The following is a 144,179-nucleotide window of genomic DNA, read 5'->3' as shown; positions in this document are numbered from 1 at the left end:
CAACGGGATCCCCATCTTAGTTCAATACCTAATTTGATAGGACTAAAGTTGCTCAATCTTTAGATTTCTTAGTAATGTTTTGTAAATAAGACTTGCCATTTTGTCGTTGTTTTGTTTTGTTTGTTTTTTTTTTTTGCCCCTCGCGTTTTCTGTTTTCTGTTTGTTTTTTGTTTTTCATAGACTTGGAATGATTCAGAGCTTCTCCACATGTTGTAGACACACCTGTCCTTTTTTGATGACTGTGTCTTGTCTTCTGTATATCTTTTGGCAATTTTTTGGCGTTTGCTTACTGTTTCTTAGATATAAACGATTTCAATTTTTTGTTCATCTGGCCCAAAAGGTCATGTGAGCTTTTCTCACCACTTGGCGTTCGTCGTCGTCTGTTTTCGACCGTCGTTAACGTTTACAAAAGTCGTCTTCTCTGAAACTACTTAGCCAAATTTAACCAAACTTGGCCATAAACATCATTCGGGTATCTAGTATACAAATTTTGTCCGAAACAAGGTCTGCCAACCAAGATGACCGACATTGCTGAAAAAAGAACGTACGGGGTAAACTGCAAGATTTGTCTATTATTTTGAAAACCGTTAAAAATAGAGAAAATCTGACTGAGCAAAAATGTTTAGAATGTTGAGCTCTACCAATTGTTTTCTACGTCAAAACTGTTAAACGACTTCTTAAAGGAGTTACTGCCCTTGAATGACAAATTTGATCATGTTGTTTTCAGTTTTGGGCAGCAAAACATGTTCTGCAAACAAGAATATGCCTGGTCAAAATTGTCAGTCGACTCCTTATCAGACTTTTTGTCATTTGCTGAATTTTTTACCATTTTTTTGTGTTTTTGTTTTATATCTTAAAAGTCATAATAGATGGATAAAAATTTGAATAAGCAAAATATCGTTCTAGGCATATATCGGTTTTCTGGAATTTTGTCCCTTTCCAAAATCCTGGATTAGGAAAAGGAGGTCATTGGGGAGCTATCATCTGATTTTTATGGGGGGGAGGGTCGGGATTAAAATGTTCGTCCTTCATTTTTTTAGTTGTAACCTCTGTCCTGCCGGTTTTTTTTTCAATCTATTTGGTCCTGACTTTTTTATATATTAATTGTCTCCAAGTTGACCATCCTGCCTGTTTTTTTAATCAAAACTTGTCCTGTTTTTCTTCAAATTGCATCCTAGCGTCCCAACTAAAATTCAAATGGTAGCTCCCTAAGTAAAACGTGAAAATATTTTAATAATGGTATTCTAAATAACTACATTCAGTTTATGTTTTGTATTTTTGTAAATTGACTTTGATTTTGGTGTAGCACTTTCATTATAACATCCATCAGAAATGGTCAAAGCAAAAACCTGGGAAATCTATTTCTTGAAAAAAAAGGCTCATGTCGTTTTAGTGGTGCATAAATCACTTCTTGTATACATGTATCTCGTATTTTTAAAGAAAAGTTTTAAGGTTGGACTTATATTTCAAATTGAAAACGTAAAGAACTAGAGATTTTAATTTTCTGAAAAAAATGAATCTAAATGTTCTTTCATAGGTGCATTAACCATTTTACTCTCGTATTTGTCCATCAAGATAACATAGCACTTTACACCTGATTTAATCACGCACAATAAAAAAGTATATAAATATATGTCATCCCGGATTTAAGATAATTCGATGTAACAAAGTGTTCATGCATGTGATATATATAGTTACTTCCTCGTCAATGCTAACTTTAAAACTTCCTTGTAAACATGTTAACTACCACATACCTATAAAAAAATGTACAACATCAAAAGTAAAAAAGTAAAAAAGTAAATGAATACAAATATCGAATATTTTGGCTACTATTTATTCTTTACCAGTATGATCTTGACGGCGACTATAGTACGCAAAACACAAAATAGAAAATTAAAAACTGAGCAACAAGATCCCCATCAAAAACTAAGGCTGATCAGAGGTTCTCCGGAAGAGTAAGCTGATCCTGCTCAACATGTGGAACCTGCCGTGTTGCTCATAGTATTACAAACCCGGTAATAAGTCTAAATCAACATGTCACATTTAAGAAAAAGGGCACGGGATTGAAGTTACGACATTAGGAACGTATCCGTTATTATCTGTAATGCCACATCAATCTAGACAGCGAGTAACGTGTGTCGGTTGCAAATGTGACAATATGATGGGCTTAAAAAGTACATATATATATTTATAATTATATTTATGATTATATATTCTCAAAATGTTTATTAAATTGAATAAAATAAATACAGGGGAATATCTAATAAGAAAATCATGACGTCGTAAAAGGTTGTTCAATTGACCGCTACGTTGCATATAACATGTTAACATGCAGACCAGGTGGTGACATGTAGCAATTACAATTAGTTAAAACTGGACATATACATGTATTCTTCAATCATCTTTTTCCAGGTTGGTCAAAACATGTCAACTTAATAGATATTCATACCTGTATCTTTTGATTTAAGACTATAATGGTCGAATTAATAGAAACCTTGACGCTGTTTATATTCTGTATATATACTTATGTATTTTACTGTATGAGAGGAGACCGTCCGTTATGGACACTGGTCCAGACGGGCTTTAATAAACTGCTATTCCAAATAACCATGTGTTGTGTTACACACTTACATTTGCGAAACCGAATACAAGAGAATATATATTTGGGAGTGAAAGGATTCAAAAGTGCATGAACTACAAAAGAATGAGTCTGAGACCATTCTATTATATATACATCATATATTTTTGAATTATTTGAATTTTTGTTATTTTTGCTTTGCGAACCAAAAGGCACGATTGCTTTTTTATTTGCCTGTAATTCACGTACGTTATAACATTTACTAGACCCAAGATATTATATTTCTAACTTAGTCGTTTCGTCATCAATTTAGCCTTCTTAAAATGCATTCTCCCTCTGATTTGTTGAAAAATATATATATATAAAAAAACAAAACCGGTACAGTTCAAACAAAGGTATCATACTTTCTTGATTTAGATCAAAATAGTTAATTATAAAATTTATATTTGTAACATGTAAGAACAAGGAAAAAACTATCACAGAAACGTATTTTTACTCCACGGGGGGGGGGGGGGTGTACCTTCCTATTATTCGGTATACGGGGATGTGCCAAAAATATGGGTCATAATTTTGCGAGATTTTATATAAAAATGACCCTCCTTTTTAATGACATCCTATATTAAAATGCATTTACGTTTCAGTGATTAAACTGTATATTGATTTGGGGTATGATCTACATATCATATATAGATATGCTATTGAGAATCTTACATTATTAATGGTCAATTAATATATTAAATTAAATCGTTTGAAAGTTCACCTTTCAAATAAGCTCCCAAATGAACCCCGGATATTTGTCTCCTGATTTGATTTTCAATAACGTTGAATGATGATGAGTTAGTGCTTATACAAATGTATGTATAAGCATGGGTCAAATTTTAAATATTGTATATAAGTATAGGTCAATCTTTCTTAAATATTTATATAACTATAGGTACTGAATTTCAGTGAATGTTATATTAAAATGGGTACGTTTTTTGAGGAAAAAATGGCACACCCCTACCAAAAAAATATCGAAGTTAGCCCCCCCCCCCCCCCCCCCCCCCCCGTGTTTTACTCTCAACATCCAAATATTTGACTTATCATGATAAAATCAAGGATGTAAGTAACATTCTTGATAGAATCATATTCAAAACAGTGTGGCTGTGGCCATTGATTGACAACCTAAATTATCCCATTGACTGGGACATATTAGGTGAACGTTTGTCTGTAACGACCACTGCTCACTGCTTACTTATTATAGAATTTAAACTGTGGGGTCTCCAAAGGTTTTTATATTAATATTAAAATAATTCGAAAAAATAATCAGGAATAACTTTATGTTTTGATTTATATTATTGATATAAATCAAAACATCGTGTTATTACTGATTATTTGTTCTAATTACTTTATTTAGGTGTTGAGAACCTTTTGTGACCCCCCAGTTTAAGTGTCTTTAACAAGTACATAGTGAGCAGTGGTCGTTACAGACAAACGTTCACCTAATATGTCCCAGTCAATGGGATAATTTAGGTCGTCAATCAATGACCACAGCCACACTGTTTTGAATATGATTCTATCATTAAATTTTTCGATACTATGGAAGTAATATGTAATACTTCCATGATGATAAATAACTCTTAATCTACATAAGCTTACCTGCCTAGTTGTTTTTATTTAGTATTATAATATAGGACTTATTCAAAGGCCTTCGGGGGAGATAAGTAGAGTACTAACTGTTGTTGCTCTTTAAACATTTTCTTTTCATATTATTATTACAAATATTCATGTATTTGTTCAAATGAACATCAGAACGAACAAACCAAAGGTTTACATTTCTTCATTTAAATTTAAATTACTTTTTTCAAAGGGAGGACCGGTGAATTTACAGACTATGAACAATTTTTCTCAGCCAGAAAGGCAGGTATATTTGTTGGTGCAGCACTGTTTGCTGTGGCAGTTATAGTTGTTGTAGTTTCATCAATTTACCAAGCTATAGTCAGACGGTGAGTTTTATTCATATTAAATACACAAGTTCTGTAAGAATGGTAACATCTTTTCACAACTAAAACATGACAAAGCTAAAAATAACTTTTCAAAAAGTGCTTAATGTGAACACACTTGAAGAGTAATGAGCAAGTTCATATCAATATAATTTGTTTTAAATCGGATTTTATGTGAAAAGGTATGGGCGAGCTAAATATATTTATTATTTCTAAAAAAAACTTTGGGACAAAAATAGACAAGACCTTAAACATAGAAACAACAGAGACAATGAAATCACAAAATATAACAATGACTGAAGCATGAGCAACATCAATCACTTTACAAAAAGGTAGACAACTCAAATACACTGGGAATTCAAAAGTTCACTCTCCGTGTTGGTCATTTCAAGAAGAAATCTAGTAATGTATTAAACGAGACATATAGAACATATCTGGGTCATCTTTCACAAATATCTAGTAACTGAAATAAACCATGTTGAGTTCCGTTAAACTCTTTATCATTACAATGTGCAGGTTTACAAGGTTCCTTGTAAGCTTTAGACGAAATCTTAATTAAAATCGCAAGCTTTTGAAAGTCTTCAATTGTGAGATACACTATCTTGATGTAGGCGATACTGGCTGATTGTTGTTACATGAAAATGGAGAGTTCGCAATATGAAATTTGTATGTTATCTCTTTTGTCTTAATAAGATTGAGCTCGCAGTTAATTTCTATAGGTCAATCAAGCTATGAAGCAGATCATTTATCTTTATCTATGTTTTCCTTTATTTTAAGTACATTGGAATAGACGCAATCACAATCAATAAACTCGCCAAACTTTGAATTATTTGATGTGAGGACATCGTCCATATAGCGTGAAGTTAAATATAAGTCTAGATTGTTAGTCTCCTAAAGAAGCTATACCGTTAATATAACAGTAAGAAGATATGGTATGATTGCCAATGAGACAAGTCTTCAATAGAGACCAAGCAATGACACAACCCCGTCTTATTTTAATAACGGAAAAACTAGATTTTAAGTTACTGAGTAACACACATGTCATGAGTGAATATACACTTTAACTTCCAATCCAGTAAACAAAATCAGATTAACGTTTGAAAATGTTTTCTTGGTGCATTACATACAATGTCCCAAACGGTGTTGTTTCTTTTTAGAAATAATAAATTTATTTAGCTCGCTCATGTCTTTTCACAGAAAATCCGATTTAAAACAGATAACATTGCTGACCGTGCGAGGGCTGTATAGCCAGTCAAGGTTATTAATCACTTCAATTATCAACATACACTCAAATATATGTGAGTTCGAAGCCATTTGTCAAAAACGAACAAGTGTGTATCAATGACTGATGGTGAGAATCTTAAATGATGTGGTATAATACTGTATAATGTAACCATCTGCAATCTATACCAACCAGACATGATGTCCCTTTTTAAAAAATAATCCTCCTAATCAACACTTTAGGGGTATTTGACTACACTTTTATTTTTTTTTTATATCCGATGTATTGTACAAATTTTAAATAATTCTTGACCACTATTCTATATTTTAGATGTTGTCCCTCAAAGAAAGATAATCCAAATAAAGTTGAAAAAGCTGTTCCTACGAAAGTCGAAGAAACAAGACGCTCTTTCGAAAACCCTGTTTACTCTCAGGATATTAAAGAAAAGCAAGATATCAATGTACGAATTTCAACAGCGGATGGATATCTGTCCATTGAAAATCATGAATATGAAAATGCAACTCATCTGAAAAAGAGAACTGAATCCGACGCAGATACCGATATAGATTATGAAAATCTCAAAGACAAGAAAATTGATCCTCCGAAGGAAAAAAAGAAGCCTCCAAAGGAAAACAAAACGACTAAAATGGAGAAAGCAAACATTCAAAAAGATAACGATATGAACGGTGTCGAAGAAACAATTGAAACTTACGATAGGCCTCAGGCACCGAAGTCAATTAAGAAAAGGACGTTAGAACATGTTGAAGACGAAGACGAAGATGCACCCGACTATGATGTACCAAAAACATTCACAGAAGACGACGAGGAAACACAAGACTATGATGTTCCAAAATCATTTACTGAATAAAAATTAGGAATACATGTAGAAATCATGATATCATTATTACAATGTTCGTCTTTTCATCACCATGAAATAAAATTGTTGTCTCTCATTCAAAGCTATCTGTATACCTTTGTAAGTTGACAAATCAAGTTTATACAAGTTTTACCGTTTCTGCTGATTCATGTGTACTAAAACACTTCGGAAATGTAGCAAATTTTTTTATGTTAGTTAAAATATGTGTGAATGAAAAATGGACACTTGCTACAAATGTTCCAGGCTCTCATATTTGAGAAATTAAACTGTCTTTTTTTTTCCGATACAAAATATTTGTTTTTAAAGTTTCATAATAATCAATGAAATGATGTTAAGGTTCACAGTTTATTGGCTTTTCTGCAAAACACAGTGTGTCAGTTAATATTATACATCTACAAGCTATTATATTGAAATGTTGTTTGATTGTACCAGTATATAATGGGTTCAAACTTATGCGAGGTCAGCTGATGGATGTATTCAAATTCTACATACACTGATCGAGTTTAAAGACATTACAAGACTTAAGAATGATAAGGGTTAATGTAGAAGGTAAAATAACAAAAATACCGAGCTCATGCAGTGGATGTTTTTTTTTTATTTTATTGTTACAAAATACATTGATAGATGTTTTCTAACTAGAGAAAGGCTCATAAACTTCGACAAGTAGTCATAACTTGATTAGAAGTATGCAATGAAAATAAATGAAAGTGAATTTTATAAATGTGAAAGAAACTACATTTCAATAAATATATACCCCATGCATTTGTATATTATAAATATGTTATATGCACAAGCCACACATACAGACTTGAGTCCATATTTTTAAACTTCGGTGCATTCCCGTTTTGCTAAATATTCTTTGATTCTAGGATAACCTGCTATTCTCTGTCGATGAGCTAACAATTTGGGAAACTTGTCCAATAAATTTGTGTCCTTTTGCAAAACGCTGGTCAAACCTTCGTATACGGCTACATCAGCCATTGTAAGCTGAAATAAAGGAAATGTTTTACATTTGTTTGAATAAAATATTACCCCACAAAAACCGGTACAGGTATATGTAAGATTTGTTATCATGCAGTTTTGTCGTTATTATGTTGTATCATTATTCTTTAACCTGTAGAAAGTGTAAAATGATTTTTTTAAAGACAAGTTTCATAGTTGACAATAGATTCATTCATTCTTAACATGAAAACGGAAATTGTAGAGCACGTCGAAAAAAGAAGAAAAAATACTTCAACATTTACTTCTTCTTACCGTAGAACCAACGAAGAATCCATCTCCACCTTTATTCTGTTTTAGCCATTCCTCAAAAGTTGCAAGCTTATCAGGAACATATTCATTCAACACTTTCCGAATCTTTTCCTCCTTCAATTCAAAACATTTCAATGAACTGTATCTATGTATTATTACTGGTAAATAATTAAGTCGGTGAGTTACCTCATCATTATTCTACTTCTATAATGAATGCGTTATTTGATACACAAAAAAAATGATTTGGAAGTTTGACTGAAATCTTAATACAAACGGGATATTGTAGATACGATCCTTATAAAATAGTTTCGATAATAGATGGATATGTTTTGCGTTTACGACAAAAGAATATCAGAAAAATATGTTATTTGCTGGTTTAGTTGGTTGATCTTTAGTCATCTGTGTTTTTTTTGTGGATTGTTGTTTGTTGGTTTAGTTGGTTGATATTTAGTCATCTGTGTTATTTTTTTTGTGGATTGTTGTTTGTTGGTTTAGTTGGTTGATCTTTAGTCATCTGTGTTTTTATTTGTGGATTGTTGTTTGTTGGTTTAGTTGGTTGATCTTTACTCATCTGTGTTTTTATTTGTGGATTGTTGTTTGTTGGTTCAGTTGGTTGATCTTTACTCATCTGTGTTTTTATTTGTGGATTGTTGTTTGTTGGTTTAGTTGGTTGATATTTAGTCATCTGTGTTATTTTTTTTGTGGATTGTTGTTTGTTGGTTTAGTTGGTTGATCTTTAGTTATCTGTTTTATTTTTTTGTGGATTGTTGTTTGTTAGTTTAGTTGGTTGATATTTAGTCATCTGTGTTATTTTTTTTGTTGATTGTTGTTTGTTGGTTTAGTTGGTTGATATTTATTTTTCTGTGTTATTTTTTTGTGGATTGTTGTTTGTTGGTTAAGTTGGTTGATCTTTAGTTATATGTGTTATTTTTTTGTGGATTGTTGTTTGTTGGTTTAGTTGGTTGATATTTAGTTATCGGTGTTATTTTTTTTGTGGATTGTTGTTTGTTGGTTTAGTTGGTTGATATTTAGTCATCTGTGTTATTTTTTTTGTTGATTGTTGTTTGTTGGTTTAGTTGGTTGATTTTTAGTCATCTGTGTTATTTTTTTTGTTGATTGTTGTTTGTTAGTTAAGTTGGTTGATATTTAGTCATCTGTGTTATTTTTTTTGTTGATTGTTGTTTGTTGGTTTAGTTGGTTGATCTTTAGTCATCTGTTTTATTTTCTTGTGGATTGTTGTTTGTTGGTTTAGTTGGTTGATATTTAGTTTTCTATGTTATTTTTTTGTGGATTGTTGTTTGTTGGTTAAGTTGGTTGATCTTTAGTTATATGTGTTATTTTTTGTGGATTGTTGTTTGTTGGTTTAGTTGGTTGATATTTAGTTATCAGTATTGTTTTTTTTGTGGATTGTTGTTTGTTGGTTAAGTTGGTTGATATTTAGTTATCTGTGTTATTTTTTTGTGGATTGTTGTTTGTTGGTTAAGTTGGTTGATCTTTAGTTATGTGTTATTTTTTTGTGGATTGTTGTTTGTTGGTTTAGTTGGTTGATATTTAGTTATTGGTGTTATTTTTTTTGTGGATTGTTGTTTGTTGGTTTAGTTGGTTGATATTTAGTTATCTGTGTTATTTTTTTTGTGGATTGTTTTTTGTTGGTTCAGTTGGTTGATCTTTAGTCATCTGTGTTATTTTTTTGTGGATTGTTGTTTGTTGGTTCAGTTGGTTGATCTTTAGTCATCTGTGTTATTTTTTTTGTGGATTATTGTTTGTTGGTTTAGTTGGTTGATCTTTAGTCATCTGTGTTTTTTTTTTTGTGGATTGTTGTTTGTTGGTTCAGTTGGTTGATATTTAGTTATCGGTGTTATTTTTTTTGTTGATTGTTGTTTGTTGGTTTAGTTGGTTGATATTTAGTTATCTGTGTTATTTTTTTTGTGGATTGTTGTTTGTTGGTTTAGTTGGTTGATCTTTAGTTATCTGTTTTATTTTTTTGTGGATTGTTGTTTGTTAGTTTAGTTGGTTGATATTTAGTCATCTGTGTTATTTTTTTTGTGAATTGTTGTTTGTTGGTTTAGTTGGTTGATCTTTAGTTATCTGTGTTATTTTCTTGTGGATTGTTGTTTGTTGGTTTAGTTGGTTGATATTTAGTCATCTGTGTTATTTTTTTTGTTGATTGTTGTTTGTTGGTTTAGTTGGTTGATCTTTAGTCATCTGTGTTTTTTTTTTGGATTGTTGTTTGTTGGTTTAGTTGGTTGATATTTAGTTTTCTATGATGTGGTTTGTTGATTACTGTTTGTTTAAAACAATAGACAGAAAACGAGAGTTACATATTTTATTATACTTGCATTTACTGATTAATCTTTGCTAGCCAAGGATTGTAATCATTGGCTAGCGAAAATGCTGAAATAAAGCAACTGCGTGTTTTTTGTAATTTATATGAAGATATATCGATTTCAGGTTAATCCATCATAATGATTAGTCTTTATAGGAGCAATAGATCACTGACTACCTCACCTGAGCCAATTATCAGAAAAGTTGACAATCTCCTTTAACATTGAGCTCACGAATACTAATTCCCTTTCCGTTTGTATCTGTTGGTTTTCCTTTAAGATGATAAGGGCGATGTGTAACAGAATATAATGTAAAGCTTACCTTTTTGTCAGAATCTTTCTCGAGAAAATAGCTGTAAAATTCTTCTGACAGGTCATTAACGGTGTAAACAATCTGGTCCACCTGGGCCTGATCCCAGTCAGATTTACCCGCTAGTCCTAAAGTAAAAGGTTATAATTATGTATCAATTATCAGAGACATGTGCACATGAAACTGGTCGAATACATCGAACACACTGTGGACATATACTAGTATAATTATAGTTAAAAATGAACTGCAGAGATATACCTAGCTGATAAACTGAAATTTGATATATAATTGCAAATATAAAACAAGAAGATGTGGTATGATTGCCAATGAGACAACTCTCCACAAGAGACCAAAATGACACAGAAATTATCAGCTACAGGTCACCGTACGGCCTTCAACAATGAACAAAGCCCATACTGCATAGTCAGCTATAAAAAGCCCCGAACTGACAATGTAAAACAATTCAAAAGAGAGAACTAACGGCCTTGCAAAGTTCACGAGTGTATGTAAAAATATTCATCGAAGAACAGACATCTGGCTGTGTATGATAAAACAGATGATCATGTGGTATGATTGCAAATGAAACAACTGTCCTCAAGAGACCAAATGATAATATTTGTTTCACTTTGTTCCCGTGAGGTTATAACTTTCATTACGATAATAATCAAAATTTGTCGTTATTTTCTCAATTGCTGATTTGAGTCATTCTTTTTAAGCATATATCATTTTCTGTTAGGATGTAAACTAATTCAATCTATTTTAAATATAAGATGTGTGATTTCGTTGTGCTCATGTGAGAGTATGTGCGTTAAGATAGATCTAAATTTTAATCAGATTGGAAATAAGTATCCGCCAGTACTCTCTTCTTTTTTCAGACTTCTAACAAATTTTAAACAAGGGTGTTAGTACGCTAAGGTTATTTGTGACATTTCATCGCGTACTTTCCGGTAGTTTTGTGGTTTTGTTGTTGTTTTGTGGTTTTGTTGTTGTTTTGTGTGAACATTTACAACTACCGCGAATTTATATGAAGGAAATGCTGTGTTTAACTTACCACAAGTTTTTGCAATAAACCGTGCAATGGCCAGGCTTTGTGTAAGATACTGTCCTTTGTACTCTAGCATTGGCATCTTCCCATTAGGAAAGGCTGAATAATATATAAGTATCAAAATCAAATTCAGGAAGAGAAAGATGAAGCAAAAATAAAACAAAAAATGTTGATTAGATGTGCTTTATGCAAAGAATGGTCACTCAAAAGAATCTTCAGTCTCTTTAAATCATGTAACAGCCGGTTCTTTACAGGATTAAAAAATAATTTATGTTTTTAGTATTATTATAGTATCAGTCATGTGTTAAAAGAAATAGGGGTACATTTTGTTCATTTGTATATTATCATAATTGTTTTAGCAACTGATACTTTGAAAGCTTTTTTAAAAGAAATGGTAAAATCTATGTTGAAGTAATATTAAAATAGTAAAGATTGAAATAATTCGGCTAGGGCGGTATTGAAGAATATAGAAAAAGCCTGTTAAAAGGTTCTACATGAAATAAAGATTTGCTTGTCTCTCACATTTTCTTGTCCAATTCACCGGCTTATGCAAGGTTCGAAATACCACCAAGACATGGTACAAATGTAGCAATGGTGGAGATGAAATCAACTGAACATTGGGATTCCAATTTCAAATGGCCTCGTCCTAATTTTATCCTTAAACAGAATTTTGACCTTATGCTTTAAACAGTTTTTAAAGTTATTGATTGATCGCCTCTTGTGTCCACTCTCGAAGGAATTATGTTTATAAGGGATAACATATTTGGCAAATTGCTTTAATTATATAATACAACATGCCTTTCAATAAGATAGTGCGAGGATTATTTAACGTGAAGAGAAAATGCCAAGAGGAATTGTATTTAGTTTTATTTGTAGATTGAGACGGTGTTGGTCTCCTTAAGTGTTTGTCACGAGTTTATGTACAATACAGTGGCGGATCCAGAACTTTTCCTAAGGGGGGGGGGGGGGGGGGTGGGGGCGCTGACTGACCTAAGGGGGGCCCGCTCCAGTCATGCTTCAGTGATTTCCTATATAATCAACCAAATTTTTCCAACGAAAAGGGGGGAGGGCCCCCCAGGCTCCCCCTGGATCCGCCTATGCAATAAGTACCTGTGCACAAGTTTCAATCACATTTTAGTGTTTGCCCCCTCCCCCCCCCCCCTTTTAATGTTTGGCTCCATCATTTTTCCGTTTATATCAGAATCTGTAAAATGTTCATACAAATATACTCACTCTTTTTCTTCTCTGGCCATTCAGATCCTGGAACACGTATGTCGTCAAACTTGATTCCGGCAGCGACACACATAATTCTAGTCAGTTCAGCTCTACCACGAATAGGGAAATAGTACAGTTTATAATCGGCCATGATGGTGTTCGTCTGTAATGATGTGTATTTTTACTAAATAATACTTGTATTAGAAATTAGAACATACAATAGGCTATTCGATCATTACACAGCAATACTTTTCTAGTTTAAAACCCGTAACATGATAGTGAATAGAAAGAACTCTCAAAACATCTACACAAACATTGTAAAATGTTTTTAACAGGTAAATGCTATTTTTAGAACTTTTGCTTGTTACTATATTTTAACCTAGTCGTTTTCATCTGTGGTTAAAATCAACAGTGGTAATCGATTGTTATTTCAAAATTTTAAGATTTTTTAAGTGTATTTAAAAAAAAAAATAGGCGCTTCAAAAGTTGATAAACGGTTTTTGTTATTCATTCAATGCCGACACTAGCCTTCTTTTTTACATTGAAACGAAGTCATGTATTTTCCTTTTATATATATATAACTACATTTAAAAAAAAGGGGGGGGGTATAAGTTTTGATATTTAGGATATTATATTGAAAACTCAATAGGGATAATAAACAAAATTAATTTGCAAATAAGACCTATAAATATATAAAGATGACTCCATGAAAGACTTTTTTTTTTATCATTTTTGTGTTTTTGCAGAAACTATAGTTGATAGAAATAAATAAATAAATGTATACCCAATGCATTTGTATACCATAAATATGTAATATCAGGAACATATATATTAACTTAGATATACTGTTCCCAGGTAATATGCATGAGCCACAAATACAGACTTGAGTCCATATTTCTAAACTTCGGTGCATTCCCGTTTCGCCAAGTATTCTTTGATTCTAGGATTACCTGCTATTCTCTGTTGATGAGCTAACAATTTAGGAAACTTATCCAATAAAGAAGTAGGTTCAGTAAGACCCATTTTTGGCCCCAAAATAGAGCAGTTTTACGAAATTGTGATAATGTAATCTTTAAGCTATTTACTGGAAAGTAGAATTCTTCTGCTATACATAAATATGGGCTGTTTTTGACAATACAATGCACATTTATCGGGAACTAGCATCATTAAGTCATGCTAAACTACTGAAATCTTCACAATTCTAGCAATTTAGTTTAATTTTAGACGGTTTCCGTCTTAAATGAAGGTGGCCGCATTCGTGTTCATTCATGATATTGAAATGTAAGTTGTATTTGATGATAACACATTACATATATAAAGGTTGAGGATGAACACGGATGCGGCCACTTTCATTTTTGACAAAAAAAACATCTGAAAAGTGACGTTTTTTGCACAGGCACTTGTTTCTGTCAATGTGGGGTTTACTATCCATACCAGTACAAAAAAACACAGTGGGGTTTACTATCCATACCAGTACAAAAAAAAAAGTTTTTTTTTTACTGGTATGGATAGTAAACCCCACATTGACAGAAACAAGTGCCTGTGCAAAATCGGCCCTTACCGGACATACTCCTTTGTGTCCTTTTGCGAAACACTGGCCAAGCCTTCGTATACGGAGACATTTTTGCAGAAACTATAGTTGATAGAAATAAATAGTCACTTGCAAACATGATCAGCAGGAAAAGGATTAGCAAAATAATATGCAAATAAGACAATATGGCAGAAATTAACAGTCGATTTCTTTAAGGATTTAAATTGACGCACATGAACCATCTTATATGCAGTACGTTTTATATATAATAGATAGACAAAAATTGTAAAAACAAAAATTGGATCTAAAATTATATTCAACATATTTAAACTTGTCTGTATCCTAAAACCAGTTTTAAACATATTTTTGTGTTTGACCTAATATTTTTAAAACTATAATAGATAAACTGAAACTTTGATCAACAAAAATTACCAGTAACATAAGATCTTTAATTAAGTTAAAATTCCGAAATCTTCAATTGACTTCTTAAAGGAGAAGTATCCCTGAACCATGTTGACCCCTTCTTTTCATTTTTGCTCATCATCTTAAAACTATAAAGAATAGACAAAAACTTGTGTAAGCAAAAATTACTAGTAACAAAATACTTTGACCCTTGCAGTTTCCATTCCAATCAATTTATTGGCTGTATTAAACCCCCAAAACATAGTCTGCACTATAATGAAGGGTTCGAAATATTTTACCTTGGCCGAGGAAGCTACATATGCAGAAAAATTGAAACAACTATTTTTCGTGAAAAAAGCACAAAATACAAACACAAAAATGTTGAATTATTTAAAGATCACTTATAAGAGGTCAAGAACATGTATTTATTTACTTAACTTGATTTTATAGATAACGTAAACAACAACTACATACTCTATATATCTAAACAAATGGCATGTAGTTAAAGTTAACACTGAGAGAGCTTGAAAAAAAAGAGGTCATTACTTTTTCACAATTCGATAGGTGCATGTTTGAATGATCTCAACAGCATTAAATGGGACTGGACAAAGAGTGATAACAATGCCAAAAAAAGTAAGAACCATATTAGAAAAGAAGTCTGAATTTGTTTATCATTTGTGTGTCTTTATAACACGGAATACAAAAATGTCTGCAGTGTAAAATGCCAGACTGCACAGTGATCATACTGTACAAAATTTGTTACGTTTTGTATATAAATTTCAGAAATCTGTACTATTGTGAAAATTTGGCTTTCTGACTCAAAAGCTTAAAAGCTTTTACATGTGCAAAATACATTTACAAAAAAAAACCGCATTAAATGATTATGTATGAAATATCGAAAAGAAGAAGAGTCCCAAATGACACAGCAATTAACAGCTTTAGGTCATCTTGCTCTTTTCAACAATGAGCAAAGCACATACCGCTTAGTTAGATAAAAAGACTAGAATAGCAAATGTAAATAAAAAGTGTTCCATCTAAACTATTTCTCTTAAGGGCATACGATACAGTTACAGGGAATGTAATGACGTTGCTAACGTAAAATGTTATTTTCGCGACGTCAAACTCTGACATATCGGGAAAAGATGCATTTTTCGACTGATTTTTATCATTCAAACTGATTTAATTTGAAAACGAGTGCATGGACCCCTATTTTTTAAAACAGCAATTTGTTTCATTTTGCAAGGAGATTATGTGACCCAAATTTTATAAAACTGTAAATAGCGCAATTTTTTTAATTTTGATAAGCATGCAGCAAAAAATTACGTTTTTTACTCTATTCATGAACATTTGATAAATATAGTTATTTCGGAATAAAAAGTGCATAATTTTTAATGATACTTATAAAATACAGAAATTACCGATTATTTAACAAAAAACATTTTGTGTTTATCTTTTAAAACAAAAAAGTTATGTCTTTCTTTCGAAAAAGAAAATACGGACACAAATTTGAATTTTGAGCAAATATACAAAATTTCGAACTCATTTTACTCAAAAAGTAGCACATGAAGGTATATTTTTTATTACATATTTGATTTAATGAGGTAAAAAATAGCCTATATGCAAATTTTCATCAACTTGTAAATACAGGTTCCATACTGTATCGTATGCCCTTAAAGTTTAATACACACTTTACGTTTGAAATATATGCAGTTGTTTTGTATTTATTTTAGTTGTCGTTATGCACTTTATTTATTGTTTATTGCTGGTTTTCTATTTGCACAAGGAAGTGTACTGTTACTACAACTCTCAATGAATGGAGCCCGCTTAACTGTGTGGCATGACTGCATGAATACACAGAACATGGACACCTAACATGACAGGTATTTCAGTGATACACCAGAAACTCTACATAATAAATTACGACATAAGGGATGACTTTTCTTTCTCTATTGTTAATTTTCCTTTTTTGGACGATGATTTTCCGTATACGGTGTTTATATATCCCAAATCGTTCACTATGCCCGTGTCTCAGTGTAGTGAAATTTTTTTTTTTATTTCAACGAGGATAATACTTTTAGCAAATGATTAAGTCATGGATTTCATTGCAACAAATTGCTTTAAAAATCTACTGAATTCTTCCATAGAAGAGTAGATTTGGTTTGTAAGTTTGGCTGTACCTCAAAAAATTCAAACGGAACAGCACAACCTTTTATTTTACGGTGATGCTGTCTACCGAACTCGGAAATTTAGATACGACCTGGGTAAAATTATCAATGATCCTTTAATTAAACTAATTCTAAAAGTTAACCAATCAACACTGTAGTTACAGTTTTGAATATTGTTTTTTTTGTATAGATTTTGATGAAGTTGTTAGTAAATTAAAACCATACTAATATTCCACATACTGCAATACGCCGATACCTTTATTTTGGTATCGTCAGTTTTTATTGGACTTGAACTACATGTAGCTGTCAGTAACTGCGAGTACTAGATCAGATCTGTACATAGTGTCTTTTTTTGTTTTTAGGGATGAGGATTTGCCATGTTCGGTCTGTGTTTTTGTTAAATGTTTTTCTGCTTTGCATCTATCTTGATGAGTTTAGCCTTTTTAAACTGAATTTTATAGTACAATGTATGTACTTTAATATGTTGTACTGAAACACCACTTAGGGGAGGATTGAGCGCTCACAACCATTCTGTATGTGCCTGACTTCAGTCAGAGGTCTGTAGTTCAGTGATTGTCGGTGGTTCATGTGTGACGCAACTATTTTTCGTGAATTGTTTTGTGCCCCACCTACGATATTAGAGGGACATTATGTCTTCTGGTCTGTGCGTGCGTCCGTCCGTCTGTCCTGCTTCATGGTAAAGTTTTTGGTCAAGGTATTTTTGATGAAGTTGAAGTCCAATCAACTTGAAACTTAGTACACGTGTTCCCTATGATATGATCTTTCTAATTTTAATGCCAAATTAGAGTTTTTACCCCAATTTCACGGTCCACTGAACAAAAGAAAATGATAGTGCGAGTGGGGCATCAGTGTACTGGGGACACATTCTTGTTTTTTTTAATAATTAGTCCGTCATTTTTTTCAATTGAATCGTTTCACATTTTATATCGAGTGGGAGGCTTTTAAAGCCGACTTTACGGTATAGGTTTTTTTTCTCATTGTTGACGGTCTTACGGTTGGCTTTGATTGGTTACGTCCACTTCATTTGAACTTGGGTGGAAAGTGGTCTCATTGGCAACCATACCTCATCTCCTTATTTTCACATATGGTATGCACTTCTGAGACAGTAATCCAACGACACGAAAACCAAGCTTCTAAAGTTGAGAATACGACCTTCAAGATTCACTTTTTATTCACTAATATCATGCATAGCTTGAGGTTGTTTGGTTTTTCGGTTCAGTTTTTATCTATTTGTAATTGTCTTTCGAGCCTTATGCGATTTTTCCTGTTTGTTTAATATGAATATATATTGTAGCCGTGTTACTAAAGCAATTGTTGTAGTGTTGCCAAATTGGGTACAGGTTTATGTATATACAAAACATTTGTATACTGAAATAAAATATCAAATAATACTGGCATGGATTTTAAACTATTGGTATCACGTTTCCTTACTTTGATGGTGATTACAATCTTTTATTAAATCGGCACATCTATTATGTATTTGTATACCTTCCATCACGTATCCACAATAACCCTGATTATTGAATATTATCAGTCCTTAATATCATTATATTCGTTAATGGCATGCAATTAATTAAAAATATACCTGTCATATATTTTCGAAGTCCCATCAACCTTTTTATTAGGTTTGAAAAATTCATTAAAATATGAAAAGATATTTGGCAGATATGTATTCTATACTATAAAATAGATTCTAAATAAACCAGAAGCTCTGTGGTTAGGTTGGTTACTTATGAAATCGGAAGGCCTGTCTGCCACCATTGGAATTCCATTATGTCCGACGAAACTCGCAGACTCACACGTAGTTTATCATTTATTAAAGAAAACACAACACAGATAGAGAAGATTTTAGACAAACTAATAGAGGATGGAATTATTGGTATGGATGAACGTTCACAAATTCTTGCAAATCCACTTTTAGAAAACCAGCTACATTCGGTCATCGAAAAGATCATCAGAAAGCAGGCTTATCAGTCTTTCTTGAGTGCGCTGAAAACTACAGGGAATAATCATGTAGTGGATAAAATTGTCGGATTGCATTTCCCAAAAGGTATCAATTCAAATTTCATTTTAATAGTATTATTTTTAATTAAAATGACTACATACATATTTGTCGCTGATCTGCGCGTGAAGACAATTGTAACCTATATGCATTTGACAGTTGCTTATTATGAAATTCTAACAGCATAAGAAACAAGACAGCATTTTATTCACTTTCATTTTCTCATGTTAATTTATACGTTGTTTTTTCGAACATTGTCGTGAACTGTATTAAAGGGGCACTAATTGTCAAATTCATAATCACCGATTTTAATCAAATTCTCATATTTGATTTATAACGATGAAAAACATGTATCCAAACTATTAAAAGTCTAAAGTAAACAATTAACAGGGCACAGGCATGACAAACCGTAGCTTCGTTTCGTGTGTATTTTAGTCTAAATGTCTAGACGCCATTTAATTTGTTATCGAGTTGACCTCTAATTTAATGTCACCCGATGACCATATAAGTGATGTAAATATAAATATAGTGAGATATAAATAGATTACGCAAACTCGTGCTGTTGAATTTTGCTACATTTGTAGATCTATTTGATTTTATATTATAGATGAAAAATAAATGTTTATCATCGTTTTTACCTGTATAAGAATGATATTTTGTGGATCGAATCAGTCAATCGAATGGTTTACCTTTGTTTCACTTTCAATATGTTGACATTCTTTTCCTTTACAGTGACTTGACTGTTAGTGTTGCTCTCCACCAATTGCAACTTATTCAAAATTTTGACCAAATTGCAATTTGTTTTATAAAATCAAATTGTTCAACTGGTCAGAAATTTGAACCAACTGCTGTGGAAAACCACAGCCAAGTCATGAAAGTGCAAGGTGATAAAATATAAAACATACTTACAATCCTACAAGACTTTAACTCCACTTTAATGATGATGTGACAAAATTAGTTTATCAGTTTGTATAGGTATATTATAGTCATTTCCATGCTGAAGGGGAACTGTTTATTTTGAATTGCTATAAAATTGTCCAAACTAAGCTTTCATACAGTTTTTCTTTCTAAAAGTAATCTATATTTATACGAATCAGACATTATGTGAATTAAAACATTTCATATTCAGTAAAATATGTGTAAAATTGCAATATATGTTTGTAGGAAGTTTCCATGGGGGAGGTAATCATTTTTTATTTCAAAAAGTCTTTATTCAAAAGAATAATATTTTAGGTTATCTCCCCATGGAAACTTATCAATAGCATATTGTTATTTCACACATATTTTACTGAATATATGATGTTTTATTTAAAATGATATCTGATTCTTATCAATATAGAATACTTTTAGAAGGAAAAACTATATGAAAGCTTAGTTTGGACAATTTTATAGCAATTCAAAATAAACAGTTCCCCTTCAGCATGGAAATGACTAATATAACTATACAAACTGATAAACTAAATTTGACACAACATCATTAAAGTGGAGTTAAAGTCTTATAGGATTGTAAGTATATTTTATTTTATCACCTTGCACTTTCACAATTTGACTGAACAGTTTGTTCAAAATTGTGACCAGTTGACCAGTTTGGTTTTATAAAATAATTTGCAACTTGGTCAGAATTTTGAATGAGTTGCAATAGTCGGATAGCAACACTAACAGTCAAGTCACTGTAAATAACTTTTCACATACAATTCACCGACACGTGTTATCAATCTCAAGCTAAGGGGTTAAATTGAAGTTCACACGAATATGGATTCAATGAGGTCGAATTATTCCGACTTGCAAGTGAATAATTCATAATCAATGTTTTTTAGCTTATTTTGACAAAATTGAGCCATACTGGCTGCTAAAAGCGAATTATTATTTCACTATTTGCATTTTATTAATGATTGAACCAAAAAATAATATGTTAGATTTTTTATATATCTCGTAGCTAGTGCCCCTTTAATATCTGAATTACATGTTTTTTTTAATCAATTGCTTTTAACGCAGAATCAACAATTATTTACTACATTTCTGCAAGGATGTTATATGAGATATATCCTCCTTGATTTCTGTAACATTTTTTTGTCTATAATTGCTTGTTTTTTTGTCTATTTTTTTGTCTTTTGATTGTAATATTGTCTCTGTATTTTGATTGTTTTATGTTATTTCATCAGATCAAAAAGACAATCAAGGTATGAACAGAGAAAAAACGTACACTGTGAACTCGGTATGTATCTATATAATTATATAACTGTAAACATCAATCTGCATACAATTTCACTATCTTTTTCAACATATTAGTAAATGCTTCATAGAATATTTTACATTTATCTCAATGGTAATTGGTAATTTAGACTGAGTACGTATATTTGCATTCAGCTCTTAGCGATGAAATATACAATTTATACATACGTAAATTATCTGTAATTACAATTTTGAAATTATTTTGAATTAAGGGTCCTGTCTCCATCATGCATAATTCTGATTTTTTTGTACTGGTTTTCCTTTAGTTTTGGTCCTTTGGGGTTTTATCTTTTCTTTAAAGCTTGCATTAGGTTTGAGCTGTTTGGCCCCGAGCAATACTTAAGGAGCATTAATTGTCGAAATGCAGTAAATATGGTTCATGTTGTTTTAATGTTTTAAAAATAAATTCACCAACGTATAGAATCATTTTCATAACAGCGAAGACAAGACTTTTTCTTGATGCTATCAGGTAATCAATTGACTGGGTCAGATTAGGTGAACGTTCGTCTGTATCAAACATTTGTCAAATCGTACGTGTTATAGACATTTAAACTGTGGGGTTGCCAAAGGTTCTAAACGTCTAAATCAAATAACACAAATACGAGGAGTAAACCTTGTGTGTAAATATAAATAATGAATACTTAAACTTTCTTTCTTCTCGTGCACTCGATGTACTTTACTTTTTTATTCTTTTTACGTCCCTATTGGAAGTCCTCTGACAGACTGAGAGGGCGTAAAATCACGGGTAAATGATTCAGTATTCAGTATTATTACCAACAGAAGTATTGCGGTTGTCTACGCTGTTATGGAAATGATTCTATCAATTGATGAATTTTAAATGAATACGTATTTAACTGTTAGAAAAATAAACTTTTACAGGCTAATTCTGTCAGGAGCAACTTTGTCGTCCTTACTATATCTTTGCCCAAATATGTCAACTGAACATTGGGTTGACAATTTGCATACGCATAGATATCCACACGTTTATAGTTAATTAATTGTTGTTTTTTAAAACGTTCAGTGGCAACTATTTCATCCAGGATCCCACTATTATGAGTGTGTTATTGTTTAAATATATGTTGTTCGCTATGTCATATATTGTTCCTTTTCCAGATTGAAGAGGAGGGAGAAGAAAAGTCACATTATGAACAATATGTCAAGGAGAAAACTTTAGAAGAACTGAAATTGGAAAATGACAGATTGAAAACTCAGCAATCAATTGTTAGAGAACAACTGAACGAAAAGTACAAGAAAATTCAGGAACTGAAAATTGAAGTTCGGAACTATAAAAGACAAAACACAGAATTAAACGAAAAGTTAAAATCATATGAAGAGTTGCAAGTTAGAATGGAAGGTATCGAAGAGGAACTCCAAGATAAAGATAAAATGAACAGAATTATAGAAATTGCACTTTGTGAGCGTAGCGAGGAGATTGATCGATTGCAGAAACAATGTGAAGAATTAAAAGTTGAGAGCGAAGAAAAATCTGAACAAATCTCTTATTTGTCAGGACAGATGGAACTGTTGAAACTAGAATTGGGAAAAGCTAGTGAAGATCGACATAGACTAAAACAAACTATTATTGACATGTCAAATAGTATGGAAGAAAAATTCTTGGACATGATGAGCGCATTAAACGATCTAAAGGCATACAAACAAGCACAATGTGAAGTTACGACACCGCGTAACTCTAGTAGTTCTCGATATCAGTATGGCAGAAGAGGGCAACCATTGGTTCTCACAAAAACAAAATACCGTACACAGCACAAATAAACTAACATAATGTTCTGATTATTTTTTTTCATTCAAACAACATGATTTAATTGAAATAGTAAATATATTCAACGCATCTACTATGTCGAAACAAATACCCGTGGTGATGTTTATCATGCATAGATTTAACATTGAACAAGATTCTGTGTATTATACATAATTGTGAATATTTTGTGAACTTTTTGTAAAAAAAAATACTTAAAGGCAACATTTTATTTAATAAACATGCATTTAAGAATCCAAAATTTAAAATCAATATAGTAGAATCAAAAGTTTCTAAGATTTGCGTTGTGACTAAAGTCAATCTTAAGGTTTATTTTGAGCTTAATTGGATATAAGAAGATGTGGTATGAGTGCCAATTAAACAACTCTCCATCCAAGTAAAAATTTGTAAAAGTAAACCGTTATAGGTCAAAGTACAGTCTTCATCACAGAGTCTTGGTTCACAACGAACACCAAGCTAAGAAGGGCCCCAAAATGACTAGTGTAAAACCATTCAAACCGAAAAACAACGGCCTTATCTATGTAAAAAAACGAGAAACGAGAAACACTTATGCACCACAACAACAAACGACAAACATTGAACATCAAGTTCCTGACTTAGGACAGGTGCAAACTAATGCAGCGGGTTTAATGGTTTTTTTCTTAAATATTTACCAACTTTTACCCTTACCTGAAACAATATATATGTTACAGTAAATAGGTGAAATTAGGAATTACATGTAATTACTAAAATTTAGGAATTACGTGTAATTCTCGATGCACTTAGTAAATACAAGTAATTCCTAAAACGGTCCAGTAATTACCAGTAATTACTAATTTTAAAATGAATTTTTACACCTATTTACTAACTGTTAAAACAATGTTGTAATATGGTCAACTGATCAAAAGTTTTGGTAATACTAGAAAATCAGTGAGTACTTTTAAAAAGTGATCAGCCTAAAATGTACCTTTTTGCTATAGGTGCATTAGCTACGAGATTTAAAAAAGTATATATGATTTTTGTTGTTGTTAAATCATTAACGAAAATGATATAGTGAAATTATATTTCACTTTCAGCAGCCTATCAGTTTCTATTTTGTTAAATAAGCTGAGAAACATTGTTGATGAGTTGTGCACTTGAAAGTTAATTATTGGACCTCATTGAATACATATTCATTTGACCTTCAATTGAACCCCTAGCTGGAGATGGGTTACCGATGTATTTAACTATCAAAATTGTAAGTGTTTCACAAAACCCAATGTCTCGCCTTCTTTTGTTGTGAGTCGCAGGCTCAACAAAAACAGGGGAAAAAAATAAAATTTTCCTCTAGATACTATCTTTTGGCTAGTTCTGTAAGAACCTTCTGTCCAAATTTGGTAAAATTTCAAGATGGTTTATGAATTCCAATGAATATTTTAAAAACTTTAACTGCAGAGTGTATGGTATGTTAACTGAAAAAAAAACTAGTCCATTTTTTTATAAGTAAATATACGAAAAAAGGATTTTTTTTACAAACGTTACTTCTGGATATTATCTTATGATCATAAACAAGCTTCTGTCCAAGTAAGGTAGAAATCCAGGATATTTTGAGAAGGTTATTAAAATTTAAAAAGCTTCAACCACAGTGTGAGTGTACAATGTTAACCGTCATAAAAACTAAGTCTATTTATAAGTAAAATAGGAAAAACTTGGGGTTTTTTTTACCAAATTTACTTCTTGAAATTTATCTTTTGATCATAAACACATGATAAACAAGTTTCTGTTCAAGTTTGGTAGAAATCCAGGATAATTTAAGGAAGTTATCAAAATTTAAAAAAAAAATGAACCACAGAGTGAATATTTGTGGACGTTGCTGGTGGCGGAATTAAGGTTGGTTCGCCATGTCTCGCTTTTGCGACAAAAGTAGCAGCTTCGACGAAAAGGAAAAGAATGTCAACATTGAAAGTAAAAGAAAAGGGATAGACCATTTAGTTGACTTATTCAATCCACAAAAAGATTATTCTTATACAGGTAGAAACAATGATTAAATTTTGTTGCAGGTATAAGCTTTAGTTTGGAAAATTTATAATAATGAGACACACAGAAACACGGAAATATGAAATGTGACTCTTAACGCCATCAATTTGTATAAATTTGCTTGTGAAGAATGTCTGACAAAAGAAATCATAGTTAAAACCTATTTTGTAAAAGAAATTTTACTCATGTCATTGGCCAAGTTGATATGCAAAGTATGCCTGATGGAGATTTGAATTTAACAAAATTATGAGATGTTAAGAATTATCAAAATCATTTAACCAAATTTGGCATAATCTAATGTATATCTTATAAAAGAGCTGGAGATTAAAAGTTGCCTATAAAAACTTCTTAAAAATGTATTTCTCAATTAGTGAATGAAATCATTGTCTTGCATGCTGAAAATAATTTTTAGGGAGTTTCAAAACTTATTTTCAATTCACAAACACTAAAGTGTATGCACTTTTGATGTGCCTTATAATCCTAAATTCTTAAGTGAGCCCTAAAAATCCCTACCCCTTTACTTTCTTATTTGATATCTTGAACTATGTCTTTAATTTTTAAACAAAAATATGAAGTTAGTAAATAGCTGTAAAAATGACAAAAAAAATCAGAGAATACCAGTAATTACTGAAACAACTAGTAAATACATGTAATTACTAAATTGACTAGTAATTACAGGTATTTACTGAAATGTTTAGTAATTACGTGTAATTCCTAATTTCACCTATTTACTGTAACATATATATTGTATAGGGGCCAGCTGAAGGACGCCTCCGGGTGCGGGAATTTTTCGCTGCATTGAAGACCTGTTGGTGACCTTAATTCTGCTGTTGTATGTTTTTCTATGGTCGGGTTGTTGTCTCTTTGACAAATTCCCCATTTCCATTCTCAATTTTATTATACGAACAAGAACAAACAGCTCTACGTTGCTTTGATATTTATCAATTTTTAGGAAGCATTGCGAAAAATGATCTTCAATATTTCGAAAACATGTGAAATAAAATTGCTAACACGGTGGACCGTCGAGTGTCAACAAACGTAGTAGACTTGTTCACTGAAAAGACGAGGATAATGGTTTCATCTGACAAGTCACATTTGTTATGCAAACCCAGTTTTGATCATGATATTTAAAAAGACGTACTTTTTTTCAATCTATGTATTAATAAACTAGAAAATTCCAAATTGTAAATATCTCTTCATCTGGACCGACTTGGCATCTACTACGTTTGGACGGGTCCATTTCATTAGTAAGGTGATCGATAAATATTACGGAGTTTTGACAGAAAAGGAAAACGAACTTATCGTTATGTGTTTTCAACAAGGGTTTCGTTTCCCTAAATTATTTGCGCAAATAAAGTTTGTCTATTTTTAGATTACAGGTAATAATTTGACACTACGCATTAACCTGTGTAGTGATTTTGATTTTACGATAAATGTATGAATGAACGATAATTTTATGAATGAACAAGAGCACCTGACCTCTTAAAGAAACACAAATTAAACATAAAAAACCGTATTTATTAGGAGATAATTCAGTTAAATTTTCAATACTAAATCAACAACTGAAATGAATCCATATTTTTTTGAAACATCGTACGAACGGCGGAAAACGGAATCGCATTTATAAAAATGTACTTTTTTTCACTCGGACTTCTATGTTATTTGATATTCAAACGGTTGACCCTTTAAATACAAAAATACATCTACAAGAACATATTCTGAAACTTCTTAAATCCACTAAAGTTTTTTTAAAGTTTCAAGCTATGTATTGCATTAGAAAACATACATAGGTGTTAAAGAATGACTGACCAGGAGCCTGTTTAACAAAATACTATGGCTTGATCTGGGCGGAGTCTCTGATCTGGGTCACAAAGATGGCCATACGCGACGGCATAAAAGCAATTGCTTTAAAAATCACTTCTAACAAATACCACATGTGTAGTTGTACTTAGTGATTGTAGAATAAAAATTTCCCAACAGACATATGAAAGGACAATACAACTTTTTTTCTTTAATTCAAGGCCTTTTCAGAATAACTAAAAATTTGGTGATGATAGCATATCTTTGGTAGTCACTACTAAACGTATTCAACGTTTATGTATACTAATGTATGAACCACATGGTTTACTTAGATAAAAAGATAAACTCATCATAGATATCATGCTTACAATTTTGGATGTCCGACCAGTGCTTCGTCTACAAAAGACTCATCAGTGACGTTGATGCTTCAATCAAATAAGTTAAAAAGGCCAACTAAAGGACAAAGTTTAAGAGCATTGAAAACTCAAGTTTAAGAAAGGGTTTGCCAAACAGTTCACTCAAGGTAATCCATGCCTAGGGTAGAAAATCATTATGACCATATGAATCATAATTCATGTCAACACAGAGGTGGTGAAGACTCATTTATCTCGTCAGTAGTCCTTTTGCGCCAATTACTGTTTTTCAGGGGTATCATTTGCGCCAAATTTTGTTTTCCAATTGTATCAATTGCGCCAATATCCGGAACTCATTTGCGCCAATTGACCTGTTCTTATTTTTGGCTTAAAAAGTATCCCTATGTTGGAGATATTTCACCATGAAAATGAGCATCTGGAGAGAAATGACTCGTAATGCATTAGACAGTCCATGTACAGAGAGAGCAGAAAACTTATTGCTTTGCTGAATATTTATTACAAGATATGCCAAAAGAGAAGAAAACAGAAGCTTTGGTGATTATCTTTTAGCCACATATGTTGATGACACAGTGCTTTGTTTCCACCATCCGTATAGGCTGAAACTATCTACCGCTCTGTTTGGGATCGATACTTACAACAAGACATAGAAAGCATTGAAAAAGTTAAGGAGGGATGCGCGTTTTGTTACCAACAAATACAGAAACACCTCAAGCGTTGGTAACATGTTAAAACATCTTGAATGGCGCAGTCTCTCTGACAGAAGAAAAGACTCCAGATTGGTAATGCAAATACAAAATTGAACACGAAAAGGTTGCAATACCTAAAAATAATAAATTAATTCCACAAAAAAAAAACAACAAACAAGACATTCTAATTCGAACAGCTTCCAAATTACATCCTTTAAAACACAGCACATAAAAGATTCCTATTTTCCAAGAACTATTGCCGACTTGAACAAACTACCGGATAACATTGTAAATTGCACATCAGTAGACTCTTTCAAATCTTCAATTTCAAAGCATCAATATTAACTCAATTATAACATCTTATTATAAAAAACACTTTATTTTTTAATTTTTCGTATTTTTTTTTAAAAAAATGTACATTTTTTAAACTAATGTCTTGTAAGTTTCCTCCTGTGACACAATCTTTAATTTGTTGAAGACGGTCACTATATGGTAGAATAGAATAGAACACGTACCAATAATGGAGCAGAAGCATTCCACAGGAATTATTATGAACTGGACAATAAAGTCAAGTTACAAGCTACTAAACACATTAAATTGGGAAATACCCATGCAATATACTAGTAAGAAGAACGTATGTTTCAGAAAAGGAAAAAATTGCCGTGTGAACTGCAGGTTCCAAGTCCGAATAAAGGAGGAGGAAAGTCATTTTTCTTCTAATTGGCGCAATCGTATGTTTTATTTTTGGCGCAAATGATACCATGTAATTTTAAAACAGTTGGCGCAAACGTAGCATTGAAGAAAAAAAGTTGTGGCGCAAAAGGACGCATTTTTGGCGCAAACGGATCTCTCCCCATTATCTCATCCGACTAGTACTAAAAATCTTGTCAAAGTGGGTATCAATTTGCCTGTACAGGATGTAGTAATTTGCAGCTACATCTGGCAAAAATAGGAACGTTAAATATTATGCATCAGTGAGAGATAAGAATCCTTGCAACAAATCCTGAGGGGTTAGTATGTGGCCCACTAGAGGCCACTATAAGGGAAAATTTCTTTTCCTATCCAATTTATAATCATTGTCCAGTTGCATTCCAAATTTACCTCCAGTCTTCCCAGTTCATCCCTATTGCATTTATTTCAAAAGTTAACATTCATGAAATATTTGTCACTGGACATAAAAAAAACAATTATCAATTAATTTATTTTATTCTATACTATGAATGATTTAGAACACTGTTGACACTAGTTTATAAAGACCTTAAGATGTCTTTTCTGTTACTTTTCAAAAAGTTTCTGTCTCGTTTATATAATATCTCATAATATCTCTGTGGTCAATAGTAAGTCTAGCTCGCATCAAGTTCCTATCTCAAAGTGAATAGACAAATCAACATGATCAACCTTCTTTATTTAAAAATAAATGTAATGTTGACTTCTTAGCAAAATTATTGGACCTATCAGATGTATTGGGTAATTCTTTGCCAATAATGATTGAGATATATTATAGTTACCGAAAAATAATAGCAATTTCAGTGGCAGATCCAGGGGGTGTATTAGTGTATTCCGGGGTTGGAATCCCTTTTTTTGGACGATCAATGCATTTGAATGGGGACATGTAGTTGGAACCCCCCCCTTTTGTCCTGGGTTAGGAACCCCCCCCCCTTTTAAAACTTTTAAAAAATGGCTGGATCCACCCCTGAATCTTATTGGTCCCCTGGACAGCATCTGTCTTGGGACAATAATTTTGGTATTTTCCTCACAACCAGTAAATAAGTGTATGATATTAAACTTTATTATGAATCTGTATGAAATTTTCTTTCTTTATTTTGTTTCTTTGTGATGGTTTTCTTGATTTTTTACTGTGTCATTTTCAACCAGTGGATAACAAAATGTCAATTGTTTAACTTTCTTTGATTTCTGGAAAGCTTCTGGAATTTCTTTCCTAAATTCTTCTACACAATGTCTTGATAACAAATCTGCTAGTTTATTGTATTCCCTTTGCTTGTGACAGGCTAAAAATTCAATGTTATATTTGTCCACTAATGATTGTAGAATTCTTGTTAACTTTGAATATTTAGAATATACTTTCCTGTTCACATATAATCCTCTATTGACAATATCTACAGTTGACAGACAGTCGGAATAACAGAGCACACGTTTATTGACAAATTTATGTTTCCATGTATAACAGGCTGTGACAAAGGCATACATTTCTGCAAACCTTGAACTGAAGGTTTTAACATGAAAAGACAAGTATTTGGACTGTACTTCCTGTGGCCAAAGTTCTGTAAACCACCGGACCTTATCTTCATTTTTAATGTTCAAATATGCACCAAATCCATAAAAGGAAGCATCTACATGAATTATACAATCTGCATCAAAATTCTCTAAACTCGGTACAAATTCATTAAACAAAACACTTTTCCTTAGACTTCTCCTCTGTGGAAATTTTAAGTTATTTTTTCCATCAAGAAAGCAATAACACTGAAAAGTAAAATATCTCATATAAGAACTTCATCTTTTTCAAAACTTTAATCTATAAATATTACAAATTTTATGTAATGTTTTTCATTCATTTCTATTTTAAACTTGACACAGTAAAAGTAGCTATGCTATATTTTTGACATTTTCACCTATCATGTCTGTTGGTTTTGTTCACACATCGTTGTCAATATAATGGAAGTTGATGTGACTGTCATACAAGTGAGAGGTTTAGCTAGCTATAAAATCAGGTTCAATCCACCATTTTCTACAGAAAATGCCTATACCAAGTCAGGAATATGACAGTTGTTTGATGTGTTTGAGCTTTTTATTTTGCCAATTGATTAGGGACTTTCCGCTTTGAATTTTCCTCAGAGTTCAGAGAAGAGCCACTTCATTTCTTTTGAATGTTTGGATTTTGGTTGATTTTCACATGGTTTCAGACTTGCATATAATTCTAATATGACACTCTTCTTTAACTTTGTAAAACAAAGGCATGAAACCTTGTGAAAAATGTACTAAAATCTAAACAATAATTAAGAATTGAATGTTTCTTTTTGTAAATTCATTGGGATGTAAAAGCGTTGACCAAGGTACATTATGTATGAAGCACACAAGTGCATTTTCTAAAAATATGTGTGCTGTCAACATGTTTAAAACCCAGAGTATGAAATTACTAAATGAATCATGTAATGCATTTAATTACATTTTATTGCTACGATCATGAAAATCTGATTCCTATCAGGTATTTCTTTTATTTACCTGTGCACTTTATTGTAGAAACGTGTGTCTTTATGAATATTACAATTCATTTTGAAATGAATATTAATTTCAGAATGTTGCAAGATTGCTGTTAGCCAATCAAAATAATCTATTATAATGAAACATACATCTTATGTATTTATAAGTCCATGAACCTGAGGACATTTGTAGGTTTCATGTCATCTTAGGGCTCTTTTAATGAGATTTAATCCAACAAAATCCCTTTTTTTTTTTAACAAAATCAAAATAATCTATTAGTTTTACTCATACAACCCAATTTTTTTTTACAGGTGAATTTTAAATATTACAAATGGCATCTTTTTTTCAACTGTGCACATAGATTTTATTATGTAACAAACCTTTAACTGCATGGCTGCTAGTAATGCTGCTTCAAACTGACTGCTGTATGGAGAGGTTCCGGTTGCATTCACACATAATATCAGTGGCCATCTGATTTTTATTTCTGTCAACCAGCTACTAATTCCATCCATAATAATTTGACTCGTACAATAATAAAAGTTTTTTTCTCGTCTGACTTGTGGTCCATCAATTTCTTCATACATCTGTTCTATAAGCTCCCAAAGCCTCTCCGGAGTAACACAGCCATTGTTATATAAGAGACCTAAATACTGAAATATGAAACGGTAAAAATGTCATTATCAAAGATACCCTATAACACTGTAATAAGGTATAATGTCACCAGGAATGGCATCATATAGTTTTCTTCATTGTTGTGGTAATATAAAACTTCACACTAAAAATGTATGACAATAGGGACATTTTTAGTTCCTTATCATTAATTTTCCTTTCTTGGATGGTGATGCTTCTTTTATAAATTTAGCATAACTCTGTTGCTATGCTTGTGTTTTTGTGACGTTTTAGATTTCAATGAACTTTGTTTTCGTCTATTTTTTTTTACATAAATAAGGCCGTTAGTTTTCTCGTTTGAATTGTTTTACATTGTCTTATCAGGGCCTTTTATAGCTGACTATGCGGTATGGGCTTTGCTCATTGTTGAAGGCCGTACGGTGACCTATAGTTGTTAATGTCTGTGTCATTTTGGTCTTTTGTGGATAGTTGTCTCATTGGCAATCATACCACATCTTCTTTTTTATATTTTATCTGTGTATAATTCATGTAATTGGTAAAATATTTAGTCAGATTTCGTAACCACAAAATACCTAAAACCTTTACTTAATTCTTCCATTGATACAAAGCTATGGTTTACAAGTTTGGTTGTACCTTTTTTTCAAACAGGATAACACATCCTAAGTTTTACAGAGATGTTGTTTACTGAGACCAACTTTAGATACAATTTGGGTAAAATTATCATTTCTTTCAATTAACTTATAAAAGTTTACCAATTCAACACTGTTATTAGATCTTTGAATATTGTTTTTATTGGTATCAATATTGATTTCATTAACAATATATGCAGTATGAATACACCAACTTTCAACAAGATGTTATATAATCATATAAATGATAAAAAAAAATATACATAAATGATATCTACTTTAATTAAAATCATTTTATATAAATTTACAAAACTTAATTCAAAATCAATCGACATTTGAAAATACAGTTGAACATGTTACTTTTTCTGAACAAATCAAATTAGTTAAAATATACAAATACTAACATAAAAAAACCACACACAAACCTGCAACAAACTAGACATTTCTTTCTTTTGTATGTAAAGAAATGTTATTACTCACCCAATACATTTCACAAGCTTCAAGGTATGCATTTTCCTTGGCTTTATCAAGGTCTGTATGTACACCAACACAAGTAAATCTTAAAGGAAATGTTAACTGAAGACAAGCCTTCCACAATCTGCCATTAAACTTTGATGTACAGTGAAAAGTTAGTGCTCCTTCTCTACGTGATTCTCTCAATGGCTGATATAATCCCTTTATCAGTTTGACAGGCTCAGGAAATTTGGTTTTGTAATTCTTCACTGAAATGGAAACAGTACACAAAATACATCATGGAAAACTAAAGGCAGAGTAACAAGAACCTCACTAAAAACCTGTTGTAACCTTAGGTCCTCCAGAATCCTGCTCCATATGTGGCACCCATTGAGTTACTCAAGTACATGTAAGCACAAACACAAACCTGGTGGTAAATCTAATAAGTTGGGTCACACGTGAGGAAAAGAGTAAGAAATGCAATAATTTTTCAAGTTTCTTTATTCTTTGAAAATTATCTTTCAAGGAATGTAGATTATTTTCAACAGAGTTTTCTTAACATGTCACTTTTACTATATTTGCTAACCAAAGATTAATGATCTAGTCCCCTACTCTCCACCCTTATACATGTACAAAATGTAACTTATTTTAGGTGTCTTGAGACAAATTTAGTTACAATGTATGGAATTTCAAACAAATGAGTCTCTTGAAAGGCATTGAATTTTCATGTTGGGTTTTTATTTCTTATAGCATGAAAGCTTATCTTGTATTTCTAGCCAAAGTTACATGAACTAGTAGACAAAGATGAATCTTTACAAATAGTCTCAATTAGTTATACAAAATAACTGAAAAGGTACTGACTATAGTTAACATCATGAAGAACATGCAGTCAAGACATTGTCAAAAGCTATTTGTTTGTTTTGTGACATGGATGTTTGCCAACCTGTATCAATCATGTCAATAAGATTTAATGTAATGACTCATAAATTAGGTCAAATAAATTTCATAGAATTGATTCAAACTATGTAATGCCAGGGCCTAATTAGTGCCCTAGGATTTTTCACTTATTCCAACTTTGAACATGTTGAAGGGAAATTGATGTCTATTATTTCCCTTTCTTAAATTTAGTTGCAAATATTATATCTACAAAAAATGATCTAGGAAGGCTGAATGTGTCTTATAGCTTACCAATGTGGAGGGCTAAATAACTGAATCTGAGAATGCAATAATCATGATAATAATATTCATCATTCAATTTTCCTTTTTTACATCAAAAACTGCCAGACACTCAGTTTACATTTTTTGTACATCATTCCCACCAAAATTATACTTTTTGGCACAATCTTTTGAAATCTTCAGAGACCGTTTATATTGTGATGTTAAAATGGACCACTGAAATTCTTAACAAGACTTCTGTGAAGAAGACAGCAATTTCACTTTGGTAGCAAGAGGGATATAGTGCATGTGTACACAGTGACAATCATAAACTGTAGCCCAGACGTTTAGAACTAGAAGTTCACATAGCACAGCAGTGTATATAAACATTCATATTTTCTTACCAGTATCGACATCAGGCACATAATGCTTTGTTAGCAGTTTTGCTAAAAGTCTTTCTCTCTCCGTCTTATTGCTCTGAGAATGAATGTGACATGGCAAAATTCGACAGGTTTCAATCTTAGAAATCAACGAACGTAAAATTATAGTGCGAAAAGCATCTATTTTAAACATATTGGTTTTGAGCTTTTTTCGCTAAAGTCTATTGTGACTTAAATCATTCATCGTGTTATCCCTTTTAAGTTGTTATTTGGGGTTTGTTTGTCTGTTTGTGTAAATATCATGTGCTGATGTTTTGAGGGCAAATTAAGTTCGGGGAAAGTCACGTTCAATAATGTGGCTATTCTGTTCCTGTATCTGTATCCAATGAAATTCTGCCAACATAGGCACACCTCCTGATTTTGAGCTAAGTTATTCTAACACCGCTATTGTCACTGATTTCACAACGAATATACTTAGACAAGGACGTATGTTAGTTATACGTCCTTGACACGATTAATAATTTCATGCATGTTAATAATTTTGTGAATCATAATCATATTGATATAATTTAATTTTGGATGTAACGCGTCTTCTGATTGGCTGACGTTATTTTGTTATCATCCCATAGATACAATTTCGTCATGTGACCGGGACGTCAGCTACGTTTTTCCATGGTTTTCTACGGTTTAAAATTAAATTCAGAATTAAATTATAAGACATTTAAATGACTGTAATATTTTTTCTGTCTATTCGAAATAACATACTAGTACTAGTAAAAAATTTGGTGCACATTTTGTTACGTGTGCGCTTCAAATTCGGATAATATTTCATTAAAATGAAGTTTTGGAGGTAGGTGCTATTGTATTTAAATTTTCGTTACATTTATGGAACATTTATGGATTTTAGAAAGTCAATATGGCGGCCAACTCCTTGGTTACGACCTGTCAGTTGTGCATGTGAAGGTAATATTATAGTAGCCTTTACACAAAAACATGATGATAAAAAATCGCGAATATTTGGCTAAGAATTATAAGGATTAAACACATTTTTTCTAGAGGTTATTGATGTGTAAACCGGGGCTCTTACTGACAAACTTTACACAAAAGTCCTTCGGACTTGTGAGTTAATCGCCCCGGTTTACACATTAATAACCTCTAGAAAAAATGTGTTTAATCCTATAATACTTTTTACACATTGTGACTTGGATCGAGAGTTGTCTCATTGACGGACACTCATACCATATCTTCTTATTCAGTCTATTTGTTCTGACAAGGAAGTAGGCAAAATATGGAATAATAATACCAATCATGAAAAGGTAAAATATAAGACAACCCCTGTTTACATCTATCACGAGTGGAAGAACTGAACTGTAACAGACATTTGCCGCAAAAATATTGCAAAGACTCAAAACTAGAGTTGTTACTGTCGTTAACAAAATCCAAAAAGTCAACAGTAAAGAAAATTTGCTAAAGTTAAGGGAGTTTCCTCCTGCAATTGTAAAGCAGAAACCATTGAAAAAAAGTAAGGAAATTGAAAATATAACGTTTTAATAACGGCCTCGATGCAAAAAAGCTTCGATTAACTGAAGTATGAAATCCTATTCAATAAGCTGAACCATTGTATACTAGTATGAGAAACTGTGGATATTTCAGAAACCAATATACAGACATGAGCATTAAAAAAAACTAGGAAGGGCAATATACAGGAGGCTATTCTCGTTTTGTTCGATCGACGACATTGTTCTAAGATACTCTCACTATCGGGCAACTGACACTGAATTTTCAGTCTAAGTCAACATTAGGGCCTAACAGAATCACTCATTCATTTAATCAATAAGATATATGGACACATATGTTTTGAAACTCAATGTTTATTCTCTCTGTTTCCCTCTAAACTATTTTTTTTCTCCCAAATGTAAGTAACGCAATTAATATTACCCCCTACCCTCCCCCTAAAAAAAATAAACAGGAAAAAGATGAATTATCGGTGCCCACTACAACAAATTTTGTTATAATCTTCTATGTTATTTTGGTCTGATTGACAATTATACCAAATCTTCTTATTTGTATCGATTGAAATCTGGACTGCATGCTATGTCACCGACCCAGGATTTAACTTAAACAAGCTACTGAAAGTGTCTCCAAGTATTGTGGACGACGTCAACCACATGACTGATAAAACTACACTACAATAACAAACAATGAATGAGAGTTATAGTGTGTTTCATGTTGAAGGTCTCGATGTGATTTGGAGATGAACATCATTGAAAGCCCTGTACCCAGATGCAGCATAACTAGACAACAGATTGACAATTTGTACAGTGTATATGTTACAGTAAATAGGTGAAATTAGGAATTACACGTAATTACTAAACATTTCAGTAAATACCTGTAATTACTAGTCAATTTAGTAATTACATGTATTTACTAGTTGTTTCAGTAATTACTGGTATTCTCTGATTTTTTTTGTCATTTTTACAGCTATTTACTAACTTCATATTTTTGTTTAAAAATTAAAGACATAGTTCAAGATATCAAATAAGAAAGTAAAGGGGTAGGGATTTTTAGGGCTCACTTAAGAATTTAGGATTATAAGGCACATCAAAAGTGCATACACTTTAGTGTTTGTGAATTGAAAATAAGTTTTGAAACTCCCTAAAAATTATTTTCAGCATGCAAGACAATGATTTCATTCACTAATTGAGAAATACATTTTTAAGAAGTTTTTATAGGCAACTTTTAATCTCCAGCTCTTTTATAAGATATACATTAGATTATGCCAAATTTGGTTAAATGATTTTGATAATTCTTAACATCTCATAATTTTGTTAAATTCAAATCTCCATCAGGCATACTTTGCATATCAACTTGGCCAATGACATGAGTAAAATTTCTTTTACAAAATAGGTTTTAACTATGATTTCTTTTGTCAGACATTCTTCACAAGCAAATTTATACAAATTGATGGCGTTAAGAGTCACATTTCATATTTCCGTGTTTCTGTGTGTCTCATTATTATAAATTTTCCAAACTAAAGCTTATACCTGCAACAAAATTTAATCATTGTTTCTACCTGTATAAGAATAATCTTTTTGTGGATTGAATAAGTCAACTAAATGGTCTATCCCTTTTCTTTTACTTTCAATGTTGACATTCTTTTCCTTTTCGTCGAAGCTGCTACTTTTGTCGCAAAAGCGAGACATGGCGAACCAACCTTAATTCCGCCACCAGCAACGTCCACAAATATTCACTCTGTGGTTCATTTTTTTTTTAAATTTTGATAACTTCCTTAAATTATCCTGGATTTCTACCAAACTTGAACAGAAACTTGTTTATCCTGTGTTTATGATCAAAAGATAAATTTCAAGAAGTAAATTTGGTAAAAAAAACCCCAAGTTTTTCCTATTTTACTTATAAATAGACTTAGTTTTTATGACGGTTAACATTGTACACTCACACTGTGGTTGAAGCTTTTTAAATTTTAATAACCTTCTCAAAATATCCTGGATTTCTACCTTACTTGGACAGAAGCTTGTTTATGATCATAAGATAATATCCAGAAGTAACGTTTGTAAAAAAAATCCTTTTTTCGTATATTTACTTATAAAAAAACGGACTAGTTTTTTTTTTCAGTTAACATACCATACACTCTGCAGTTAAAGTTTTTAAAATATTCATTGGAATTCATAAACCATCTTGAAATTTTACCAAATTTGGACAGAAGGTTCTTACAGAACTAGCCAAAAGATAGTATCTAGAGGAAAATTTTATTTTTTTCCCCTGTTTTTGTTGAGCCTGCGACTCACAACAAAAGAAGGCGAGACATTGGGTTTTGTGAAACACTTACAATTTTGATAGTTAAATACATCGGTAACCCATCTCCAGCTAGGGGTTCAATTGAAGGTCAAATGAATATGTATTCAATGAGGTCCAATAATTAACTTTCAAGTGCACAACTCATCAACAATGTTTCTCAGCTTATTTAACAAAATAGAAACTGATAGGCTGCTGAAAGTGAAATATAATTTCACTATATCATTTTCGTTAATGATTTAACAACAACAAAAATCATATATACTTTTTAGCTCACCTGGCCCGAAGGGCCAAGTGAGCTTTTCCCATCACTTTGCGTCCGGCGTCCGTCGTCCTGCGTCCGTCGTCGTCCGTCGTCGTTAACTTTTACAAAAATCTTCTCCTCTGAAACTACTGGGCTAAATTAATCCAAACTTGGCCACAATCATCTTTGGGGTATGTAGTTCAAAAAATGTGTCCGGTGACCCGGCCATCCAACCAAGATGGCTGCCACGGCTAAATATAGGACATAGGGGTAAAATGCAGTTTTTGGCTTATAACTCAAAAATCAAAGCATTTAGAGCAAATCTGACATGGGGTAAAATTGTTTATCAGGTCAAGATCTATCTGCCCAGAAATTTTCAGATGAATCGGACAACCCGTTGATGGGTTGCTGCCCCTGAATTGGTAATTTTATGGAAATTTTGCTGTTTTTGGTTATTATCTTGAATATTATTATAGATAGAGATAAACTGTAAACAGCAATAATGTTCAGCAAAGTTAGATTTACAAATAAGTCAACATGACCGAAATGGTCAGTTGACCCCTTAAGGAGTTATTGCCCTTTATAGTCAATTTTTAACCATTTTTCGTAAATCTTAGTGATCTTTTACAAAAATCTTCTTCTCTGAAACTACTGGGCTAAATTAATCCAAACTTGGCCACAATCATCTTTGGGGTATGTAGTTTAAAAAATGTGTCCGGTGACCCGGCCATCCAACCAAGATGGCTGCCATGGCTAAATATAGGACATAGGGGTAAAATGCAGTTTTTGGCTTATAACTCAAAAATCAAAGCATTTAGAGCAAATCTGACGGAGTGAAATTGTTTATCATGTCAAGATCTATCTGCCCTGAAATTTTCAGATGGATCCGACAACCGGTTGTTGGGTTGCTGCCCCATAATTGGTAATTTTAAGAAAATTTTGACGTTTTTTGTTATTATCTTGAATATTATTATAGATAGAGATAAACTGTAAACAGCAATAATGTACAGCAAAGTAAGACCTAAAGATAAGTCAAACATGACAAAAATGGTCAGTTGACCCCCTAAGGAGTTATTGTCCTTTATAGTCAATTTTTAACAATTTTCATAAAATTTGTAAATTTTTACTAACATTTTCCACTGAAACTACTGGGCCAAGATCATTATAGATAGAGATAATTGTAAGGAGCAAGAATGTTCAGTAAAGTAAGATGTACAAACACATCACCATCACCTAAAAACAATTTTGTCATGAATCCATCTGCTTCCTTTGTTTAATATTCACATATACCAAGGTGAGCGACACAGGCTCTTTAGAGCCTCTAGTTTGTTATTATCTTGAATATTATTATAGATAGAGATAAACTGTAAACAGCAATAATGTACAGCAAAGTAAGACCTAAAGATAAGTCAACATGAAAAAAATGGTCAGTTGACCCCCTAAGGAGTTATTGTCCTTTATAGTCAATTTTTAACAATTTTCATAAAATTTGTAAATTTTTACTAACATTTTCCACTGAAACTACTGGGCCAAGATCATTATAGATAGAGATAATTGTAAGGAGCAAGAAAGTTCAGTAAAGTAAGATGTACAAACACATCACCATCACCTAAACACAATTTTGTCATGAATCCATCTGCTTCCTTTGTTTAATATTCACATATACCAAGGTGAGCGACACAGGCTCTTTAGAGCCTCTAGTTTAAATCTCGTAGCTAATGCACCTATAGCAAAAAGGTACATTTTAGGCTGATCACTTTTTAAAAGTACTCACTGATTTTCTAGTATTACCAAAACTTTTGATCAGTTGACCATATTACAACATTGTTTTAACAGTTAGTAAATAGGTGTAAAAATTCATTTTAAAATTAGTAATTACTGGTAATTACTGGACCGTTTTAGGAATTACTTGTATTTACTAAGTGCATCGGGAATTACACGTAATTCCTAAATTTTAGTAATTACATGTAATTCCTAATTTCACCTATTTACTGTAACATATATACTAGTTCAGTGATAACGATTTAATGTCATGTTTGTCTGTGATGACCCCCCTTTTCGGGATTGCATGAGAATTGTAGTTATCTCGTACCCACATGCACTTGTTTCTATCCATAGGAAGGTCGACTATCCATATACAACTATTTATATGGATAATCGACCTTCCTATGGATAGAAACAAGTGCCTGTGCTCGTACCGCATCAGAAGGACACATATCAACTGAGCAATAATGTTTGGAACTTAGTTTTAAAAATGATGACAAAGTAACATTATGAAAATATTTTTATTAAGCTGAAATATACATTTATTCTTTACATGTTTATGTCTTGTAAGATATTTTATTTCTTTCCCGTTTTTTAACATTTGCGTCTGGAAAGTTGAAATGTTTTTAACTTAATCATTTGTGTTAATGGTTAAATATAAATTAATAAAGAAAATTGTTAGAATTAAATCAATAAAGGAAATTACTGCCAAGGAAGTTACAAACACTACCAGGGGATAATGCATGATGATTTCTTTTTGAGTTATATGTTTCAGCACATGTATATTTGACCCCAACTTTAGCCTGGTAAACGTGTTGTCTCCTTGTGAAATATAAAACATATTAAAAATGACCTTCTGCTAAAGTCTTTTATTTATATAAAGTTAAAACCTTCTTACTTTTAACTAGACAACACTCATGTCAGGTTTAATTCTTGTATATATGTGGATGAAAAATAAAAGTCCCCAAACATTAACATGGCAGCAATTGCTTTTACAGCCTTTAAGGCTTTGATTTGATAAAGGAACCATATTTTTGTTAATTGTACACAATAATATATGAACAATGAGATAATGGTATATATCAATCAGACTCATGTGTGAAATATGGGCTTTGGCAGACACTGTTCTTATGATTTGAATGTTGCATACAAATTTCACCTTGTGGGCTATCATCTCTATGGAGCTTCATGTTTGATGTTTCATGTCTCCCTTTTTATCTCACACTTTGTCATGTCAGGGTTTTTATAGCTTACTTTACTGTATGGGCGTTTGCCCATTGGTTGAAAGTCGTGCAGTGACATGTAGTTGTCAACATCTTCTTCCGTTTTTTCTATAAGATTTAGTTGTCTCATTGGCAACCAAGCCCCATCTCCTTATATCATTTTATATAGTAAACATTTGAAAATAGTCAAAATCATATTAAACGGACTCAATCTATAACCCGTATATTATCTTTCACGGGATCTAAAACAAATAAAAGTAAAAGACATCATTTAATATTTTTGTTTTCATTATAACTATACGTATTAGGATCACAAAATAAATCAACTTTAATACGAGTCTGTATCCATCAACTTGTATCTTAGTCTTTTTGGAAGCATCGTTGTCTAAGTCAAAACCCTGAAATATTAAAATAATATACATGCAGCTAGAAATTATATTACCGACAGCCCCTTAAAAATGGTTAAGGTTCAAAATCATACTCTCATACTCTTAATGTCTACTTTTTATTCAAAATTAAATCATGTAAGTTGTACCATAAACGATGTATATTTTTAGTTACATTATTCCTAAAATTAATCGTGTAATAAAAACGCAATGTAAACCAGATAGAATAATACGTTTTTAGATTACAATGCAGACATCTCTTTAAACACCAACATTGAAAGCTTGATATCCAGCGTTGCTTTTATAATTTCCAGTAAACACTTAAAACGTACGGATAATTATACAAGTTAGAGAGCATGTGTCGCAAATTACATAGACTTCAGGAAAATAGTAACCAGTTTGATGGATAGATTTATCTCTTGTTAAATTAACATTAACTTCAAAATGTCTTTCCTTATTTTTTTTTTTGTTATTGTGGAGCTGTCGCTTTGACATACACCAAATCATATGAATCAATAAATAGCCTATCGACCGGAACTTCGTTAAAGTAATCTATCCATATATTCAAGCTAACCTTTTTCTGTTTAGTTGTTTGGTAAATTATCTGTCAATCGAGTGTATTCTTTGTTTTGTCCTCGCCTTTTCTTTATGTAGATGATCAGAACAATTGCAGCAAGCATCACTGCTCCTACTGCAATCGTTGACACGACTATAATTGTCGTGCTACTCTGTCCGTTGGATCCACCATTATTCTGGTTATCAGGTACCTCATTGCTTAATTGTTGGTATTTAAGATCAGCCTTTTCAAACGTCGTCAACTTTGAGTCTGAACCTGTTAACGATAGCAAGTTGATTGTTGCTGCTTCCATATCGGTCATTTTTACAATGGCATTTGTTAAATCGTAAGGTTTGATTAGAGGTCTCTTCATGAAAGGTGGTCGAATAGCTTCTCTAGTCTCAAACACTGTATCTTTTGGATGAACGCTGCAGTAATAAATTTCTACTTTTTCATCGACTGTTGCTAGATATTTGGAAAATGTTCCTGGACACTTTTCTGCGTACTGATTTGTATCGTCAGAGTCATTTTTAGGACTAGGTCCAGCAAGAGGATTCCCAGACATGGAGCTGAAAAGGCCACCAAATGTAACGGCCTTGAGTCTGTTGGTCGCAACATCATTTCCATAGCATAAGTTAAGATCTACTCCCAAGGTAATTTCAGAAAATCCACATGGACAATAGTTTCCACCAGTGACTGGATTATTTTGAAAAGATGGGTTCCACATTCCTCCGAACAGAAATCCTGCCGATTGTTGTGGTTGTCCTTGTGGAGCATTTGGAGAACACCAGTAAACGGAATATTCAAGCTCTGTATATTCGTTGATATTTTTAGAGTTTAGGAAGGAACAAGACAAACTTTTAACTTTCATGTCACGGCAAATTGCACCATAAGATTTGTGAGCCTTCCAAAGACGAACTGTCCTGTACCCGGCTGGACAAGAATATTGGTTTGTGCGTGGATTAACAAAGCTGAAATGATCACACAAGTGACCGTCACCCTCTTCACAGGTTTGAAAAAATCCCCCGAATGAGAAGGAATCGCTTTTCAATCCACAGGTCCCGTCATCTATATTTGCTTTGCTATTGAAGTTAATTGCCTTTGGGTCGGTACACCCATACACGCTATTATGTTTATAATAACCAGAGGAAGACATCAATACGAGGTTCTCTACTTTGAATACTGTTGTCGGTGACATTTCTGGGAGCGTGTATGGGTTGATAAAATCAAAAAGAGACTGCCCACGTCTATCAATAGCAACCAAATTAGATTCAAGTCCCTTTTCCCAGTTTTCCATACTAAATAGTCCCATATTAAATACAGGTCCTCCATATGTGGTAACCTTTGAGTATTGTAAACTGTTCATGTACTTATCAGTGTCCGTTGCAGATTTTGAATTGTTTTTTGTAAAACTTCTTCCTTCTGCTCCCTTCTTGAAAAAGAATTTATTGAAAGATTGTCCTGCTTGAAAGTTCATGCTACTTCTATCAGAAGCAGACACAGTGGTAGATTCGCTTGATTTTATAATATAATCATTTTTTACTAGTAGTCCACCTACCAATACCTCAGACAAAACATGTGTCCCGTAGTCGCGAGTCAATAGTTCTGATTCGAAGGTTGCCATTTGATCTTGGTTAGTGTCCAACATGGCCGCTATTTTCTGTAACCGTCTACGAAAAACAGGGTCAAGAGGAGCATCCTCTTTTATTGTAATTCGGTAACGTGGGAAATTAGCTGTTACGCGTACCAGTGTTGAATCTGTTTCAAGTTGCTTGTTCATTGAAAATTGAGCATCATGAGAATAAGAACCACTTATCTGCGATTTTTCGAACAGAGTTGAATCGCTGGCGCAAAATTGCTTGTTAACGGATGCAGACGTTGCACTGGTAAATGAATTGTGGGTACTGAAAGTATCTGCAAAAATACTGATTTCGCTAGTTTTGATTGGCTCAACAGTAAATCCATCTGGAACCAGAAATTTCCGATCTGCAGTTGTTTGGCATTCATTGTAAGAAATATCAAGTACTCGATATTGCTCAGTGTTCTGTAAATTGTCCCAGCCAACTCCTGGAAGAACTTCAAAAATTTGCTTGGTGTCAGGAAGTGTTTTAAAACATTCCTCTGGGCTCTTTCTGACACCAGCTACTACGGATACATAAACAATGGCAATCAAAGCTAAGCTATGACTTTCCATCTTTTGGCTGAGAAAAAAGCCCGAATGCTGGATGATTTATTTATATATATCTAGCTTGTTATCTTTGCTTTGATAATAAGATCTAATATACAGATACATCAAGGTACATATTATGATAAACGAATTTGATATGTATTTTTCCATAAATTATGCGTACTTTCAATTCTCATTTCAAGTACACGGGTCTTACAAGTAAAATTGCAAGGACATAAGACATATCTGTCGACAGATAATTAAAGATCAAATTCCAACATTTCATTTATTTGACGAGGTTTATGATATTGAACAATTGATATTTATTAAAGAGATGGACTACTGAATAATAACACATATTTGTAATTGTTAGTATTGTCCCCCTCGTAGAACATTAATTGCTCGTGATTTTTGTAGTTCCTATTCGTGATTGGGAAATATTCACCAAAATTTGTGCAACAACTCACGATAGCTGTATTTCAAATATTGACTAAAATACCTATTATGTCTTTTTGCGTACGCATAGTTGTCAGTATGATGTTATTATTTACGAATGCCATTCATAATAGTAAAATCACAAAAATATTGAACAGTCATATTCCTAACTTGTTACAGGCATTTTCATAAGTAGAAAACTAGAGGTTTAAAGCTGGCTCACTTGTATGAATTAATTTGATTTTTGGTGTTTTAACGGCACTTTTTAAGGACCGCATTTAGGCTACTTCGTGGCGGCCAGTTTGTTTTTCTTAAAACAAGTATAATATTTACCAAAAAAAAAAACCGGTGCGGGAATTTGACTTGATTACATTTCCGGATGCGGGAATCGGGAATATTTAAAAAAAATGTTTTGAAAACAATAGGTGCGGGCGGGTCCGTCGAACAAGGAATTAAATTGGTGTAGCCTTATAGGTAAACATGTCAAAATAGAGTTTCCGTATTCAAAGTTGTGTTATTATCTTAATCACTATAAAAACAAACAGATTTATAAACAAACATTCAGTGAGCGCCACTGGTGAGACTTATGTAGACGAAACGCGCATCTGTCGTATTAAATTATCATCCTTGTACCTTTATAACTATTTACACCACTGCGTCGATGCCACTGCTGGTGCACGTTTCGTCCGCGAGGGTATCACCAGCCCAGTGATCAGCACTTCGGTGTTGACATGAATATCAATTATATGGTCATTTTTATAAATTTACTGGTTACAAAACTTTAAAGTTTTCGAAAAACTAAAGATTTTCCTATCCCAGGCATAGATTACCGTAGCGATATTCGGCACAATTTTTTGGGAATTTTGGATCTTCTATGCTCTTCAACTTTGTACTTGTTTGGCTTTATAACTATTTTGATCTGAGTCTTACTGATGAGTCTGATGTAGACAAAACGCGCGTATGCCGTATTAAATTATAATCCCGGTACCTTTGATAAATATTTACATCATTGGGTCGATTCCACTGCTGGTGGACGTTTCGTCCCCGGGGGTACCACCAACCTAGTGGTCAGCACTTCGGTGTTGACATGAATATCAATGATATGGTTATTTTGAAAATTTCCTGTTTACAAAACTTTATATTTTTTTGAAAACTAAGGATTTTTTTTATCCCAGGCATAGCTTACCTTAGACATATTTGGCACAACTATTTTTTTCTAATTTTGGATCTTCAATGCTCTTCATCTTTGTTCTTGTTTAGCTTTATATCTATTTTGATCTTAGCGTCACTGATGAGTCTTATGTAGATGAAACACTCGTCTGACTTATTAAATTATTATCCTGGTAACTTTGATAACTATTTACCATGACACAATAACACAAAGACGAGATGTATCAGTACAGAGCCACGTCACAGGCAAGAAAGAATAAAAAACAAAAAGGCACTATGACAAAGCACATTAGAAAAACGAAAGACAAGAATACAGATCCACGTCATATTTAACCGAGAAACACAAAAAGCCATACAGAAAAAGTATATTAGCAAAATAGAAAGTCAAGAACTATCACAAAACAATAACAAAATGACGGGATGTATAAGTACAGAGCCACGTCAAATATTACATTTTCGTGTTATTGTTATACTTACGGAATTGAAGATAAGTTTGTTGACAGAATATGGAAAAAACAGACAAATGGAAACGCAAATGGACCGAAGCAATCAGTTTATGAATCATAGACAAATAAGTCACATGACTTAGTTATCTATGTATGACTTAACAGCTTATTCCAAATGGTCAATCAAGGAATACAGAACAAATACACTGAAAGCTTTAAAAGCAGTGAAAGACCTAGACCTTGCTAGATTTCACTAAGTATTTACGGAAGCATCTAACTATATATCGTAAACTTGCTCAAATATATAAGGAGAACAAAACATTTTGTTTGTCATAACTATGATAGTGACTTCCGTTTCAAAGTAATCTTTAAAGTAGTATCTTTGACCTCTCCATTCATTGTGTAGTATGCATGCAAATTTTGAAACATAAATTACAAATATCAAACATTCGTTGACATATTTGTTTGTTTTTAAAGTGAATAAGGTTATAACACAATGTTGAATGATGTACCCCTATTTTTGATTTGTTTACGTATTATGTCTGGGTTGTTTTTGTTCGCACGTTGTTGTCAATATAATGTTTTTTATGCGACTGTCGTATAATTGAAACCTATTTTCTGCATAAGGAAATGCCTGTAATAAGTCAGGAATCAACAGTTGTTTTCCATTCTTTTGATGTGTTTGAGCTTTTGATTTTGTTATTTGATGAGGTATTCAACGTATTCAACAATAAAAAAAAAAAAAAAAAACACTCCAAAGGTGACTGGGGAATAGAAATATGGTCAGTACAGGTTTACTTCCGACAACAGTAAGACCTTTGCTATAGTTGGGCGTCCGTTTGGCTGTGTGGGATTTACATGTACCCACCACGTCCACGTTTAAAACCATTTTTAACAACTCTTTGAGGGGTCTGAATGTGGCCGGTTGCAAACTAAATTTCTATCCCTTTCCAATATACCATTATATCAGTGGCAGTTATTGTCCTGAAAATGCATGCACTATTTGCAACTGGATTTTAAGCAATCAGCCATCAATCAATCAATGAAAAGCATCACGTTTTCAATGAAAAATATGATATTGCATTTCCTGCACTATACCAACGGAACATCTTAATACATTATTTGAAACGTGTAAAAAGAGCCTGAAATATTTAAGAAATAATTCATGAGCGATAGCGAGGGGTAAAATATCGGCATAAAGGTACAACCCGTGGTAAAATCTAGATATATTTAAGCCGCCATGAATTATTTTGATTCTAATAGGACACATACGGCAATTATTTTGGATCGAAGCGCTCTAGGTGGAGGCAAATATTTGCCATACCCATAGATACACGCACTATAAAATTGACGTAAAAGAACGGAGCTAACTGAATTAGTGACATGCTTTAACTATTTACAATAACATATTTAGATCGTTTTGGATGCATTTAAAGATAATTTACTTATATGTCTTATATGTTTTAAAAAATGGATTATACCACATTTCAGCATTTTTTGTTAACGTTTCCTTGTTGTGATGATTTTCGGTTTCAGAAGTGTGTATTATCCCGTAAAATGCTTATATTCTTACGTCATCGTTCTATGACGTCGGGAAGCTCATTCATAAAAAAAAAATATGACGTGGGAGTACGATCGGAACAGCCCAGGAAATATATTCATATTTTACCATGGGTGTGTACTCAAAGCGTTTGCAGGACGTCATGTTAGAATTGTTCCTTTACCCTTTTTTTATTGATTGTCAATCCACTAAAAGTGGGGTTTTGGGGTTGGGGCGAATTATTTCTGTTCTATGACTTCAATTTAAACGTTCACACTTTGTCCTGCCGGGACTTTTATAGCTTATTATACGGCATTTTGGATACTGGTGGATAGTTTTGCAAAATTTACTTATTTTTTATATGTTAAACAGTTGAAAATGGTCAATATCATCTTACACCGACTCGGAGCATGACCCCTTTATTCATGAAATTTTCCCGATCTGTCATACACTAAAACAAATAAAAGTCATAAGATAACAATTAATATTTCTGTTTTCATTATAACTATACGTATAAGGATCAAAAAATAAATCAACTCTTTCATTAGCTAATGTTCAAAGAAAAATGTCCTTCGATCTTTTTGGAGGCATACGTGTCGACATTAAAAACCTGAAATATAAAAACAATATAATTAGAGATTCTATTACGACCATTCCTTGCCCCTAAATCATACCCTCAGTTTTATTAAAAATTAAACATCATGTATTAAAGGCCCACATTGAAAGCTGGATATCCAGTATTGCTTTTATAAATATGCCTTTTACATTTCTAAAAAAAACTGAAAATATTGCTTATACAAATGTATTTTTAAAAAAAATGTTTAAAGAAAATTTGCATTCATACAAGTTAGGTTACATGAATTGCAAATCAACTAGACTTGAGTAATACAATTGTCAGTATGATGTATCATAGACTTTCTTTTCAGCTGTTGAAGACCGTATGTTAAAGAACAGGGGCCGTATGCATAAAACATCTTAACTTAAGTATTCCTTAAACTTAGATTTCACTAAGAATTTCCTTAGTTAGGTAAAATTCTTAAGTGGTATGCATAAACTTACTTAAGTCTTCACTTAACTAAGGAATACTTAAATCGGAACCTTTCTCTAATTACCGTATGATATATACTAGCTCATCACATGTACTCACCCGTGTAAAAGTTTGTTATGATTATTTAAATTTGTTGATCAATGCATGCTTTTATTTTAAAGAGCTGGGGTTAAATTGATATTGGTATACATGTAAAACAATTCAATAGAACCATAACATAGTATAATGATCAACAATTGGCGCATATAAGACAACGCTTTTTAAGGTTGATGTTTTGACGGATGAGCATTGGAGGAGAATATTTCGGTAATCCAAGACTTTCCTCTTCTTAATCTTTAATCATCTTTTAATAGGTGTTATATTTTCTGGATACAACAATATGTTTTAAACTCTAACAATACATGATCAAGGTTTCAGTGGCGTAGCACAAGACTAAGAGTATCATTGTAAGCAAATCATTTTACAAAACAAATCATTATACACTTTTTTCAATAAAATGTTTACTATAATAGTTCAGCTTATTATGCGCTGACATCTCTCTTTCCAGACCCCTTGCTTACATTTGCTTATGGTTTGAAAAAATCTATTTTGATGTGAAATTCACATTTTTATCACTTCCCTTTTACAACAAAAAAGGGGGAGGGTAGAATTTTTTTCCAGGAATCCATATACAAACTAGGGCATTTTTCAAAAGTCCTACAATCTTTACTAAACCAAATTATTACAGTAAGTATATTCTCAACATATTAACGTACTTAGCAATATTTTCGATGCCGCAATATATCTCATTGAATATATAAGGAAATATAAAAAGATAATTTGATACGAGTAAGCCGGGTATCATAAATAACTTATATGATCTTATATAAATTTCGAATTCCATAGGGGTGTAGGAGTGTGGACTTTTGACTGCCGTAACAGTGGTTCCATAAACAATTAACTTATTGTTTAAACAAAATGGAGGTCCATGTCCACATCCCCCTCCCTTTTTTATGAAAGAAAATCTACCCTGGGTAGGTCTTAAAACTTTTTGATTTTGTTCCTGTAAAGTGAAAAAAAATAGGGTATGCCCTACATCTTTAAAATAAAACTAAATTGAAAATTCAAAAGATCACCCATCCACCACCCCACCCCCCCCCCCCCCCCCAAAAAAAAACCCACAAACACATGATATAAAAAATGTGGCTTTGCATGCCCTCTCTTCATTCCTTAATTTTGTTTTAACTTACGGTTACAAATGATCCCCCAGCGGTTCATTAAAAAAGAAATTAAAACGTGCACGTAGAACCATGAATTACATGAGTATAAAAACTGAGTACTTTGCGGTATAACACGAGATATGGGAAATTGTATATAACTACCCACTGTTATCTCTTGATTTGTTGATTATACGTGATTTGAAGAAAATTACGATGATCGTTAATATTTAGCAATACATGAACGAATAATTAGTATTTCATTACTGATATAGTTATTAATCAATTTAATTGTAGGTAACCTATTAATGTTCTGCAAAAAACGCATACTTTCGATTGATCTTTAACTATTTTTGAAAATTTAAGGAAGCTCTATAGGTACCTTAGACTTAAGTGTTATCTTAGGCGTTTCCTTAGTATAAGGAGTTTTATGCATACCACTTAAGTTTTGTGGGCGTGACTTAAAACAACTAAGATTTTACTTAGGAAATACTTAGTTTAAGATTTTTTATGCATACCACTTAGATAAAAAGGGCGGAGTTTCCTTAACTTAAGTGTTTACTAAGGAAAATCTTAACTTAAGTAGCTTTATGCATACGGGCCCTGTCCCCCTCCGGGTTGTTTAGTTGTTGTGACGCTACCTAATTGACGTACACCATGTCATATGAATAAACGAATTTACTAACTTCGTTAAAGTATATTCAAACTAACTTTTTAACTGTTTAGTTGTTTGGTAAATTATTTGCCAACCGAGTGTATTCTTCGTTTTGTCCTCTCCTTTTCTTTATGTAGATGGTCAGTACAATTGCGGCAAGCATCACTGCTCCTACTGCAACCGTTGACACGACAATGATTGTCGTGCTACTCTGTCCGTTCGATCCACCGTTATTCTGGTTATCAGGTACCTCGTTGCTTAATTGTTGGTATTTAAGATCAGCCTTTTCAAACGCCGTAAGTTTTGAGTCTGAACCTTTTAACGATACCAATTTGATTGTTGCTGATTCCATATCGGTCATTTTCACCATGGCACTTGTTAAATCGTAAGGTTTGATCAGAGGCCTCTTCATGAAAGGTGGGCGAATAGCTTCTCTAGTCTCAAAGACATTATCTTTTCGATGAACGCTGCAGTAATAAATGTCAATATTTTCATCAACTGTTGCTAGATATTTCGAAAATGTCTTTGGACATTTTTCTGCGAACTGATTTGTTTTATCGGAGATATTTTTAGAACTAGGTCCAGCAAGAGGATTTCCGGACATGGAACTGAAAAGGCCACCAAATGTAACGGCCTTTAGTCTGTTGTCTGATACATCATTACCATAGCACAGGTTAAGATCTACTCCCAAGGTAACTTCAGAAAATCCACATGGACAATAATTTCCACCAGTTACTGGATTTTTTTGGTAGGACGGGTTCCACATTCCTCCGAACAGAAATCCTGCAGACTGTGGTGGTTTTCCTTGTGGAACGTTTGGAGAACACCAGTATACGGAATATTCAATCTCTGTATATTCGTTGATATTTTTATGGTTCAAAAACGAACAAGACAAACTTTTAACTTTCATGTCACGGCAAAGCGCACCATAAGATTTTCTCGCTTTCCAAAGACGAACTGTCCTATAACCGGCAGGACAAGAATATTGGTTTGTGCGTGGATTTACAAAGCTGAAATGATCACACAAGTGACCGTCGCCCTCTTCACAGGTTTGAAAAAATCCCCCAAATGAGAAGGAATCGCTTTTCAATCCACAGGTTCCGTCATCTATATTTGCTTTGCTATTGAAGTTAATTGCCTTTGGATCGGTACAGCCATACACGCAGTTGTGTTTATAATAACCAGATGACGACAACAATGCGAGATTCTCTAATTTAAATACTGTTGTCGGTGACATTTCTGGGAGCGTGTATGGGTTGATAAAATCAAAGAGAGATTTTCCACTCCTATCTATAGCAACCAAATTAGATTCTAGCCCCTGTTCCCAGTTTTCCATACTAAATTGTCCCATATTAAATACAGGTCCTCCATATGTGGTAACCTTGGAGTATTGTAAACTGTTCATGTACTTTTCAGTGTCTGTTGTAGATTTTGAATTGTTTTGTGTAAAACTTCTACCTTCTGCTCCCTTCTTAAAAAAGAAGTTATTGAAAGATTGTCCTGCTTGAAAGTTCATGCTACTTCTATCAGAAGCAGACACGGTGGTAGATTCGCTCGATTTTATAATATAATCATTTTTCACTAGTAATCCACCTACCAATACTTCAGACAAAACATGTGTCCCGTAGTCGCGAGTCAATAGTTCTGATTCGAAGGTTGCCATTTGATCCTGCTTAGTGTCCAACATGGCTGCTATTTTCTGTAACCGTCTACGAAAAACAGGGTCAAGAGGAGCGTCCTCTTTTATTGTAATTCGGTAACGTGGGAAACTAGCAGTAACACGTACAAGTGTTGAGTTTGTTTCAAGTTGCTTATTTACTGAAAACTGAGCGTCATTAGAATATGAACCACTTATCTGAGATTTTTCGAACAGAGTTGAATCACTGGCGCAAAATTGCTTGTTGACAGATGCTGCCGTTGCACTGGTAAATGAATTGTGGGTACTGAAAGTATCTGCAAAAATACTGATTTCGCTAGTTTTGACTGGCTCAACAGTAAATCCATCTGGAATCAGAAATTTCCGGTCTGCAGTTGTTTGACATTCATTATAAGAAATATCAAGTACTCGATATTGCTCAGTGTTCTGTAAATTGTCCCAGCCAACTCCTGGAAGAACTTCAAAAATTTGCTTGGTGTCAGGAAGTGTTTTCAAACATTCCTCTTGGCTCTTTCTGACACCAGCTACTACGGATACACAAACAATGGCAATCAAAGCTAAGCTATGACTTTCCATTATTGTTTTGAATTGAGAAATAAATTCGAATGGAGAGTGATTTGTTTATATATATATCTAGCTTGTTATCTTTGCTTTGATTATAAGATTTAATATACGGATACCTCAAGGTACATTATATGATAAACAAATGGGCTATGTAATTTCCCAAGGATTGTACGAACTTTCGATTCACATTTCTAGTACACGGGTCTTTCGAGAGAAAAACGACAAGCACGTCATATGAGATATCTGCCTATAGATAATTATAGATCAAATTCCAAAATTTCAGTCATTCGATGATATTGATCTTGTATAATACTATTAATAGATAATACAAACTATCTATGAGAGGGGTACTATTGGATAATTACACATAATGGTTAATATTTTCCAACTGATACAATATTATATGCCACGAGCTTGTCAGATCTGAAAATATTCTATTTGGCTGAGAAAATAATCACTAGCAAATTTGCAATAGTTTATCTTTTTATCGTAGGACATAACCTTAACTCCGATGGTTGACTGGTGCAAAGAGTTGTATAATGTACAGTATACAAGTCCTTGACTGGGGTTAATAAATAGGGTCACACAGGCTTTCCCCATCCGACAGTAAAACGATGCGTTCGTTTCGTCGTGGGATAGATATTAAATTCGATGACCTTTGAAGGGAGAGGGTCACGTTCTATGCACATAAAAAAGAAATTTTCAACATTTTATTAGGAGTGAGTATAGTGGTCTTTTCATGATAAATATGTTTCTTTTGTCTAAGCACCTTCTTTTTTTTAAATGGCTTTACCCTGTCTTCCATTCTTGGGTTCCGGTCGACCCACTGTGTATTTGTTATTGTCCTAAATATGTATAAAATATTTGCAACTGTACTTTTTGCATTTAACAACAATAAAAAATTATAAAAAAAACAATGTTGCTTCCGAATCCATTGTCAAGAAATAGTGCACTAAAGTGTTAAACTGTTGAATACACCACATTTGTTTTCATTGACTTGACCAATGCAACTCATTACTTGCAATGCGTAAAAATGTAACAATAAAGGGAGAGTGACTCAATTGTATCATTACCAATACGACAACTATCCATCTAAATGACGCGACACGTGTTAAGTTCTTGTGAAAGTTAAGTCTTCGTTTTTTTTTTTGCCTTGGCATTGTCAGTAAGTTTTCGACGTATGAGTTTGAATATCACTTTTGTATCTTTTGCCTCTCTTTTATGCTGATATTTGTGAATTGATGCACTAACAAGATGAGAAATTACTGGGGTTTTATTTAGACTGAGTTTCAAAAAATCATATATTGACTTGTTTTATAGACAGACATTTTGTCGTGCAGCCATTGTTTTCTTTTTCAAAATGTAAATCCTAATAGTCATGTTAGTGTGTAACTGCATTTTGGCGTGCTATCAACATAATTATACTCAGATATATTTGAATTTTATCTTTCAAAGGTATTAAAGAACCTTAGCCAATATGATTTTAAATGTGTTGCCAAAGTTGTTTAGTGCAAATAGCAGCTCAGGTCGTTGAAAAAAACGATGATTTTATGTTCATATATACATTTTTTCAACAATTGAATTATATGACACTCTTTAATAGCCATTGCTATCATCAGCTAGAACTAACGTGAACATGTCAGGAGTTATCGTATATATAATGTAACTCCGCGAAGATCCGTATGAAGGATGTCATATGATACATCTTAGTACATGTGACAGTTGCATAAAATGTTAATTTCTGGACGGAAAATTTAGTAGTGATAAATGATAAACATGCAGTCTATATATATACAATCTGTAGTTATATAAATATTATGATAATATATGACCCTTTACTGAAAGTTTATATCTTCATGGTTTCAGATGTCACAACTTTTTAACCCTGCTGAAGCGTAGGTTTTAAAGTCTTGATTGTTTCATTCTTTATCCAATCATATATACAATTTAGGCGAGAGACATTTAAAAAAAAAGATTTTAGGTCACAACTGTAATGCACCCAACTAGCATACGACTATATTAACAACATTCAAAGGGCTAACGTCTGTATTTTCTGGTTTGCTTTATCTTACGGTGCAATATCCGTTAAATCAACGTCAATCACGTCGAATGAATACACATACATTTTTAGAGTAAGAGTATTAAAGCAAAATGCGTTTTTCTGTTCTTGTCTGTTGCTTCGGACATAGCGTCTTCAGTTTTTTTCGATTTCTTAATTTTTTTAGGAAAATATATTTTATTTTCTTAAACTAAGCAAAGTGTATATGAGTAAATCAAATCCAATTATTAAGATAACTTATTGTACTGCTTTGAAAAATATTCTTTCAATTAAACACAAGAGTGCTTTTGCACGATAGCTCTCCTTAAAATAAAAGCTGGAAAGAATGAAAGAAAAGAATCCAGAAGAGGACATGTTTTAACAGTTACTCTATTATTGAAGACTATTTATATAAAACTTTATATTACAGAAGTTCAAAGACATGTATGCTTCATTCTTTGTATACCTAATGTCTATCATATGTCCAGTGTTCTTAGACCACGTTCACACTAGGACATTTTTATCGATTTAAACTAGACCGGTTCACTTTAGATCGGTTTAAGGGCTAATGTGAACGCATTGAATCGATCTTCAATCTGTCTAAACAAAAACACCAAAAGAGGTAGTTTATCTAAAGTAAATCGATCTTACTTTAGATGTGAACGCAGAGATCGGTTTAAACTAGTACGATTGAATCGAAAATAACGTATGCGCATGTATAGCGGCAAAAACTATCTCAGAGGTTTGTTGTTTAACCCATATTTCTCTGTTAAAAGACCTTTAAAACAAACTGTAAACTTGTTGTCTTCGCCATAGCATAGATTTGCGAAATCTGTGTCTTCTTTTCTTATGTTGATTTTTTTTCTTTGCAGGAACCGCAGTATTTCCGGCATCGTGTTGTAACTTCGTTGCTACAGTTATTTTTTTTCAAAATTTAAGAAAACTGCAATAACACCAGTATCAAAAATTTAAATTGTGATTCAAGAGAAACAATAACTTTATCCAATTTTTTTTCCCAAAGTGTGTTTATCATTGTATCAGCACATGAATTTGATAATTCAGTTCTATTTATACACAGTGTTAACAGGTTTTACGGGCAAAAAGGTTAGATCGATTGCGTTTTAATTGTAGTGTGAACGCAGTGGTTCATATTAGACCGACAGAGATCGATATGATTAAATATTATGTGAACGCTAACTGGTTTTATTTAGATCGATTCAAATTAGATCGATAAAAAAAAATGCTAGTGTGAACAGGGTCTTAGTTTTATTCTCATGGTTCAGTGACTGTTTGAAATACATTGTTTTGTCATGTGATGTACTCTCTTATTCTGAGAAACAGGATAACTATGATATATGGTATATGTATTCCTTGCCGAATCTACATGTCTGTTAGGGATATTTTACCTGACCTCGACCTCATTTCATAGATCAGTGATCAATGTCAAAGTTACGTAGTCAAGTCCGTATCTCAGATTCTATAAGCAATGAAAGTTTCATCTGACCTTGACTTGGTTTATTTGACAATGTTTAGGGGTTTTTTTTGTGGTTTGGTCTGTTTCGCATACACTATAAGCAATTAAAGTAAATAAAGATAATTATTGTAATGAAATTTATCTTTTAGGTTTCATTGGACAATGTTTATTTTTTGTGATTTGGTCTATTTTTCATACACTACATGCAATTGGGATAATTAAAGATAATTATTGTACTGAAATTTATTTTTAAAGTTTCATCTGACGTTGACCTCAATTTAATGGTTCATTGGTCAATTTTGAAATTTTATGATTTGCTCTATTTTTCTTAAACTTTAAGCAATTTTGCCACTATTAATTCTGTATGGAATGATTGTAAGGTGTACATGTCCATATTGCAGGGTTGTTCTGACCTTTATTGCATTCGCATGGATCGTTAAACAATGATGATTTTTTTTATTTGTTTTGTCTATTTCTCGGTTAATCATTTTTGGTGTATAGAAAGATTGGAAGGTATTATACATGTCAAAAGTGTTCATAACTGTATCACTTTGTTAAAAACAATGTCAATATCTGTACCTTCAAGGGAAACTACTACAGCGTTAATAGTTATCAAAGGTACCAGGATTATAATTTAATACGCCAGACGCGCGTTTCGTTTACATAAGACGCATCAGTGACGCTCATATCAAAATATTAATAAATCCAAACAAGTACAAAGTTACAGAGCATTGAGGACCAAAATTTCCAAAAAGTTGTGCCAAATACGGCTAAGGTAATCTATTCCTGGGATAAGAATATCCTTAGTTTTCGAAATATTCAAAGTTTTGTAACAGGAAATTTATGAAAATGACGCTATAATTGATATTCATGTCAACACCGGAGTGCTGACTACTTAGCTGGTGATACCCTCGGGGACAAAACGAAACGTCCACCAGCAGTGGCATATATCCAGTGGTGTAAATGGTAGGATAATCATTCACTCGACATTCAGAATAAATGTATTCAAAGGATCAGTAATTTTCGTGTATAATGTTTAAATTGGGATTCTGTAAACAACATATCAGTAAATTTTAGGATAGAAAAAAAACGTCAAAGACACCAGTCTTGTGATGTACGCCTAACTCACCTTTCGTCAACTAAAGAATCATCAGTGACGTGCGCATGCAGAAAATATTAAAAAGCCAAATTAAGTACATAGCGGTCCCAAAAATTCCGAAAGGTTTTTCCAAATACAGCCAATATAAAAAAGAAGATGTGGTATAATTGTCAATGAGACAACTGTCCACAAGAGACCAAAATGACACAGACACTAACAACTATAGAAGGTAATATATATACATGGAATAGGAAAATCGGAAACAATTTAAAGTTTTGTAAGCTGTTACTATATACGTGTAAATTTGACCACCGTATGCGTAATATGGTTACAACTTCCAAACCAAATCTGTGTATCTATCATGATGATAGATTTGTCTAACGCATGGATCAAAATAAGATATATCATTGCATTGAGATGGTCATCCATGTTTTTATGTTTTAAAGATCATAAGACCTTTTTTTAACTTTTAATTCTTGAAATAAGGTTTAAATTACAATTTTCTAATTTTTATGCATTAAACGGTTGTAAAAGTCCGGATTTTTGGTTAAAATTCAGTTTTTGAAAATTCGAAATAAGCTTATAAATTTTCGAATTCCAACATGGATTTTTTTCTTGTATCAGTTTTCAAGATCATAAGACCTTCCTTATTAACTTTTAATTTTTGAAATGTGGTTATGATTAAAATTTTCTATTTTTTACGCCCTAAAAGATTGTAGAAAGTGTGGATTTTGGGTAAAATCCAGTTTTTGAAAAATTCAAATGAAGATTTTTTTTCAAATTCCAACATGGATTTTTTTTCTTGTATCAGTTTTTAAGATCATTAGACCTTCCTTTTTAATTATCAATTTTTGGAATGTGGTTATGATTACAATTTTCTATTTTCTACGCCCTAAAAGGTTGTAGAAAGTGTGGATTTTGGGTAAAATCCAGTTTTTGAAAAATTCAAATGAAGATTTTTTTTCTAATTCCAACATGGATTTTTTTCTTGTATCAGTTTTTAAGATCATAAGACCTTCCTTTTTAACTATTAATTTTTGAAATGTCGTTCTGATTACAATTTCCTATTTTTTAAGCCTTAAAAGATTGTAAAAAGTGTAGATATTGGGCAAAATCCAGTTTTTGAAAATTCAAATGAAGATTGTTTTCTAATTCCAACATGGATTTTTTTCTTGTATCAGTTTTTAAGATCATTATACCTTTCTTTTTAACTTTAACTTTGAATTGTGGTTTTAATTATAATTTCCTATTTTGTACGTCCTAAAAGGTTGTAAAAAGTGTGGATTTTGGGTAAAACCCAGTTTTTGAAAAATTCAAATGAAGATTTTTTTTCAAATTCATGGATTTTTTTCTTGTATCAGTTTTTAAGATCATTAGACCTTCCTTTTTAACTATTAATTTTTAAAATGTGGTTCTGATTACAATTTCCTATATTTTAAGCCTTAAAAGGTTGTAAAAGGTGTAGATATTGGGCAAAATCCAGTTTTTGAAAATTCAAATGAAGATTTTTTTCTAATTCCAACATGGAATTTTTTCTTGTATCAGTTTTAAAGATCTCGAGACCCACCTTTTTAACTATTAATTATTGAAATATGGTTCTAGTTACAATTTTCTATTTTATACTACCTGAAAGGTTGTAGGAAGTTTGGTTTTTAATAGGTTATAGGTGGCGCTGAAATTTATCATCATTCTGCAAAACAAGTATTAAATTCTTTGCAATTTGACAAGCATTTATACTAAATATTATGAATTGTAATTGATTTATTGTTTTATATTTTATTCATATGAGATTTTTTTTATTTAAAGGTAAAGGTATTTTTTTCTAATGAAAATTTGAAGAATTACCTCCCTGTACTGATTGTATGATAAAAAAAATGTTGACATGGATTTTTTAATTAAACATATGAAAATATGTTAAAAAGTGCTATTTCTTTATTTTTTTTTTGAAGCATTCTAATTACATCAACCTGAACAGCATACTCCCTTAAACTTTCATTTCCATTCATGAAATTATCACAATACTAGTAACTGATTTCCATTCATGCATTTCATTTATTTATTTTTAAGCAAAAATCAATATTTAGGACTTTATTTGACGTAAATATGTAACACGAGACATATCATATGATTGTATTTGATTATTTCAGATCAAAGTCTAACACAATATTATTAATTAAGATGTGATATTGTGTCCTAGCTTCTGACCAGTACACCGTTTGAGCAAAGCCAACAGAACCTATATAGTTGCGTTATGGTGGAAATGAAATCTAAACGACATAAGACATAACTTAAGAGATACACCAACACCAACAATCAACAATTATAAAATGAAAACTTACAAGTCCTATCTTAAACTCGACACTTTTAATTTGAACAAAAAGTATACGTTTTCTGGTTTTCATTCGAACGCATATTTGTTTATGTTATGTATGATAGTACTAACATTTATCTTTTTTTTGTGTGTTTTACTCCGAGCTCTAGAGGATTCCTAATTCGATTAGAAAGCAGGAATTATATTTGACTTTTATGTACATGTATAACGCACCCCGATAGGAAGAAAAAGAGAACTGTGGTAAACTGAATGTGAATATACTTGAAAATAAAAAAAGATTGGATGTGAGACATCATTTAGAAACACTAACAACCCTTCATAAGTGTTTAATTTTTACTTTGGCCAGGTGAATACGTACATGTTATAGGCTAAAAACAAGTTTTGTGTGTATTAAATCCTGGACAATGCATATAATGTAACATATGTCTCAATCCGTGGAACAAAAAGCACAGCAGTAGATGGTGATTATAATGTTTGATGGCTGTTTATGTCTATGGCAAATTTTATGCATATTCAGGACAATAACATGTTAATGTGATATGTATATGAACCCTACTTTATATAAGACCGACATTCTGAACCGGATTTTATAAGGTAACATACCACATTAAGACATGTCAAATTTTCTGACTCAAGGCCATCACGCGTTTGCTCAGCCATTTTCGAACCTTTTGTTTGGCCCGGCAGAGTATCAAACTCGTGACCTCCCACAGTCGAGACAGAACGCTACCACGAGATTACCGATGTGGTTCACAACTAGTAGACTACGATACCGTATTAAAGAAAGGTCACAAATATTTCCCCGCGATAACACTTTTTATATGTATTACTATGGATATTAACCTATATATAACAGTTACAGTTTGTTGTATAAGATTAGTTATATATGCGCTCACATACATGAGATGCACTGAAATCTATTTTGTTTGGTTTGAGGCCATCTGAACTGAGTAACCAGGATGAATTATTTCCATAACTTAACTAAAGTTTTCGTATTTCTGCGAAGTCCTCCGAGTCCCTTAAACATGAAACTTCCATATTTGGTATGATAGCTTGCCATCGTGTGTAGTTGGCCAAATTGTACAGCCATTTTGATTCGACCATTTTAATTTTAGTTATTGGACCTTTTAGCATTATTCAGTATATGTCTTATAACACCTTATCTGGGGTCAGTAAATTCCATATGGGGTGAGAGCGAAGCTCGAATCCCCCTATGGAATTTACTGACCCCATATATACGTATTACGTCACTAGCACACTACGTAACGAATTTATCTTACCGACTATCTTAACATGTGAAATTTAGACTAGTGACCTATCAAAATGAGCAAGTCTTCGATACTGTTAGCAGTAAGAAACTGGCTACTTCCATTGATCCTACAAAAACAGATGCCAACAAAAACAACTTGTTAGGTTTAAATGGAATCATCAATTTCTTCGTCTGTTGAAACCTTTAAGATTTTTTTCTCAGTACCGTTTTGTTTTTATAAAGGAAAGTAACACCACTACTAACCGTGTATGGAATTAGCCCCGCCTCCTTTTTACCTAATATGGAATATAAAGAGACGTAACACCACTATTAACCGTGAGCCCCGCCTCCCTACTAACCTAATATCAAATATACACGGTCTCCACGAGGACGCTTTTAACCAATCATATTTCTAGAAATGTATAGGAGGTAAGATAAATTTCAAAACATGTCTTTCTAGGTTTACCTCGATATGAAACATCTCCGAATCTATGTTCTTATACTATTTTTTTATTGTATACAGTTACTTAACCTTTCACTATTTTTTAAAGCAACACTTGTACCATTTATTATAGTATTTTTTATGAATTATACTTCTTAAGGTACTGGCCTGAATTTATGTATGATTATTATTTATGATAGATTAAATGTTATGTATAGATAAACTGGAGCAAATGAGTTCCGCATTTTGCCGCCGCATTTATTACATTTTACCTGTCGTGTTAGATAAGTCTAAGAGACGATGTCGCATGAGTAATAAGCCTGATAACTTATCCTAATCATTTTAATCTATTTTTAATTTTCAACTTAAGCCGGAAGAAAGTGTAGTATATGATTATGATAATCTGACTATGTACCTTGAAAATTAAGTACACGTTCACTTGTCCGAGAGTTCAAATAACAAAGATGTTGCATAAATCATTAGTGTAACTATATATAGACCTTAATCGTGAACCTGTGTCTTCCTTGTGGAAAAATATATAGAAAGACTGAATTGTTGCCAGCTCTATCTCAATATAATGTCAAATGTCTCTACGTAAGCCTGATTTGTTTTCTCTCAATCGATTTATGACTTTCGAACAGCTGTATACTACAGTTGCCTTTGTATAGGAGGAGCATTTTTTCGCTTTTGATGAATAACATCGTGAAATATTAAACATGTTCCAATTACAATAACATTTCTAAACAACTATGTTTCAACGGCCAGTTTCAACAAATACAAACGAATAGAAACAAAACGAAAAAGAAAAGAATGTTCTGAATTTACAAAAATACATTTGAACATAATTATATGAATTTCTTCAGTTAGGCAGAAACTCGTGCAGATTTACTCTATATCTCTAATGATTTTAGAAAAAACCGTCTGTGTTGACCTCTTGATATCCATGATTTAAAAAAAAAATGAAAGCTGCATGTATACCATGACACATTTTTTATAAAACAAAATGATGATCATCAAATAGTAGGTTGCACAAATGTATTTCTACGTCGCGAATATTTATAAATATTAATTTGAAATTGACCTCCTTCTCGTATCTTATTCAACAGTGATCTTGAACCATGGACTATATCTTTAGTAAGATCATATGATATTTAACTAATCTCTAACTTTTGTTATGTAAATTCTCTTAATCACTTTTATTTAACATTTAAGTTTTTAGCCAGTATTTTGAAAGAATATTAATGAAAAAGTTTAATGCGTTTTTTAATGATGTTTGAATATATGTAAACAAAGAGCTAGAGCCATTTTCCCGTGAATTCTTTTCATTCGATAAGATAGGTAAATCATGTTTTAAATAGCCAGATAGGTGCTAATTATAGTACATGAACATACGTCACATTATTTATTTTTATGCCTTGAACTGGTATTCCTACCAAAAACAAGACCAAGACTATTGATTTTTTTATATTGACTTTGTTTAATTGTTAACCCCCTTTATGCGCATCAGGTACCATACCACGTAACTTGTCAACAAGCTAAATAATATCGAACAAATTCAAATGGGATGCTGTTTTTCTAATTTTGAATATAATTATGTATATCTGTATTTGTCTTTTAAGGTTTTATCGTCTATAAGATAAGATAAGATAATATATATATATATATATATATCAACCGGAGAACATCTTACACCAGTTGGTCACAGAACACCTTGTGTTACTAACACATGTTATATGGCCTTTTCTGGCATTTTAACAAATCGGCCCTTCGTTGTGATACAGATGCAATAACTTCTTGATGCTTTACTTACAATCACGATTTATAGTGTAATTGATTTGTTCTGTGGTGTTGTTTTATGTTCTGATGACTTAGGTACCGGTGCAGTAACGGTGGTAAAAATGTCATTACTAGTATCTACACAGTTAGTGAATTTGCGACAAAATTGCTGTTGACTGCATTTGTTACACATAATACCATGTTCAAAAAAGGTTTCGAAAAATTATTTGTGTTGTTCTGAAACTTGTATACAATGGCCTCATTTTAAGTTATATGTATATTGCACACGCAGCATTTGGGCTTCATTGCTATATAATAAATTCTCGTGTAATTGGTTATGTACAGGCACCTACATCAGTTTGACAGCAGTTGTTCCTTGCATATATGTAGTAAATGTAAACATTGAATAGAAAATAAGTCAAGAATATGGAAAGTCATTGGAATGCACACAATAAGCGATACATTATTTTTCTTTAATAAAATGATATACTAGTATACTATAAAGTCAAAATGAACCAGAATGACTCTATGAATTAAGCCAACATCCGAAAAAATATGATAGAAACATTAAAATTTAATATAACAACACAAAAAAATGCAAAAAGTCTAAGCGAGATTCGAATCTTATCTTCAAAACAGTCTCTGATAAGTAGTTCTATGCTCTACTGATGGAGCTACGGCGACGCTTGGTTCTACTGTCTTATTTAGGAGCTATATCCGTACAATTAAGCGATGTGACAATGTTTTTTTATTAAAAAAAAATGTTTTTTATGTAAGAAGGACACACCAAACCAATTTCATTTTTGAGGGAAAAAGTAGTATAAATTACAACAGTCACTAAAACAACTTTGTTTTGGTTTGAAATGTCCTTCTGGGGGATTCCCTGTTTTTCCCACCTAAATCCACCATAAATTCCGCATATTGGACTTTCATCCTTTTTGAGGGTTAAATTAACTATTTATCACACATATCATAATATATGTAAATCGAGATATTGATCAAAAAGCATTTTTATTTTTTGTTTTAAGAGTAAATTCTATTCTGTCGGCACTTTTTGAAATTGGCCCTTCTGTGAAAAAAAATCACGACAAATTGGCCCTTCCTCTCTGTAATATATATTTTTACAGTGACTGATAAGCCAATTTGCCTGGCTGGGTGTTGTTTATTTTAAATATTACATATGTTTGATTGTATATTGTTCAACTATTAATCAATATGTGACTTTTAAAAGATAATTATTATTTATTTATTATTTGTTATTATGACACTTGGTTCATAATATTTACAAGTGACAAACTGCTGTAACGATTAACTGCAATGTGATTATGTTATAACAAAACCATGATTTGATAACGTATTTAATCTGAAGTTCATCATTTTGCAGTAAAACTTTTTTGTGAAGTAACAGCGTTGACCGAAGCGAAGCACTCTTTAAAAGGATTCATAGTAACAATGTGCGCATGTCAAACCTTTACAACCATTTGAAACTGCAAAAACGTATCAAAATATTTAGGAAATTCCAGGTTAAATCAATTTTGTTTTGTATTGTTTTACATATAAATATGAATTGTTTTAACACAAGAGTCACAGGAGACTTATGCAGTAATGGCTGTTGAATTGTTTTATCACAAGAGTTACAGGAGGCTTATGCAGTAATGGCTGTTGAATTGTTTTAACACAAGAGTCACAGGAGACTTATGCAGTAATGGCTGTTGAATTGCACGTTCCTGTGAAGTAGCATTTCAGCGTATGGCGTACATATCTACATGATCATTGGATTGACCAATATGGAGATATTTCATATATGTTTCGTTACAGCAGCCTCGTTTCCTTGTCTTTAATTTTGACATCACTGGATGCAACTTTTCCCCGATTATATTGGCGGTCTTAGTATCTTCTTCAACTTTCTGTTTTGGTATCTTCTACCCCTTTCTTCATGGAAAATACAGACCACGACAACATTTCGAGGACAAACATTTCCATTCTAACCATATTGTACTAATTTGCTTTCTCAATATCTCCAAATATGCTCTTTTTTTATTTCAACAGTGAACAATGAACAACAGTAATAGTTTATGCAATTTTTAACTTAATTAGTGTTAAATCAATTTATATATTAGTGTTTTATAAATTTTTAGGTAGATAGATGTTGTTCTGCTAATTAATTTGCAATACCATTAGACGAACACGTGATATGAAGCATCCATCCATAACACATAATCAGTTCATGCACAATAAAAACACACAAAAAGCAAAGGAACAGCGCTTTTATTGCTGTTTTTTTTCCCCCATCTCAAAGACACACTGATACCTTCAACACGAAACAAAAAAAACTTGTTCATCTATCTTCTATCACAAACAAAAATTGCGAGACTGACCCAAGTTAAAGCTTTTTATTACAGTACTTTGACCTCAAAAATGGTTGCACATAAGTTATTATAACTCTCCTAGTCTTTGGTTCACAAACCAAAATGCAACTATTCAAAATGTGAACTTATTTTAAGTAGAAACTGGTTTAAAGAACAACATTATTTAATAACAGAATACGGATGAAAGGTTTACACTAAATCAATTATACTATCCTCGACTCGACACATATTTAAAAATGATATTCATCCGATCATACACATCAAAAATGAGTTAGTTAGGATCTGGTACCCGGAACTCATAGTCAATGTAATCTAAATATGCTGGTCTCAGTGTTGTCTCACGGCTTCTTGTTGGTCTCGATGTTGTCTCACGGCTTCTTGTTGGTCTCAGTGTTGTCTCACGGCTTCTTGTTGGTCTCGATGTTGTCCCGCGGCTTCTTGTTGGTCTCGATGTTGTATCGCGGCTTCCTGTTGGTATAAATGTTGTCCCACGGCTTCTTGTTGGTCTTGATGTTGTCTCGCGGCTTCCTGTTGGTCTCAGTGTTGTCGAAGATTCCGTAGTTGATATTGTTGTCATTTCCAGGACTATAGGAGGTGGAAGGGATGGTAAGGACCTTGTATTCCTAGAGTAGAAAATTGAAATGTATACATTACCTTTATGATGGTTTGATTTATTAAGAATATTAAATCTATATATATATAACATTAAATTATTTGTTTTCTTTCTTTTTGTTTGTTTGCTTTTGTTTTTCTTATTGTTTTTTGTTGTTTCGTGATGTTTTTTTGTCTCTTTAAAATGATAATAATTACACCTTTTAATAAATATATATATGATGGAAATGGAAATGCGACTCGGGATCACATGGAATATCATTTGGAATAAAATGATAGACTTTACAAAACCTTATAAAATAATGCTTTCTGTTTACTAGATTAAAAAAATCAGAACGAGAGGCTTATCCAATTTGTTAATCAACAATAGAGGCTCTGTCAAGGCAGACTTCACAATTAAGCAGTTCCCACAACTTGAAATAGGTATAGACCTGTCGCTTTATATACCATATCAGTCAAAGTACGAATGCAAGCTTTAAAAAGGTTCATTTTCTGTCGTTTAGAAAAGTGTTGTATGGAAGCAATCATAAAAAGCACAGCCCTATTCTGTGGTAATCGAAGAGCAGGAAGGATGCCAAAAATCAACGTCATCAATACGCCTTTCGAGTTGTTTTATCCAATTTTACCATACTTATTGATTAATTATTGTTCCACATTTGAGATAAACTATGTTATGCCATGTGGACAAATCGCGGGGGTACTTACGGGTATTCACAGAAAGGTTTCTGAAATCCATGCTTGCAGTGACACATGTTAGGCTTAATGCCATGTGGACATATCAAAGTTCGCGGGGGGTACTTACGGGTGATCACAGAAAGGTTTCTTGAATCCATGCTTGCAGTGACACATGTTAGGCTTAATGCACGTTCCACCATACTGACATGGTCGATCACAAATAGCTGAAATTAATTTTTTTTTAAATATCGAGAAATATATATTCAAAATATCATAGTGTACGCTAAAAATCAGCATATGACATCTCTGGGAATTATGTTCCATTTTTTAAACATAGATGTTATGCATTACAAAAATGTAACTACATTTCATTGTACTAAAAGCAAACAAAAACAAACAACCATAAAGAATTAAAGTTCTTATAATTTCAAAGGAAATTTCCTGAATAATAAATATTTCCCGCTTTGACTTTGAAAAAAAAATCTATGATCTACATTGCCATTAAGGAAGTATACATACGTGATTCGCAGCGTGACCCCCGGTACCCGGGCAGACAGGAACACAGGTAAGGAGAAATACAGGTTCCACCATTTAGACACGGAAGTATGCAGTAAGCTACAAAAATACAGACGTTTGTTCATTGGACTTAACTTCTTTGTAATAGTAATTTTCTACTACATTTTTAAACAAAATACTTTGATGAGAAAATCTAAATTTGAAGTTTACAATTATCATGCCAACCCTTTGTAAGTAGACCTAGTTTGGGTCATTGTTTTAAGTTCTATTTTTACCAAAGATGACACGAACTGTGACATGAGCAATGCTGAATTTGTTGTCGTGTTAAGAAGTGTTTATGCACGTTGTATGCAAATAAAACATCTCAGTTCTCTCGTTCTCCAATATATTCCTTTCAACTTTATCAGCTGCTAACTTAAAAAATGGCATTTAGCTCAATTCAAATGCAAATAAACACCGAACTATCTAACACAGAAACCGTTCGGACGGCATGCATGCGCCAGGCTCAGTTACATAGTTCTTACCTCTCTCACAGTATTTCCCTCCAAATCCAGCCGGACATTTACAACCATATAATCCAAGACACATGCCACCATTGTAACAACCTCCTTTGCATGGTACTGAAACAAACGAAAAGTGTCTATAACCCTCCTGTTTGTTATACATATATACATGTATGTGTAAACACACTTTTCATTAAATTTTCTTCTGTTTAAGATGAATAAATACGAAGAACCCGAAGTATACACGTCAGCAGGAGTAGTCTTGTAACACAGCATCCCCTGTTGAAAGTTACAACACAAGTTTATGTCTAATGTTAGCTATTGGGAAAAAATTGAAAACAACATGTTTAATAATTTCTTGCGTCCGAGGCGCTTTTCTTGATTTACCTTCATCAGGAACGTTCAAAGTCAAACATTTAAAAATCCGAAGATGTATAAGTACCGAAACCGTTGAAGAGCTTTATGTCAAAAATACCTAAAATAAATAGCCAAATTCATCTAAAGCCAACTTTGCCTGAGGGAGTTGAAACCTTAGTTTCTTAATAATTTAAAAATTTAAAATCTGACAATTTCAGTAAAGTTTGTTAAATCATGTCAGTACCGTAGTACTGACTACTGAGCTGATGATACCCTTGGGGACTGATAGTCCACAAGCAGAGGTATCGACCAAGTAATGTTTAAAATTGAAAACAACACGTTTAATAATTTCTTGCGTCCGAAGCGCATTTCTGGATTTACCTTCATCAGGAACGCTCAAAGCCAAACATTTGAAATCCGAAGATGTATAAGTACCGAAACCGTTGAAGAGCTTTATGTCAAAAATACATTAAATAAATAGCCAAATTCATCTAAAGCCAACTTTGCCTGAGGGAGTTGAAACCTTAGTTTCTTAAAAATTTAAAAACGGACAATTTCAGTAAAGTTTGTTAAATCATGTCAGTACTGACTACTGAGCTGATGATACCCTCGGGGACTGATAGTCCACCAGCAGAGGTATCGACCCAGTGATGTATAAAATTGAAAACAACACTTTTAATAATTTCTTAGGCAATAATAAGTTCGAAAAATGACAATAAAACACTGTTACAACTTTGATTATACAGCAAGTCATGCCAAATCTGCTTCCAACGTACATGCGATTTGATCCTTTTGCAAAAATCAAAAATCACAATAATAAATGCACGCAGTACTTCTTTGAATTCATAGTAATGAAAATATAGACATTGGAATGACAATAATTGAGATTTTTTTGGACAAAAAGATTAATAAATTTGTGAAACTGTTGATTTTAGTGTTAACATAATAACTGGATTCAAACATTTTTATTCATTTTCGTTAGCCTGCATTTTTTTTCTGTACATGTACCCTTCTTTGCGAAATTAAATTTATTATTCAACAATACATTCATGCATAGCAACAATCTCCTAAAATGAACAGTACAACAGATAGACGACACGACACCACTAACGACTCATTCGAAAAAAAATATAGGCATACAAATAAAGATAAACAACAACAATAAACAACGCAATGAATATGCAGATTTTCACAAAGAATAAAGAACGTAAATACTATCGTTGAATGCTGAGTTTTACCATAGCTGAACCCCTATTGTGTTGACTATAAATCGCTAATTAAAGTTTAAGTTTAATTTGTTCACAATCATAGTATGTTATAAACTAATCCGCCATTCAATCTACATGTAAGTACAATAGGTGACCAGTTTAATTATGTAATTAAGAGGTTACTTACAAGAGCATGCAATGTTTCCATCCCAGGATCCAGACTCAGTGCATGTTAGCACTGGTGGAATTTTGACAGGAAGTATTCCTGGTCGACAACGGAAACGGATCTGATCGCCGTAGAAATAAGAAGAGCCTTGCACGCGAACTACATTCACCATATCAGTTATTCTAGGTTTTCCACAAAATGCTCCTATAAAAAGGTATATTTTTATAAGTCATTGGAAGATAAGCCTAAAAACAAAATTGAATATTTTTTTTTTCTACATATGTTATTTATGTTGCATTTTTATATTTTGTTTGATAATTCAGCTTACATCGCACTAATTTTAATAGTAAACATTTATATTGACACTTCCAAATGTAAAAACTAATAATGTAAGTCGCATGAAACTTCAAACGAGTTTTTCTTTTAATTTTCAACAAATTGACAAATTCACTATGAAGACAATATTCTTACGACTACAGTAACCAGTTGGTTGTACCCATGACTGATCGGAGGAACAAGCAGCAGACATATTCCCTACACTCTGATATCCTGTTGAACACTGGATATCTACTGAGCTTCCTGAAGGTACTTGTATCCCAACTACTTTGCTATGAGTAATTACTTGCACTGAAGGGCATACTTCCAAAATAGTTTGTGATATCGCTGAAATATGATGGACTATAATTGAATAATAATTTGAATGTAAATAATCACCATCGGTCAAGTATAAAAATATCTACATCTCTAAATATTTCGTTAAACTTCGTTAAATCTCTCTGCCCATCTTTCGTCCCTCTTTTAGATATATATACCTGGACATAACGATTCGATTTTTCAGAATGTAGGTCTCTTAGTTTCGTTGAATACAGTCTGATTTGTGTTTAGTGTGTGTATCCATTAATTATGACTCGTGTTGTGGTGTAGATTCAGTGTGACTGTGTACCATGCTGCTTACTTAAGAATTGAATGCTTCTTTTTGTAACTTCATTGGGATGTAAAAGCGTTGACCGAAGTTCATTTTGTATGGAGCGCGGAAGCAATTCAACACTTATAATTACATTTATTTAGCTAGGATCATGAAAATACAATTTTAATCAAGTTTTTATTTAAATTTGCACTTTATTGTGGGACCTCGTGTCATCATTGATGATGAATTTTATTGTGTAATGAAGTTGCTAAAGGAATAATGTGAGACTGCAGTGTAGCCAATCAGAATTACGTATTATAATGAAACATACATCTAATGTTATTATATAGAAATAAAGGAATTATTTTTAAAAAAAATATGCGATTCATTTTTTGAAATAATGAATCATCTGCTTCATTTCTACATACTATTACTCAGATCCCATAATATAAAAATAAAGGGATGTGGTACGATTGCCAATGAGACAACTATCCACCAAAGTATAAATGAAGTGGATGTAAGCATTTATATGCAATCGAACGGCCTTAATCAATGAGAACAACCCATACTGGTTATAAAATGTTTGGAAACATTGCAACTTTTTTGTTTGTTTGTTGTATTTCTATAAAGATTCGTTAATTCATAAAATGTGTGATTTTAAATTTATAACGTGATATAATATAGATTTATATTCGATTCATACGGGTAATTTAGTTTGAACTTTCAACTCACCTGTAGGAATCGGTGTACATGTTGGAGCGTTGGCACTCCATGTTCCATTGGTCTGACATATGATAGAGGACTGCCCTTGTAGTCTATACCCTCTTTCACACTCAAACTGCAGTGTATCAGCTAAATGATATGTGCGGTTCTGGATACCTTGTATCTTTAGCGCATGGTCGTGTATTTGTAAAGGTCCACAAGCTACATCTGTGTTTAGAGTTGACAAATGATTTTATATGAATGAATTCTCAAAAATAATAATTTCAAATAAAATTGGTAAAACCCATCAATTTATTGCTTTAATTCAACAGCAATGAAAATAGTCTGTCTGCTGAATAATGAACTTGGTTATTCAAACGACATTTTGCTGTAGAAACTTATTTCAGGGTTTTGAAAACTCCATGCACTTGTTCAAACACTAAGAGTGTTTGCCGCTCAATTGTCTCAAATTAATACGATTTAGTGTCACAGGTGAGGCTAGTAAATAGTTTATTGTGCAAACGCATTCTTTGATATAAGTTTATTTGTTCTGAAAGTGTAAATAAGGATGTTTTTTTTCATGAAAAATACTGAGATTTTTCAACTGTTTGATTTCTGCTCTTGGATTTTTTTTCTATCCTCTTCCTTCACCAACCAAAACATATAAATTTTATGCATCGTTTCCAAAAAAAAAACTCCCTTAATTCCATAAGTTTTATATAGGTGCCTGTCCTAAGTCCGGAGCCTGTAAATCAGTGGTGATCGTTTGTATTTGTTTTTCTGTCATTATTTTGTCCATAAATTAGTCTCGTTTTTAATGTTTTACATACGTCTTTTCGGGGCCCTAAATCTGTCTATTCTGCATTTGCTCATTATTGAAAGCAGAACAGTGACCTATTGTTGTTAATTTCTGTGTCATTTTTTTCTTGTAAAGAGTAGTCTAACTAACAATCATACCACATCTTCTTATGTTTATATTATCTCTTAACAAAACTAGTTCATATACTTACATACACACTGAGGTGAAGTTCCACTCCAGTAACCACTTTCTAGACAGTCACTTTTAACACTTCCAACTAAAATATGACCTTCTGGACATACGTATCTGACAGTTTCTCCTATGGCATAGTTCCCGCCACCAACAATGTTCACATTTCCGGAAAGAATTGGTTCTCCACATGTGGTATGCTCACATATTGGAATGGCACCATCCCACAATCCTCTTCTATTGCAATGAATCGTTGATTGGCCAACTAACGAAAACATATTGTCACATGTATATGTAGCATTTGATTGGTATGTGGTTGATGCAAACTGAACATTTCCATTTAAGACTTCAACAGGTCTTCCACAGTCGACAGGACGACAAACAGGGTTTCCTGTGGACGTCCATCTGCCATTTTCTTCGCACATTGCTATATGATCACCGTGAATTATGTATCCATCATTGCAGACGTAGTTGACCGTTGACCCATAGGTCAAGCCTGTAACTGTAGTCGTGGAGAAAGGAATCACAGGAGGTGATCCACATGATATAAGCTCGCATGATGGCAAATCACCAAGCCATTTACCATTTAAACCACAAATCAATGTCTCAGTACCAGCAATACTATAACCGGTACTACAGTGATATATTATTGTTGACCGATATGTAAAATCGGTTCCCAATCTTATGGCATTGTTCACATCAGGTGGAACCTCGCAGCTGATAGCATTACAAACTGGAGGGTATCCACTCCATTTCCCATTTGATGAACACGTTCTTGTTGAGTCACCAGCAATAGTATACCCATTTTGACAAATGTATGTAACAATGTTTCCAAAAGTATAAACATTTCCGTTGATATCAGCAAATGGAACAAAATCCGGTACTCCACAGTTAACAGAAGTACACGACGGAGCAGATTTATCCCAATTTCCGGATTCTAAACATATAAGCTTATCATCACCTTGAAGTTCATATCCGGGATTACATTCATAGTCAGCTTCGTTATTATAAGTGACATCTTTATAATTAACGTTTCCATTTAAAATGTTAGTTGGTTCAGGGCAGGTCACTATAACACACGATACAGGATCTCCTTCCCACCTACCTGTTTCGGAACAACGAAGAGTGCTACCACTATTTGCAATATAGCCACTGGTACACGTAAAGCTTATTACATAATTGTAAGAAAATGAAGCATCCGATGAGTTCCATTGCCCATTGGGTATTTGTTGTGGTACGTTGCAAGTGATTTGATTACAGAATGGTTGTCTTCCAGACCATCCACCACCTTGTACACATGTGCGTATGTTATCTCCTGTGAGTGTAAATCCAATATTGCATATGTAGGAAATAGTGTTTCCATACGTATAATTATTTCCCTGAATAAATCCATAAGCCAAACGTTCTGGAGGTGGACAAATGATATTATCACACGTTGGCATCACGGACGAGCTCCAAGTACTTGAAGATAAGCATGTCATCTCAGAAGTACCATTTAATGTGAAACCTTCATTGCACGAAAATGTAACTACGTCATTAAAGCTCAATCCGGTTGCAACCATGTGACCATTGGTAAGAGTACCTAATGGCGGACACTGCATTTTGTAGCATTCTAAGAAAGATACGGACCATACACCCTCGCTTGTGCATATTGATGTTATTGATTTGCCTGATACACTTGTATATCCTTCTATGCACTCTAATAAAACAGTGGATCGGAATGAAAATGAAGAATCATTCAAAACAGATATTGTTGCTTTATTTATTTCCTTTGGTGGACCACATTTTACAATAGAACACGAAGGCGCAATACCAGACCATTGACCGTGAGCAGTACACTGTCTTTCAACTTCATCTGCTGTTATATAGCCTTCGTCGCATTGATACTGTATTTTATCACCAAAAACATTTTCGTTTGTACTGTTGATGATCGTCCCATGACTAACAGGAGAAGGCCTCTCACATCTCACTGGTATACAAATTGGATCGGTGCCTGACCACATCAGTTGATGAAGACAAAGTCGGAATGGTATGCCTTGCAATATGAATCCCTCAGCACAATAATATTTTATATTCTGTCCTATGACATATGAATTTCCTACAATTGACCCATGTTGTATTGGAGTCGGTGGTGGGCACCTTAGTTGGACACAGTGTGGTTCTTCCCCTGACCAAAATGCAGTATTTAGACATATTCTTGTAGGGTCTCCTGTTAGTTCATAGGTTTGTTCGCAGCTATAAACGGCACGGCCACCCACTGTAAACGAGTTCGCTGAAACTAATCCATGTGAAATTTGCGGTAATCTTTCACATTCTATTATCTCACAATATGGTACTGTTCCAGACCACGCACCTGTCGATTGACAAGTCAAAATCGGATTGCCTACTATCTGATAACCCTCATTGCACGTAAATGTTAAATTTGATTTGTAAACATTGTCCCCTTTGATTTTACCATTTACTATTTCAAAATTACCAGGACATCTAACTATCAAACAAATTGGCCATGTTCCAGACCATGAACCGTCTGCTAAACATCTTCGGCGATTTGAACCGATAAGATCATATCCTTCATTGCAAACAAAATCAACAGTATCGCCATACAAATAACCTGTTTGTGCCATGCTTCCATTTGTAAACACTTCATCCGTCAAATCATCACATTCGACTGTAACACATATTGGAAGACTATTGATCCATGAACCGTCTTGGTGACACTCCAGTTTGTTATTGCCGATCATGTTATATCCTGTGTTGCATTCATATGTTGCCATTTTGCCATTAATGACAACTGTTCCATGTGACAGATTAGGTGCCATTTTGCACATAATGCATACAGGATCTGAACCTGTCCAACTACCATTAGCCAGGCACAATCTTTCAGATTCACCAAACATAACATAGCCTTCATCACAAGAGATAGTTACATTGCTAGCATATTCATTATTATTTGAAGATATTGATGCATGTAATAATTGTAAAGCATCGCAATGTATTAATTCACACGAAGGTAGCGGTTCATCCCATTGCCCAGATTCAAGACAAATTATTATTGCAGATCCTTGTAATTCATATCCAGTATCACATTGATATGTAATGTTTTTTTGATAAGTATATTCATTCCCCAATACCCTTCCGTTGGGAATAACATTAGGAGGTGGGCTACATTCAATTTTAGTACAATTAGGTGTAATTCCTGACCATACACCGGAGGCTAAACACACCAATGTTGGCTGTCCTACTATCTTGTAACCTTCATTGCAAGTGAAAATTAAACTAGAATTATATGCATTGTAACCCTCCACTCTGCCGTTTTCAATATATGACTTAGCAGGGCATGTAACTGTGGTACAAACAGGCCATGTTCCAGACCACGATCCATCGTCTAGACACTGACGTTGATAAGGGCCTATACGGTCATATCCTTCGTTACATGTAAAGATAGCAGTATCATTATAAAAATAACCTGTCTGTGATATAATTCCGTTTGCAAAATCTTCAGTTGATAGATCATCGCATTCAATAGCAACACAAATTGGAAGATCGTTGATCCATGATCCGTCCATTTGACACTCCAGCCTTTTATTCCCAAATAAAGTATATCCAATGTCGCATTCATATGTAGCAATTTCATTGTTAATATTAACAAGTCCATTCTGCAATTCCGGAGGTTCATTGCATTTAACACAAACTGGATTTGGACCGGTCCAACTCCCGTTAGCCAAACACAATCGTTCAAGCGGACCAAAGAGAACATGTCCTTTCCTGCAAGAGTAAGTTATCCGTGTATCGTATTCATTTTTAAATGTAGATGTTAAACCATGAGCAATTCTTGGACGAGAACATCGGACTATTTCACAGACAGGAATGGGTTTGTTCCATTCTCCAGTATGAAGGCATGTTCTGTTTTCTGATCCAGACAAATTATATCCAATATCACAAGTGTACGATACTGTTTCCCCATATGTAAAACTTTCGCCAATCATGCGACCGTTTGCTATCACCCGTGTTGGAGTTTCACATTCCTTGATATCACAGGATGGATATTGACCTGACCATTCTCCTGACTGTGTACATGTAAGTTCACTATTTCCATTTAATTGAAAACCCATGTTACATTTAAATGATGCAACAGAGTTATATGTCAGCCCTGTGGTTGATAAAACCCCGTTTGTAATTATTGGTGGTTCTTGACACCTGATTTCCTCGCAGGATGGTTGTGATCCACTCCATGTCAGGTTGTTCATACATCGCCTTACATCATCATCACCGACAAGTCTGTAACCATCATTACATAGGTATAGAGCTACAGACTGGATGTCCAAATCTTTATATGAAACTTCACCTTTATCTAAAGGTGGTGGAGGGGCACATGTTTTAGCAACGCATTCCGATGTTTTTCCTGACCAAAGTCCGTCTGACTGACAAATCCGAGTGTTGTTGCCCTCGAATGCATAGCCAGGGTAGCATGAATAAGTAGCTATACTGCCAAACGTCTGACCAGTTGTTTCTACCTTTCCATTTTCTGGGTCATATAAAACTGCACAAACGATAGAATTACAAGTTGGTGGTTTCACAGACCAAGCGCCATCCGGTTGACACACTCCTTTAGTTTCCCCCTCTATTTGAAATCCATAATTACAGAAGAATGTGACAACGCTTCCTACCGTTAATCCCGTTGTGTTAAAGCTTCCCTGATTAGGACTTGTTGGGATTGGACATTTGATTGGCGTACAATTCGGTGCTAAACCGGACCATACACCATTTGACTGGCATATTCGTACATTTTCTCCTTTCATGATAAATCCAATTTTACAGGAATATGTTGCTACTCCACGAAATGTGAGATTATTTGTTTCAATATTTCCACCATTCGGTTGCGATAACGGAGAACATGTAACAGGACTACATTCTGGAGCCGTGCCAGTCCACGAACCATTTGTCTGGCAAAGTCGGGTGTTTTCACCTTCCATGAAATAACCTTCGTTACATGAATATTGTGTAATGCCATTAACTGTCATATTATTTGTGTAAACATTGCCATTATCTAATGATGTCAAATTCAGACAGGTAATAAGACTACATGTTGGGGACGTTCCAGACCAAGTTCCATCTGATTGACACTCTCTCTCACTATTTCCATCTATCTTATATCCGGCATTGCATGAGTAAGTAGCAGTCCTCAGGAATGACTGACCTGTTGTAGAAATAATCCCATTATCTGGTGCTTCTAAAACTGGACATGAGACAGAGACACATGTCGGTGCCTTACTGGACCAGAATCCTTGTGGTTGGCACACTCTCATATTTTCTCCTTCCATTAAATATCCTTCATTACAGGAGTATGTTGCGATACCACTGACCGTTAGGTTAGTTGTAGTCACATTTCCTCCTGCTGGTATTTTCAGAGATGGACAAGTTGTAAGACTGCAATTTGGCGAAAAACCTGACCAAGTCCCATTTGATTGACATATTCGTAAACTTTCCCCTTCGATGGTATATTCATGGCCGCAAGAGTAAGTAGCATTATTGCGGTACGTTTGACCTGTGGTAGAAATCTGGCCGTTATTTGGTGCCGTTAAAATAGGACACGAGATTAGGGCACAGGTTGGTTCACTGCCTGACCATGCCCCATCTGGCTGACAGAGTCTTATATTATCGCCTTCAATAAAATAACCTTCATCACACACGTATGTCGCAGCACCATTTACAGTTGAACGTGTGATAGAAATACTACCTCCTTCAATGGTCAAGAATGGACATGTAACCAGTCTACAGTTTGGTGAAGTACCGGACCAAGTTCCATCTGATTGGCATACTCTTATACTTCCACCGACCAACGAATATCCAGCACGGCATGAGTATGTAGCAATATTGCGGAATGTTAGACCCAGTGTATTGACACTTCCGTTATCTGGTGATTCTAAAACTGGACATGAAACAGAGACACATGACGGAGCTTTACTGGACCAAAAACCCTCTGGTTGGCATACTCTTATATTTTCACCTTCTATCAAATACCCTTCAAGACAGGAATATGTTGCGATATTGCCAATCGTTAGATTAGTTGAAGAAACACTTCCGCCTTCTGGGGATTCCAAAGGTGGACAAGTTGCAAGACTGCAAATTGGCGAAGAACCTGACCAAGTTCCATTTGACTGACAGAATCTTAATCTGTCCCCTTCGATTGTATATCCATCGTTACAGGAGTATGTAGCATTATTACGGTACGTTTGACCTGTAGTAGAGAGCTGCCCGTTAGTTGGTGCCGTCAAAATAGGACACGAGATTGGAACACATGTTGATGCACTGCTTGACCATATCCCATTTTGCTGACACACTCTTATATTATTGCCGTCAATCAAATACCCTTCTTCACACAAATATGTCGCGACACCATTTACAGTTAAACTTGTGATAGAAATACTTCCACCTTCTATAGTGGTCAAGGATGGACATGTTACAAGTCTACAGTTTGGTGAAGTACCGGACCAAGTTCCATCTGATTGGCATACTCTGATACTTCCACCGACCATAGAATATCCATCACTGCATGAGTATGTAGCAATATTGCGGAATGTTTGACCGAATGTATTGACATTGCCGTTATCTGGTGCATTTAAAACTGGACATGAAACAGGGTCACATGTCGGTGCCTTATTAGACCAGACCCCGTTTTGCTGACATACGCTTAGAGTTTCTCCCTTAATTAAATAGCCATTATTACATGCATACGTTGCAACACCTTTCACCATCAAACTGGTTATTGAAATACTTCCTCCATCTGGTTCGACTAAGTTGGGACAGTTAACAAGTCTACATGTTTGAGAGGAACCGGACCAAATTCCATCTGATTGGCACATTCTGATCATACTTTTCCCTTTAATAGTATATCCATCGTTGCATAAATATGTAGCATTGCTACCGAAGATGTTTCCCGTATTAATGATACGTCCATTTTCTGGATCCGTTAACGTAGGACACGAAACAGGGACACAGCTTGGCGCTTTGCTGGACCATGATCCATCTGGTTGACAAACTCTGTCACTTTCTCCTTCCATTATATATCCAACATCGCATTCATATTTTGCAATACTAGGATACGTCTGGCTAGTAATGGAAACTCGGCCGTCTTCAGGGGATGATAGATTAGGACATAACACGGGATCGCATGTTGGTACTTTACCTGACCAAAATCCCTCTGGTTGGCAAACTCTGATGTTTTCTCCATCCATTGTGTACCCATCATTGCATGAATATGTAGCCACACTGCGAAATGTCTGTCCAGTTGTAGAAATTTGTCCACCTGTTTGAGCGGTTAGATTTGGACAATGCACTATCTGGCAACTAATTTCCAATGATGACCATTTCCCATCTCCCTGACACTGAATTGTAGATTTTCCATCAATGTTATATCCATGTTCACATTTGTATGTTACTACATCCTCGTAATAGAAGCTTGATTCTGTGTAATCGCCATGGTCGATGTTAGGAGGTATACCGCATTCTAATTTTGAACAAGTTGGTAAAGCAGATGACCATAATCCAGTCGCCATACATATTCTTTCTGGATCTCCTATTAAGTTGTAGCCTGTGTCACAGGTATAAGTCGCAGTATTCTTGAATGTAAACCTTGTGCTAACAACATTACCATGCTCAATTCTATCTGGTTGTCCACAAGAAACTGGAAAACAGCGAGGAGGGGTGCCGCTCCAAGTGCCGTTGGCTAAACATTCTCTCGTTCTTCCACCATTAAGGTTGAAACCTGGCTCACATTGATAGTTAACAATGCTTCCGTAAGTTGTAGTAGCAGCATTCGCTATAGCATTTGGAGGAGAATCAGTCGGTCCACATTCAACTGGGTCACAATCAGGTGGTGCTGGATCCCAGAAACCACTTTCTATACATTCTAAAACATTTCTTCCATTTATAATGTATCCACTTTCACAGACATACTCTGCTATCGACAGATAGTTTAATGACTCATATGTCCGTAGAGCATTAGGTACTGTTGGTGGTCTTTGGCATGTGATTATTGTACACCGAGGAAGGTTCTTCTCCCATTCACCGGACGGTAAACAATGTAATTTTCCTTTCTGGTTCAGAGTTTCTGTCGATAATTTATATCCATAATGACATGTGTACGTCACTTCAAATCCAACTGAATAGGAATCACGGTCTTCATTAATCCAACTATCTACTACTAAAGGTGGGGATTTGCAAGTCTGTGTGTCACAAGTTGGCATATTTTTATCCCATGTACCATCTTCCTGACATGTGACAGAATCGTGGTCCGTAAACAAACGATATCCTGTGGTACAAGTAAACGACACAACGTCTCCCTGCTGATATGACTGCTTGTCTGTAGAGACAACTCTGGTATTTTCGGACAATATTGGAAGGACACATCTTATTTCTACAAGAAGGTATAGAAAAGAAAAAAATATATTCAAACTATTTAAAGTAGAATATCATATAAAAAGAAATTTGAACATGAAGTGCGATGCTAATGTCATAAAACAAATATCAATTGTACAACATTTTAATAATATTTTCAATAATATTATACAATTACTGTCTTTTGATGAGGTAAATATGCGGTTTTATTGACTTTTGAAAAAATGATATTCACTGAGGCCGACGGCCGAAGTGAATATCAGTTTTTCAAAAGTCAATTAAACCCCATATTTACCGAAACGAAAGACAGTAATAGTTTTATTCCTTATTCCGAGAGAAGAAAATGCATTTAATGACAAACATATACCAAAACAAATTTTACATGAAACATTTTACCATAACGTTGCATGTAAAAGCGCGTGACGTTTAGCGCGGTGAATAACACTTTCTCAGGTGAATATGCTTTTTTATTCAAAATCCAATTCATATAGAGAAACCTACTAAAATAATATCAATATGGAATAATTCATTTTATTTATAGTCTTTCTTTTTGGGTTTCTATTAATATTTTTAACTATGATCATGCACAAGAAAAATATATCTTATCTTAGTGCATATTGTTTTGCAATGAATTTTCAAATCAAATATTAATGAACATTGGTAAGATGACCTGCTGTTTATCATGCCTTGGTAAAGACTTTAACGAAATATTTTGACAGTTCATTTTCGTATGTCGGTTCTGTTTATTAAAGAATGATGCAACTTATTTCAACCTTTTACTAAATGTTATTCTTCAACGAATTAAGCAATGATAAACAATTTAAATCACATTTATAAAATAGTCCTTTTCTATGTACTAGTATGTTGGTGTTTGTTTTTGTTGTAGTTCAGTGTTTCTGTTGTTTCCTTTTGTTTACAGCTTAAGCCTCGGTCACACCTTACCGGATAGCTCGAACGGACGACTAACGGATAACTTTTTTTCAATCCGTTCATGTCCGTTAGACGTCCGTCCATATCCGTTGCATGTCCGTTAAGCGTACGTCTTATCCGTCGACGTCCGTTCTGTCCGGTGGAAACTTTTGAGCCTGTTCAAAACTTTGAACGGACGTCCAATGGATAAAATGACCGTTGAACGTCCGTAAACCGTCCGTTTTGTACGGTACTCGTCCGTTTCGTTTCCGTTTTGTATCCGTTACGTGTCCGTTATACATCCGTTGAAGGTCTGGAGGATTCTTATTATTCATAATCAATCTTATAGAGTAAGGGCACGTCTTTACAATCAAGCAGCTCTTATTAGAGGTTTCCAGATTTGCTACGTATCAGGTACGGTTGGTACATAACACAACCGTTGACGTTGTTTGGGAGATTTCATTTAATGCATGAGATTATTGTATGTATCATGATGAAAATAAAGAAACAAAATTGCATATCAGTGATAAAAACCTCAATCTTTTATTTTATTACGATTTCTCTGCTTCTAGAAAACCTTGCACATGATTTTATACGATAAAATTTATTTTGTGCACAAGAGAATGAATCAAACAGTCCTTACTGGAACTGAGTTGCCTCGACCTTTATATTCTAAAAATAGATTTTTGCGTTTCCGTATGGCTATGTTTTTGTTTTCTGAAAAGGATTAGAATATGAATGTTTTATGAATGAAATTACTTATTAATAATATCTTACTTGTACCTTACTGGTGTCGTTAATGACTGCATAGACGGATCCAGGGGGAGGGGGCTTTGGGCCCGCCCCCCCCCCCCCCCCTTTTCGTGGGAAAAGTTTGGTTGATTATACAGGGAATCACTGAAGCATGGATGGAGCGCCCCCTTTTATGAAAAGTTCTGAATGCGTCACTAAACTAGTACACGTGCTTCTGGCAAAAATGAGTTCAAAATTGTGTTGATTTCTCATTAAAATAAATTTTTATAAATTAAGCTATCATTTCGATCATTGGAGCAACATTTTTTCAACACACATTGTGAAACCATCGATCTATCTTTTCCGTTATATTTTGTCACTGATCTTTTTAATAAAATTGTTGATTATAGTAATTACTGAAAGAATAAATACAAAGGAGTAGGTTCAGTAAGACCCCTTTTAGGCCCAACAATTATATATAATAGCAGTTTGACAAAATTGTGAAAATGTAATCTTTTATTTAAGCTATATTCTGGAAAGTAAAATGCTTCTGCTACATATATATGAGCTGTTTTTGACAATAACAATACACAAATATTGCGTTCCAGCATCATTAAGTCATGCAAAATTACTGAAATCTTCAAAATTTTAGCGTTTTAGTTATTTTTTAGACGGTTTCCGTGTAAAATGAAAGTGGTCGCATTCGTGTTCATTCATACTATTGAAATTTAAGTTGTATTTGATGATAATACAAAACATATATAAAGGTTGAGGATGAACACGGATGCGGCCACTTTCATTTTTGACAAAAACCATTTGAAAAGTGATGTTTTTTGGCATGACAATTTTGATAGATTTGTCATATCTAAGCTTGAATCAGAGCATTTTTAATGACTAAATCAGTTAACATCTTTCACATAAACTAATCGAATCAATTGAAATAGACACTTAAGTGTTTAAAAAGTGTCCAAAACCTTTCGTTAAATGAACTTGGAAATTGAGGCCAAAATCGGCCCTTACCGGACCTATTCCTTTTATGACACTTACGAAAACCATTTTTTGAGTCGAAATATTTATCATCACGATGTTACTTCATCGTGTTCGCTTATTATTATTATGTCACTATATATTGTTATTACATTAATATTTGTAAATATTGTCGCGAGTTAAATTGTGTATTGCACGTGCCTGGGAGAAGTATAATATAAACTACGAGGGGTAATGTTATTTTGTCGTACAACATTGCCATAAAAACTTCATACAACACAGCGTATTTAGTTCACTGATAACGGCAATAATTTGACGCTATATTTACACTTAGTCTAATGCAATATGAATATGTCTTTCTAACTCTTCGTAATGTTGTACGGAAAATACTATGTTGCTATATAATGTCTTTAGCACCATTTACAACTGATTTATGGACTCAAAATTAAGGATCATTTTCATCGGTTGGTAAATGTTTCTAATGTAATTTGTTCAGGTTTATATGTACAAGTATCATGAATACGATACTACTTAAAATAGTTAACTCCAGTTTTTCTCTCTCGGCTTACTGCGAAAAAGATATATGAACAGTTGTGTTAATAAAAAGGGCACGTTTCTAAATTTTATAGAGCATATTGATTTTATGAGGGTTTTTTTTTATAAAGAAAAACTTTAAGCCCGACGGTAAAGATACTTGTCCCAAAAGGAAGGATGTCAAGTAAATACGATATCAGCCATATCTCTATGAATAATTGTTCAAATTGAAGATGTAAACGACCTAGGCTTGTATTTTTTATAATTTCTTTCCGGACGTCTGATTTTTTTTTATCTTTATTTATATATACAACAGATATATTACATATAACACAAAATTATCACATGCAAGGCAATGTTATTTCAAAGTATAATGACATACATAATCAGTACAATAATTAGAAATCAAACGTTTTGACACCCTCGGTTTTTGTAACAGAGTATTATTTTTTTTAAAGTATGTCTCCCTGGACTTTTTTTTTATCTTGATTCAAAATCCATTGACAAGGGTTTTAGACCTCACGCGTATAGACTGAACAACGATTTGGTTTTATATTAGTTTTGTCATTTTTCTTTTGCTATTACGGTCAATTTATTTTGTTCGAATTCATTTTATTTGATCATGTTTTCTAAAAACTTACCAAAATAAATACAAAACTTTAACATTTTACAATGATACATAAAGTTATTACAAACAAAATTTATAAAGTTTTAAATTTGTTTTGTAATTGAGCTTCTTTGTATCTATGTAGTTTCACGGGGAAATAACTCTTAACTATAAACCTTTCGTACCAACGGTTACTTGCAACGGTTGCTTGAAAGCATAATCGAGTGCACACACTATTGTTTCCTACGAATACAAGAAGAAACCTCATGAAATTAGTCCCAAATTACAGCTAAAAATTCTCAAAACAGTTCTGCATATGATTCCTAAAACATGTGTTGATATAAAGTGTATGCATCAATAATTTTCAAAAGTTAAATGACGGCTCCCACTTCGTACTACGGTTGGTACGGTAGCAAATCTGGAAACCTCTATTCAGGCCAGACACTTCCCTTTGGTGGCATTTTGAAGAACAAACCAAAACCAGTTACACAGAAACATTTGAATATTTATGCGATTTACATGTATTATTATTGAAATATATCTTGTTCATCCGTTTTATCCAGTACGCTTCCGTTAGGTGTCCGTTTTATGTGGTACTCGTCCGTTGGATGTACGTTTCCGTTTCACGTACGTTGCATATCCGGTGTGTGTCCGTTTTGCATTCGTTACACGTCCGTTTCGTTCGGTCAGTTCATCAACGGACTCCCAACGGATTTCAATTTTGTCAACAGACAACTTTTATTTTCATCCGTTAGGCGTCCGTTCGTGCTATCCGGTAAGGTGTGACCGAGTCTTTAAAGTTGCTGCGTTTCCCTCGGTTTCAATTTGTTACCCGGATTTGTTTTCAATCAATCAATTTATTACTTTTGAACTGCGGTATACTACTGTTGCTTCTATTCATAAAGACATGTTTTTTAAAAAGAATAACCACCATAGAAAGGTGTGGTACTCTAGATTTTTGCTAATTTCCGTTGTGTACTTTGCTAGTGTATATGTATAGAAAAACAAATAAAATATTTGTCATACCTTCACACGTTGGCGCTGAACCTTCCCATTCACCTATTTCCGTACAATATCTGGTGGTATTTCCGAACAGCCTGTATCCTGATTTACATTCATACCTTACTCTGTTATCAAAACTATATGTGCTCCCTTTGAGGTATCCGTTACGAATCACTCCGGGAAATCCACAATCTACACCTACAATAGTTAAAAAGAGTACAATCTTGACAATCGGATATCAAAATTGAATCAGCTACTATTGTTTGCTGAAGAACATTAGTATTCCATTTTGTTTCATTTGAGATCTCTTTAATTCAATTCCTTCATTTCGAATTCATTTTTTTATTAAACTTCTGCTGTAAGACGTTTCTTGCAACCGATTGTATTCGTGTTTGCATCTTACGACTGATGAATATAAATTGATCAGAGTTTTCCTGTTATTTTTTAAGGTTAGTATATATAGAGCACATACGTAAACATACTGGTTCCACTTGTTCCCATTGACTGGTTACGAGACATCGCCTGGAAGATGGTCCATCTAGATCGTATCCTCTGGGACAGGTATAACTGACAGTATCATTGTTCTTTGTACCAGCATATTTTACAGTACTGTACAAAGGTTTGGATGGGATAGGGCAGTCTAGAGAAAAAGAAGATTGCATTGATTTCATATTTCTTAATGCATACGGTTTATTTGGACTGATTTTATAATTTATAAAATTGAGAATGGGTAATCTAGATTTCATATATTTGATAAATAGTATATATCTATTAACAATGTCTATAATTATGTTATTTAAAAAAAAGATTTACGGCGTTAAAGTTCTTAGTGACATTTGCATTGAATTTCACGATACAATTCATAATATCGCGAGGTGGACCAGGCAGTGGCAGGGTAAAAAATCCAGAAAATATTTAGGAAACAAACATAAAATTTTATATAGCGTACAATTTCTACTGTGATAAGGGACGGTGCAATATTTATCAAGCAGGGGGGACCGGTGCAAATCTCAAAACCTGTTTGAAAAAAAGTATTGTCCCATGCTGATGTGATAGGAAAAAAAGTAATGTCCCATGACCTCTATTCATTAAAAAAGTATGTGTCCCATGAATATCATGAATATATTGAGTGAATAAAAACACAATCTGTACCTTAAATAACGTAAAGCAACAATATTTATTGTGATATAAATGTTTTTGACAATCATTTTAACATTCTCGACTAGTCTTGACCTTCAAATTTAGTTTTGACTGGTGTAAATCAGCCCAACTAAATTAAATATTGATCTTACAAAATTCAAGCTTATTAGGTAGTTTGATTTATTGCTGTGAAATGAAAGAATTTAATTTTACAATAGGTAAAAATAAAAATTATTTATATATAAATTCAGATAGGCATCTTTAATTTTTTTTATAACTTTTTCAAATCAACTTGGATTTTCATCAAACTATTAAGTTTTTTGTTGTATTGCTGTAAAATTTAAGAATTAAAGTAATCTTGGTAAAAAAAAGCTAGGATTTGCTATTAAGATAGGCATCTTTAATTTTTTTAATAACTTTTTCAAATCAACTTGGATTTGCATCAAAATATGCAGCTATCTTAGAGATATATTAAGCTTACTGAATCTTAGGTCATTTTGTTTTTTGTTGTATTGATGTCAAATTTAAGAATTAGATAAATCTAGGTCAAAAAAGCTAGAATTTGCAGTTCGAACAAAATAGAGATAGTACACTTTACAATTTAATTGTTAAATTTGACAGCAATACAACAAAAAACAAATATGACCTGAGATTCAGTAAGCTTAATATATATCAAAGATAGCTGCATAGTTTGATGAAAATCCAAGTTGATTTGAAAAAGTAATTAAAATAATTAAAGTGTACTATCTCTATTTTGTTCGAAATGCAAATTCTAGCTTTTTTTTACCTATATTAATTTAATTCTTGAATTTGACAGCAATACAACAAAAAACAAAATGACCTGGGATTCAGTAAGCTTAATACATGTATATATCAATGATAGCTGCATAGTTTGATGAAAATCCAAGTTGATTTCAAAAAGTTATAAAAAAAATTAAAGATGCCTATCTGAATTTATATAATAATTTTTATTTTTACCTATTGTAAAATTAAATTCTTTCATTTCACAGCAATTAAGCTTGAATTTTGTAAGATCAATATTTAATTTAGTTAGATGGGCTGATTTACACCAGTCAAAATTAAAATTGTTTATCATATTCTGTTTCTGTTAAGTGTTTGCATGTTTCTTGTTTGTATTTTTGAGCTAATTAAAATAAAATGTTTATTACTTAAGCATTTGAAAAAAGTGTATGTCCCATGCATTAAGATAATGAAAAATCATCAGGTCCCACTACTTTGCACGTTGAAAAAAGTACATGTCCCCTTACCATTTGCACCGGTCCCCCCTGCTTGATAAATAATGCACCGTCCCTAACTCATTAATAAGCGAAATAAACACACTTCAATATCTGTAAATTTCCGTGTTTCCTGTTCAAGGTTGGTAGTTTACTCTGAGAACTTGGACATTTGTTTCATTGCTAAATCAGTGATCCTCGAGGACTAATCGATAATAAATCTTTCAGATTTAACACCAATGTAATTTTTAATAATCTTAAACGGAATGTTATGGTTAGATATTATTGTTATATATATATATGTCCACTAACGCAGTTCTACAATCTATCGATACCTACAGTATGACATTGCCAAGGTCATATTTTATTCTGACCGTTTATGACGGTTTTTTACAAAATCAATTGAATGTGTACTGATTGAAAAAAAGTCTCAGATAAATATCTTTTAACTATTTGTTATTGGCTTTAATTTGGTGCCATTTATTACGAGTAATCTCAGATTTTCACCTTGTGATTTGTTTGTTTATGTTGTGAAGGAAGTATAAATTCCCTGCCAGGTCTGTGTTTTTGTTAGTCGTTTAACTGTCGGTCTGGCGAGTTTAACCCTTTTCAACTGATTGTTATTTGTTTTTATGTTTTGGTTTCATACAACCACCCAAGCTTAGGACTGGCTTTGTCGCCAGCAATAATATTAAACGCCGCCACATTCTGTATGTACCTTTTCAAAGTCAGGAGACTGCAAATTTAACCAGATGCTCCACAGGGCGCAGCTTTATACGACCGCAGAGGTTGAACCCTGAACGGTTGGGGCAAGTATAGACACAACATTCAAGCTGGATTCAGCTCTAAATTTGGATTGTGATTAAATAGTTGACACAGCATAGGTTTCTGACACAGAATGAATGTGGTCTAATGCACTTAACATTTTTGTTTTGCCTTTGAGCAATTCACTATGCTGTTGAATATTAATCCTCTCAAAAATATGTTTGAAGAAATTATCTTTTTATTTATGAAATCTGAAATGAGAAAAATTGAACCCCTCCCCCCCATTTTTTTTCACATCCCCCTTTCCCTTTTTCCAAAACTGATCTCAATTCAAATTTCTAACGGAGTTTGCAACAATAACTACTCATTTAAATACATCATAAAATATTAAAATGTAACAAAAGGTGCTTGTTATCACTGAATGGTAAAGATTGTTTTAATTTATCAGTTGGTAGTAAAAGTGAATATACATTGTATATTGTATAAAACAATGATTTAAGTTGACTCAACTACTATTCTGGACAAAGAAAGATAACTCCAATCAATTGAAAATTTATTGCTATTGCACAATATTGTGCAATTAGATATTTCTGGCTATTGTGCAATACTGTGCAATTGAAAATATTTGCTATTGCACAATACTGTGCAATTGAAGATTTCTTGCTATTGCGCAAAACTGAGCAATTGAAAATTTCTTGCTATTGCACAATACTGTGCAATTGAGGATTTCTTGCTATTGCTGAATACTGTGCAATTGAATATTTCTTGCTATTGCACAATACTTAATATAATAATTTTGAATCCTGATTTGAACCAACTTGAAAACTGGGCCCATAAACAAAAATCTAAGTACATATTTAGATTCAGCATATCAAAAAAGCCCAAGAATTCAATTTTTGTTAAAATCAAATTTAGTTTAATTTTGAACCCTTTGGACTTTAATGTAGACCAATTTGAAAACGGGACCAAAAATTAAGAATCTACATACACAGTTAGATTAGGCATATCAAAGAACCCCAATTATTCAATTTTTGATGAAATCAAACAGAGTTTAATTTTGGACCCCGATTTAGACCAACTTGAAAACTGGGCCAATAATCAAAAATCTAAGTACATTTTTAGAATTCAACATATTAAAGAACCCCAAGGATTCAATTTTTGTTAAAATCAAACTAAGTTTGATTTTGGACCCTTTAGACCTTCATGTAGACCAATTTGAAAACGGGACCAAAAATTAAGAATCTACATACACAGTTAGATTAAGCATATCAAAGAACCCCAATTATTCAATTTTTGATGAAATCAAACAAAGTTCAATTTTGGACCCTTTGGGCCCCTTATTCATAAACTGTTGGGACCAAAACTCCAAAAATCAAACCCAACCTTCCTTTTATGGTCACAAACCTTGTGTTTAAATTTCATAGATTTCTATTTACTTATACTTAAGTTATGGTGCGAAAACCAAGAATAATGCTTATTTGGGCCCCTTTTTGGCCCCTAATTCCTAAACTATTGGGACCTCAACTCCCAAAATCAATCCCAACCTTCCTTTTGTGGTCATAAACCTTGTGTTTAAATTTCACTGATTTCTATTTACTTATAATAAAGTTATTGTGCGAAAACCAAGAATAATGCTTATTTGGGCCCTTTTTTGGCCCCTAATTCCAAAACTGTTGGAACCAAAACTCCCAAAATCAATCCCAACCTTCCTTTTGTGGTCATAAACCTTGTGTCAAAATTTCATAGATTTCTATTCACTTAAACTAAAGTTATAGTGCGAAAACCAAGAAAATGCTTATTTGGGCCCTTTTTGGCCCCTAATTCCTAAAATGTTGGGACCAAAACTCCCAAAATCAATCCCAACCTTCCTTTTGTGGTCATAAACCTTGTGTCAAAATTTCATCGATTTCTATTCACTTTTACTAAAGTTAGAGTGCGAAAACTAAAAGTATTCGGACGACGACGACGCCAACGTGATAGCAATATACGACGAAAAATTAAAATTTTTGCGGTCGTATAAAAAGTGGTTGTCGTTTTGTTGCTATACTTTTTACAGTTTTGCTTTGAACATATATCAGACTTTATTTTTCTCGTTCAAATTGTTTTACATTTTTCATTGAATGACCTTTTATAGCATACCATGTAAGCGGCATGGGTTTTATTCGTTGTTGAAGGCTGTACGATGATATTTAGTTTTTAACTTCTTCGTCAGGTGGTCGTTATGTCATCGACAATTATATCAAATCTTTTGATTTTTACATTTATCAATATGTACGAACGTTGTATGTTTGTTACGGATACTCCAACCAGTAATAATAAAACCACCCGACAAATTCTTAAAAAGATACATCTATTTAATGCATGAAAACTTTAGATCTTTGAACATTTTTTAAATCGGTATGAATATTGATTTTATTATCAAAAGACAGATTATTGTTAAAAACGTAGGTACATTAACTGTGCATTGTTCGACAACTGTGTTTACTGATAGATCAGTACAATGCACATTAAGCCTTTATCTTGGTTGTCTTTATTCAAACCTGTTAGTACTGTATGATATATACCTTACTCCTCTATTTTAGATGTCCCTTTTTAACATTTTTTTATTCGAGCGTCACTGATGAGTCTTTTGTATACGAAAAGCGCGTCTGGCTTAAGTATAAAATTTCATTGATAAATTCATAATTATAAATTAACTATTAACAGAACTTTTGAAATACTAAGACTTTTGTACCTCATGAATAAATCACTTTAGCTGTAATTTGTAAAATTTTTAGGAATTTCTGTTCCTCAACGCTCTTTAACTTCGTACTTTTTTTTGGCCTTTTTAATATATATATATATTTAAGCGTCACTGGTGAGTCTTTTGTCAACGAAACGCGCGTCTGGCGGTAATATAAAATTTCAATCCTGGTAGCTTTGATGAGTTTATTTATTTTAAATCTGTTAGTACTGTATGATCGGCACCTTCCCCTTTGTGTTAGATGTTTTTGTTGGATAATTGCGTTTACTGAAAGATCAGTACAGTGTACTATATGCCATTATGTTAGATGTCTTTGTTCTAAACCTGTAAGTACTGTATGATCTTTACCTTACCACTTTGTGTAAGATGTTTTTGTTCTAAAACTGCGTTTATTGATAGATCGGTACCTTTCCCTTTATGTTAGATGTTTTTGTTGGATAACTGTTAGTATTGTATGATCGACACCTTCCCCTTTTGATGTTTTTGTTCGCTAACTGCGTTTACTGAAATTGGTACCTTATGCCTTTCTGTTAGATGTTGTGTGTTTGTTTGAAAGCTGTGAGTACCGTTACATATAGATTGGTAGCTTATGGCTATGTGTTGTTTGTTTCGTGCATGTTTGATAACTGCGAGTTCTGGTAGATCGGTAGCCTATTTCTTTATGTCTTCATGGAAGATGTCTTTGTTTGATAGCTTCTGGTATTATCCGAGGGGTATCTTATTTATTTCTTTAAGATGTTGTTGTGCTTATTATCGATATGACAAGTCAAATTCTTTCAAATTCGTTTTGCAGTTTATTTCTATGTACTGTCAAAAGTTAGAAGAAATTGGGGCGCTCAAAAATAGACTGCCATCGGTCAACCATTACAATTAAACCTTTATGTTCTTAGTAAAAATCTGGCGGATATTTAATTTTTTCGTACTATTTGACAATATGTCAAGCTAGGGCCTGTAATAACTTAGGATAAAGTATGGGGTTTGGTCATTGTTGAAAGCCGTACGATGACCGTAGTTGTTTACGTCGTTGTCCTTTAGTTTCTGATGGATTAATGCTTTTCTTTTCTATAACACATTTGTAATACGTATATGTAATATGAGCCGAGAATTGCTTATGCCAACATTCATTCCAGCTTTTAAATCATCATTAATGTTATGACACATCCTGGATATATATTTTACTAACTTATAAAGACTAAGCTTGTTTTATCTTGATGTTAATTTCTATGGCATTTGGCCTCCAACAATCAGCAATTCCCACACAACAAAGCAAGCTATAAAAACCCGGATATGATACATGAATAGTGTAATCATTTGATTGGTTTGTAACAGTCTGATTAGTTGATATTATTTAACAGTGTTATCATTTTTGTTTATTCCCTAGCATTTTGGGGACAAAACAATCAGTATGTGATATATTTGTACCTAATAGTCTTATCATATTTTGATAACTTTTTTAACAGTTTATTTCTTGACAGGGTTTCAATGGGTTATTGTTGACTCAATGTCGATTATCTTTATAGTTCACAAGTACTATAAAGTAAAATTACAAAAATACTGAACTCGTAGGAAAATAAAAACGGAAAGTCCCTAATCAAATGGCAAAATCAATAATAAAACACATCAAACGAATGGACAACAACTGTCATATTCCTGACTTGGTACAGGCATTCTCAAATGAAGAAAATGATCGATTGAACCTGGTACTAGTTGTACAATATACATTGAAATTGGGATAAAAACTCTAATTTGGCATTAAAATTAGGAAGATCATGTCATAGGGAACATGTGTACTAAGTTTCAAGTTGTTTGGACTTCAACTTCATCAAAAACTACCTTGACGAAAACTTTAAGCTGAAGAGGGACGAAGGGGCGAACGGACGGACGAATAGACGCACATACCAGAAAACATAATGCCCTTTACTATCGTAGATGGTGCATAAAAATAAGGAGATTTTGTCAATGAGATACTGACTATCCTCTAGTTCAAATGACGAACAGGTCTGTTATTATAAAGGCAAAATATTGTAACCGTTTTACAGGATTATAATCAGAAATCACTAAGCGCTGAACTTTTTGATTGATTATTTCAATTTATGAATACCAAAAATGGTACTTTAGTACTTAATGTTACTGAAAATAAATAAAAATTTAACTGAACTGAAAAAAAATCGACTGTTTTTTACCTGTTCTTTTTTGCTTGTAAACATGTTTGTTTGTTATGTTATGTTATGTTATTTTGTTTTGTTTTTGTTTTTTGAAGGTAGGGTAGTTTAGTTATTATTTCTATTTTACATTGTACTGAAAAATTATTCATTGCATATGATTACGAGATGCCGACTGGAAAACAAGTGCCATATTCCTGACATCTGACATAGTACAGGCATTTTACGAAACACGTGACGGGTAAATCATGGTTTGAAAGCTAGCTCATCTTCCCACTTGTATGACAGTTGTATGTAGTTCCGTTATATTCACAAAAGTGTGCAAGTATCCCAAACTGACATAAAAATCTAACGTAAAAATAATAATGTTTGTTACTTATAGGTCAACTGCATACATTTGTATTACTTAAAACTTTGTATAAGTTTTTGACTGAATGGAATTCACGATATGTAACACTTTACCTTAGGGCACTCAAGGTTGGTTTCAAATTAAAACAAAGTCTTCAACGAGTATTTTAAAGGATGACCGGCTAGGTTATGATAAGCACCCAGATTTGTCTCAACAAAGTTTATAAACGGTTTTATGCACTCTTCTCTTTAAAATATGCTTATCTAGTAAAAATTATAGAGAAAAGAGTTGTTTACCGAAGTTGAAATTTGATGACTAAAATAAATATATAAATCCAGTTAAATAAATGGTGAATATATACGTACATTAGACACAGATGAAGCCCCTGCTTGCATATAACTTTATAAAGGGGCATAACGCAAGAACAATAAAGTGAAACTACCCAAATGTGAACTTAATCTCAATTTTGTGTTAATAACTAAGCATTGTGTATAAGATTCGTAACATTTGGTTGAAGCAAACTAAAGTTAGAGAATGGAAACGAAAAATACATTATTTTTTCCAGTTGTAAAGGCGCATAACTCTAGAACGATATAAGTGATGCCACCAAAATTCAAACTTGATCTGTGTTTTGTGGTTATAAGCATAGAGTATAAGTTTTGTAATATTTGGTAGAGACAAACTATAGAAAGGGAACGGAAACCAATTTTAAGACGTACGTACGGGAGGAAAAACGGACATGGGTAAAACTTAACGCACCCTCAGCTACTGGTGTTTTTTTTCTATTTTCTTTTGTTTAAGGCTGATAAATAAATAAATATCCATATCTAAATACTTACCTATAAGATTGTTCTCGATTCAGAAGCATTAATAAAGCAATTCTAATTTACATTTTTAAATTCCTCTTATTATGGCATCCATTATTACACCATGCATAAGTATTTTGCCAAGAAAATCAAAATAATGTAGTAGAAATACCTTCTTTTCATTCCTGATTTGTGGAGAAATGTATATATTGCATAATAATAGGTTCAAAAACATGTCACAATTTTACATTAATTTCTTTTTTAAATGGAAAACATATAATAAATTATATGCATGCATTTTTGATTTACCATTTTATTAAGCATTTCTATAACTAAAGCATAAATAAGCAATACTAGTTTTAGGTAATCTCAAAGCTAGAATGTAACTGCTTGCAGCTGTCCTAATGCCATACAAAGTGAATACACGCTGGGTCTATCCATACCCATATCCTATACCTTGACAAAATCCCGAGGGATTCGGCTGTAAATCTCCATGAAGCCCTGATTGTACGTCAGGCCATGCTATGATGTCACCTAAGTTCTTATCACATGTGACTATCATGGTTTCTATCTCCGATTGGGTAAGTTCTTTAGACCACACATTAAGGTTTGTAAGGAGTCCCACAAATGATTCCGTTGGACTAAGGGTACCACCTTTATCTTGTTCCTGTCCTATCATAACCTTTCCACCACCTGTAAATATACATTGAAATATTCTGACTTCTTAAACTTAATTGACTGATTGTAGATTAAGCTAATAGAAGTTCGTGAAGATTGGAAATGCTTGGTTTTGATTAGCTAGGCATTGTGCTTTTATAAAGGCTTGTAGATTCACATCAAATACTATTGACTATAGTAAAATTTTAATTTCTAAGCGGAGGTAGAGTGTTCGTACTTGTTTTATTGGCACTCATACCACATCTTCTGATATCTTTTATAAACATTTTCTTTATGAGCCATTATTTAAAATTTGCGATATTCGACCAAGCAAATTTACAATTTAAAAAAAAAGGTTACTTGTACATGTAATTTATTGGAAGGGAAATGACTGAAATGCGTCCACCATATACCAAACGTTTGTCAACTGTTTGCACTAGGTACTTCCGTTGAGGCTATTTACCTTTTATTGTTTCTCCTGCAGCTAAATTATACCCCTCGTCCCATAGAAATGCATTTTTGTAAATTTTCCAAGCTCCTTTTTCTGTAGACCACGTGACTAACACATGATGCCATGTTCCATCGTTCACCTTTACATCGGTGTTTATCTTTTTGTTATTAACATAAATTACAAATCTGAAGCGAGAAAATGACGGAAGTGATTGGACAATTCAGCAATTATTTAATAGTAAAAAAAAAACACCAAAAAACTACTAAATTACCGAAATTCAATACGGAATGTCTTTTAAAACATGGCAAAATCAAAAGCACAAACACATCTAACGAATGGAAAATAATGTTCATATTCCTGACTTGGCATATCCTCATGTAGAAAATGATGGATTAAACCTTTAAGTTTAATACATTGGCGGATCCAGGGGGTGTTCCTGGGGTTGGAACCCCCCTTTTTTGGCCGATCAATGCATTTGAATGGGAACATATAGTTGGAACCCCCCCCACCTCCTTTGTCCTGGCTTGGGACCCCCTCCGTTTTAAATGTCTGGATCCGCCACTGTAATAGATCTTTATTGTTTATAACTGACAACAGTTTGTCCAGTAAATCTTATTATGATGTATTTCCTATTGCCAATTGGTTATGGTGATGAAAATTTAAATTAGAGTTTAAAATCTCAATATCATAAATATTTGATTGATTCCTAGCACGTTATAACGAATTAACGTATATGAGGAGTAAGTCTTTTTTCTTTTATCCCTATATTTCCACTGGAGAAGGATCATGGAAAATTTAACTTTGCATTTTTCCACATAAATTCTGTACTTCTAGATTTGCGAAGAATTTGAAGATATTGAATTCAAACTATGCAGACCATTTAATCATTTAATTGATTACTTAATTTTGACAAGAATTATTTAACAGCAAAACATATGAAAAAAAATAGGGGAGATACAACCGTTTAAAAAAACATAATAATCCAATAGGATTGGAACCAGAACCGTGTCTTTCTGACAAAAACAAGAATATGTTCATAGTACACGGATGCCCCTCTCGCACTATAATTTTAACATTCAGTGGACCGTGAAATTGTGGTCAAAAATCTAATTTGGCTTTTAAATTAGAAAGATCATATCATAGGGAACATGTGTACTAAGTTTCATGTTGATTGGACTTCAACTTCATTAAGAGCTACCTTGACCAAAAACTTTAACCAAAAACTTTAACCTGAATATTGCACTACCATTTTCTATGCTCAGTGGACCGTATATCTGGGTCATAAATCTTATTTGGCATTAAAATTAGAAAGATCCTACATGTATCATAGGAAACATGTGTAATAAGTTTCAAGTTGATTGGACTTCAACTTCATCAAAAACTACCTTGACTAAAACGTTAACCTGAAGCGGGACAGACGGACGAACGGACGGACAAACGAACGAACGGACGGACGCACAGACCAGAAAACATAATAGTTATCACCATCCTCATCAAAAGTGGAAATATAACACTATAAGATTCCCACGATGTAATGGTGTCACACATAGTTTTATGATGCAAACATGGATGACGATACAGCACTTTATCCTTATTATTATTATTATTATTATTATGGAACGCTCCCCGCTCTTACCTTCCTGGTGTGTCGTGGAAGCATACAATGTTTGAGAACGGAAGAAATAAATGATATAAACTGAAAAGTAACAATATATTACTTTTATTTATACCATTTATCTGTATTAATAGCGCAAATGAAAGATTTGTTTTTGGAGAAATAAAATTCCAATTGGCGTTAATATAACGCACAAGAACTGCAAGTTATAGATCAATAATGATATCCCTGCTACAATTATTTGTTAGAATGGAAATTGATAATTAACAGAAATGAGAATGCATCACAGATGAAGGGAAACACGGATATACGTTAACCTGTAAAGAGTGTAAGAGAAATTAATAATGAGATTTTAATAATTGATTGTGCATTGTTTTACTCACCCATCATAATTCGTTATTGTCAATGCGTTATCAAATGCTCCTACAGAATAGGAGAAAGGTGTACCCTGGTTTATCTCATCAGATGTCCTGATCCAAAAACCAATAGAAAAGGCTGACATCTCTCTGCCCAATTTAAATGTTGAATAATTTATTGTCCCCGAACTAGGAAAGTCAAGCAAATATTTGCTGTCAAGTTCTGAAATTCAAAACCGCATGTTTATGTATCTTTATTTTTCCTCGTTAATTTTCACCCGATTTGCTTAAAAGTTTTCAATCTTAACTACTGGTAAAATTACTTTAATATAATGTCAATTAATAATGTTAGAATTTAAAATAAACTCAAAGAAATAATACAAACAAGAAAAAGTTGCTAATGTCAATAGTTAAAGTTTATTTCTTCATTTGTTTTTTTTTAGTGTGTTTTTTTAATGTTTTTATTTTGTAAGTACCTGTTTCACAGAGTCTTCCAGAAAATGTTTGAGGACAAATGCATTCGAATGAATTAATGCGATCCACACATGTAGCACCTTGGAAACAGGGCAAAGAAGCACATTCGTCAATTTCATTCAGACACTGTTTTCCTGTGTACCCTGGCATGCATACACAGCTACAAAGAAAATTAAGTGTATAAATTAAAACATTATAGCTACGAAATCAGTAAATGTGTTATATATCATAAAACGCATTATATATTAATAACGATAATTTCTTGCTTTTCAATACTTTAAGGTATTAATACTTTATAATTTCTTATGACATATAATTATATGTGATATGAATCTTTTGATGCATACCTGAATCCTGCAACTTCATCAACACAGGTACCATCATTCTGACAAGGTCCTGATGAACAGTCATCATTGTTGATCTCACAGTTAACACCAGAGTATCCATTGGCACATTGACATGTGTATCCCTGTAACGTATTTACACATATACCTTCATGCTGACATTGTGCGTTCTTACAGTCGTCTTTTAGTCGTTCACATCTTGGACCTGACAAAAAGCATGGGTGTCCGCACTTAGTAATTTAGATAAAGAAGATATTAAACTGTTAAACAAGTAGGTAAACATTTCTTGAACCACTGAAAACGATTCTTATGAAAACACTCGTTAAATGTAAAAAAAAAAAATAAAGTTTTACTATATCATTTTGAAAAGAGTAACTAAAACGAATTTAACAATGCAGTTGTATGTGTAAAACAATACTATGACAAGTATCTGGATCATACATGACTTCTTAAATACCCATTAAGTTAAAAAAAAAGAGAGAGAGAAAAAAAAAAAAAACACATGAATGCTTTCCTAAATACAAATCAAACTGAATCGTTCATTGTAGACAACATTATAAGTTGTAGCTGTATATATATATATACATTGTACATATTTTTCCGTTCACGAACACCTTTTTGACTGATAAGCTTGGTTAATCAAATTTAAACGTCAAGTATCTATACTATTAAACGAGAAGACCTCATTTTGTGTGTCGCTTCTCTTCCTTCCACAATAAATCAATCATCATGCCTCTGTGTCCTATAGGTAACATGCATAGTCGCATTTGTCATCCATTCTTATGATTATTCAGATTGAGTTATTTTGGGAGAAAAACGACAAAAATGGAGTCCGGATATGATTCCGTCATCAGACTGACTTTTAGTCATAGAAAAGGCTTCCGGTTTGAAACATGCACAGATACAACCAATCGTATGATAGATAACAAAAATGAAAAATAATAAGCCAATCAGAGCGTTCTCCATATCATGGTGTTTAGATCCCAAGAACCACAACTATTATACCTCCTTATTTTTCGCGTTTATCTACATGTGAACTACGATTATACTACTTTAACATGTTTAATATATAGAGACTCTCTGTATTCTGTCTACAGTTTTCTGTGGATGTTTTCTATTTAAGGGGTCATACCAAGGACGTATATCTTGTTAGTTATACGTCCTTGGTTGTACATCCTTGAGTCATACCAGTTGCGTATATATATATATATTAAAATACGTAAAACATGTGACACAAGTACAACCAATCATATAATAGATAACAAAAATGACAAATAAATAAGCCATTCAGAGCGTTCTCCATATCATGGTGTTTAGATCGCAAGAATCACAACTATTATACCTCCTAAGAGAGGACAAGTATTTTTCGCGTTTCATATCATGGTGTTTAGATCGCAAGAACCCATTCAGAGCGTTCTCCATATCATGGTGTTTAGATCGCAAGAATCACAACTATTATACATCCTTAGAGATAACAATTATTTTTCGCGTTTATCTACATGTGAACTACGATCATACTTCTTCATATATAGAGACTCTCTGTATTCTGTTAGGAACTTTCTATGATAGTATAGAAAGTCCCTGATTATGTCTACTGTTTTCTTTGAAATGTTTACTATTTAAGGGGTGTACCACTTGCATGTGTATTAAAATAAGTAAAACATTCTCAACTTCATCTAAAACTACCTCGACCAAAAACTTAACCTGAAGGGGGACAGACGGACGGACGGACGGACGGACGACCGAACGAACGAACGAACGCACGGATGCACAGACTAGAAATCATAATGCCCTTAAATGGGGTATACAAATTTATTGTTGAAAGGGAAAATAGTGATTTGGTAAAAATGAAAGTAAGGTAGAGACTAGAGGGAGGTAGGACCTTTTTCGGGGCGTCGGGATCGGGTGTTTTTAAGCTCGGGATTTGGAGATTGGTCCTTACGGGATCCGGGAATATATTTTTCGATTTCGGTGTTTCGGGATATACATTTCTTTATATTCTGCATCTCGGGATTTCATGGTTTTAAGCCCGGGATTTCGGGATCAGGACCCCTCCGACCACCCCTCAAATTAGCCTTAGTCGGTCTTAGCCATTTATACAAGATTCATATCCTACCATTTGCATTGATGGATTGTCCTAGAAGCACATTTTATTAGACTAATAATTGTCTATATATATAAGCAGATACATTTATTTCATGTTTGAAACGGTGCAAATTTTTAATTTGATTTGACTTTTACCAAAAGAAGCATTGTAGCAAAGGAGAATAATAATTGTGGTCTGAGGCCAGAAACACGAAAATAATTGAATTTAACAGACAGGAAACAAATATCGGACTTTGGAAAAAGGTAGAGGGCTTTTGATACCTTTTATGAAATTCTCCATACATAATATCTTTTACAAAAAATCATCCTACAACAGTTCGTTCACAAGTTGTATATGCCCGCGATTTCGCGGGAGTGTTCTAGTACTCTTGAAATGGAAAACCTCCATTATATAAAGCATAATGAGACAAAATCTTTTAAACATATTGAAAACAATTAAAACATTAAAAATAGTAATACCTTCATACTCTGGAAGACATGAACAGTTATAGTTATTGACACCATCTACACATGTCCCGTTGTTTACACACGGTTGTCCTAAACATTCGTCAATATTTACTTCACACTTTTTGCCTTAAAACAAAAATATATATTCACATTATTCTAGGATGACGTGTTTAACCATAAAGTAATACAACAAAAAAATCTTTTACCTCTCGAATTATTGAATACAAATTGAACAGTTTTTTTTTTATTGAAAGCACAGTTTTTTCAATATCAACATCAGACATTATTTCAAGTAATTCGGGAAAAATGTATTTTAGATATTTACTCATCGCTTTGTATTGCTTTAAAGGTTACATTTTTGTATATATATATATATAGTTGTGTATCTGTAAATCATTCATTCAAAATGTCAACGTAACCTTAGTGTAAAAGTTCCTATAGCAAGCACATTCTGTATAAGTCACTGTTAAAATTAACTACAAATGAACAAATCGGTAACTGTAAAATGATCAAAAGTCGATCCATATAATACGCTTAAGTACCTGTAAATCCAGCTACACATTTACATGAGTAATCCACTTTAAGGTCTACACAACTGCCTCCATTGAAACATGGATCAGATTCACATTCGTCCAGTTCTTTCTCGCAATATGCACCTAAGAAAAAGTAAAATAACAAAAAAACTGAACTCCGAGGAAAATTCAAAACGGAAAGTGCCTAATCAAATTGCAAAATCAAATGATAAAACACATCAAACGAATGGACAACAACTATCATATTTCTGACTTGGTACAGGCATTTTTAAATGTAAAAAACAGTAAATTGAACAACATGGTTTTATAGGTGCTAAACCTCTCACTTTTATGACAGTCGCATCAGATTAAATAGTTGGATTAAAACCAAGTCCCCATTTTCAGAACAGAGTTCGTTCAAAAACTTTGATGTATTTGGCATTTTATTAAGTACATTTGTATTTATATTTAATGTGTGTGATATACTGACGACATGCAAAACATCAATACATATGGCATGTTTGTCAAACATATATCAGACTGAATATATAGCTGGATTGCATTCATATTTACCCGTATAACCTGGAGCACAAATACACCTTATTCCAAATCCTCCTTGGCTCCTACATGTTGCTCCATTTTTACACGGTTTGGCAAAACATTCATCAAAGTCTACTTCAACTGGAATATCTGACTGGTAATCAGTGTAAGAACCTTTACAAAATTAAATATAAACAAAAAATTAAAACACTACAGCTCGGAATAGCTGACTACATCAAACCACCAATGGCTACACCAAACCACTAGATAGCGTGACTACATCTAATCATTAGACATTGTGGATATCTTTAACAATTAGACAGTGCGACTACCTTTAACCCATTAGACAGTGTGACTACCTTTTACCATTAGACAGTGTGACTACCTTTTACCATTAGACAGTGTGACTACCTTTTACCATTATACAGTGTGACAACCTTTTACTATTAGACAGTGTGATTATTTTTTACCATTATACAGTGTAACTACGTCATTATTAGACTGTGAGATTACCTTTTACGTTAGACAGTGTAAGAAATTGTTCTGTATGCTGCAAGATGTTAATTTCTTACCAATTTTTGTATATCTATAACACTTCTTATACTAAGTATTAACTATCAACAAATAACTGAACTATCAAGACTTTTTTAATCATTTGCTAGTGTAATGTCCATTTTTAGGTATTTGAAACAGAAAGAACAAGAAAGTCGCCCACAATAAATGTTTGTTATCATATTTACCTTGGCATTCAGACACATCAGTACTTGCAATATCTAATGTATTGCCTTCACCAGGACAGTCCAAACAGAATGTTTTCCCTACATCGAACTGGTATGTTCCTTTTGGGCAAGGTAAACAGGGCTCTAACCCTGTCTTAGATGCATATCCTGAGCTACATTCAGCTGAAAAAAAGGTTTTTTTCATCAAATAATCTATTAATTAATGGTGCATGGACAATGAAACACTTCATGTTAATGCTTTAACAGTATTATCTATTCTAATTTATGTGATGACTACTGCAAAATTAGTCATATAAAGTCTCTGTTTATCTCAGTGTTAAGTTCATTAAATGGTACAATTCTGTTTTTCCTTTCTGGAATCATTTTCGAAAGCTGCATGGTAAACATATGTATTTGCATTACAAAATATTGAAATGCACGGATACGATTTTTCTACATATCTAATATATTAATGATTCTAAAAATCATGTATTAATTTAAACAGATTAGTGTATAATATATTTTTGATATCATTACATATACTAACTAAAAAAAGGCAACAGTGCGTTGATCAAAAGTCATAAATCGGTTTAAAGAAAACAAATCCGGATTACAAACTAAAACCAAGGGAAACACATCAACGGAATAACAGAAAAACTGAAGTGCAACAAAAACAAACGCCAACACACATAAAAACGTCCTATTTGATAACAACTGCCATGTTCCTGACCTGGAACAGGGAATATTAAGAAAACATTGTGTTGAGCCTAGTTTATGGCTAGCCAAACCTCCTGCTTATATGGTAATGTTGAAATACAGCAATAGATGTCAAATATATTGTGCAGAGAATGAAAGAGGTATTCTATTATTAGCGTTGCCATATGTTACTTCAATAAAAACCACAATACTATCGTATTAATGATATACTTTAATTTGAAGAAAGGTATATATTTAGGTTTGATATAGGTTTTTTTATATATAAACTTAAAATTGACATTTTGAATCAGAGTGCTGCTTTTTATATATTTTTTTAACTGGACATTGTCAAAAATCTTTCAAATGTAATTGTTTTACTTTGGATAGATCTATTAAAGCAAGACATATTTTTCTTATTGAATGCTCTTACTCCTGAACCAGTAGAAGCCATATACTAGAAGTTTCCAATACCAAATATTAAACACAATTATGTTGTGGATGTGGTTTCCCTCGGTTTTAGTTTTTAACATGGATTTTTTTCTCCAAATCGATTTATGACTTTTTAACAGCGGTATACTACTGTTGCCTTTATTTACACTATCTCATATAATCCTTGGATACCAGATGATCAATACTGTCTTAACCATAAGTTACGTAAATTAATCTTTGAAACCTATACGACTTCTACGGGTTAAGTAATAGTTAACTGATGAGTTATCATAGTGTTTTTACCTCTACACATGCTTAGTCTTCTGGTACCCCTTCTTAAAGTTGTGGTACTTCTAGGACAATTGTTGCATGTTGTCTGCCCATAAAGGTTTTGGTATGAGCCCTTTGGACATGTTGTACATTGATCTATACCGTCCTTAGAGAATGTTCCAGGGAGACATTGAGCTAAAAAAAAACATGAATAAATTGATCAAATGAATGATATAATCAATGAGGAAATCAGTACTAGATGTGTTGCATTCTTATAGGAAAATATCTTTTTATTCGTTCCTATCAATGTGTCAAAAAAATCAAAGAAAATCTTAAAGTTGCACTCCAACAATCACTAATTCTAATATGGGGACGAAGTCCCCAATTACGGTAGAAAAATCAATAAAAAAAAAAAAAAAAAAAAAAAAAAAAAAATCGGGAAAAATTTCCCGAATTTTTCATTCTACTAATGAACTCAAAATCGTTAACTTTTTTTTTCAGATCTAGTTCCTGTTCCGGTTTTCCCCGCATTTGCATTGCGCAGAAATCTGTCTTGTTTGCATGAGACTTTGAAAAGAAAATTATATGTATCAGTCAAGTAAAATATAAGATTGGAACTCAATACAATTTCATTTTTAATAATTGTTTGATTTGAAAAAAACGTTACCTGATGGAAGCGTTTCTTTTGTTTACATTGAATATGACGTCATAACTTAAACAACGTCACAGCTAAATCCCTAACCACAGAACCGAAATCGGGAACGTTACGGTATTTCCGTTTCCTTTAGGCAGCAACCATTTGATTTTCTGGGGGGGGGGGGGGGGCTATGGTTTTTTTTTGGAAAAAAAAGTTTGTTTCCAGTTTTTGGAGAAAAAAATAATTTGTTTTTGACCCTGAGAAAAAAAAAATTGTTTGTTTCACCCTTAGCTGCCACTATATGTAATGCTAAAATTGAAAGAAAAAAATTGTTTTCATCTTGTCGCCAAAAAAATAGATTGTTTTTCGCCAAAGGCGAAAAAAAAAGTTTGCGTAGAAAAAAAAACCATAGCCCCCCCCCAGAAAATCAAATGGTTGCTGCCTTATTAACATGTTTGAGGTAAGAAAATAATACATACAGACTTAGTCCCCATTCACAGGTTATGCCTGCCTCATATTAAAATTGAGAATGAAAATAGGGAATGTTGTGAAAGAGACAACAACCCGACCAAAGGGCAGATCTAGACAACAGCCGAAAGCCACCAATGTGTCCTCAACGCAGCGAAAAAACCTCACACCCGGTATAAGTATACTATGAATTACAATTTATGACAAAAATCAGCAAACCCTCATCAAAACAACATCGGATACACAAAAATATACTTTTAGATATTTGTATGACATTTTAGCTCTCAATAATGACGACTTCAGTATGTATGTAACACTCCCAAACGTGTCCTTCCCCCAAACGTGTCCGATTCTCCCAAACGTGTCTTTTCTCCCTAAACGTGTCCGAAATGTACAATATTTCACAAACGTGTCCGATTTCATAACCCCAAACGTGTCCGATAATTGTTATTCGCCAAAACGTGTCCAATATTTAACGCCAAAACGTTACACGTCTTTTAGCGCTTTTACATGTATCTCTTAAATAAAATCGCTGATAACGTTTACGGCAATTCTATGATGGGAGACACACGTGAATAAGATGTCATTTATCAGATTAAGTTATATTAGTTCGATGTAGGTTTTTAATGATTATAATAATTGCAAAATTAATCTGTTATTGTTAAGTAACTTTGACTGCAGTTGTTTATTGTCCAGTTGCAAGTATTACATATTCGTTTAGAGCGAACATACACATAGTTCTGGAGTTGAATTAAATTAAATCGTTAACTTTGTTAATTATTTTGTACTTATAAACTCCGATGATGCCTTTTATATTTATCCGAATATTGCATGGCGGGGTTTTAACATTATTTTTTTTTACTTTTGTCAATAGTTTGTGTGTATTTCAAAAGCCCATCAAATTGTTATCCGGGTTTTTAATAAATTTTAGGTTTCCACCATCACTAAAGACACACGATAAGAAACATAACGTCCAGTGCCAAATATTTCATGCATAAGTTTTATAGATTCTTTTTTTTTTTTATGAATATTACTGTTATGTAATCAACGCCGGTTAAATGCAAATATATTTTGTAGTGTATAAATAAACTTTAGAATGTTGATTACGTATTGTCCAGTTGCAAGTACTTTATGCATATTTAGAGCACACAATAGTTTTGCAAGTTTTAATGTTTTTACAGTTGTACTGTACACATTAACTTTAAACTAAACTTTAAACTGATGATCGCGTATTGTCCAGTTGCAAGTATGTCATGCATATTTAGAGAGAACATACAAGTTTTAATGTTTTTGCAGTTCTATTTAGAGAGAACATAGGCTACCTGTTTTTTTTGTTTTTTTGTTTTACATTTTAACATACATGTTTTAATGTTTTTACTGTTCTTTTGTTAAGATAAACTCTAGACTGCTGGTTGCATATTGTCCAGTTGCAAGTATTTCATGCAAATTAGAAAACATACAAGTTTTAATGTTTTTTTCAGTTCTACTGAATAAATTAACTTTAGACTGTTGATTGTGAATTGTCCAGTTGTCAGTATTTTATGCATAATTAGAGAGAACATTAAAAGTTTTAACGCGCAGAGAAAGGGACACTTTGACCCGTTAACTGTACTGTTTAACTCAACATGTTTGCTTACAATTTACAAACGAAATAGCCGAAATGACGCCCCCACTTTAAGCCAGTTTAATTCTTCGACTTCCGAAATTAGTATACGTTAATGAAATAGAAATAACCAAATAACGCTTGATATGGACACGTTTTGGGGATTGGACACGTTTGGGGGTTAGCTGAGAAATGGACACGTTTGGGCGTTTATACAAATGACACGCTTTGGCGCAGTTTTCAACTAGACATGTTAGGGGGAATCGGACACGTTTGGGGGGAAGGACACGTTTCTGAGTGTTACATGTATACTAAAGAAATTTATCCTGTTGAACTTACTTTAAATAAATCTAATACTAACAATAACCACTGCCCTTTCCTCGATCTTGATATCTATATCATTAACGGAAAGCTTAATACTAAAATTTATGATAAAAGAGATGATTTTTCATTTCCTATCGTTATTAAATTATCCATTTTTAGACGGTGACGTTCCCTTGTCTCCATCTTACGGTGTTTATATATCTAAACTTGAACGATTCGTTCGTGTATGTAACAATGATTTAGATTTTAACGAGAGAAATTTATGTATTACTGAAAAATTATTACACCAAGGTTTTCGATATCACAAACTAGTCAAAACATTTACTAAATTTTATCATCGGTATAAGGAGATCATTCGTAAATATAGATCAACATGCAGACTTCTTATACGTTCGGGTATTTCTCATCCAATTTTATGGAAATATTCTTAACTAAGCACAAAAATGTCAGTATTCACCTCAGAAGCTAACAAAACCTTTAAATAGACTTATTAAGGAGGGATAATATCATATAGTTACGATACTGTGGTCAGGTCTTTAAAGATTGCATATTTTGGCGTTAATATTAATTCACTTATAGAGTCTTTGCATCGGAACTAAACACATTTATTTAAAAACCAGTTGTTGGTATGACACGGGTAGTGTGTGTTCTTAATGTTATGATGGTATGATACTAAACCCCTAACGGGAAGGATTGTGCCTGATATTCATATGATGAAGACGTAATCTTTATATCAGTTTAATTGAAGTCTGGAGCTGTCGTGTCAGTTAACTGCTAGTTGTCTGTTGTTATTCATGTATTATTGTCATTTTGTTTATTTTCTTTGGTTACATCTTCTGACATCAGACTCGGACTTCTCTTGAACTGAATTTTAATGTGCGTATTATTATGCTTTTACTTTTCTACATTGGCTAGAAGTATAGGGAGAGGGTTGAGATATCATAAACATGTTTAACCCCGCCGAATTTTTGCGCCTGTCCCAAGTCAGGAGCCTCTGGCCTTTGTTAGTCTTGTATTATTCTTAATTTTAGTTTCTTGAGTACAATTTGGAGTTCAGTATGGCGTTCATTATCACTGAACTAGTGTATATATTTGTTTAGGGGCCAGCTGAATGTCTCGCTGCATTAAAGACCTGTTGGTGACCTTCTGCTGTTGTCTGTTCTATGGTCGGGTTGTCTCTTTGACACATTCCCCATTTCCATTCTCAATTGTATTGACAATAATTTATAATACATCTAATATCTTTTCAAAATGGTAATACAAAACAGCAGTTCTATACTAAAAAGCTGGTTTGTTTTGTCATGTTCCATTTGGAAGGAAAGGTATATAATATTTTCTGGTGTTTTCGTTCTTGCCAATACTATCGTGTTTTTAATAATTTGGACAGAGAGTGTATTATTGACTTTGATTTCATTTATCAGTATCTTACCTTTACAGTCATCTTTACTTCTGGAGTTACTGCGATGTGTCGATGTTAAATTAGGACATAAATGACAGCTGTATTGTCCTTCCTCCGGTTGATATGATCCTCTAAGACAACTCTCACATTTCTGTCGTAGAACATTGAAAAATGTACCACCAGGACATCTAACTGAAAACATCATATGAAGATTTTTCAGCAGTTTATTCTATATCAAGTTTTTGTTCATTGTTTTAAATAGATCAAATTTAAGGCAGAATGGTTTCTTACAATTGAGAATGTACTATTCTTAATCAGATCATTTAAATCTTTGAAATTTAAAATGTGAAAATAGGGATAATTCTTCAACAATCCCATAATCGAAGTGCACACCGTATGTGTTAAAAATTATAAATTGTTTAATACTATTTTCTTTTTTCTTTTAACTATTTTTGCAGAAGAAATGACAAATTAAAAGTTCTTCAACATTTCATATAAGCAAATCAGGATCAGGATTGCCATATATGATCCAAATGTGACACACTTCGAGTTGCTGATGTTTGTACACATTCGGTGGTGTCAGATTATAGGAAAAAAAGAACGGGATGTAGGTGACGTAATATGGAACCTATCTGCCGTCATCTAGTTGTGAAACAAATATTCCATTTCAGTCAAACGACTCGAAAGACGTCCGTAACATTTTTGTTTAAACCTCACCACTTGGAACCATTGGTTTTAGCCTCTATCATGAAAATCATGCTAGGAATGCAAGCTCTGGAATACAGTATTAACTGGGATGTATATAATCCATAGCCTGTCGATACTGGAACGTTGCTTCATAGAAATTGTCTCAATTGGTAACGTTAAGCATGATAAAATCGTATAAGTAAGCACAAAACGGCTTACAAAATGTCATAAGAAACAAAGTGGCAATCAAAGAGTGTTCATAGTTACAGAAAGTTGTTCACTGAACATGTAAATAGTCCACGTCCACTTGTATTTTTGTCCATCTGATGAGTTAAGTCTTTTTCAACTGATTTTTATAGTTCGTTCTTATGTTGTACTGTTATACCACTGTCCCAGGTTAGGGGGAGGGTTGGGATCCCGCTAACATGTTTAACCCCGCCACATTATTTATGTATGTGCCTGTCCCAAGTCAGGAGTCTGTAATTCATTGGTTGTCGTTTGTTTATGTGTTACATATTTGTTTTCGTTCATTTTTTTTTACATAAATAAGGCCGTTAGTTTTCTCGTTTGAATTGTTTTACATTGTCTTATCGGGGCCTTTTATAGCTGACTATGCGGTATGGGCTTTGCTCATTGTTGAAGGCCGTACGGTGACCTATAGTTGTTAATGTCTGTGTCATTTTGGTCTTTTATGGATAGTTGTCTCATTGGCAATCATCTTCTTTTTTACATGTTGTCCGAAACTAAAATCTGTATATTAAGTACAACATAAAAGAAGCCTTTAGGAGTTTGGGAAAAGTAACTTTAAAATTTTCTAAATATAAGAACTTGAATGATTTCTATACTTCTGTTTCAATATATATATGTGAATATCTTTCGTAAAAATAACACACTTGTCGCTGTGTATAAAAATTCTGTATTGATGCCAAAATTAAATAATATGTTAGTCAAAACAAGAATGTGTCCCTAGTATACGGATGTCCCATTCTCACTAACATTTTCTATGTTGAGTGGACCGTGAAAATGGGGTAAAAACTCTAATTTGGCATTAAAATTAGAAAGATCATATTATAGGGAACATGTGTACTAAGTTTCAAGTTGATTGGACTTCAACTTCATCAAAAACTTAAACCTGAAGTAGGACGACAGACGTACGAACGAACGGACGGACGAACAGACCAGAACACATAATGCCCATAAATGGGACATAAAACATAACAACACGTTGTTGTATACGTATCTATACCACCGTCCTAAATCTTATATTGCTAGGCGGTCTTGTTTGTATTCTCAAGAGAACATAGTGGTACTTCCAGAATCAAGAGTTGTGCGCACGAAAATCGGTATGTCTATCATTTTATTCTGTTCTATTGTTTTTAAAACTTAACCATCTGAATAATACTTACTGCAAGAAGTGTTAATCAGTATACTGCCTTCCTCACATTCCAACTTGTGTTGTTCAGAATCATAGGAGATGTTAGAAAACTGCATTTTTGCATTTTTCATCTTTAAATCCCATGTTCCTTGTTGTGCCTCTATTTGTACAGTGTCAACCACTTGCTCCATCGAACTTTCTAATTTGTCTAGTTTCTTAGTGGGACTTTTGTCCTTATTTGGTTTCTTCATTTTACCTGTATAACATAACTACGTAAGTTGCCTTCTAGACAAAGTTACTGAAATCCTTTAATTAAAGTCTTCATTTTATGAAAGGTTAATCTAACTTTATCCTTCATTGAAAATATTCAATTAAAATTTCGGAAATACCGAACTTTTCCGAATAATGCAATCAAAATTTCAAAATAAAAGCAGTAGGAGGCAATTTGAAGACTTAATGAGCGGAACAAATAACCAGATGCTCCGCAGGGCGCAGCTTTATACGACCGCAGAGGTTGAACCCTGAACGGTTGGGGCAAGTATGGACACAACATTCAAGCTGGATTCAGCTCTAAATTTGGATTGTGATTAAAGAGTTGACACAGCATAGGTTTCTGACACATAATGAATGTGGTCTAATGAACTTAAATTTTTTTTTGCCTTTGAGCAATTCACTATGCTGTTGAATATTAATCCTCTCAAAAAAAATGTTTGAAGAAATTTTCTTTTTATTTATGAAATCTGAAATGAAAAAAATTGAACCAGCAGCCCCCCCCCCCCCCCCCCCCCCAATTTTTTTTTCACATCCCCTTTCCCTTATTCCAAAACTGATTTCAATTCAAATTTCTAATGGAGTTTGCAACAATAACTACTCATTTAAATACATATTAAAATGTAAAAAAAGTGCTTGTTATCACTGAATGGTAAAGATTGTTTTAATTTATCAGTTGGTAGTAAAAGTGAATATACATTGTATATTGTATAAAGCAATGATTTAAGTTGATTCAACTACTATTCTGGACAAAGAAAGATAACTCCAATTGAAAATATGAAAATTTCTTGCTATTGCACAATATTGTGCAATTAGATATTTCTTGCTATTGCGCAATACTGTGCAATTGAAAATATTTGCTATTGCACAATATTGTGCAATTGAAGATTTCTTGCTATTGCACAATACTGTGCAATTGAAAATTTCTTGCTATTGCACAATACTGTGCAATTGAAGATTTCTTGCTATTGCTGAATACTGTCCAATTGAAAATTTCTTGCTATTGCACAATACTTAATATAATAATTTTGGATCCTGATTTGGACCAACTTGAAAACTAGGCCCATAATCAAAAATCAAAGTACATGTTTAGATTCAGCATATCAAAGATGCCCAAGAATTCAATTTTTGTTAAAATCAAACTTAGTTTAATTTTGGACCCTTTGGACTTTAATGTAGACCAATTTGAAAACGGGACCAAAATTAAGAATCTACATACACAGTTAGATTTGGCATATCAAAGAGCCCCAATTATTCAATTTTTGATGAAATCAAACAAAGTTTAATTTTGGACCCCGATTTGGACCAACTTGAAAACTGGGCCAATAATCAAAAATCTAAGTACATTTTTAGATTCAGCATATCAAAGAACCCCAAGGATTCAATTTTTGTTAAAATCAAACTAAGTTTAATTTTGGACCCTTTTGACCTTAATGTAGACCAATTTTAAAACGAGACCAAAAATTAAGAATCTACATACACAGTTAGATTCGACATATCAAGGAACCCCAATTATTCAATTTTTGATGAAATCAAACAAAGTTTAATTTTGGACCCTTTGGGCCCCTTATTCCTAAACTGTTGGGACCAAAACTTCCAAAATCAATCCCAACCTTCCTTTTATGGTCATAAACCTTGTGTTTAAATTTCATAGATTTCTATTTACTTATACTAAAGTTATGGTGCGAAAACCAAGAAAAATGCTTATTTGGGCCCCTTTTTGGCCCCTAATTCCTAAACTGTTCGGACCTCAACTCCCAAAATCAATCCCAACCTTCCTTTTGTGGTCATAAACCTTGTGTTTAAATTTCATTGATTTCTATTTACTTATACTAAAGTTATTGTGCGAAAACCAAGAATAATGCTTATTTGGGCCCTTTTTTGGCCCCTAATTCCTAAACTGTTGAAACCAAAACTCCCAAAATCAATCCCAACCTTCCTTTTGTGGTCATAAACCTTGTGTCAAAATTTCATAGATTTCTATTTACTTAAACTAAAGTTATAGTGCGAAAACCAAAAAAATGCTTATTTGGGCCCTTTTTGGCCCCTAATTCCTAAAATGTTGGGACCAAAACTTCCAAACTCAATCCCAACCTTCCTTTTGTGGTAATAAACCTTGTGTTAAAATTTCATAGACTTCTATTCACATTTACTAAAGTTAGAGTGCGAAAACTAAAAGTATTCGGACGACGACGACGACGACGCAGACGACGACGCCAACATCATAACAATATACGACCAAAAAATTTTCAATTTTTGCGGTCGTATAAAAACCCTCTACCCGAAATCAAACAAATCCGAAATGAATAGAAGTATACGAAAAAAAAAATGAAGAGACAATAAAAATTTACAAAGTTTATCAAACTTAACTTTCTTTAAGGAATTTCGTTTGTCATGTTTTGGAATTTTTTGTCAGATTTTCGGAATCCTCTTATTATATTCATTTGAATGCCTTAAAAAAAAGCCCATTGACCCCCATTTTTCTTTTTATAAATCTTTTGCATGTATGATTATAAGCCATCTGTAAAAGTCTTATAAAATCTTTATTATTTTTTAATAGTTTTTGGGAACTTAAACTTACACCAAAATTTCAATGGCTAATATCTCAAAAACAAGCACATTGACCTATATATATATATATATATATATATTTGCTCTTTTGGTTCCTTAAAGATACATTACATGTAAATTATTTTTAATTCAGAAACTAGGTCCGTTTATATTGTTAATTCAGGTGCTAGATCCGTTTTGTCGAATTGAAATTAAAGGAAAAATTGCAAAAACATTAATCCTTATTCGCTCCCCGAAATACAAGAGATGTAAATGAAAGATTGTAACAAAAACTGCATAAAATATATTATACCTTTCACTGTAAATGTAAAAGTTATTGAGTAACTTTTCTTCTTTCTTTTCTTCTGTGGGTTTGTTGCTCTCTTCAAACGTGTAAACTCGTTAACATTTCGTCTATTTCTATGGTTAAACACCAACTTTATTTTATTGAAATCTATAAAAAAAAAAAATTAAAATGCTCTTTGACTTTTGTCAAAACAATTGGAACAAAACCTCCCTGCAGCATGTATTAAAGACATTACTGATCATGTGGTTATCCCTTTCTTGTAAACCAATAATACTTATCAACCTATCAAACCTACAATATTTGAAAACAACATGAAATAAGAAGAATTATTGTATAGCAATATAATATTTCCCACAGAAAGTAACCAAAAGTTAGCGTGCAATAAATTCCATTATTGCACTAGTGCAATAAATCTTCAAATTTCATGACGTCATCAACGACAAAACCTCAGTTTATACCAATTTTTACTTTCAAATATTATATTGCTATACAATAAAAGGGTTATTGCATGAATATTGGGGAATATTGTCCCTCGTAGAACATATATTGCACTCACAAGCTCGCGCAATATAAAATTCTACTCGGGACAATATTCCCCAATATTCATGCAATAACCCTATAGTACTATGATTAGTAACCAGAAAACTGTCTAACTTCAAACATTTGCCTTTCAAATAATCATGTTAACACCTTCTACGAGAAGCGGCAATATGACAAAAGATTATGAGTTGCCTGATGCCAGTTATTAGTAATATGTGTTTAAATAATTGAGATTTTTAAAATTATATACCTTCGTCTTCCTCTTCGCAAGATGTCTGTATATTTTCTACTTCACAAACTACATTTTCGTCGCATATGGCGTCTATCTGTAATAAATTACATATGAAATGTTCTTATTAAAATATCTTCTGTCTTTATATCACGATATATACAATTATTACATATGAAATGTTCTTGTTAAAATATCTTCTTTTTTTATTTCACGATATTTACAATTATTACATCTATATCAATCTAACAAATTTATGTATAGTGATATCAGATGTCTGAAAGCTAAAAGCTCATTGAGCCTGACTAGTTTTCACTCAGACAAATCAGCATATTGACAAAACCAGCCAAGTTTGTTGTTTTGAATTGTCAAAATTGTACTTTCAATTTAGTATTATTCATCCAATATCGATATTGAAGCCTTTATTCCAAAATAACCCTCAACATATTTGGAAACACTTTAAAATTCGCAGGCCAATTAAAATGAAATTGGGATAGCGAGGATTTTTGTGGGCATTAAACTTTTAATACCTTGGGACATAAACACACAAATAACACGAAATAGATCCGCCCAGTTTCCGTATTTAGGTAAATATTGGTTAAACAGATTATATCATTTTATACCAAATAATTTTAATATCTGTTTCAATATGATGGCCGTAATATAGACAAAATTCATTCAATCAATATCACACTTGTATGTGATCTGCAACCTCGAAAACAAAAGCACCAGATATCACAGGAGTTGATAATTCAAAGATTTCTTAGTTCGTACAGTCTGTATATTATACTCACTATATATCATTTGGTCCATTTAGACATACCTGTTCTTTTACTTTCTGTTGAAATATACTTTCCATTTCATTGACGAGAATTTCTTTGCCGCACGGAATTGATCCAATATAAGTCACTGAAGCAGGCTGTGCCACGCTGTTGGAAGACGTCTCAACTAAAACATTGTAGAACACGATTTCATTTAAAGAAAAGGACAGAAAAAAGGTATATTGTAAACTCATATTTGTTCTAGAAACTTATAAAAAAATAGAGAAGATCTGGTATGATTGCTAATGAGACAAACTTTCACCAAATTTCAAATGACAAGTGTTTATTAACAATGCTATAATATCTGTTCCTATTTAAAACAATATTCCAAGATATTTATTTCATTCCAGAATGTTCTTCTTTTGAAACTATTCCATTACACGTGTTCATAAATATTCCTAACTAGACTTATTTGCTTATGTAAAATATTCATTAACCCCACCCCACCCCTTCCCCCATTTCAATACTAGCAGATATGAAATATGATAGAATTCATCATCCAAGTGTATTGTGATCCGTTTTATTTTGAATGACATTAATATTACAACCATCAACGTTATTACCATAAATATAATTATACATATATTACCAGAACAGTCAGGTATAGGTAATTTGTCCTCTGGTCTCCATTTTTGATCATATGCACAGAAATAGCCGTCAGCAGGTTGTATAGCAAACGCATACCCTTCCAAACAGTTCACACTACAGTGGACACCTTCGTCTGTATCAAAACACTCTCGTTCACCATTGACAGGGACTGGTGGATACTGACATGGGTGGGCTGAAAAAAAATTAAGGCTATTTACATGGGTAGGCAGACAAAGATAAAACAAGGTTACTGACAATGGTGGTCTGAAAAAATAAAACAAAGGTATTGATATGACTAGAATGAAAAAAAAGATAAACATAAGGCTACTTGAATTACTTATAATCCTGGTACCTTTGATAACTATTTACACCACTGGGTCGATGCCACTGCTGGTGGACGTTTCGTCCCCGAGGGTATCACCAACCCAGTAGTCAACACTTCGGTGTTGACATGAATATCAATAATGTGGTCATTTTTATAAATTTCCTGTTTACAAAACTTTGAATTTTTCTAAAAACTAAGGATTTTCTTATCCCAGGCATAGATTACCGTAGCCGTATTTGGCAAAACTTTTTGGAATTTTGGATCCTCAATGCTCTTCAACTTTGTACTTGTTTGGCTTTATAAATATTTTGATATGAGCGTCACTGATGAGTCTTATGTAGACGAAACGCGTGTCTGGCGTACTAAATTATAATCCTGGTACCTTTGATAACTATTTATGATATTCGATAGAGACTGTATGTAAAAGATAACATTCTAATAAATGAAGAATTCTTCATTAGAGAAATATTGATACATTAAATATATGGGAAAACATTAATTTTAAACATGTTAAACTGTGTCAAAAATATAACAGAAATAACAAGAATTAGAAAATACTTATTTTCGAAGTGTTTATAAAATCATATTTCAAAAGAAGTTTTTAAAAATATAGGATTGATTAACATATATATCGAAAATTTGAGAAATGAGTATCATAAATAATTCTTTTTCAGTGCGTGAGTGTCGATTTACTCCTTTGAATTTCAAAACTTTCTTTTATTCCATCTTACAATATTTCTGTTGATTTTTAGATTATTAGTTTTAAAGATATTATTAGTACCTCGACTGAAAAATAACATAAGTCTAAAGAAAAGAATTGGGGGGAAAATATTTTTTCTACTTACGTAACACATTGACTTTGATCACACATGTGTTGTTGTTACCGTTTTTGTCAAACGCTGTGTAAATAACCTCGGTCTCTCCTTGTGGAAACAAACCCGGGGCAATGTTCCTCTCCACTCGAGTAACAGTTCCAGAATTATCGCTGAATTCTGGTTCATCCCACGTGACATTGGCATATTGTTCGGACGTAATATATGGGAAAGGTGAGACACACCGGTCTGCCATAGGTGGCGTAACATCTGTAGAAAGAATAAAACAATATAAGTTAAATCATTTGAAATATTAATATGTAGCAAAGAAAAAGTTGATACCACTTACCCAAATGGACCTCTCAATTGAATGAGGGATGTATAATTAAGCAGCTAAGTAAGGTTGGAATGTTTGGTTTTTTTTCTTTCGGGGAGAGGTGGATTCATTGCTTTATTAATTGAAGGTGCTACAGTCTCCATAGATTGCACATTGCAAGGGAAACATTTTGCACCTTTTTAAAATTGAATTTGCCTTAATTTGTTTTACAGTCCAAATTTCTGCCCTTGAAGCAAAGTCGTTATGCTTTGCAGAGCTTTCAATGCACATTTATTAGTTGTTTTTCATCCTGAATACAAATGAAATGTTTGTCACTAGACGATAAACAAGCAGCCATCGTCATACAATATACTATAGTAGTCAGACCATAAATAAAAAAAAATATCTTATAACGCAATCGCCAACATCGCTTGTCTTAGTTCAGTTAAGAATAGCAGAAAAAACTATTACATGTATTTACCTTTAAGACATTTATTTGTAAATTACGGACTATTGTAATGGCTGCAAATATGTTTAATCTTTTCCATACCTTTGACGTGTACAGTGAATTTACATTTAATCTTATTCCCACTGAGATCTTCTGCTATATATTTGACCTTTGTAAAACCAATAGGAAATCGTTTTGGTGGTTCAATGGCGGGAACAACGATTACAATCGGTCTTATTCCAGAGTTGTCAAGAGCAACTGGTGGTTGCCAAACAACCTCTGCACTAATGTCGTCTGGATCGGCGTCTATTTCCACGTCAGGTGGACACTTCATAATTGGTGGACTTGTGTCTGCAAAAAGAAGGTACACGTAGTCAGAAGGAAACAGATGAACCTTAATATGAAAAAAGAAAGTGCAAGAATATTTACTATAGCAGGTTTATCGAAAGTGTGTCCTTAATTCATTCGGTCATGGTAGACAATCACCTGACTTGAAGTTTGTATAAAGTCTAAGCTACAGTAACACACGATCCAACAGGAATGGTTTTCATCAAGTAAATGCAGTTGAAGAATCAAATAATAGAATCGGGATAGTAACGAGCATTATTATTTATTTTTTCTTTAAACATAACGATTCCAGAATTGTTTTGAATATCCGACATGAAGTTAATCCGACTGATGGTAAAATACCTTGATACTTCGGAACACATTAAGCGCTCGAGGTTCGGTTGGAATGTTGAATACGGGTACTACTGCTATCAGAGCATAATGATATCATATTTCTATATTTACATTGTTGTCGCCATCTTTCTAGAATTAACGTGAGATTTTTAGGAGGGGAGTTATCGAATTTGCTCCAAAGAGGTAAGAAGATCCTACGCCACTTGTGGCATCAGTCGAGTTACTGCTCTGTATATGATAAATCACAGCCGAAGGAGGGGATTCCTGAGCATACCGAGTGTCATTGTGGCATAAATATTTAAAATGACCTAGCCAATTCATGATGGCGTTTGTAAAACTCCCGAAAGTATGACTTCGTTTTTACCAATAAGAACCATTGGTTCACAAGTTACCTTGTGATCGACAATCATTTAAAAAGAAAATCATGGTAGGAAAAGCAAGCGTTTGAATGTTAAGTGATGCTGTAATATTGTTATATAGAACTAGAAAGTACAAAAGATATGGTATTCTATCAATATGTAGTAAGTTTGGAGTAAATATCATAAGCTTAAAAAGTTATACTCAATTGCATCTCGGCGGTTGTACAATAGCTTAAACTCTCGAGGTAACGTGCACAAAGAAAAACAAGAATGTGTCCATAGTACACGGATGCCCCACTCGCACTATAATTTTCCATGTTCAGTGGACCGTGAAATTGGGGTCATAACTTTGATGTGGAATTAAAAGTAGTAAGATCATATCATAGGGAACATTTGTACTAAGTTTCAAGTTGATGTGACTTTAACTTCATCAAAAACTACCTTGACCAAAAACTTTAACCTGAACTTCGCACTATCATTTTCTATGTTCAGTGGACCATGAAATTGGAGTCAAAACTATAATTTGGCATTAAAATTAGAAAGATCATATCATGGGGAACATGTGTAATAAGTTGCAAGTTGATTGGACTTCAACTTCATCAAAAACTACCTTGACCAAAAACTTTAACCTGAACTTTTGCACTATCATTTTCTATGTTCAGTGGACCATGAAATTGGGGTCAAAACTATAATTTGGCATTAAAATTAGAAAGATCATATCATGGGGAACATGTGTAATAAGTTTCAAGTTCATTGGACTTCAACTTCATCAAAAACTACCTTGACCAAAAACTTTAACCTGAAGTGGGACGAACGAACGGACGAACGAACGAACGAACGGAGGCACAGACCAGAAAACATAATGCCCCTCTACTATCGTAGGTGGGGCATAAAAATACACAGAATAAAATTAATTTCGTTTGCAAACGAAGTTCTTCAGTTTATAAAATTCTTTGACATATACAAATATACCTTCACAGTGAGTCATTTCTCCGTGTGATGACGGAACCCACATTCCATCTGGTGTACATTGCTTAATATGAGGACCAACAACAGAGTATCCATGGTAACAAGTTATCTGACACGTAGTTCCGAATTGGACGTTTTCTTTAGTACAAGCTGAAGGATATACTTTCCCATCTTTTATAAAGGGTAAAGGTCTGCATGTTATTTCTGTAAATAATAATAAGAAAATAAACAATACAGTTGTAACACACAATAATTTAATTTGCAATATTTTGACATATTTTTTTTTTTTAATTTTCGTCTTTATTTTAATATGTATATAGAATACCTCTGCATCTTGTATTGATACCAGTCCAAGCAGCGATAGCAAGACATTCTCTCTTCCTGGAACCAACCAACTTATATCCAGTATCGCATGTAAAACGACATACTGTTGAAAATGAAAACCCATCTTTATCACAAATCATGTTTCCATTTTTTGGTCTAGGTAGGGCTGGGCAGGTTTTCACTAAAATGAAAGAATATATATTACAATCAAACATACTTTATGTGTTAATTGACATTCTAACAATAAAAAACATAAATGGGAAATGTGTCCTTGTCCCAATAGCATATCATATAGAGTTATAAAAGGACATAACTGTAGAATGTTAAAAGTGACGCTTCCCAAATTTGTATTTCATCTGAATTTTGTGGTAATAAGTATTGTGTATAAGTTTCATAAAATTTGGTTGAGTTAAACTTAAGTTGGAAAAGGGAAACGAAATTCAGCATTTTTTCCATTTATAAATGGGCATAACTCTAGAAACTATTAAAGTGACGCCGCCAAAATTCAAACTTATAACCAGATGCTCCGCAGGGCGCAGCTTTATACGACCGCAGAGGTTGAACCCTGAACGGTTGGGGCAAGTATGGACACAACATTCAAGCTGGATTCAGCTCTAAATTTGGATTGTGATTAAATAGTTGACACAGCATAGGTTTCTGACACAGAATGAATGTGGTCTAATGAACTTAAAAAAATGTTTGCCTTTGAGCAATTCACTATGCTGTTGAATATTAATCCTCTCAAAAAAATGTTTGAAGAAATTTTCTTTTTATTTATGAAATCTGAAATGAAAAAAATTGACCCTCCAATTTTTTTTCACATCCCCCTTTCCCTTATTTCAAAACTGATCTCAATTCAAATTTCTAATGAAGTTTGCAACAATAACTACTCATTTAAATACATCATAAAATATTAAAATGTAAAAAAAGTGCTTGTTATCACTGAATGGTAAAGATTGTTTTAATCTATCAGTTGGTAGTAAAAGTGAATATACATTGTATATTGTATAAAACAATGATTTAAGTTGATTCAACTACTATTCTGGACAAAGAAAGATAACTCCAATTGAAATCCAATTGGAATTTCTTGCTATTGCACAATATTGTGCAATTAGATATTTATTGCTATTGTGGAATACTGTGCAATTGAAAATATTTGCTATTGCACAATACTGTGCAATTGAAGATTTCTTGCTATTGCTGAATACTGTGCAATTGAAAATTTCTTGCTATTGCACAATACTTAATATAATAATTTTGGATCCTGATTTGGACCAACTTGAAAACTGGGCCCATAATCAAAAATCTAAGTACATGTTTAGATTCAGCGTATCACAGAGGCCCAATAATTCAATTTTTGTTAAAATCAAACTTAGTTTAATTTTGGACCCTTTGGACGTTAATGTAAACCAATTTTAAAACGGGACCAAAAATTAAGAATCTACATACACAGTTAGATTTGGCATATCAAAGAACCCCAATTATTCAATTTTTGATGAAATCAAACAAAGTTTAATTTTGGACCCCGATTTGGACCAACTTGAAAACTGGGCCAATAATAAAAAATCTAAGTACATTTTTAGATTCAGCATATCAAAGAACCCCAAGGATTCAATTTTTGTTAAAATCAAATTAAGTTTAATTTTGGACCCTTTGGACCTTAATGTAGACCAATTTGAAAACGGGACCAAAAATTAAGAATCTACATACACAGTTAGATTCGGCATATCAAAGAACCCCAATTATTCAATTTTTGATAAAATCAAACAAAGTTTAAATCTGGACCCTTTGGGCCCTTTATTCCTAAACTGTTGGGACCAAAACTCCCAAAATCAATACCAACCTTCCTTTTATGGTCATAAACCTTGTGTTTAAATTTCATAGATTTCTATTTACTTATACTAAAGTTATGGTGCGAAAACCAAAAAAAATGCTTATTTGGGTCCCTTTTTGGCCCCTAATTCCTAAACTGTTGGGACCTAAACTCCCAAAATCAATACCAACCTTCCTTTTGTGGTCATAAACATTGTGTTTAAATTTCATTGATTTCTATTTACTTAAACTAAAGTTATTGTGCGAAAACCAAGAATAATGCTTAGTTGGGCCCTTTTTTGGCCCCTAATTCCTAAACTGTTGGAACCAAAACTCCCAAAATCAATCCCAACCTTTCTTTTGTGGTCATAAACCTTATGTCAAAATTTCATAGATTTCTATTTACTTAAACTAAAGTTATAGTGCGAAAACCAAGAAAATGCTTATTTGGGCCCTTTTTGGCCCCTAATTCCTAAAATGTTGGGACTAAAACTCCCAAAATCAATCCCAACCTTCCTTTTGTGGTCATAAACCTTGTGTTAAAATTTCATAGATTTCTATTCACTTTTACTAAAGTTAGAGTGCGAAAACTAAAAGTATTCGGACGACGACGACGACGACGACGCAGACGACGACGCCAACGTGATAGCAATATACGACGAAAATTTTTTCAAATTTTGCGGTCGTATAAAAATGTTAAAGTTTCATAACATTTGGATTAGGCAAACTGAAGTTAGAGGAAAACAACTTTGGGGCGTCCAGACGGACAAAAGTAAAACGTAATGCCCCCTCCGCTATGGTGAGGGCATGACAATTAAATACTAACTTATACACTCTGTTTGTCTGCCACTCCATGATCCTCCTTCCTGACAAATTCTCAGACTGCTGCCTTTCAGATAATAACCAGGCTTACACCGGATACCACACGCAGCATTGAAAACGTTGTCGCATTTATCATTCACAAAATATCCATTCCTTGGAGCACTTAATGCTGGACACCGCATAGCTGTAAAACAACAGTGGAAATTATTTGTTTAACACAGTGTTGTCTCAAACATAAAACAAATTCATTATTAGACAGAATATATTAAAAAAAATGTGAAAGCTTCAGATTAAATACAAATAGTATTTCAGATGATGCATTTCGTGACTAATGTGTATATATCCATTGATAGTCCTATTTTAAACATATCGTGACTAATGTGTATATATCCATTGATAGTTCTATTTTAAACATTTCGTGACTAATGTGTATATATCCATTGATAGTTCTATTTTAAACATTTCGTGACTAATGTGTATATATCCATTGATAGTCCTATTTTAAACATTTCGTGACTAATGTGTATATATCCATTGATAGTCCTATTTTAAACATTTCGTGACTAATGTGTATATATCCATTGATAGTCCTATTCTAAACATTTCGTGACTAATGTGTATATATCCATTGATAGTCCTATTCTAAACATATCGTTATTAAATTATTCTACTTCGTCACATTTTGAAACTTTTTCTGTGCGAGTAAGCTTCACAAATATATGATCGTTTATTTGTTGATTTTGATTTTATTTCTTATATTTGATTTCACCCTAACATTCTCGTCCTTTGGACTCGGTGGATACTTGTCCCATTGGCAATAAAATTCCTAATTTTCATATAATATTTCTATACTTAACAAGTGCAAAGTTGCAAATATATAATTTCAATAAAATAATTATCGCGTCTTTTATAACTTTTGCTAAATATGTATTGCCACATAGATATGCAAATAGAACTAGATAAACATAATTATATAATAAATCTGGTTATCCAAATGATTATCAAAGCATTGTAAGCAATTTGTTTGGTAATTATAACTCAATAACCTGAACTTCACGCAAAGGTATATCGTACATTTATTGCGATTTTTATAACTTTACACCCACCTACACATCCAGTGTTATTAAAATCTCTAAATCCCTTCTTGCAGGCACATTGTGAATAATTAACAGCTCCCTTAAAAGTTGTGTGGTTTTCATCCGGGCATCTGGTACACGTACTTACATCTCCAGGACTAGGTCGAGCTTTATATGTTCCAGGTGGACATGCTGGAAGGATACAACAATATGGATATTAAGGTATGACTAAATTTTAATCATAACGAGAGTAAAAATTTCAAAATATTGCAGTTCATGAAATTTGTCCTCAGTTAAGATTGTTGATGATGGAAATATAACTTGTATAGTTATAAGTGTTTGTCATTTTGTCTTTGGTGGATAGCTGTCTCATTAGCAATCATACCACATTGGCTTATGTCAAGACAAATTCAGAACAAAAACTATTACTAACTAATCTTTAAAGAGATACACTGTTAATGTTATCTGCAAGTTAGATAGGCATATGATGGAAGTTTAAAAGAAAATATAAGCTACTAAGTACAGTTCTATAGATATCAAAATGGATGCGATTTGATTGAAATTTTAAGAAAGACTTACGTTTGCATGATTCTCTTAGACCGGTGCCATAGTAACCTGATCCACAAATACACTCGTATGTTCCTGTATAGGTCCCACATTTACAGGTGGCCTTCTTGTCACAACAATCAAATCCTTTAAAACATAGCCCACTGCACTTATCTTCTGGCTGAACAATAAAGTCACCGCGACCTAAATCTGAATAAAAGGTTAAAACAAGTAGTTTTTAAATTGGATATGGTCGAAACCTCTTCAGGAACTTTCTGTGCATTTACTCTGTACATTGAAATAGTACATATTGACTGAGATTATTATTTAATATTTATTTCAGACCTTTATAAATGTTAAAGTATTATCTTATTACCTTCATGTAACGCTCTTCTTGCCAACGATTCGAATTCTTCAAAACTATCAAGAATGAAACTCGTTTCATTTTTTGGTTCAGATGACATATCCCATAATTCATCTCTGTTGCCATTGGCAATGCCCACTGTGAATATTTTAACTCCACTTTCTCTGATTTTTCTTGCATCAGGTCTAGGATCACCACCATTTGAAAATCCATCTGTTATCAGAAAAATGGCCTTGCTTGCATCTGGTCTTGCAGACTTCAAGACTTCCTAAAGAAATAAGCATATTAAGAAAACAAATCACATAAATTTGTCAAAATGGGAACTTTTCCCGTATTTAAAACATATAATCTACTGAGTATAACTAGCGGTAATGTTGAAAAAGATGAATATTTCTTATCCATGTCTTTCTTACAATTGTTTAGTCTTATTGTAAAAAAAATCCTCTTGTCTATGTGTGACCCTTTAGCGCGTACACATGTCTCGTTAAGTAGTAGAAATAATACTATAGAAGGATAGTAATACTTACAAAAAAAAGTACTGGACAGTACTACATACCATATAAACCATTAAAGGAGTCCCGGACATTAGCTATTAATATTTCATGTTCACCGATACGACTCAAATTTTCCATATTCGATTTTTTATAACATACTTTAACGTCTAGTATATCCAAATTGCATAAAAGTCCACATTAAACATTTTTACAATGCATGGATTTGATTATGCATATCATTATTTCGTGGGTATTTTAGTCTAGCCTCCATCTAATTACTAGTAACCATCGAGGTGACAAAGACTGTCGACCGTCATATAATTCGATATAAACATAAATATAAATAGATAACAAACACGTGCAATTGGATTTTTCTGGGTCTATTTGATTTAATATAAAATGTTAAAACAATATGTTAATCATCGTTTTTACCTGTATACGAATGATTTTTTGTGGATCGAATCAGCCAACCAAATAATTTAACCCTGTTTTGTTTTCAATATTGACATTCTTTTCCTTAATATATTAGCTGAACACGCCTAGTTTATGCGTATCCCATGCATCTCAATAGCTAAAGGGTTAGATTGAAGGTCACATAATTACGGATTAAATTTACTTTCAAGTGAAAGAACAAATAACGCGAAACTGCTTTGCTAATGTACAAAAGTTAGAAATTTTGACAGTCACTGAGATAATTATCGACTAAAAACCGAAAAACATATACAAGTGACCTGATGAACCCCACTTTATATGTTCAACAAAAAGGAAAGGATACATTGTACTTAGGTCTGTCGTGAAGGCCCTACCCTCGTTATGATATACCTATGTCATTCAATTTCCTTCAAAGACGACCGAACTAACAAAGTTAAATATTATGAACTTTGACCTGATTTGATTTTGATATGAAGTTTAAGATTCTATAAAATTGAGACAAAAGATACAAAAGTACAAAATATAAGACTGAGCCACACGAACCCCACCAAAAACAGAGATGATCTCATGTGCTCCTTATATATATAATAAAATGAAAAATCAAGTCCTTTGGCTGTTTTTATTCTAGAAAGTCATGTTCAAGAAGACTATGATCATTCACCTAAACACGTGGCTTCTCTAATTCTGCATGAATCTATTCTGTAAGTAGATATCTAAGTTATTTTCCCAGTAAATTTTAGACTTTCTCGTTTTGATCCATGTTTGTTGAACAATGATCTTTTTGATTTTTATAATTCGTGGACTATGTATCTATGGTGTTTATCTATTATTTCTCACTTTTGTAATTAAAAATCTCATAATTTGAATTAATAACATTTATAAATTCCTATGTTATCACTTATATATTCATCAGAGATACATTATGTGCTCTGTAAGAAATTGTTGAATTAATTGGCACATATTGAAGTAATCTTAGTCAATTACTCTAAAGATAAGATTACAATGTTGACAGACGAGAGGCATGTTTTTAAGATCTCGTGATTAGACAAACTATTTTCATTTATATATGTTTGAGATTCTCGTACAATTTGATAAGATTGAAATCAGTTTAATGACATTAGTAGATTTTAATTCTCATACTATGTTTATGTATATTTTTTTTTGCGATTTTCGTGCCATTTCATAAAGTTGAAATCAGTATATATGAATGCGATGCATGTATAGCCTTTAAAACTCAAATGGGTTCTTTATTCGCCAGGAAAATGAGTAAACAGTTACATGTACTTTTAACTATAAACAGTAATTTTGTTAATCATATTGTCAAATACAAATATAAAAGGGTGAATATTTCACATTAATTTAGACCTCTGACATATGTATATGTGATATATACTTATATATTGTGTCTTTCAAGATGCTAAAACTTTTCATTGTTGTCTAATAACTTAATTCAAGACAGATTTTGTTCAAGAATTTAGACGTTCAGAATGAATCACAGATGCGAGGTACATAACCTGTAACCGTCTATGTGCATTTAAAAAACACAAATCAAGCCACCCACTATTCTTCCTAAACTGCTAGTAGAAGGGGACGACCATTTAATTATTCGGGGAGGGAGAGGAGGGAAATATGATTTTTTGAAGATTGACCATTGAGGTTCATGCTAATTCACGTTTTCTTTGTATTTTTTTTGTACACAACTGTTTCCTGATGCACACTTTTCATTGTATTTTTGTAACAACTGTTTCCTGATGCACACTTTTCTTTTTCTAGTAGGTTTATGTCATTTCATTTATTTTCAGCTCTTATACTAGGCCAGGTTTAAATTTTCAAAATCCCACTTGTCCCTCCAGAAAATCAATGGTCGTTCCCTATATTAATTTAGCTTACCTTGGCTTCCCGGAATGCACCTAGGGTATAGGTACCACCTCCTTTATATCTTATATTAGGTAAGTCATCGTCTATTAAGGTACACTTGTGTTTTTCCTGCGGTTGTTGTGTTATATAATCTATTTGTCTGAGAACAAACCTCCGTGAGGAAAACGTTATCACAGCTATCTTTGTATGATTATTGTCCACTACAAAATCAGCTAATAGTTTCCGAACAAATTTTAATTCATTTCCAAAATTACTTTTTCCTACACTAGCCGAACTATCGACCAAGAAAATGAGATCAACCTTCGTTTCTGATGTTTTGCGAAGTAAATGTATATGTTTCTTCAACGCAGATCCTAACACTTCCACTTTGTCCTTCGACGTTTGGTCAACGACTTTGTGTGAAGTTCTGAACTCTAATAATCTAGTTTCATGACCATAACTAACTGTCCGATGGAATAGTAAAATAAACAGAAGAAAACGACATTGGTTTATAAATTCCCAGTTCATGTCTGTAAACTCTATTAGAAATGGACTTTATCAATCAACAATTTGTTTTGATAACAGGGAAATATGATCCCTATAAACACATTGACGTCACTTTCCCACTGACAATGTTGAAGTTTTTGCGATTTTTAACCCATTATTTAATACCCATTAAAATTCACATATGATTCTCTTCAAATCTTAGACATAAAGATGTACGTTAAACTTTCAATAAAAACGCGTAAACAAAGTTAATCTTATTTTCCAAAAGTTTTGAATAAAAGTGAGAAATGCTTCTTATCTAAGAAATCCTAAATCAGTTATATGTGCGCATAACTTAAAGGATTTATTTTACTTTGATCAAATGCATTCTACATTTTATTCTAAAATGAAAAGCAAAGGCATGCAGTGTATTTTAACTTCCAAAATGTCAGCAAACTAAAAAGTTAATATATTGTGGTTTGGGCATGGGGTTAAAAAAATGGTATAATTTATCTGTCGGTAAAACTAAGTTTAGATCTGTAATATATAGCAGCTGTTTGTCATTAACTATTTTCTGTTTTCACTAAATAATAATGATATCCTTATTATTCCGGAATTCCTTCATTTCAACTTTTAATTAACAGCCAATTAAAGAAACTCCTTTTATGTATGACAGTCAATCGAAAAGGGGCTGTTATGGTATTTGCTTGTTGGAATTGAACACAAAAAAGATGAATTCTCTAACCTGTGTATGCCTGTATATTCAATTATAATGTATATAACTATGTAACATCAGTGCATATATGAATTTAACTTGTGGTGTTATTCGGACTACACAGCAAGCCAAATTAACGTAATTGACCACATACATGTATGCCAAGTTTACAATTCAGTTTGGGGTAATGATGAACTATAGACATGCATGTGCAAAAAGTGATCTGAATTTATACATCTCTGTATAAGAAATTATTAGGCAAACCAATCTTTTAAGATAGATAGAATGTTGTGACATAAAGTCCAATTATGAAATATTCATGCATTTATATTCAACAACAGCATTGTTTGAGGAGATTGTCTGAAAAGTAATTTGGGTAATTTAACATCCTCTGTTTGGTAGGCACAACAATTTTACATTGCGACAATCGACCTATAGATCCTTACAAAGGGCTTTTACAAATTATGCATCATAGATAGTCTAATGAACCTCAATCACACTGAACTGAGTGTGAATAGTAAAGACAAAAGTCATGTACACTAGCTTTGTTGTCGTTAAATGTATGCAATTGTTCGTTTCAAATTAGATGACATATGGCAAGTATAAATATTCGGTGATACTACAAAAAAAAAAGATGTGATATGCAAGCCAATGAGACAGCTCTCCACAAGAGACCAAATGACACAGAAATTTACACTTACAGGCCACCGTACGACCTTAAGCAATGAGCAAAGCCTGTTTTTGTGATGCCACGATCGAGGAAAAGAGGACGAGATGTTACCTACTACAATTAGAACATAACTGGGGTCATCTTTGGCATAGATATTCCATAACGGGCAATGGTCTTGTTAGCATCTATTTTCTGTAAAACCTTCAAAGGATGATCCTTCTGTCAAAAACATAACATTTGCAGTCCAAAATGCAGTCTTTGCTAGAATGTAAAATTAAGAATGGAAATGGGGAATGTGTCAAAGAGACAACAACCCGATCATAGACCAGACAACAGTCTGAGTGTTGCTACATAAAGGAAAAAAAATTAAACAGACTGAACTGTATCTGAAGATAAGAAGCTAAATAAGATGAGTATTACAATTCAATTACATTTCCCACAATATAGACACTTTAAGACAATTCATAATTGTACATTGTACCTATCCCATTGAATAATACAGCTATATTCATAATAGGTCTGTTTAATGTGTTGATTTTCATGCAAAATCGGCAGTGACGGTCGATTGAAAACTTAACTGAAAGAGTCGATTTCAATTTGAAAGACCTACCTGATGAGTTCAGAAACTAGAGGCCCTAACGAGCCTGTGTCGCTCAGCTTGGTCTATGTGCATATTACAATGAAATTCAAAACAGTGTGGCTGTGGCCATTGATTGACACATTAAATTCATCCATTGACTGGGACAATTTAGGTGAACGTTTGTATGTAACGACCACTGCTCACTATGTACTTTTTAAAGACACTTAAACTATGGGGTCACCAAAGGTTCTCAACACCTTAATAAAGTAATTCGAAAAATTAATCAGAAATAACACGATGTTTTGATTTATATCAATTATATAAATCAAAACATAAAGGTTATTCCTGATTAATTTTTCGAATTATTTTATAATTAAAGGCGTTAAGAAACCTTTGGTGACCCCACAGTTTAAATGTCTATCGTAGGTACGTCGTGAACAGTGTTCGTTACAGACAAACGTTGACGTAAATTGTCCCAGTCAATGGATGAATTTAATGTGTCAATCAATGGCCACAGCCACACTGTTTTGAGTTTCATTCTAAACAAAAGACACACAATATAGACAAAAATATAACTCATGACACAATTTTCTGTTTTGTGATAGTGACTTGTTTGTAGATCTTACTTTACTTAAAATTGAGAATGGAAATGGGGAATATGCCAAAGAGACAACAACTCAACCATAGAAAAAAACAACAGCAGAAGGTCACCAACAGGTCTTCAATGTAGCGAGAAATTCCCGCACCCGGAGGCGTCCTTCAGCTGGCCCCTAAACAAATATATGCTAGTTCAGTGATAATGAACGCCATACTAATTTCCAAATTGTACACAAGAAACTAAAATTAACATACTTGCTGTTATCTCTATCTATAATGAACTTGGCCCAGTAGTTTCAGAGGAAAAGATTTTGAGAAAAGTTTACAAAATTAACGAAAAATTGACTTCAAAGGGCAATAACTCCAGAAGAGTCAATTGAAAATTTTGATCATGTTGACATACTTGAAGAGCTTACTTTACAAATGCAATTTTCCTTGAAATTACCAATTCAGGGCCAACAACTCAACAAGCTGTGTTTTATGCGTCTGAAAATTGAACGTTACAGAGATACTGACCTGATGAACAATATTACTTTTTCAGATTTGTTCTATATGCTTTAGTTGCAGATATATATAAGCCAAAACCTGCATTTTTATCCCAATGTTCAAAAATTGCATTTTTATCCCAATGTTCAAAAACTGCATTTTATCCCAATGATGATTTAGGCCAAGTTTGGTGTTATTTTGCCCGGTAGTTTCAGAGGAGAAGATTTTTGAAAGTTAACGAACGACGACGGACACTAAGTAATGAAAAAAGCTCACTTGGCACTTTTGGGCCATGTGAGCTTGAAAAAAACAACATGCTAATTTCAGTCAGTTTTACGAAGATTTTAAGTCATTGAACAGAAATTACTGTAAACGCATAGTTTGTGCAGATTCGTATTTCATTTCTTGAGTTATTTACCAGTTAGGTCATATCCATCTAGTATATCATGCAATATAAAACAAAACATTTCACAAAATCAAATAGGACACATATGAAGAAACAAACTACAAGCTCATGACTTGGGATAAGCACACTAATAATTTGGAGGTGTTTAATATGTTTGAAGGCGCCATCCGTCACCTTAACCGGGGACAGTGTTGTAACGACACAACGCAAGAATAAACCATGCATACACAATATAAACGATTAACGAATATGAGAAACAACCAGCAAAAGGTATTTGAACATCCAAAATAACCTCTATCGCTTACAGTTCACGATCGCGAGTTTCATTGTTTGTTCGCCTGGTACATTGCTTTAAAAACAACCACTAACATTTACATAATTCAGACTATAGCGCTACCTTAACTTGTAATATATGATGTAGCTGATGCCTTTAATTATTCACACAATAAAATAATAAAATAATTGATATAATCCTAAATGATGACAGTATTAATTAGTTTCTCCAGTAGGCGTAACCCGTACAAAAGTATGTCCTGTATGAGTTTCTGGCTGTTTCCTGTTTGTATTATAGTTATCAATGCGATGTGACCTATCGGTTGGTGGATTATTAACAGGGGGCATTTCCGGTCCGTCGAATGGGGTATCTACTCCTGTAGTCACTGGTTCCCTGTTCGAGTTTTCATTGTCGTTATAATTTTGCGATTCTACGTCGTTGTCATGGTAAACATCACTATAACCACCTAGTGTTCCAGCCATTGACTCGATTTCTCTGATCATTTGTGTTGTCTATGGAAACGAAAATGTTTAGTTAGTTACACAAAAACTCATATATAATACATGTCTGAACAATTTCTTTGATATAAATCAGGGGCGAATCCAGCCATTTTAAAAGGGGGTTCCTAACCCAGACGTGACAAAGAGGGGGTCTAACTACATGTCCCCATTCTAATGCATTGATCATCCAAAAAAAAGGCCACCCCTGGATCCGCCACTGTAAATAATTAAAAAGATTGTATGAATGTTCTGAACAGATACAACAAATGGAAGTTTTTAACGACCTTGTATGTATGTGCCTGTCCCAAGCCAGGAGCCTGTAATGCAGTGGTTGTCGTTTGTTTATGTGTTATATATTTGTTTTTCGTTCATTTTTTTATATAAATAAGGCCGTTAGTTTTCTCGTTTGAATTGTTTTACATTGTCATTTCGGGGCCTTTTATAGCTGACTATTCGGTATGGGCTTTGCTCATTGTTGAAGACCGTACGGTGACCTATAGTTGTTAATTTCTGCGTCATTTTGGTCTCTTGTGGACGGTTGTCTCATTGGCAATCATATCCCATCTTCTTTTTTATATTGACTGGCTATACAGCCCTTGAACGGTGGGCTCTGGCTTGCGCCTTTTTGGGCATTAAATAATTTAATTTTTCCATATGGTAATTGACATAATTTTGAATCTGAACAGATTTTCAACAGCTATTGCTTTTAGTATTGGTTTATTTTTTAGATTTCCTGCTGTCTCTTTTAGGCTTACATCCGCTTTTAAAAGTAACGATAACAATATCGTGTGCGTCATACTACAGAACGTATGAAGACAGGACATAATCAAAGAAGCTGACACGCATTTTTATTTTCATTTTATCTCGTTTGAATATCACAGCAAAGATGTAAGATAGGTTTTATTCATGGTAATTGTTTAATTTTTTTTGTAGAAAACTATTGAACAAATGAAACCTAGGGTGAAACCAATATTTTGTAAATATTCATATTCCTAATCAATGCTATTTGTTTTAATTTGATATACATGTAAATAAGCAATGCCAAATCAGCGCAATATATCGCTGTACGATATCCTTTCAGAACGATTTAGTTACAATGTCTTTGTTACCAAATTATTGTAGATTCGACTTTGTTCATACATACCCAGACGTAAAAAGCTGTTCCAAGTGGACTCACAGTCTTGATGAAGTCCAAGGAATACTTGTCGGTATATTTCTTGGCATCAAGGGCGAATTCAAGTGGACACATTGTAGGATCAAATCTTGCCATCTTATTTTGGATAGAGTCATTGTCCATTTTCCATAAAATACCTTGAGTAGTCGACCAATCCTAAATAGAAGAAAAAGTTTGTTACAGGGCATTTCATACGCAAAAACACATATATCTTGACAATGTCCTTTTCAAGAATTGAAACCAACGAAAAATTTGAGGACGTAGTATTCCTAATCTCATATACAGTGCTGCACATAGCCATCAAATTGTATAATCCTTATTCAAAACTAAATTTTTATCTTCATGCTCACATTTTTTTTTAAGTTATTTCTTTCTATCTCTTTTCACACTTCTAGGTTTTCCGTCTTTTCTTATCGATTTGTGATTTGACCGAGTGAATATAATATAATATATTTAAAAAAAAGTGTTCCAAGTACTGATATAACAAATATCCTACTAAAATGACGAGGTCTGATTTGTTGGCCGAGATAACGTAACAATGACGAATCAATTACACCATTCGAAAGCGCCAGCATGGGTTCGCCTCATGTTTTTTGTGGATTCATATTGCTCAAACTTTAGCTTTCTGTTTTGTGTTTAGTGATTTGATGCTTTTTTATGTTTTTACCTTTGGTGATTTTTTTTTCGATTGAAAGTTTTTATTTGAGACCTTGGTAATATCTCACAATTTTAGTCCTTTAAGTACGCTTAATATACTAATACTTATGCATATTTTGTGGATGGATATAATTCCATTTCCTTTGTTTTTCTTTTATATTACAATTATTACTTTTTATAAACCAGCTAGAACATCTTACCTCTACAACAAATGACGGAAATCCCAGTAAGAACAGTGTTGCCATTAACGAATGTTTTACAGGATAATCTAACCTCTTCAACAAATGACGGGAATCCCAGTAAGACCAGTGTTGCCATTAACGAATGTTTAACAGGATAAATCTTACCTCTACAACAAATGACGGGAATCCAAGTAAGACCAGTGTTGCCATTAACGAATGTTTTACAGGTTTCGGTGGGTTGGCATACTTTCTACCTTCCCCTATAGCCTTGCCGTCAGCTTCCATGATAGTCTCTCTAATTCTATGTATCATCTTAAGTCTGTTTAGTAATCGCTTTGCATGCATCACTTCAAACTGAAGTGACCCATCAACGTCAGCAATCTGAGCCAAGGCAATCCCTCTCTCTACATCTTGTATGTTTCTAGATTCATAGGCATCAAGAAGAACTAGAAAGTGAAGATTACAAAAATATTTAAAATGTACATATTTTTCTATATGAATATACAGTATTTTTTAAATACCGATCTTAATGTTCTGATCCAACGTCACTCATATTTCATTAAATAGATAATTTTGAGCGCCAACTTGTATATTTTCGTAAATAATTAAATAAGTTTGCCAATACAAAACCAAAATCAAGCTCTGAAATTAAATTGAAAATGGAAATTGCGAATGTGTCAAAGAAACAACAACCCAGCCAAAAGAGCAGAAACATCCGACGGCCACCAATGGGTCTTCAATGCAACAAGAGAGAAAAAAACCAACACCCGGAGTCCGGATTCAGCTGGCACCTTATCAAAATATGTACTAGTTCTACCCGACCTGGTCAAACTACCGATTTGACAATTTTATGTTTACTGTTTTTGGCGAGCGTGAATGTGAAAGTCTCTGATATAAGCCGTCGTCTATTACAATTTATAGCAGGAACTACATGGACATATCTTATTTTATAAAAACTGTAAAAAGAGTGTCTTACAAAAACACAGCGAAATCCAAGACATAAAAAACATGATGTTTACTTTGAAAATGTGATAGCAAATACATTGTAACTTCAAAGATTCTTCCCTTAAAATGGTTGTTAAAGATTTATAACTTACCTTGCCTGGCTTCAAGTTTCTTGGCCATTCGTTTAACATTTATCAACATAGAGTCGTCGATATCTGGATTCTGATCTTCGTATTTGTATATTAGATTGTTCAGAACTTCCGGGTCTTTATAGTATTCTGCCTCCCTCATTTTCTTTCTCATATACTCTTTTCGTTTTTCTAAAGTTATTAAAATGTATTTTCATTGTACTGTTTTATTGCATATTGTTTATTTTAGTCCTATTGAATAGTCATTGCATATGTTGATTGTATCCAATCTAAGAAAGTCATTTATAGTTTATGTGTGGTTTTGTTAATTTTGCTCAAAATAGTTTTGATGATCATAGTATGTTTTGCCCGAAGCTTTAGTTTTCATATGTATACATATGAAAGGCTTCATATGTATACATATGAAAGGCAACACTAGAAAGACATATCCAGTTTGGCTACAAAATTAGGAATTTCCAGTTTGGCTACAAAATTAGGAATTTCCAGTTGCTCAAGTGCCACAGCCCACCCAAGCTGACAGAACCTTTCGCTTTGCTGCCGGTTGTGACTACACTTTATTAAATCCTCAAAATTTTATTTTTCTGAACTCCCCTCTTTGTAATCTCGATTTTTTATGGGGGTCATTGAATATAATGAGTATTGATTGAAAAAAAGTCATCTGTTAATCTCAAACTTTTTGCGAAATTACAAAAATGAAACAGTTTGCATATTCTTAATTGTATTTTATCATAATTAATAGCTTACCTGTTATATCATCTTGGTCTAGATCTGGTGTTTTTGAGTAAAGAGGAAAGTCCTCCTCCATCACATCCTCCTGAGAATTTTCCTCTGTGGTGGTAGTTATAAAATACTTGTTAATTGTTTTGATCAAGTTTCCATCATTTCTCTGAAATACGTTCACCGCACAGTAATTGATATCTGGTACTGTAACTTTGAACAAAACCTCGTCATCAACAATGACTTTTTCAATGGCACTTGTTTTCTGTGGTCCATTTCCTTGATTTGTATCTAAATAAGCCACTAGTTCATATGGGGATTCAGGATAAGGAAGGTACACTTCTTTTTCCGTTGCTTCTATTGTCTCAATGGGAATGATATGTTTCCCATGCCAAAATCCTTTATTGTCACCAATTGCTGAACGTGGAGAGAAAACACTATCGCCAATACTTCCCGTTGAGTGAATTAATGAAGTATATACAGTGTACAGTTTTGTTATATCATTGTCCTTATGTGTGTAAACAGAAAAGAAATATTCTCCGGCAACAGGTAATATATAATGAACACTTTCTATTCCATGTTCATTTTTTATAATCAAATTCACCCGCTTCATGGCCTCCGGATCATTTGAGTGCATTTCATACATTAAAGAATCACCCATTTCGGAACAGATATGTATTTTACCCCTTCCCTTACCAGCGGTAGCAATTCCATTTTCTTTATCCAGAACTCTAATACCCAAGCTTTTTGCCAAAACCGCTTCACCCAGCATAGTCTGACTAAGAATCGGAAACGGTTCGTCGTTCGGCTTCTTACATCTGCACCGAATGAGATAATTCAATAGATTAGACTTGCCTGGTTCTGTTGTCTTCCCGTACAGTTTCATTGCGTAATAACCATCTTTAGGTAGCCTTAAATTTAAAATGTACTCTCCGTCATGCCAACGTAGTGTAGAATATTGAGACAATGTCCCTTCTTCCAATATTCTGTGTTTTAACCTCACATTTAAATTTAAATTCTTTTGACCCTGGAATTTTAGCTCCAATTGTCCAGTGTCTGTACTAATTTTAGACAATTTATGGCTTATTGGTTTTAAACCAAACTTGTCTGATTGTTTGTTCTGACCCCATCCAAGTTCCGGGTGATCCGGAAGCGGGATCTCTATTCTTGGCGGCATCGGACTGTATACTATATAAGAACAGATTAGGTCAAATTCTCTCACTGCTCGAAACAAAGGATTCTTAGCAAAAAGATCTAATCTGAATTGTCCATATACAGGAATATTGATATCTATCTCTAGAATGTCACCTTTAACCTCCCATTCGACACAATGTTCTAATGATCCGTCGTCGTCTTCTTTACAAAATGCTGTCGACTTCGATCGATAAAAGTTATATCTGAACCCTAGTTTTGCTGCCCAACGCCGTGGAAGCTTTAAATCTAAGGACACTTTCCCTTGTTTCGTTTTATGTTTGCACTGCACGTTGTGTTTTCCTTCGAACCCAATTCCGAGTTCATATAGTCTTTCTCTGACATATACTCTCTTCTCAAATTCAAGGAACGGTAGTTGTTTTTCGGCAAGTTGCCAGTCTTCATCGTCTGGTAAATGTGTCCAAAGAAGGTCACGTGGATCAGTCAGGAAATAACAGTCATCGGCATCTTCAGTATGTTTCATTTGCTTAAATTTTTTCATATCTAATTTCTTTCTTTTTACCTTTGGTTTGACTGTTTCACTTTTATTTTGTTCAGAATGTTCTTTGTTGCTTTTGATATCACCATTTTCCAGTTTATCTGTCATCCGGTTGTCCTCGGGACCTTTGTCAGGTACCATTTCTTTTCCATTTACAAGGAAAGGTACAGGAGATTTAACATCCGTTTCGTCGTCTGTGTTTTTAGCATAACTATTCTTCTTATTTTGAGCAATCTTTTTCGCCTCGCCTGAGTTCAATTCAACACAAGTAGATGCCCAAAACAAATCTACCAGGCGCCATTCACCATCAATTAAAACTGCATTCCATTGAGCCTTTGTTCTTCTTTTGTTGATTTTTTCTCCAATCTTAAACGCTGAGCTTTTTGCAATACCGTCAATGATAACGCATGGTACGTCAGCCAACCTGGAATCACACTTACTTTAGAATTTGGAAATTGTCAAAAACTTCAGAAATAAAGATATCAAAGAACCTAATAAATACACGTTCAAGATTTAACATGTTTTTCATGACTTGTTCCTGTAACAGTAATTAAAATGCTAGTAGACAGTTTTGTTACAATACCGCAAATTTTATTTAGTAAAGTTGATACTGACATAGATTTAGAAATTTTGTACGAACGAACCCTGAACCAGCCAGACATTATAACATAGATGTACTTTCAATTATGGTTTTGACAAAGAATCTCTTTCTTAATAATTTTTTTACGATATTACACCTCTTTGTCATATATAATTCGGTTACATTAGAATTGTAAGAAGACCACCGAGAGTATAATCAAACAACTGAAATATAGTATTGGAAGAATACTTACTGACATAAAACATAGAAAAGGTTGGCATAGTTTCCCATGTCACACTGAATTTTAGAGAAGTATTCCAACGGTGAGTTAGGTGGCGGGTTGAAGTCAATGGGTAAACTTTTTATATTGTATGAAGTGATCCACTTGTATATAGAGCGAACTTTCCACAGATCCTCCCATGTATCGTCATCTGTTAGATATTTTACCAGATCCCAATAAGACTTCAGCAATAATTCATTTGGTGCCTGTTTACAAACAAAAATATGTTGCTTAATTAATGTCTCATGTTGAATTGAATATCATAGATTATAAAATAGATTAAAAAAGGTTGATTAATGTTACCAAAAGGTGAGTAGGATAACCTTGTCCTTTTGACAATCTTTTTCGGGTTCATATGACTCTTAGTGTTCAATGCCGATTTCATCTGAGTTTTTAGAGTTTGATGTTTGGCTTTACTCATCTGAAATGTATTCTTTCGGGTTTGTTTTTTTCGGTAAAGGTGATGCCGATAAATTCTATTGGTGTAGACAATCGAATATCTAAAAAAACGAATAAATGATTACTTTATGGCATACGGGCAACTCGAGGGATTTTTCACTTTGTTAAAGCGATCAGATCAATCTCGTTTAAAAAAAAAATGTAAAGGTTCATCCCTCAACAAATGGTTTTGATTTATGCATAAATAAGCCGTTCAAGTAGAACCCATTGCAGTCATAGTTAGATCGTGATGCATCCATGCATTATTTTATAATGTATGTATTTCCCTAAAAAGAGTTAAATTGAATGGTGATTTTTGTGTTGAGCATATATGGAATTGGTATTTGTATAGTAAATAAAGTATGCTCGGTGTCTTACATTAATTGCATGCTCATCAATTATGGTGAAATTCAGATCTTCAATTAATTCTTCCTTGGTTGTCTTTGGAGGTGACGGTGGTGGTGGTTCGCCTCGTTTTAATTTCTTCTTGGGTTTTGGTTTGGTACCAATCAACTGGAGGAAAATAAAACTTCAATAGAATCAAAATGTATTTATATTCTATTCCCAGTGTGTCAGTTTTTCAAATACTAGTATGCATGTTATCCATTATATTCTATTTAAAAAAAGAGATCATTGAATAATCATCTGAGCTAATGATACAGTCATATTTTTTATCGCTGTGTTGAAGATCTGTTAATGACCTTAGCTTGTTGTCTTTTTTTTTTTTGCTCTTTGATCGTTTTTTTTTTTTTTTTTTTATCTTTGACACATTCCGGTTTCCATTATTAATTTTATTAAACATTTTGCTGAATCCTAGCTATGACCTCCTATATTTTCAGAAAGTATAAATCATCGTTAGTTTGAAATATGATCAAATGAAAAGATATGTGTAATGTTAGGGAGCGGTTATCTTTTTAACACAACTCCAGCGAGGTGACCAGATATCTTTTCGAGTCGATCTAAGTATAAAAGTGTATATAAAGCTTAGAAATAAGATAAAGTATGATCATATATACCTTCGTCGTATTTGGTTTAGAATTCCCCACATGCTTCTTCATGATACCATCTTTTGGTTTGGTTTTATCCTCCTTTATTTTCCTGATCCCGCCATTGTGTGCCCTTGCATTTGTCTTATTTAGTATCTGCTTATTTCTGCCATGCTGTGGTTTGGTTACAAATTTGACTTTATTTTTGATGACTTGTTTAGATTTATTATTAGGAAATGATGATGAACTCCCCATTATTCCAATTGAAAGTTAAGTCACACATTAGTTACATAACTACACTCGATTTAACACAAAAAACGAAACGGTTTGTCTATTAATAATTGAATATATTTATTAGAATGCACTATTGCTCTTGTAACCTGATTAAAAGATTAAAGATTAATCGGTTAAGATGGAATTTGTATATTTCATATGTGCTATAGGTTTATAATATAAACGGCTTAAGATTGGCCTATTTTCATTTATTTATTTCAAAACAACCCCAGAATATATATACTGCATAGCATGTTCTAATTTTGATATTATCACGTACATCTGATAAATGAATTTTCTTCAGATTTTCCTGGTTTGAATTAAAACTTGAAGGACATAACATGTTAATGTCTTACATAAAAAAGAAGATGTGGTATGATTGCCAATGAGACAAATCTTCACAAGGGACAAGATCACAGAGAAATGAACAATTAAAGGTTACCGTACGGTCTTCCACAACGAGCAAAGCCCATACTGCATATAGTCAGCTAAAAAGCCCCCAAATTAACAAATGTAAAACAATTCAAACGAGAAAACTAACGTTCTAATGTTTGTAATGAACGGACAACAAATATGTAACATAGCAACAAACGATAACCAATGATTAACAGGCTCCTGACTTGGGAAAGGCGCATACAGACAGAATGTGGCGGGGTTACACATGTAAGCGGGCGCCTAACCCTCCTCTTTACTGGGACAGTGGTGTAACAAAACTACAATAGAACAAACTACATGTATAAAATCAATTGAACAATGATTTACTCGTCAGATCTGAGAGTACTCACAGTTACTGGCATCTAGTTCAATGCCAATAACAACTGAAATACGCATTGTTTAAATATTGTGAAATAAACTGAAAAATCTTTTCTAATGTCACATTTTCACATTGCAAACTTTCCACATCTTAGTTGATTTTCGTTCGACTTTCGGCACTTTAACGCAGTGCTTGCTTTGGGTTAAAATTCAACACTTTTTGTATTGAGCACCACTGAAGTGAAATTTTTGTGAACATTCCCATCTGATGAATCACAAATAGAACAGTTTGAAAATTTTAAAACATTGAGTTTTTTGTACTGCAAATCAAAAAGTTAAGCTTCTTAATTCAGACTTTATGGAACTTAATTAAAGTATTTTGATTTACATGATAAAACACTTTTTCTGTCATTGTTTACATTCTATTCATAATGATGAATATAAAGTTTGTAGTAATTTGAAACTATCGATACTGGAGGTTTACAAAAACTAGAATTACTTTTAATATGAATATAATTTATTATACCACAATTGTTCTTCTTCGCATCTTGGTCTTGAGAAAATAAGACAGCAGCCATGTTCGGTGAGAACCGGGAATCTATGATATGTGGTTGTGAAAGTGCCATGACCTGGTCCCGGGACCTGGCATAACAAATAAACGTCGTTAAAGAACAACTGTTCTGTACCCTACATGTTTAACCAGTGTCCGTCACATTTTCCCGCACTTCAATACATGTGCTGTACGTCGACATATTTTTAAGACGGTAAGTATGCATGAAATATTTGCAACTTGACATTCAGCAAACAATTGTTACTCGATCAATTCAATATGTCGCAACAGTTAAATTGTTATAATATTTTAGAGAGGAAAGTGTTAATTTTAAACAGTCCTCTGTTGACAGAACCAAAAACACACAACATGAAAAGGGAAGGGGTTATAAAGGAATGCTTGCCTATAGAGTTTGAGTATTCTATGTTAATTTGTTTAAAATGGTTGTCAAATATTAGGAAGCTACTGATTTTAGGGATCCTAATGGTAAATTTAAAATCGTCATGGTAAGGCTTTTTATAGTTAATAAATAAGATAATCATTTTTGGGGAATATTTACTAAAATAAGCTTATATAATATAGTATTGTTTAATGTTTTTATTTTTTTTCAAGAAAGCTATTCCAGTATTCAATCTTTAAATGTATTTGTCTCTTCTTATTTAGAAGAGGACCGAAGCAGTGAAACAAACACGAAAACAGCAGGTCATTAAAGATTACTTATTTTGGCTTTAATATTGATTCACTTATAGGGTCTTTTAATCGGAGTTAAACACATTTATTCTAAAACCAGTTGTTGGCATGACACGGGTTATGATCTTCTCATACATGTTATGATGTTATGATACTAAACCCTCTAACTCGTGCTTGATATTCATATGATGAAGACATAATCTTGCAATCAGTTTAATTGAGGTCTGGATTTGTCATGTCAATAACTGCTAGTAGTCCTTTGTTAATTTATGTATAATTATCATTTTGTTTAGTTTCTCTTTTACCTGTTCTGACATCGGACTCGGAAATCTCTTAAACTGAGTTTAACTGTGCGTATTGTTGTGTGTTTGTTTTTTTCTGTATTGGCTTGGGATATAGGAGGGAGGGCTGAGATCTCAAACTAGAGGCTCTTAAGAGCCTGTGTCGCTCACCTTGGTCTATGTGCATACATGTATTAAACAAAGGACACAGATGGATTCATGACAAAATAATGTGTTTTGATGATGGTGATGTGTTTGTAGATCTTACTTTACTGAACATTCTTGCTACTTACAATTTTCTCTATCTATAATAAACTTGGCCCTTTAGTTACACAGAGTAAACTATTTTGTAAAAATTTACAAAAATTTATAAAATTAATGAAAATTGTTAAAAATTGACTATAAAGGGCCATTACTCTTTGAGGGGGTCAACTGACCATTTAGGTCATGTTGACTTATTTGTAGATCTTACTTTGCTGAACATTATTGCTGTTGACAGTTTATCTCTATCTATACTAATATTCATGATAATAACCAAAAACAGCAAAATTTCTTTAAAAATTACAAAGTGTGGGGCAGCAACCCATTGTCCAAGTCATCTGAAAATTTCAGAGCAGATAAATATTGACCAGATAAACAATTTAACCGTTTCGGATTTGCTCTAAATGCTTTGGTTTCAGAGTTATAAGTTTACCCCTATGTTCTATTTTTAGCCATGACGGCCATCTTGGTTGGTTGGCCGGGTCACCGGACACATTTTTTAAGCTAGATACTCTAATGATGATTGTGGCTAAGTTTGGTAAAATTTGGCGTAGTAGAGTCAGAGGAGATTTTTGTAAAAGTTAACAGACGACGCCGGACGACGACGACGACGGACGACGGACGCAAAGTGATGAGAAAAGCTCACTTGGCCCTTCGGGCCAGGTGAGCTAAAAATATGTTTAACCCCTGCGCCTTTTTGCGCCTGTTCCAATTCAGGAGCCTCTGGCCTTTGTTATTCTTGTGTGATTTTTAATTTTAGTTTCTTGTATATAATTCAAAGTTTAGTATGACTTCCATTATCAATGGGCCAGTTGAAGGACTCCTCCGTGTGCGGGAGTTTCGCGCCGCTTTAAGACCCATTGGTGGTCTTCGGCTGTTGTCTCCTCTATGGTCGAGTTGTTGACTCT

General features: G+C 33.2%; 7 protein-coding genes and 1 long non-coding RNA gene across 9 annotated transcripts in view; 2 read left to right on the top strand and 6 right to left on the bottom strand.

Moving 5' to 3' along the window:
• The window catches only part of LOC143051101 (uncharacterized), a 12,657-nt gene extending 5,922 nt beyond the window's left edge, over window positions 1–6,735 (top strand). For both annotated transcript variants that reach the window (XR_012970600.1, XM_076224130.1), the window contains exons 2-3: window positions 4,428–4,563; window positions 6,113–6,735. Coding sequence is in view for 1 of the 2 variants with exons in the window: in XM_076224130.1 (XP_076080245.1) it covers window positions 4,428–4,563; window positions 6,113–6,650 (674 nt within the window). In the remaining variant the exon portion in view is untranslated. The remainder of the gene's footprint in view (window positions 1–4,427; window positions 4,564–6,112) is intronic.
• Window positions 6,736–7,236: 501 nt separating this feature from the next.
• On the bottom strand, window positions 7,237–13,154 carry LOC143051116 (hematopoietic prostaglandin D synthase-like). Its single transcript, XM_076224137.1, has 5 exons — window positions 12,823–13,154; window positions 11,596–11,688; window positions 10,557–10,672; window positions 7,914–8,024; window positions 7,237–7,646 (listed from the first exon to the last, which is right to left on the bottom strand). The coding sequence occupies exons 1-5, from the start codon at window positions 12,953–12,955 to the stop codon at window positions 7,482–7,484; spliced, it is 618 nt and encodes a 205-aa protein (XP_076080252.1). The 5' UTR covers window positions 12,956–13,154; the 3' UTR covers window positions 7,237–7,481.
• A 5,443-nt stretch (window positions 13,155–18,597) lies between these two features.
• On the top strand, window positions 18,598–23,060 carry LOC143054367 (uncharacterized). Its single transcript, XM_076227405.1, has 3 exons — window positions 18,598–18,973; window positions 21,088–21,140; window positions 22,271–23,060. The coding sequence occupies exons 1-3, from the start codon at window positions 18,697–18,699 to the stop codon at window positions 22,928–22,930; spliced, it is 990 nt and encodes a 329-aa protein (XP_076083520.1). The 5' UTR covers window positions 18,598–18,696; the 3' UTR covers window positions 22,931–23,060.
• A 6,496-nt stretch (window positions 23,061–29,556) lies between these two features.
• On the bottom strand, window positions 29,557–34,577 carry LOC143051077 (uncharacterized). The gene is made up of 4 exons (XM_076224120.1): window positions 34,280–34,577; window positions 32,748–32,989; window positions 31,389–31,658; window positions 29,557–30,270 (listed from the first exon to the last, which is right to left on the bottom strand). The coding sequence occupies exons 1-4, from the start codon at window positions 34,446–34,448 to the stop codon at window positions 29,608–29,610; spliced, it is 1,344 nt and encodes a 447-aa protein (XP_076080235.1). The 5' UTR covers window positions 34,449–34,577; the 3' UTR covers window positions 29,557–29,607.
• A 6,980-nt stretch (window positions 34,578–41,557) lies between these two features.
• LOC143051067 (uncharacterized) lies at window positions 41,558–42,950 on the bottom strand. The gene is made up of 2 exons (XR_012970575.1): window positions 42,260–42,950; window positions 41,558–41,697 (listed from the first exon to the last, which is right to left on the bottom strand). It is a non-coding gene; the product is annotated as an uncharacterized LOC143051067 (long non-coding RNA).
• Window positions 42,951–48,474: 5,524 nt separating this feature from the next.
• On the bottom strand, window positions 48,475–53,168 carry LOC143051055 (macrophage-expressed gene 1 protein-like). The gene is made up of 2 exons (XM_076224113.1): window positions 50,955–53,168; window positions 48,475–48,609 (listed from the first exon to the last, which is right to left on the bottom strand). Exon 1 carries the CDS (start codon window positions 53,129–53,131, stop codon window positions 50,966–50,968), a length of 2,166 nt encoding a protein of 721 aa, XP_076080228.1. The 5' UTR covers window positions 53,132–53,168; the 3' UTR covers window positions 48,475–48,609; window positions 50,955–50,965.
• A 12,739-nt stretch (window positions 53,169–65,907) lies between these two features.
• Window positions 65,908–128,624, bottom strand: LOC143051089 (sushi, von Willebrand factor type A, EGF and pentraxin domain-containing protein 1-like). Its single transcript, XM_076224123.1, has 35 exons — window positions 127,985–128,624; window positions 125,181–125,436; window positions 124,838–125,014; window positions 124,289–124,450; window positions 123,187–123,366; window positions 120,550–120,729; window positions 120,228–120,428; window positions 118,318–118,566; window positions 117,485–117,721; window positions 116,316–116,507; window positions 115,729–115,853; window positions 114,927–115,002; window positions 114,143–114,283; window positions 111,041–111,265; window positions 108,978–109,139; window positions 104,550–104,711; window positions 103,143–103,304; window positions 102,436–102,576; window positions 101,893–102,006; window positions 101,363–101,476; window positions 98,801–99,002; window positions 98,456–98,613; window positions 98,007–98,202; window positions 96,021–96,193; window positions 95,357–95,593; window positions 86,173–86,340; window positions 85,725–85,898; window positions 72,555–80,948; window positions 71,575–71,772; window positions 70,407–70,598; window positions 69,957–70,139; window positions 68,226–68,321; window positions 67,705–67,800; window positions 67,313–67,409; window positions 65,908–66,521 (listed from the first exon to the last, which is right to left on the bottom strand). Exons 1-35 carry the CDS (start codon window positions 128,477–128,479, stop codon window positions 66,170–66,172), a joined length of 14,667 nt encoding a protein of 4,888 aa, XP_076080238.1. The 5' UTR covers window positions 128,480–128,624; the 3' UTR covers window positions 65,908–66,169.
• A 3,643-nt stretch (window positions 128,625–132,267) lies between these two features.
• LOC143051045 (uncharacterized) lies at window positions 132,268–140,795 on the bottom strand. The gene is made up of 8 exons (XM_076224106.1): window positions 140,494–140,795; window positions 139,856–139,990; window positions 139,013–139,245; window positions 136,517–138,603; window positions 135,776–135,943; window positions 134,844–135,124; window positions 133,810–133,995; window positions 132,268–132,677 (listed from the first exon to the last, which is right to left on the bottom strand). The coding sequence occupies exons 1-8, from the start codon at window positions 140,716–140,718 to the stop codon at window positions 132,381–132,383; spliced, it is 3,612 nt and encodes a 1,203-aa protein (XP_076080221.1). The 5' UTR covers window positions 140,719–140,795; the 3' UTR covers window positions 132,268–132,380.
• Window positions 140,796–144,179: the final 3,384 nt, after the last annotated feature.

This window comes from Mytilus galloprovincialis, chromosome 1, assembly GCF_965363235.1.
Source record: "Mytilus galloprovincialis chromosome 1, xbMytGall1.hap1.1, whole genome shotgun sequence".
Lineage (NCBI taxonomy): Eukaryota > Metazoa > Mollusca > Bivalvia > Mytilida > Mytilidae > Mytilus > Mytilus galloprovincialis.
This window is presented reverse-complemented; position numbering and strand designations above follow the sequence as displayed.

Coding starts and splice junctions, on each gene's coding strand:
- LOC143051116 (XM_076224137.1), bottom strand. CDS start 12,955: ATGGCCGATTATAAACTGTACTATTTCCCTATTCGTGGTAGAGCTGAA. Junction 10,673..11,595: donor GTTTATTGCAAAAACTTGTG/GTAAGTTAAACA, acceptor CTTTTACTTTAG/GACTAGCGGGTAAATCTGAC. Junction 8,025..10,556: donor AGAAAGATTCTGACAAAAAG/GTAAGCTTTACA, acceptor TTTGAATTGAAG/GAGGAAAAGATTCGGAAAGT.
- LOC143054367 (XM_076227405.1), top strand. CDS start 18,697: ATGTCCGACGAAACTCGCAGACTCACACGTAGTTTATCATTTATTAAA. Junction 18,974..21,087: donor CGGATTGCATTTCCCAAAAG/GTATCAATTCAA, acceptor TTATTTCATCAG/ATCAAAAAGACAATCAAGGT. Junction 21,141..22,270: donor AAACGTACACTGTGAACTCG/GTATGTATCTAT, acceptor TTCCTTTTCCAG/ATTGAAGAGGAGGGAGAAGA.
- LOC143051077 (XM_076224120.1), bottom strand. CDS start 34,448: ATGTTTAAAATAGATGCTTTTCGCACTATAATTTTACGTTCGTTGATT. Junction 31,659..32,747: donor AAGCTTGTGAAATGTATTGG/GTGAGTAATAAC, acceptor TTCATATTTCAG/TATTTAGGTCTCTTATATAA. Junction 30,271..31,388: donor TAGCAGCCATGCAGTTAAAG/GTTTGTTACATA, acceptor TTTACTTTTCAG/TGTTATTGCTTTCTTGATGG.
- LOC143051055 (XM_076224113.1), bottom strand. CDS start 53,131: ATGGAAAGTCATAGCTTAGCTTTGATTGCCATTGTTTGTGTATCCGTA.
- LOC143051089 (XM_076224123.1), bottom strand. CDS start 128,479: ATGAACTGGGAATTTATAAACCAATGTCGTTTTCTTCTGTTTATTTTA. Junction 70,599..71,574: donor ATGTACACCGATTCCTACAG/GTGAGTTGAAAG, acceptor ATCATATTTCAG/CGATATCACAAACTATTTTG. Junction 67,801..68,225: donor AGGGAAATACTGTGAGAGAG/GTAAGAACTATG, acceptor GTATTTTTGTAG/CTTACTGCATACTTCCGTGT.
- LOC143051045 (XM_076224106.1), bottom strand. CDS start 140,718: ATGGGGAGTTCATCATCATTTCCTAATAATAAATCTAAACAAGTCATC. Junction 133,996..134,843: donor TCCCGTCATTTGTTGTAGAG/GTAAGATTTATC, acceptor TCTTCTATTTAG/GATTGGTCGACTACTCAAGG. Junction 132,678..133,809: donor GAACAGCTTTTTACGTCTGG/GTATGTATGAAC, acceptor TCGTTTCCATAG/ACAACACAAATGATCAGAGA.